Source organism: Rana temporaria, chromosome 4, assembly GCF_905171775.1.
Source record: "Rana temporaria chromosome 4, aRanTem1.1, whole genome shotgun sequence".
Classification (NCBI taxonomy): domain Eukaryota; kingdom Metazoa; phylum Chordata; class Amphibia; order Anura; family Ranidae; genus Rana; species Rana temporaria.
In genome coordinates, this window is record NC_053492.1 from 54,888,664 (window position 1) to 55,032,267 (window position 143,604).

A 143,604-nucleotide genomic window follows, 5' to 3' on the forward strand; every position below is an offset into this window, starting at 1 on the left:
ATCTCGTCAAAGGTCATGTTAGTGGCTTTGTACCTTCTGCTCCTCCTGGTGTGTGCCTGCTGTCTCTCCTCCATCATGAAATGAGTGATGATAACTGCGCTGTGTGGGTATGGAGGGATAAGGCGAAAAACAAAAAACAAACAAAAAAGCAAAACAAAACAGTGATCAATAAGTCCCACCAATTGGGCGGGTGAACTCTACAAGCAGTGTGCAATCTGAACTGTGAAGGTGGATGATCTGGAAAAGGTTAACACTATGCAGAAAAATCCTTATAAGGAAATAAAATAAACACGGAAGTGAATAAACACAGTTATCAAAATAAATGTCCAGGATTGGTACTAAGGACCAAAGGTAAGTGATCCCAACACATAATAAAGGGTAAAAATCCAGTGAAATCAAGTGCAAATAAAAGTCTTGCATCCAAAAAGCATATGTTTAAAGGTGCAGTCCTTGATAACTGTGAGTAATAAGAAACCAGGAAATCCAATATTTCAGAGAAGAGCAAGCTTCGGTGCGCACACCTCTATTGGTATAGAATGCTCACCTCAAGGCCATAGCACGGATAGCCTGGATACCACTCAAGGTGTGCTCAAAGATCCAGCAGGATGAGGGCTAGATGTAGTCTCCACATTAAATGACCATATTGGAAGAAACAAGAAAAAGAGGAAGATATGGCGTAATACTGGAAGCAAGGGTCTAAAAAGCGATCAATCACATGCACTCACATGGAGGCCGTGAGCAGTGGGCCTATCTCCTACGAACGGCGAGTTCGTGCGACCCAGTCTGTGATCTTGATTGTATGCTGATCCTCTCTCTTTGGCCTCCACCTAAACATCCACGGATACTGGCACTAAATGCTCAGCGGGTATAGATGGGCAAAGAGAGAAGAAGGCACATAGTACAGCACCGCTTCAAAAAGTATTTAATATAAAAACATATAAAAAAACGCACATTTAAAATGTCAGAAATATCTAAACAAAACGAGCAGCGAGCTCATATCTCTCCCTTCAGAGTGTGTGACCTCAGTCACTGGTCTACAGGCCTGACCCCCTGTCTACTGGACAATCCACCCTTTTCTGACACCTGCCCAACACTGCTGGAGCCCAGTCATGACCTTCAGTCATCCCAAAATAAGAATTGCACACATTCAGGTGCTTCTCGTTGCTCCTCGTGCACGTTCAACAAGGAAAATCATTTGCATGGGCCGGCCTCCTAGTTAGCATAACGTGGACTTAGTTAACATAATGTGGAAGAAAATCGAGGGCCACTAGAGGGAGTCAAAGACTAAGGGATCCTCCAGATAAAAATAAAAAACCCTTGCCACAGCTGACTTTTCTAGCTAGCTGCTGCATGCAGCAAGGCACACAGCAATGGAGCAAATTCAGCCCCCTTGTTTGTCAGCAGAGTAGTCACTGCTTATCGAAGGCGGGCTCGTTTCATTGCCGTTGGTCTGTGTCGGCTCTGTAACTAAATAGGAGTTACAGAGCCGACACAGACCGACGGCGATGAAACGAGTTCGCCGCTCGTTTGCTTCTGCCCCAATTTTAAATGTGAGTTTTTACTTTGCTGCTACTTGTACTCTAATAAATTTCATAAGATACTGCACCATGGGCCTTCCTCTCTTTTCTTCCATCTTGTACCCCCTGAGCACTGGCTGATACTACGGACAGGAGGTGGAAGATACAGAGAAGGTGGAAGTGAGAGTTGTTTTGTCTGTCAGTGATCCTCCAGCATACCAGTTCCGAATACGAACGCGGTGTTCGTGGAGATAGGTCCACTATCCACAGCCTCAATGTGAGTGCGTATATGCGATATATCATTTGCAAGGTTTCCCACAGGATTATGCTATTATCCATTTATTTTTGCTTCCATGTTTGTATGAATATTTGATGAGGAGCCCCCTTCATCTCAACCTCAATCCGTGTGACTGCACCCCCTAGGGAGACATTGTTTGGTACTTTGAGCCATCCATGCTATGGCTCTGAGGTGAGCATCTAGTACCACAAGAGGTGTGCGCACCGAAGTTTGCCTACTTTTACACTGGACTGTCTTCTGGGACGTCACTATTTTAAATAGACTTTTTTTCACGCATTTTTGTTATACATTGTTTTTGTACACAGTTATTTTGGTTCACATCCGTGCACCTTCACTACTGTGTCTCTGGTTTATCCAGCCTGGTACATTCGTGCCACACCGGACTGTCTTCTGGGATGTCACTTTTTTAAATAGACCTTTTTTCACGTATTTCTGTTATACATTGTTTCTGTACACAGTTATTTTAGTTTGTGTAAGCTACTGTTTGGTTCACATCCGTGCACCTTTACCACTGTGTTTCTGGTTCATCCAGCCTGGTACATTTGTGTCACTTTATGTTCACATTATATGTTGTTTATTCACCTTTCTTTCCCTGTAATAGTCACCTAGTATCTATTTATTTATTTATGTATTTCACTTTAGGGTTACCTACTTGTTAGGTATTGAGATCCCCTTTTATTATTAGTTCACAGCGCTTCACCATCACTTTCCATATCTCATCCCTGGCCAAGTCTCTTGTTTTCAAAAAAGTCTTTGTTAAAAGAGCTCCGTGGAATGCCAGCCAAGAAATTTCCTTCTGCCTATTTAAGGCACCCCCTAGAAGGAACCGTTTCCAACAAGCCTCCGCTAATCTGGACCTCAGACCATTGATGTTTGATCCTACCTCCCCTCTCCGCATCCATTTCACCAGACTATTTTTGTCCATGGCCTTTCCGCCCAACTCCTTCAGTTCATTCAGGTCAAAAAAAGAAACCAACTTTAAATAAAAAGGTGAGGTTACCAAAGCCATTGGCCTTGACAGGTCCTTCCCGCACCAGCCCCACTTTATAAGGGCCCACCCAGCCAAATACCTCATTAAACAGGCGGTCTTGCCCCCCCGCAATAAAGGCTTTATAATGTGCCAACCAAAAATGCATTTTCAAAAAGGCTGTGACATCAGGGAACCCACAGCCTCCACCTTCAGGGCTCCTCCTCACGGTATTCCGTCCCACCCTCTCCATCTTGCTTCCCCAGAAAAAAATGAAAAGGACTCTCTCTATCTTTCGCATCCATCCTGAGTTCGGAGGGAAAACTAGACTACAGTAAAGCAGCAATGGGAGGATCACTGCCTTTACCACCAGAAACTTCCCTGTAAAGGACAACTTTCTTAACTTCCAGAAATCCACCTTCTTCCGGACCTTCTCCATGGCCTTCTCCGCGTTGACTTGACTCAGCAAATTCCTTCCGAATTGCGTCCCCAGGATCACCACCGAGTCCACCACTTTCACTCTCACCTCCTTCAATACTCCAGATCCGCTCAGCATACTGATCTGGCTCTTCTGCCAGTTAACCTTCAGCCCCGACACCCCACCAAACAAATTCAGGTGTAACTCTGCTCTCCGGGCGTCGGTCTCAGAAGAACAGACAAAAGTAACATCGTCCATGTAGCAGACTGATTTGACACATTCTCCTCCACTTCCTGGCAGAAAGACTCCCCTTATCACCTTATCCCTCTGTGCGTGTCGCAAAAGAGGTTCAATAGCACAAATGAACAATAAGGGCGACAAGGGACACCCCAGCCATAACTGGAAAAAAGTCTGACAGATTGCCATTAACTAAAACTTGGCTTACCACTCCACTATATAATCCTCTCAGGGTCCTCAAAAAAGGTATTGGGATCCCCATTTTTTGCAGCACTTTGAACAAGAAGGAATGAGCCACCCTGTCATATGCCTTCTCCAGGTCTATCCCCATAAGGGCCACTGGCATGTTGTTAAAGAGTCACTAAAGGAAAAATTTTTATTGGTTTAAAATATAGTCTTCACACATATGTGAACGAAAAACGTCATAATTATTGTTTAAAATCTTGCTGTACCTGTTTAAAAGGACATTCATTGTATCTTCCGTCCGTCCTGAGTTTTCTTTCTCCTGACATGCTGGTTTTGCGGTGCGCGTTCTTGTTCTAAACATCACCGCCTAATGGGAACTACAGTTCCCATTAGGCTTAGCGGTTCGCGCATGTGCAGAAGCGATTTTTTAGTTTCCAAGTGTGGATGAGAACGAGCAAAGTTCTCATGCACACTTTAGCAGCACTCCGCCCAAACCACCCCCAGTATACACCCCTTCCCGCCCATCTGCCTATACACATCATGTTCTCCTCTCTCCTCCCACACATATTCCCGCCCCTCTGCCTATACACATTCGATTCTCCTCCCTCCTCCCACACATATTCCCGCCTCCTCCAGCCCACTAACCTTCCTCCAAGTTTACAGAATGGTGTCTGTGTTACATGCAGGTGATCCAGCTCTTTTATGTGCTGCATAACAATACCAGTCTGCCTGTCATTACCCACAAACAATACCAGTCTGCCTGGCTGTCATTACCCACAAACAATACCAGTCTGCCTGTCATTACCCACAAACAATACCAGTCTGCCTGGCTGTCATTACCAACAATACCAGTCTGCCTGGCTGTCACTGCGAACAATACCAATCTGCCTGGCTGTCATTACCAAAAATACCAGTCTGCCTGGCTGTCACTACGAACAATACCAATCTGCCTGGCTGTCATTACCAACAATACCAGTCTGCCTGGCTGTCACTACTAACAATACCAGTCTGCCTGGCTGTCATTACCAAAAATACCAGTCTGCCTGGCTGTCACTGCTAACAATACCAGTCTGCCTGGCTGTCATTACCAACAATACCAGTCTGCCTGGCTGTCACTGCGAACAATACCAATCTGCCTGGCTGTCATTACCAAAAATACCAGTCTGCCTGGCTGTCACTACGAACAATACCAATCTGCCTGGCTGTCATTACCAACAATACCAGTCTGCCTGGCTGTCACTGCTAACAATACCAGTCTGCCTGGCTGTCATTACCAACAATACCAGTCTGCCTGGCTGTCACTACGAACAATACCAATCTGCCTGGCTGTCATTACCAACAATACCAGTCTGCCTGGCTGTCACTGCTAACAATACCAGTCTGCCTGGCTGTCATTACCAAAAATACCAGTCTGCCTGGCTGTCACTGCGTACCAATCTGCCTGGCTGTCATTACCAAAAATACCAGTCTGCCTGGCTGTCACTACGAACAATACCAATCTGCCTGGCTGTCATTACCAACAATACCAGTCTGCCTGGCTGTCACTGCGAACAATACCAGTCTGCCTGGCTGTCATTACCAACAATACCAGTCTGCCTGGCTGTCACTACGAACAATACCAATCTGCCTGGCTGTCATTACCAACAATACCAGTCTGCCTGGCTGTCACTGCTAACAATACCAGTCTGCCTGGCTGTCATTACCAAAAATACCAGTCTGCCTGGCTGTCACTGCGAACAATACCAATCTGCCTGGCTGTCATTACCAACAATACCAGTCTGCCTGGCTGTCACTACTAACAATACCAGTCTGCCTGGCTGTCATTACCAACAATACCAGTCTGCCTGGCTGTCACTGCTAACAATACCAGTCTGCCTGGCTGTCATTACCAACAATACCAGTCTGCCTGGCTGTCACTGCGAACAATACCAATCTGCCTGGCTGTCATTACCAAAAATACCAGTCTGCCTGGCTGTCACTACTAACAATACCAATCTGCCTGGCTGTCACTACCAAGTCCGCAGTCCCTGTCCTCCACCTCCTGTACCATGTCCGCTGTCTCTGTCCTCCACCTCCTGTACCATGTCCGCAGTCTCTGTCCTCCACCTCCTGTACCATGTCCGCTGTCTCTGTCCTCCACCTCCTGTACCATGTCCGCAGTCCCTGTCCTCCACCTCCTGTATCATGTCCGCTGTCTCTGTCCTCCACCTCCTGTATCATGTCCGCTGCCCCTGTCCTCCACCTCCTGTACCATGTCCGCTGTCTCTGTCCTCCACCTCCTGTATCATGTCCGCTGTCCCTGTCCTCCACCTCCTGTACCAAGTCCGCAGTCCCTGTCCTCCACCTCCTGTACCATGTCCGCTGTCTCTGTCCTCCACCTCCTGTATCATGTCCGCTGTCTCTGTCCTCCACCTCCTGTACCATGTCCGCTGTCCCTGTCCTCCCCCTCCTGTACCATGTCCGCTGTCTCTGTCCTCCACCTCCTGTACCATGTCCGCTGTCTCTGTCCTCCACCTCCTGTATCATGTCCGCTGTCCCTGTCCTCCACCTCCTGTATCAAGTCCGCTGTCCCTGTCCTCCACCTCCTGTACCATGTCCGCAGTCCCTGTCCTCCACCTCCTGTACCATGTCCGCTGTCTCTGTCCTCCACCTCCTGTACCATGTCCGCTGTCTCTGTCCTCCACCTCCTGTACCATGTCCGCTGTCTCTGTCCTCCACCTCCTGTATCATGTCCGCTGTCCCTGTCCTCCACCTCCTGTATCAAGTCCGCTGTCCCTGTCCTCCCCCTCCTGTACCATGTCCGCTGTCCCTGTCCTCCACCTCCTGTATCATGTCCGCTGTCTCTGTCCTCCACCTCCAGTACCATGTCCGCTGTCTCTGTCCTCCACCTCCTGTACCATGTCCGCTGTCCCTGTCCTCCACCTCCTGTATCATGTCCGCTGTCTCTGTCCTCCACCTCCTGTATCATGTCCGCTGTCCCTGTCCTCCACCTCCTGTATCATGTCCGCTGTCCCTGTCCTCCACCTCCTGTATCATGTCCGCTGTCTCTGTCCTCCACCTCCTGTGCCATGTCCGCTGTCTCTGTCCTCCACCTCCTGTATCATGTCCGCTGTCCCTGTCCTCCACCTCCTGTATCATGTCCGCTGTCTCTGTCCTCCACCTCCTGTGCCATGTCCGCTGTCTCTGTCCTCCACCTCCTGTATCATGTCCGCTGTCTCTGTCCTCCACCTCCTGTGCCATGTCCGCTGTCTCTGTCCTCCACCTCCTGTATCAAGTCCGCTGTCTCTGTCCTCCACCTCCTGTACCATGTCCGCTGTCCCTGTCCTCCACCTCCTGTATCAAGTCCGCTGTCTCTGTCCTCCACCTCCTGTATCATGTCCGCAGCCTCTGTCCTCCACCTCCTGTACCAAGTCCGCTGTCTCTGTCCTCCACCTCCTGTACCATGTCCGCAGTCCCTGTCCTCCACCTCCTGTATCATGTCCGCTGTCTCTGTCCTCCACCTCCTGTATCATGTCCGCTGTCTCTGTCCTCCACCTCCTGTACCACGTCCGCTGTCTCTGTCCTCCACCTCCTGTACCATGTCCGCTGTCTCTGTCCTCCACCTCCTGTATCATGTCCGCTGTCCCTGTCCTCCACCTCCTGTATCATGTCCGCTGTCTCTGTCCTCCACCTCCTGTATCATGTCCGCTGTCCCTGTCCTCCACCTCCTGTATCATGTCCGCTGTCTCTGTCCTCCACCTCCTGTACCATGTCCGCTGTCCCTGTCCTCCACCTCCTGTACCATGTCCGCTGTCCCTGTCCTCCACCTCCTGTACCATGTCCGCTGTCTCTGTCCTCCACCTCCTGTACCATGTCCGCTGTCTCTGTCCTCCACCTCCTGTATCATGTCCGCTGTCTCTGTCCTCCACCTCCTGTACCATGTCCGCTGTCCCTGTCCTCCACCTCCTGTACCATGTCCGCTGTCTCTGTCCTCCACCTCCTGTATCAAGTCCGCTGTCTCTGTCCTCCACCTCCAGTACCATGTCCGCTGTCTCTGTCCTCCACCTCCTGTATCAAGTCCGCTGTCTCTGGATGTAGGTCAGACTGATAAGAGCGAAAGGGATTTGATGGATGGATGTATATAGGACAGTCTGATCCGTTCATCAAATCCCTTTCGCTGTTATCAGACTGTCCTAATATCCATCCATCCATTCATCAAATCCCTTTCACACGTATTAAACTGTCCTCTATTTATCCATCCATTCATCAAATCCCTTTTGCTCTTATTGGTCTGAACTACATCCATCCATTCATCAAATCCCTTTCGTACGTATCAGTCTCCTCTATCCATCCATCCATTCATCAAATTCCTCTCACAGCTCAGTCTGACCTACATCCACACGTGCGATAGAGATTTGATGAACGGATGGATGGACGTAGGTCAGACTGAATTGAGAGAGTGATTTGATGAATGGATAGATGTAGGTCAGACTGATAAAAGCGAAAGGGATTTGATGAATGGATGGATATAGGACAGTCTTATGCGTGCAAAAGAGATTTGATGAATGGATGGATGGATATAGGACAGTTTATTACATGTGAAAGGGATTTGATGAATGGATGGATGAATGTAGAACAAACTCATAACAGCCAAAGTTATTTGATGAATGGATGGATAAATAGAGGAGAGTTTAATACGCGCTAAAGGGATTTGATGAATGGATGGATGTAGGTCAGAAAGATTAGAGCTAAAGGGATTTGATGAATGGATGGATGGATAGAGGACAGTCTGATACGTGCAAAAGTGATTTGATGCACGGATCAGACTGTCCTATATCCATCCATCCATTCATCAAATCACTTTCGCACATGTGGATGTAGGTCATATTGAGGTGAGAGAGGGATGGGATGAATGGATGGATGGATCTAGGTCATATTGAGGTGAGAGAGGGATGGGATGAACGGATGGATGGATGGATCTAGGTCATATTGAGGTGAGAGAGGGATGGGATGAACGGATGGATGGATGGATCTAGGTCATATTGAGGTGAGAGAGGGATGGGATGAACGGATGGATGGATGGATCTAGGTCATATTGAGGTGAGAGAGGGATGGGATGAATGGATGGATGGATGGATCTAGGTCATATTGAGGTGAGAGAGGGATGGGATGAACGGATGGATGGATCTAGGTCATATTGAGGTGAGAGAGGGATGGGATGAACGGATGGATGGATCTAGGTCATATTGAGGTGAGAGAGGGATGGGATGAACGGATGGATGGATGGATGTAGGTCATATTGAGGTGAGAGAGGGATGGGATGAACGGATGGATGGATGGATGGAGGTCATATTGAGGTGAGAGAGGGATGGGATGAACGGATGGATGGATGGATGTAGGTCATATTGAGGTGAGAGAGGGATGGGATGAACGGATGGATGGATCTAGGTCATATTGAGGTGAGAGAGGGATGGGATGAACGGATGGATGGATGGAGGTCATATTGAGGTGAGAGAGGGATGGGATGAACGGATGGATGGATGGATCTAGGTCATATTGAGGTGAGAGAGGGATGGGATGAACGGATGGATGGATGGATCTAGGTCATATTGAGGTGAGAGAGGGATGGGATGAACGGATGGATGGATGGATCTAGGTCATATTGAGGTGAGAGAGGGATGGGATGGATGGATGGAGGTCATATTGAGGTGAGAGAGGGATGGGATGAACGGATGGATGGATCTAGGTCATATTGAGGTGAGAGAGGGATGGGATGAACGGATGGATGGATGGAGGTCATATTGAGGTGAGAGAGGGATGGGATGAACGGATGGATGGATCTAGGTCATATTGAGGTGAGAGAGGGATGGGATGAACGGATGGATGGATGGATCTAGGTCATATTGAGGTGAGAGAGGGATGGGATGAATGGATGGATGGAGGTCATATTGAGGTGAGAGAGGGATGGGATGAACGGATGGATGGATGGAGGTCATATTGAGGTGAGAGGGATGGGATGAACGGATGGATGGATGGATCTAGGTCATATTGAGGTGAGAGAGGGATGGGATGAACGGATGGATCTAGGTCATATTGAGGTGAGAGAGGGATGGGATGAACGGATGGATGGATGGATCTAGGTCATATTGAGGTGAGAGAGGGATGGGATGAACGGATGGATGGATGGATCTAGGTCATATTGAGGTGAGAGAGGGATGGGATGAACGGATGGATGGATCTAGGTCATATTGAGGTGAGAGAGGGATGGGATGAACGGATGGATGGATGGATCTAGGTCATATTCAGGTGAGAGAGGGATGGGATGAACGGATGAACGGATGGATGGAGGTCATATTGAGGTGAGAGAGGGATGGGATGAACGGATGGATGGATCTAGGTCATATTGAGGTGAGAGAGGGATGGGATGAACGGATGGATGGATGGATGGAGGTCATATTGCGGTGAGAGATGGATGGGATGAACGGATGGATGGATGGATGGAGGTCATATTGAGGTGAGAGAGGGATGGGATGAACGGATGAACGGATGGATGGAGGTCATATTGAGGTGAGAGAGGGATGGGATGAACGGATGGATGGATGGATCTAGGTCATATTGAGGTGAGAGAGGGATGGGATGAACGGATGGATGGATGGATCTAGGTCATATTGAGGTGAGAGAGGGATGGGATGAACGGATGGATGGATGGATCTAGGTCATATTCAGGTGAGAGAGGGATGGGATGAACGGATGAACGGATGGATGGAGGTCATATTGAGGTGAGAGAGGGATGGGATGAACGGATGGATGGATCTAGGTCATATTGAGGTGAGAGAGGGATGGGATGAACGGATGGATGGATGGATGGAGGTCATATTGCGGTGAGAGATGGATGGGATGAACGGATGGATGGATGGATGGAGGTCATATTGAGGTGAGAGAGGGATGGGATGAACGGATGAACGGATGGATGGAGGTCATATTGAGGTGAGAGAGGGATGGGATGAACGGATGGATGGATCTAGGTCATATTGAGGTGAGAGAGGGATGGGATGGGATTAGGAGGCACATACATTATTGCATAGGGAGAAAAACCAGCAACATAAATTTGGTAATAAGTTTTATATTGCAATGATATTGTATCTGATGATGAAACAGAGTGAAAGATTTCCCATTTTTTTTTGGCTTTTCTGCAACGTTTGTCCTCCCTCAGCAGCTGCTTGGAAAGTCAGTGTCTTTAGTGAAGTTTTCCTCTTAGCAAAGGGGGCGGGATCCAGGCAGGGCAGAGCCTGAAACGAATCTTTCAGATAGTGAGGAGGTGCTGGAGTGTTAGACACACCCACGATCTCACAGCTCCTTTCAATCTACAGAGACGTGCACAGCGTTCTCACGCAGACCTGTAGTCTAAGCAGAGGGAACGAGCACGTTACTGACCACACTGAGAACTCCTCGCTCAGTGATCATTTTCTTATCTACACAACCAGGAAGTGGAGAGAAATGAGAAGACAGAACTCAGAATTCAGAGGAAAAACGAACAAGCAGGAAATGAAAACTGCACTGCAATGAGGTAAAGGAAGCTATATAGCTGATAAAAATTTTTCCTTTAGTGACCCTTTAAGCTGCGCATATGAAACTACATCCCATAATAAAATCAAGATGTCCGAAATCCTCCGCCCTGGGACAGCACAAACCTGGCCCTCCCCCACTAATTTGTGTATCACCAAGCTAAGCCTACTAGCTAAGATTTTGGCCACTATTTTATAGTCAACGTTCAGTAACGTGATCGGACGCCAGTTCTTAATTTCCCGCCTGTCCCCCTTCTTAAACAACAGAGTTATTGCCCCCTTCCTTCATAATAGCAGACAATTCCCCTTTGGAGACACAGTACCTGGCAACTTCCGTCAGATGCCATTTCAGGACTGGCCAAAGTTTACTATATAGTTCCACCGGAAAACCATCCTTCCCTGGCGTCTTATTCTTATGCATCTTCTTTAAAACATTTTCTATTTCCAGCTCGGTAACTTCGTCCAGCAAACCTTCCGCCTCCTCCTTCTCCAAGCACTTCTCCAGCACACAGCAGTATTCCTCCTGTTCCTCCTCCTGCACTCCCTCTTGTACTTTATACAGGTTTTTGTAAAAAGAAAAAAACTCCTCCATCAACCTCTCACCCTTCACCTCCTCCTCCCCTGCCAACACTGTGGTCATGGCTTTCCTACCGGAAAAGGCTTTTTTAAAGAAATACCTTGAACACTGCTCCCCCTCCTCCAAATCTTTAATTTTAGCATTAAAAACAATAGTTTTTCCTTTCTCTTTCAAGAACTTACCCTTTAGGTCTGGTATGGATATTAAGGGGAACCCCGCCGTCAATTTAAAAAAAGACGTGCGGTTCCCCCTAAATATCCATAACCAGACCCGTTATCCGAGCACGTTGACCTGTCCGGCCGCATAAAAGAGGGGGGGGACAGAGTGCGGCCCCCCTCTCCTGAACCGCACCAGGCCACATGCCCTCAACATTGGGAGGGTGCTTTGGGGTGCCCCCCAAAGCACCTTGTCCCCATGTTGATGGGGACAAGGGTCTCATCCCCACAACCCTTGCCCGGTGGTTGTGGGGGTATGCGGGCGGGAGGCTTATCAGAATCTGGAAGACCCCCTTTAACAAAGGTGACCCCCAGATCCTGACCCCCCCCTGTGTGAAATGGTAATGGGGTACACTGTACCCCTACCATTTCACGAAGGAAGTGTAAATTCTTGTAAAAAAAAACACACACACCGTAGAATAAAGTCCTTTATTAATAAAAAAAAAAGAAAAAAAACTCCAGCGGTGATAATACACTCGTTCCTGGCTTCCTGCTCCAACGTTGTCTGTATCCAGCAACAGGTGATCTCCAGCGATGAGAAGATCCATCCATCCAGAGCGCAGCATCGCCAACCTCCTCTCACCGCTGGACACAGCCAAGCGAATGACGCGCTGAAGCTGTGACATTACTTATATAGGGGAGGCAGGGCCACCCGTCACGTGACCCCACACCCTCTGCTACATCACTGGGGAAGCCCAGGAAGAGGGAAGACTGGGCTTACCCAGTGACGTGTCAGAGGGTGCGGGGTCACGTGACGGATGGCCCTGCCTCCCCTATATACGTTGTTTTTTTTTTTTTTAATACACTTTATTTTATCTTTTCTAATTTCATACATATATATGCCTATTCGGCATCCATTACAATGTAAATACATGACATACATTATACAACATTTTTATATTCCTATAAGATTCCAATGTACGTCACTATATTTCTATATCCCACCCTCTCTCCCCCCTGTCCTCTGCACACTACATAGATAGTCTATCCAACACCAGTTTTGGTGGTGCGACCCTTACGTCTCTCAACCAGGAATACCAAATCTCCTCAAATTTGCCCTCTGCTTTCCTTCGTTTGTAGGCCAGGTGTTCTCTACCCAACAGGGAGTTGACATACACAATCCATTGTTTCCCCGTGGGCCATCCAATAACGTGCTATGAGTTTTCTTGCCAAGTACAGCAGTTTTGTTATCATATAATACTTTCCTTTTGTGTACTCTCCCGGGTTATACTAGCAGATATACTAGGGGATCCAATGGAACTGGTACTTGTGCCACTCTAGTAATACACTGAGATACTTCCTCCCAGTACCTATGAAGCTTTGGGCATCTCCAAATCAAATGTATGAAATCCCCCTGCTGGGTCTTACATTTTGTGCACATAGGGGTGTCCCTTTTTCCCCATCTATGTAGTTGTGGCGCAGTTCTATAAGCCCTGTGTAGTATAAAAAGTTGCAACAGTTTGTGTGATGCAGAGACGGATACCACCGGGACAGATTCAAGCACCCTCTCCCACTGGTCTTTGTCTATTTCCCCGATGTCTTCCCCCCCATCTCCTGCGGCTTCTAAGGGAGGCATGGTTCTGAATTGTTGCTAACAGTCCCTCGTATATTTTGGTTATCAGTCCTCTCCGAGCTTCCGCTTGCAGAACCACCTCATCAAAGGAGACGGCGATGTTACCATCAGTGATCGTGTTTGTTGTTGTTTCTGTAGGGCATGTCGGAGCTGGAGATACTGATAGAAGCCCCATGGGGCTAATTGGTATTCCCTGCACAGCTGCTCATACGTTTTCAATACTTCACCCTCATATAGCTGTGAAAAGAACCAAATTCCCCTCTGTTTCCAAGAATTAAAGCCTTCCAAATCCTGTAGCTCTACATATTCAAGATTGTTGCATATTGGAGTAAATGGTAACACCCCTTCTGTCCCCAAAGTCTTCCGTAACTCCCCCCATACCTTTCTGATGAGAGTTCCTGTGGGTGCTGATTGTGGCATACTGGGCAAGCCCATCTCAAGATGGGAAGCTGCCTTTAATGAAGGGTCAATACCGGTCACCATATTTCTATTGGGGTCGTCTTCTTCCCGTTCCCATCCCGCCAGCTGTTGTATCTGAGAGGCTAAGAAGTACGTTTTGGGTGAGGTACCGCCAATCCCCCCTATCCTTTCCATATTGTAAAGTAGTTAAAACTAATCCTTGCTACCTTTTTTTTCCATATCAGCTCCCGCATCTGGGTATCAATTCTTTTTAACCATTTGTTCGGTATCCACACCGGTGAGTTATGGAAGATAAAATGGTATGGGCTCCACAACTCCTATATAATTAGATTTGCTCTCCCTACCACTGATAGGGGGAGTTTGCACCAGATGTCACATTTTTCTCTTTGTTTTGCAAGTAGTGGACCCAAGTTCAGCTGAAGATATTCAGCCGCATTCGGGGACACCACCACCCCCAGGTAACAAAACCTACTTGATATAGTGATCTGCTCTACTCCTACTGGTAGCTGCTCCCTCAGTGGGTCTATAGGCATTAATATTGATTTAGACCAGTTTATATTGAACCGAGAAAAGCTTCCAAATTCTCCTATTATCCCCATTGCTGTTTGAAGCGACGCTGCCGTATCGCCTAAGTATATAAGGTCTGCACAGGCAAACGGGCAACTCTCAGCCCTCCGGTGGGGCCAGAAAGCCGCTCGCTCCGAACAGAGAATAATTGGGTTATTGCTTCTCGGCCTTTTGGCTGTGATCATTGGTTGCGGACAAGAAGTTTCTGAGGATACCAGTCTTGCTCGGCCTTGACCTGTTTCCCTTCGGGGTGCAGGTCATGCTGCTATTGGGTTTGACGCTATCCAAGGTTTACGAGAGGGCGATTGGTGAGTCCATACTTACCAAATTTTGAGATGGCGCGTCGGGAGGTGAAGAACACCGTCCGTTTTCTGGTTAAGCCAGTTTTCCTGAGAGAAGTCGGTCTGAGAGAAGTCGTTGTGGATGCTTTGGGCGGAGCTCTAAAAGTAGAGGTGAGTGAGATATTTGCTCTACAAGATTTTCCTGCAACTGGAACTTACGATATCACTTTTTGTTCCGAGAAAAAATGCCTGGAAGTCTACGAGAATGCAAACTTGAAGGACATTACCTGCTGCAAAAATTAATCTTTGAATTACAATTCAATCCGGAAGTCAAGTATGTGACGGTACATCTTTACAATCCTTTCCAAGAAACAAGTCTGGTACATACTTTTTTGATGCGCTAATGCTATGAGGTTGGACCAGGACAAAAATTAAAAAATACTTATGGGATCTACCGAAGTAAAGTTAAAATTTAAAGTGAGGTTTGAGAAAGACTCAAAAGGCTATGGGGGTTTTAAACACCCCCCGACCATCTTTACCATAGCGGGGCAGCGTTGCTCATGTTTTTACATTGGGAAGCCGCAGTTCTGCAGACAGTGTCACCAATATGAACATGTGAAGGAATAATGTGGGGCTGGAGTATGTTGCAGGTTGTGTGGGGAGCCAGGCCATCAGGCTGCCCAATGCCCTAAGCCTGCAACGTGTGACTTGTGTGCACAGGAAGGTCACAAAACAAAAGACTGTCCTTTGACAAGGGGGGCTAAGGTTTTTACCTACGCCGATGCGGCAAAGAAAAACACCCCATCAGAGGAAAGGTTTGTATTTGTACAATGCCCAGCTGAGGGTATAACCAGGAGGAAAGCAACTTCTCGGGCTAAAGATGGGGAGGAGCCTGTGGAAGAAGAGGAGGGAATGCAGGACCCCCCAGATAGTGGTGAAGGAGCTGTACAGGAAGAAAATGGAGGAGGAGCAGGTAGCGGTGGCAGGGCCCAGTGGAGGTGTGGAGGGTGGGACACTTGGAGTTGTGGCAGCTGGAGAGGAAGTAGAAGCTAAAGTTAAAGAGTATGACCCCAATATGGAAATAGAGGAAGGAGACCAAGAGGAGGAAGAGAGTAAGATGGAGGAAGGGGGAGGGGGCATTTCTACTAGACCGCCCTCCTACAGCAGCGCAGAAAAGTGCGGTGAGAAAAGAGAGTGATGAGGAGTATGCTAACAAGAGGAGTAGGACAGAATCTTTACCCGATAGTCCGTATAGCACGGATCTAATGATCTCAAGTGATCTGGCTGTTTCGCCTCGGAGGAATCTGAAAAGGAAACATTTCAAAGAAAGGATCCGAGAGGAGGAGGAGATGGTTCGGCCATTACTTAAATGTTCTGTATAGCCTCAGTGAATGTAAGGGGCATTGGCTCCTTAATTAGGAGGACTGCTGTTTTGGAAGAATTAAGCAAGATTGGAGGAGATGTGACATGGGTTCAGGAATGTATGATTAATAATACTCATAAACAAGATGAATGGGCATCTGGAGAATCAATATGGTCAACGGCATTTGTACAAATAAGAATGAAGGTGTTGGTGTGCTGATTAAGGGGAATAAAGTCAAAATTACAAGCTATAAAATAATAATTCCCGGCAGATTATTACAAGTGCAATTGACAGGTTTGGGGTTTGAACTCCGCCTGTTTAATTGTTACGCCCCCGCCACAAGGAGTGAAAGACAGACCTTTTTGGAAACCTTAGCACTGCATTTACCAGGAAGGTGCCCCACATTGATTGTGGGGGACCTAAACGCTATAAGGAATGTGGGTGATAGAAAGAGCAAGTCTGCAATATCCCTGGACAGCACTTCGATTCTCCTGAACAATTTAATTTCAGACTTTAAACTTTATGATGTGGGACAAGAGTCGGGGTCCGAAGACCACAAATATACTTTTTTTTCAGATACAGGAACAGTCAAATCCCGGATTGATTTTTTGTTGACCTCGGAGACGGTCATTCCTTTGTCTTTTAAAACTGAAATGGTCCTTTTTTCAGACCATTGTGTCATTAAGACTGATGTGGAACTTAATCCAAGGATAAAATATGGGCGTGGGGTGTGGAAATTAAACACCTGCCTCTTGGAAGAAAAAAGGGTGACAGAACGTTTTGAAGTTTTTTTTGAGTCCCTGATTAAATGTAAGGAGGAGTTTGCTGATATCTTGAGTTGGTGGGACTGGGTTAAAAAAGAAACCAAGAGATATTTTATGGGATGGAGTGCTACTTTAGCTCGAGAAGAAAGAAGAAGAAATAAAGAATTGGTGGAAAGGATGCAGATGCTGTACAAATTTAAGGAAGCTGGGGTGGAGGTGGGTAGTGAACTGGCTAAAGTACGGGAAGAACGAAAGAAAGCCTTGAGTGAAAGAGGGAAAAATAATCATTTACCATTCATGAGTGGAGCAACTGGACCAAGGTGAAAAGTGTACCAGATTCTTCTTTAAAAAGTCCTTTCAGAAAATGGAACCAATGCAAACAGTACTAGGTCCCCAAGGAGAGGTAGAAGGGGAAGAGGTCATTAAGGAAGTAAGATCCTTTTACGCTAAACTTTTCCGAGGAGATCAAAGGGTGGAAAAGGAGGAAATGGAGGAGTATTGTAGTGTGGTCAAGGGAAGGCTGGGATTTGAAGATGTCAGAAGTCTTGAAGCTCCGGTGGATGATGAGGAGATACTCTTTGCTGCAAAAAATCTGGCATGTAATAAGACACCAGAAAAGGATGGTCTTCCCGCAGAATTTTACAACAAACTGTGGCATGTGTGTGAGGTTGTAAGGTATGCCTATGCTAAAGGTAAAATGAGTGAAACCATGACGGAAGGAGTTATCACACTAATACCCAAAAAGGGTGATAAGAGGGAAATACGCAATTGGAGACCTATCTCACTGCTGAATTCCGATTATAAAATCCTATCAAAAGTCATCAAGTATGCGCAGTTCCTGGTAGGAGAATTGTCGATAATCTGGTCCTTTTAAGAGACATGGTCTATTTTGCAAATTCCCATAACAGCCCATTGGTAGTGGAAAGTATAGATCTGGAAAAGGCCTTTGATAGGGTTTCTCACACCTTCCTACTTCAAGTATTGAAGAGCATGGGTCTCCCTGTACCCATGATTAAGGCAATCAAAGATCTGTACAACAATATATCCAGCCAAGTTCTTGTTAATGGAAATCTGAGTGAACCTTTTAAGATCAAGTCCGGTGTAAGGCAGGGATGTCCACTATCCCCCCTAGCCTTTATTTCAGTTGTGGAGCCTCTGCTACAGAGGATTCAAGAGGACAAACTACATAAGGGGTTTGTAAAACCTGGAAGTGGCGCTCTAAGTGTCAAAACGATGGCCTATATGGACGATATTGTGATCATTGGAATATCACAGCGGGACCTGGACAGAGCCAAATTACATCTAAGGATTTTTTGTGGTATTACCGGGATGGGAGTTAACTGGGGGAAATGTCAACGATGCCAGTTGGGACTGACAATACCTATCAAGGCTGACAAGGTTCAAGTGGTGGAAGAAATAAAGGTTTTGGGAATACATTTTGACAAAAAGCTGAGTGGCAAAACAAGTTATAAAGACCTACTTGCAAAGATTAAAAACAAGATGGGATTTTGGAAGTTGAGAGACTTATCTTTGAGAGGGAAAGTGCTCATAATTAAAGCAATTATTTTACCTTTGCTCCTGTATACATGTGTGGTGTTACCCCCTGGTAAAAGATGGACACAGGTGGTCATTAAAGGAACTTTTCAGCTTTTTTTGGGGATCACATATGGAGAAAGCAGCTCAGGAGGTTGTTATAAAAGAAGAGAAGAATGGAGGACTTAGCTTCCCTAATGTGGACAGATTTTTGAAGCTGCATTATCTGCTATTGGTCAACAGAATGATTCATGGAGGAAGTAAGACAGCCTTTTTAGCAAAATACCTTGGAGGATGGTGTTTTGTGAGATGGAAATGGGTGGAGAAAGACCTGACCAAACCACGTGCTCAAGTGGTCCCACAGTTTAATTTATGTTTGGAATTAATTAGAAAACAGTTGGGAGTGGAGGAAACAGAACCTAAAGACATGACAAAAGGTGTAATTATAAGGAAACTAAAAGAAAAAGAAACTGAACGTACAATAGTGTACTTGAACTCAAGTCAGTCCAAAACAACCTGGAAGAGATTTGAGATATCAGGGATCTCGAATAAGCAAAGGGATATTACTTGGATGATGTTGCATGAGTGTCTCCCAACAAGAGTCTTCATGAAAAAACGGGATTTGAGTAGCACAGACAAAATGTCCAAGAGTTGGATGTGGAAGTTCAGAACATTTGAGCCACTTATTTTTTTCCTGTCCCTTTACAGTTAAAGTTCGGAAGATATTTTTGCTTTTTTTCCCTGCAGTCTTAAGAATAACTAGACCCGATATAAAGCAATTTGTGGCTGCTTGGATGGAAGGTGGAGAGATTAGGATTTCTTGGATTTTTTTTGCTATTTTTCGAGAAGCCATATGGGATGCAAGAAATTTATTGTTTTACAAAAAAAAAGAACTAACTCCAGAGGACGTTGCAAGATTAATCTTGGCAAGACTATATACATGTTACAAGTATGATGTTTATAAGAGCGGAAAACAAGATGCGGATAATTTATGGAAAGTGGAGAGATGGGGTTCACTGGTTCGTTTTTGAGTCGAGTTAAACATTTTTTTTTTTTGGGAAATGATGTGATGCTGCATAGCCTGATCCTATTTGTGAAGGCTTTTAAGTTGGATACTTAATGCAGTTTTTACTGATATCCTTTTAGTTATTTTATAAGAAATTGCTAATGATCTGAATACTGCAAAGCCTGATGATATTTGTGAAGGCATTTAAGTCGGATACTTTATGCAGTTTAACTGATGGTAAAAAAAAAAAAAAAAAAAAAAAAAAAAAAATCTGTTCTTATCAGTTTAATATCTGATACGTCCCCTATCTGGGGACCATATATTAAATGGATTTTTAGAACAGGGAGATGGAAGAAGAGCTTGCTCTGTCCACTCCACGCATCGACCTGGTATTGCAGTACCTCCAGGACCGGTGCACCCCTCTCTTACGCAGTGTCAAAAAATAGATTTAACTGGAACATCATCCAACTTGTTTGTCTTGTGTGTTCTTGTTGCTTGCTGCTGACAATGTTTCTTGCTTAAACTCGGTTCCGTGCTCCAATAAACTGGCATTTAACCCTTGTGTCTTTGTCTTCATTGCTTCTTGTCACTTTCTTGGGGGAAGGAAGAAGTTTTTTTGCTGCTCACCAAATGACACTACTCTATGAAGTTACCTATTCAGCAACACCTAGATTTAGTCAGGGCACCAATTTTCGACAAGTCAGCTAGTGTTCTACTCCTCGCTCTCTCTTTCCTAAGGCCCAAAATGAAGCCTTCGATTAGCAGTGACTACTCTGCTGACAAACAAGGGGGCTGAATTTGCTCCATTGCTGTGTGCCTTGCTGCATGCAGCAGCTAGCTAGAAAAGTCAGCTGTGGCAAGGGTTTTTTATTTTTATCCGGAGGATCCCTTAGTCTTTGACTCCCTCTAGTGGCCCTCGATTTTCTTCCACGTTATGTTAACTAAGTCCACGTTATGCTAACTAGGAGGCCGACACATGCAAATGATTTTCCTCGTTGAACGTGCACGAGGAGCAACGAGAAGCACCTGAATGTGTGCAATTCTTATTTTGGGATGACTGAAGGTCATGACTGGGCTCCAGCAGTGTTGGGCAGGTGTCAGAAAAGTGTGGATTGTCCAGTAGACATGGGATTAGGCCTGTAGGCCAGCGACGCCCATCTGGCTGTGGATTCACACCTCCGGACAGGGCGGTTGCCGGGTACAGGCAACTCTCAGCGAGCCCTCCGGTGGGGCCAGAAAGTCGCTCGCTCGGAACAGAGAATAATTGGGTTATCGCTTCTCGGCCTTTTGGCTAAGATCCAGTGTAGTTCTGCTGCATTGGTGATTAGCCAAGAGGTGCCCGGGGTACCCGTCGGTCGGCCTTGGGGGGAGCGCCCCTTGCTGCTATTGGCCTTAGGATTAGTCCCCGGGCAACGGGAAGCGATCGCCTTTCTGAAGGCGTAGTCGGTCGGTTGGCGGAGCCAGGGCGTTCCCCTTGTGGGGCCACTAGGTGGGCGAACGGATCTTCAGACCTCTTCCAGGATGGCGGGCCGTGGGTTGAAAGACTCACTGAGGTTTCTGGTGATGCCAGGATGTAAAGACCAAGTGACGCTGAAGAATATCGTGGTGGACGTGTTGATGGATACCTTCCTTGTGGCGGTGAGAGATATTATGTGTCTACAGGATTTCCCCAATCAGGGGATTTACGGTGTTACCTTTTCTTCCACAGCACTGTGTTGGAATATTTTTGAAGAAGCAGAGAAGAGGAAAGGAGAAGGAGCGCTAAAATTTCTGCAGGTTATCCCCTTATTCATGGAGGAGGAGAAGGTGATTATTGTCCATATGTACAATCCATTTGCTGATCCTGTACTTGTGAGAGCGTTTTTAGACAATTATTGCGAAGTATTGAGAGGGGGAGAGCCTGTTTTGAACAGATATAAAATATGGACAGACAAATACAGATTCCTTGGTAGGTTTAAACTGGACCCAACCTGTATTGGGGGTGTGAGGCGGCCGCCTCCTGTCTTTACGGTTGGGGGTGAGAGAGGTTTTTTGTTCTACCGAGGGCAGCCAAAGTACTGCAGAAAGTGTCTGTCATATGGGCATACGGCTAATGAGTGTGACTCATCCGAGAGATGTAGGCTGTGTCAGCAGGTGGGACATAAGGCCAAGGACTGCAAAGCAGGGAAGGTATGTGACATTTGCAGATGGGTAGGTCATTTGGCCAGACAGTGTCCGGAATACGAGAGGGAAAAAGTACCAGAGTACCAGACTGGGAGGAGAGGCAAAAGAACAGAGGGGCAGACAAGAAGGGGGGGCTGAGCAGAAGGCTCCCAAAGGGGGGCATGCCAGTGAAACCCCGAGGTCCGCACCCAGTGATGTTCCACCCAGTGACGCGGCTGGGGCGAGTGGCGGAGTGGGTGAGTCAAGTGCGGACGCGGCAGCGGATGATGCCGGCCACGGCTCTGCAACCCCCCAGATGGCAGAGGGTGATGTAGGGGACCACGCGGGTGGTCCTGATGTGGATACCAATTCCCCCCGTGAAGAGGAGATGGAAGTCAATGAGTCGGATGGACAGCCCCAGGACTGTCCGGGAGGGGTGGAAATTATTGAAGGAGCGGAGCAGGCTGCCAGCCCAGCATCTAGTCCTGGTGTGGCGCCTGTGCTGGTTGGAGACATCTCTACCAGTGAAGAGGAGGAGCAGGAAGAGATGGAGGACGATGATGATGATGAGGACGACGGTGAGGAGTATAGTGATGAAAGTCTGGAGTGCGGGCAGCATGTGACTTACACTCCCGACTAAGGGACTCAGGTGGCCGGTAAACGGACTTGGTTAGAGAAGGTGAAGAGTGGGGAGGAGGGCTCTCTACATATTGCTTTTCCTGGAGCCTCTGAAGAGGAGGTTGCCAGTTCACCAGGATTGAGAAGGAGTCGGAGAGTGAGACAAGAGAAGGCTGGTCCGAAGGACTAATGTTATTTTTATGATGGCTAAATTTTCCGTGTTTTTGTTTATGGCTCTTATTGGTGCCTCGTTAAATGTTAGGAGCCTAAAAGCTGGTGCTAGAAGGGCTTTGATTTTGGATTTCTTGGGAACAGTTAAAGCAGACATTATTTGTGTGCAGGAGTGTGGTGTGGAGGACCTGCATGGCATCACTGAGTGGGGGAAGGGGGTGGTGGTATGGGCACCCTGTTGTGAAACCAGAGCGGAAGGTGTGGGGGTGCGCCTGAAAAATTCTGAAGTAAAAGTGTTATCATATGAGGAAGTAGTGCCTGGAAGGTGTTTGGTAGTTATGTTGCAATATGGGAATGAGAAACTGCGCCTGATTACCTGCTATGCACCAGCTGATAAACGAGGTCGGAAGGTTTTTTTAGACACTGTAAAGCTTCAGTTACCCGGGAGAGTGCCAACGATTGTTGCAGGTGATTACAACTGTGTGAGAAAGGGGTATGATAGACACGGTGTAAGTGAGGGAGGAGGGGTGGATGTGACCTCCCGGCTTTTGAACAAAATAATTGATAATTTCAGGCTTAAAGATGTTGTGGTGGTGGTGGAGTGGGAACATGCGGCTCATACCTACCTTTCAGATAAGGGGACGGTATCATCTCGTATCGATTTTCTGTTAGTATCGGAATTTATAAAGATAGAAGCATATGAGACAATTCCGGTTTTGTTCTCGGATCATAAGATGTTATGCTGCAAGTTGGTGTTGGGAGAAGGTGTGAAGTTTGGTAACGGCTGGTGGAAATTAAATGTGGCAGTATTGGAGGATGAGGAGGTGTGTATAAAATGCGGTACTTGCCTGGAAGAGTTGGCGGAGCAAAAGGGGAGTTTTGCGAATGTTCTTGTATGGTGGGACTGGGCCAAAGCATGCTTGGCAAAATTCTTGCAGAGAATGTGCAGGAGGAAAACTGTGGAGAAGAAAGAGAGAGAGTGTGCGTTAGTTAAAAAATTACACTTCTTGTACAAATGCAAAAAATTGGGTATTGATGTGGAGGAGGATCTAAAGGAGGTGAGAGAATTGAGAGACCAACTTCTGAAAGAGAAAGGGAAGGCCATTATTTTTAATGCCAAAGTTAAAGATTTGGAGGAGGGGGAGAAGTGCACAAGGTACTTTTTTAAGAAGGCTTTTTCTAGTAAGAAAGTTATGTCTACAGTGCTGTCAGGGGAGGAGGAGGTGAAGGGTGACAAGTTGATGGAGGAGGTTTTTTCCTTTTATAAAGACCTGTATAAAGTACAAGAGGGTGTGCAGGAGGAGCAGGAGGAATACTGTAGTGTGCTGGGCAAGTGCTTGGAGAAGGAAGAGGCGGAAGGGTTACTGGACGATGTAACCGAATCAGAAGTTAAAAATGTTCTAGAAAGTATGCATCTTAACAAGACCCCTGGGAAAGATGGGTTTCCTGTTGCACTGTATGTTAAATTTTGGCCTGTGCTGAAAGGTCATTTGACAGAAATCGTTAGATACTGTGTGGCAAAGGGGGAAGTGTCCTCCACCATGAAGGAGGGGGCAATTACCCTTATTTTCAAGAAAGGGGATCGGCGGGAAATCAACAAGTGGCGCCCAATTACGCTCTTGAATGTGGACTATAAACTAGTGGCAAAAGTTTTGGCCAGTAGACTAAGTTTGGTGGTGCATAAATTGGTGGGGGAAGGACAGGTCTGTGCCGTCCCTGGGCGGAGGATCTCTGATATTTTAATTTTGCTGCGGGACCTTGCCTCGTATGCACAATTGAATAATATGCCGATGGCTCTGATGGGGGTAGACCTCAAGAAGGCATACGATAGGGTGGCGCATTCTTTTTTGTTTAAAGTTTTGAAGGAGATGGGGATCCCAACCCCCTTTTTGAAAACCCTGAGAGGGTTATATACAGGGATTGTAAGCCAAGTTCTTGTTAATGGCAATTTATCAGATTTTTTTCCCGTTTTGGCTGGAGTTAGGTAGGGTTGCCCCCTGTCTCCCATCATGTTTATATGCGCCATTGAACCTCTCTTGCGCCATGCACAGAGAGATAAGGGTTTAAAAGGGATTTTTATTCCAGTAGTGGTGAATACTAGGGTTGAGCGAACCCGAACTGTAAAGTTCGGTACGGACTTTGTGTTTTTCCCGAACCCGGACCCGAATAATTGGAAAAAGTCCGGGTTCGGAGTTCGGGTATGTTTTGGTGCCCTGCACGGCAGCCAATCGCCATTCGTTTTACAACTGTGACTGGGAACTGATCACAGCCATGTCTGCTTATGGCATGGCTGTGATTGGCCAGTGTAGCATGTGACCTATCATGTGACGTGCCTCTATATTAGATAGAGGCACACAGCACAGATCGTCACTCTGCTTCACTCTAGATAGGGAAAGGCTGCTGCATTCGGCGTTCAGGGACAGTGTTAGGTGTTCTGTGCTCCAGAAATCTCAATAAACAAACTTTATTTTTTTGATATCTACATCATCTAATGCTTTGACTCGCTGTCACTGTGCTTCACTTACGATAGGGAAAGACTGCATTTGGCTTCCAGGGACAGTTTTAGGTGTACTCTGCTGGCTCCAGAAATCTCAAGAAACACACTTTATTTTTTTTGATATCTGCATCATCTAATGCTATCTGGCTCCCTGTCACTGACTGTGCTTCACTTACGATAGGGAAATATTTCAACAGCACTGCACCTGTGATATACTGTGTTTTTCTATAAAGTACATAGTTCAGGGACAGGTTCCTGCAATTTTCCTATAGGGGCAGTAAGAAATCTATAGGTGACTCTGAATATTTCAACAGCACTGCACCTCTCCCCTGTGATATACTGTCTGTGCAGTAAATTGTTTAGGGCTGGGTTCCTGCTTCTTGCTATAGGTAGAGAAATATATAGGTGAATCTCTGCCTATTTCACCAGCTTACACTATTTTTGTATTTAAAATTTCTCAAAATTAGGGCAAGACCCTAAATTTGAGAAATATGAGGAAAACCTCAAATAAGGGACGTGGCCGCGGTCGTGGTGCTGCTGGTGGAGCTCCTTTTACAGGGAGAGGACGTGGTCGATCTGTGCCAGCTACAAGCACAAGTGAAACACCTTTCTCAAGTGCGAGTAGCCGACAGAGCCTGCAGCGGTATTTGGTTGGGCCTAATCCAGCTCTACGAATGTTGAGGCCAGGAGCAGAACAGGCGGTAGTAGATTGGGTTGCTGACAGTGCCTCCAGTTCCTTCACATCGTTTTCCAACCAGTCTTGTGCTGAAAGTTCAGAGTTGGCGCCTGCAGCCGATGTCCACCATCAGTCTTTCACCTCACCCCCTTGCAAATCAGCCAAGCAGTCTGAGCAATAAAGCATGCAGCAGTCTCTTCTTCTTTTTGATGAGTCTGTTAGCATGTGTTCCCAGGGCCATCCACCTAGCCCAGCCTCAGAAGGGGAAGAGATTGAGTGCACCGATGCCCAACCACTTATATTTCAGCATGAGTTCATGGGGGGACCATCACAGCACGTCTTGCATGATGATGATGAAACACGGTCTGCACAATTGCAAAAGCACCAGCAGTTGGCAACTGACAAGGAGGGCAGTGGTGAAGACTGGGTGGAAGATGATGTGGAGGACGATGAGGTCCTCGACCCGACATGGAATCAACCTCATGCAGGTGACCCATGTAGTTCAGAGGAAGAGGCGGTGGTCGCACAGAGCCACCAGCACAGCAGAAGAGGGAGCAGGGTGCCAAAGCAGAGCGTCCGTCCCCTAGACAGTACGCCTGCTACTGCCCAACGCAGCAAGGGACCGAGCACACCAAAGCCAGGTCCAAGGAGTTCCCTAGCATGGCAGTTCTTCACACAATGTGCTGATGACAAGACACGCGTGGTTTGCACGTTGTGCAATCAGAGCCTGAAGCGAGGCATAAATGTTCTCAACCTGAGCACAACCTGCATGACCAGGCATCTAAGTGCAAAGCACGAGCTGCAGTGGAGTAGACACCGCAAAAACCAAGAAAGGTCTCTGGCTCCTCCTGCTTCCTCTTCTGCATCAGTCTCGGGCCTCTCTGCCTCTTCATCCACCTCCGTAGTGACAGTGCCACCTGCCACCCCTCAATTAGAGGACAGGCAAGCAACACTACCACCTGGGTCACCAAACATCTCCACAATGTCCCATGGAAGCATTCAGCTCTCCATCTCCCAAACACTGGAGCGTAAGAGGAAGTACCCCTCTACCCACCCGCGATCCCTGGCCCTGAATGCCAGCATTTCAAAATTACTGGCCTTTGAAATGCTGTCATTCCGTCTGGTGGAGACGCAGAGTTTTAAAAGCCTGATGGCATTGGCTGTCCCACAGTACGTCGTGCCCAGCCGCCACTACTTTTCCAGGCGAGCCATCCCTTCCCTGCACAACCAAGTGGGGGACAAAATCAGGTGTGCACTGCGCAACGCCATCTGTGGCAAGGTCCACCTAACTACGGATACGTGGACAAGTAAGCACGGTCAGGGACGTTATATCTCCCTAACAGTGCACTGGGTAAATGCAGTGGCGGCTGGGCCTGAGGCGGATAGCAGTTTGGCGCATGTCCTTCCACCACCGAGGATTGCAGGGCGCTTCAGTTTGCCTCCTGTTCCTAACTCCTTCTACTCCACTTCCTCATCCTCTACCGCCTCCTCATCCAGTCAGCGTAACAAACTCACCACCAACTTCAGCACAGCCATGGGTAAAGGCCAGCAGGCAGTTTTAAAACTTTCCTGTTTGGGGGAAAAACCACACACCGCGCAGGAGTTGTGGAGGGACATGGAACAACAGACCGATGAGTGGTTGGCGTCAGTGAGCCTCAAGCCGGGCCTGGTGGTGTGCGATAACGGGCGAAATCTCATAGCAGCTCTGGGCCTAGCCGGTTTGACGCACATTCCTTGCCTGGCGCATGTGCTGAATTTGGGGGTGCAGAGTTTCCTGAGAACTTACCCCAATATGCCACAGCTGCTGCTCGCCTGGCAGCGCTGCAGCATAACTTCGGCCTTCCCGCTCACCGCCTCATATGTGATGTGCCCACAAGGTGGAACTCCACCTTGCACATGCTGGCCAGACTGTGCGAGCAGCAGCAGGCGATAGTGGAGTTCCAGCTGCAGCACGCACGCGTGAGTCGCTCTCTGGGGAACAGAACCACTTTACCACCAATAACTGGGCCTCCATGCGAGACCTGTGTGCCTTGTTGCGCTGTTTTGAGTACTCCACCAACATGGCCAGTGCCAATGACGCCGCTCTCAGCGTGACTATCCCACTTCTATGCCTCCTTAAAAAAAACGCTACGAGCGATGATGGAAGAGGATGTGGCACAGGAGGAAGAGGAGGAGGAATCGGGATCATTTGCAAGGCTTTCAGGGCAGTCATTCACAAGTGGCTCAGAGGGTGGGTTCGTGCACCAACAAAGGCCAGGTACACAATTGTCTAGCAAGGGCACAGTTCTGGAGGATGACGCGGTGGAGGATGAGGAGGAGGAAGACATGGAGGAGGAGGAGGAACCATGTTCACAGCAGGATGGCATCCAGACCAGCTCATGGCCATTACTGGTGCGTGGCTGGGGGGGATACAGAGGACACAGATGATACACCTCCCACAGAGGACAGCTTTTCGTTGCCTCTGGGCAGCCTGGCACACATGAGCAATTACATGCTGCAGTGTCTCCGCAACGACCAGCGTGTTTCGCACATTATGACAGGTGCTGATTACTGGGTGGCCACGCTGCTGGATCCCCGTTACAAGGACAATGTACCGTCCTTAATCCCCTCACTGGAGCGTGAACGCAAGATGCGCGAGTACAAGCGCACGCTGTTAGACGCGCTGCTGGTGCAATTCCCACCTGGCAGCAGGGCCACAGTGGAAGCAGAAGGCGAAGGCAGAGGAGGAGGAAGAGGTCGCCAACACAGCAGGGGCACCGCCAGCACCTCAGAGTTAGCATGGCCGAAATGTGGAAAAGCTTTGTCAGCACGCCACAACAAACAGCACCACCAGCTGATATGGAACGTTTTAGGTCCAATGTCTCCCAAGCCTCAGGTTTGTGACGGACTGCATCACATTGTTATCCAATATCTCCTGGTACTGAAGAGAATTCATGGTACCTTGCACACGCTGAAGCTTCCATGTACCTGCAGAAGCAAAACAGCCCCAAAGCATGATTGACCCCCGCCATGCTTCACAGTAGGCAAGGTGTTCTTTTCATCATAGGCCTTGTTCTTCCTCCTCCAAACATAGCGTTCATCCATGGGCCCAAACAGTTGTGTTCTGTGGACTGATGAAACAAAATTACAATCCCAAAACGTGTGTGGTTTGCCCACATGACTTTCGGCATACTGCAGTCGACTCTTATTCTTTGGAGACAGCAAGGGGGTGCGCCTGGGAGTTCTGGCATGGAGGCCTTCATTATGCAGTGTGCGCCATATTGTCTGAGCAGAAACTTCAGTACCCACATCTGACAAATATTTTCTCAGTTCCTCAGCAGTCACACGGGGACTTTTCTCCACTCTACGCTTCAGGTAGCGCACAGCAGTCGAAGTCAGCATCTTCTTTCTGCCACGACCAGTTAGCGTTTCAACAGTGCCCATTGCCTTGAATTTTGCATTTACTACTGTATTACAAAACCAATTGATGTCATATTAGTTGCATATGGTTCTTTATGAAGTCCTTGTAGGATTTCATTCTGAATACAATTACAAATGTACACTAAATTCCCTAAAACCCTTTACAGCATTGGGGGGTTCAATAATTTTGAACAAAACTGTATGGACCTCGTCCTCAAAGGTCAAAAATCATTATTTATTTAACATTTTTTTATGATATCTTCCCGACATGTTGCTGCCATTTGCAGCCCTCCAGCCCTTTCCCTTAGTTGTTTAGAGACATTTTTGTAGTCAAAAGTCCGGGTCCCCATTGACTTCAATGGGGTTCGGGTTAGGGTCAAAGTCCGGGTTCGGTTCGGTCCCGAACCCGAACATTTTTTTCAAAGTCCGGGTTCGGGCCTGAACATCCAGGTGTCCGCTCAACTCTAGTGAATACGCTAAAGCAGTCTGTTACATGGACGATGTAACGTTCGTCTGTTCCTCCGAGGCTGACGCCCGGAGAGCAGAATTGTACCTAAGACTTTTCAGCAGCATGTCAGGGTTGAATGTAAATTGGCAGAAAGAGCCAAATTTGTATGTTAAGTGGTTCCGGAACTCTGAAGGAGGTGAAAGTTAAAGTGGTGGAGTCGGTGGTGATCCTGGGGACGCGGTTTGGACGGAATCCATTGGATCAAGCGAACGCAGAGACGGCGCTGGAGTAAGTGCGAAAGAAGGTGGATTTCTGGAAGCTAAGGAAGCTGACTTTCACAGGACAGGTGTTAGTGATAAAATCAGTGATTCTGCCATTATTGCTGTACTACAGCCTGGTTTTTCCCCCGAATGCTAGGTGGATGCAAAAAATTGTGAGGCTGCTTTTTGTCTTTTTTTATGGCAGCAAGATGGAGAGGGTGGGACGAAAGAGCCTTGAGGGTGGGGGCTGTGGCTTTCCAGATGTTCCTACCTTTTTGAGCGCACATTTTTGGTTAGCGCACTATAAAGCGTTCAGTGCGGGGGGTAAGACCTCATTTTTGATGAATTATCTAGCAGGATGGGCCCTGATAAAGTGGGGCTGGTGTGGGAAAGACTTGTCAAGGCCTACGGCTTTGGTAACCCCTTCATTTTACTTGAAGTTGATGACTTTTTTTGGAGTGAATAATTTGAAAGACCTGGGAGAAGGTGCTGTGGATAAGAAGAGTCTGTTTAAATGGATAAGAAGGCAAGAGGTGGGAACAAATATCTGTGGCCTCGGTTCAAGATTAGCGGAAGCATGTTGGAAGAGGTTCCTTTTAAGGAGGTACCTCTAACAGACAGAAGGAAGTTTTGTGGTTAGCTTTTCATGGAGCTTTATTAACCAAGACCTTTTTGAAAGCTAGAGACCTAGCTAGGGACGAGAAATGCCCCAGAGAAGGTTGTAATGACTTTGAGACTGCTGAACATGTTCTGTACTATTGCCCTTTCGCACAGAAAGTGAGAGATAAGTTGGCTCCCTTTATGGAGGAAGTTTTGGGGGTTAAAAGTTTGCAGAAGGTGGTTTGGTTTTTTGGATTGGTGGAGGGGCGGAGGGCAACACAGAGGAAAATTTTGATTTTTTCAGCTATTTTTAAAGAAGTGATGTGGGATGTGAGGTGTTGGGAAGTAAGAAGAAAGTTTGTGGCATCTGATACTGATTGTGTGAATCTGATTCTGGCAAAACTGTATGTGGTGATGTTGGTGGATAGGAGATGGATGGGGGTTGATGAAGCAAATGAGTATTGGGGATGGAGGAGGGGTGGGGGTAGGGGATTGTATATTGTATTTTAATTGTTATTGTGTTATGTGACTTTTAAACTGCTTTGAGGTAAAGTAAAGTATGCCCAGATGATGAGTAAAGCAATGTACCTGGAAAGAACTTGGGCGGAAGGTTCTTTGTGAGTAGAGATGTGCGGAAGTATGGACTTGCTTGAGACCTGATGGGGAAAAAAAAAAATCTGTTCTTATCAGTTTAATATCTGATACGTCCCCTATCTGGGGACCATATATTAAATGGATTTTTAGAACAGGGAGATGGAAGAAGAGCTTGCTCTGTCCACTCCACGCATCGACCTAGTATTGCAGTACCTCCAGGACCGGTGCACCCCTCTCTTACGCAGTGTCAAAAAACAGATTTGAATGGAAAATCCTCCAACTTGTTTGTCTTGTTGCTGACAATGTTTCTTGCTTAAACTCGGTTCCTTGCAATAAACTGGCATTTAACCCTTGTGTCTTTGTCTTCATTGCTTCTTGTCACTTTCTTGGGGGAAGGAAGAAGTTTTTTTTGCTGCTCACCAAATGACACTACTCTATGAAGTTACCTATTCAGCAACACCTAGATTTAGTCAGGGCACCAATTTTCGACAAGTCAGCTAGTGTTCTGCACTGACCACCCTGCTGTCAAACAAGGGGGCTGAATTTGCTCCATTGCTCCTGTGCCTTGCTGCATGCATCAGCTAGCTTGAAAAGCCGGCTGTGGCAAGGGTATTTTATTTTTATCTGGAGGATCCCTTAGTCTTTGACTCCCTCTAGTGGCCCTCGATTTTCATCCACGTTATGTTAACTACATCAGCATTTATGTTAACTAGGAGGCCGGCACATGCAAATGATTTCCCTCGTTGAACGTGCACGAGGAGCAACGAGAAGCACCTGAATCTGTGCAATTCTTATTTTGGGATGACTGAAGGTCATGACTGGGCTCCAGCAGTGTTGGGCAGGTGTCAGAAAAGTGTGGATTGTCCAGTAGACAGGGGATTAGGCCTGTAGGCCAGCGACGCCCGTCTGGCTGCGGATTTCACACCTCCGGAAAGCCTAGATTGGGGGGGAAGGGCGATTGCCGGGTACAGAAAGCCGCTCGCTCGGAACAGAGAATAATTGGGTCATCGCTTTTTGGCTAGGATCAAGTGTAGTTTTGCTGCGTTGTGTCCTAGTTGGAAGGTGCCCGGGGTACCCGACGGTCGGCCTTGGGGGGATCGTTCCTCTTCGGAGGGCCCCCCTTGCTGCTATTGGCCTCAGGAAAGGCGATCGCAACTCGTTGCCAGAGGACTAAGCCTAAGGCGTAGGTGGAGAGGTCGGTTAGCGAAGCCGTGGGGGCTCCCCTTGTGGGGCCCTCATAGGTGAGTGGGCGGATCCCTTGACCATTCGGAGATGGCGAATCGTGGGCTTAAGGATTCGCTGCAGTTCCTGGTTATGCCTGGCTTCCATGGACAAGTGTCGCTGAAGACGGTGTTTGTTGACATCCTGACAGATACCTTCAATGTTAAGGTGAGAGATGTGTTGTGTCTACAAGACTTTCCCAATCAGGGGACTTATGACGTCACCTTTTCATCCACAGCGATATGCTGGAATGTGTTTGAAGCAGCGGATAAGATGAAAGGCGAAGGAGTGCTAGAGGTATGAGAGTACCAGATTGGGAGGAGAGGCGAAAGAACAGAGGGGCAGACAAAAAGGGGGGGGCTGAGCAGAAGGCTCCCAAAGGGGGGCATGCCGGAGAAACCCCGAGGTCCGCACCCAATGATGTTACACCCAGTGACGCGGCTGGGGCGAGTGGCGGAGTGAGTGGGTCAGACGCGGCTGCAGATACTGCCGGCCACCACTCTGCAACCCCTCAGATGGCAGAGGGTGATGTAGGGGACCACGCGGGTGGTCTTGGTGTTGATGGAAAATCCCCCCGTGAAGAGGAGATGGAGGTAAGCGGTTCGGCGGAGCAACCCCCGGATTTACCGGAAGGAGTGGAGATTGTTATTGAGGGTGGCGAGCAGGGCGAAAGCCCGACTTATAGTCCCGGTGAAGCATCTGTCCTGATCGGTGACATTTCTTCTAGCGAAGAGGAGGAGCAGGAGGACGACGATGAGAACGGGGATAGCGAGAAGAGCCTGGAATGCGGCCAGCGAATGGACTTTACCCCGGGAGCAGAGACCCAGGTGTCCGGTAAACGGACTCGGGCGGATAAGGGTGGGGTAGAAAGCGGGGAGGAAGGTTCCCTGCACATTGCCTCCCCTGGGGCCTCTGAAGAGGAGGTTGCCAGTTACACTGTACCAAGAAGGAGCAGGAGGGTGCGACAGGAGAAGGCTGGGCAACAGAAAGGTCAACATTAATGCTTATGATGGCTTTTCTTTCATGCTTTTTGATAATGGCTCTTATGATAGCCTCATTGAATGTTAGGAGCTTGAAGTCTGAGGTCAGGAAAGCCCTGATCATGGACTATCTGGAGTCCATGATCTGTTTACAAGAGTGTGGGGTGGAGGACCTCCATGGTGTCTCTAAATGGGAGAAGGGTGTTGCCATATGGACTCCCTGTTGCGAGATTAGATCGGAAGGGGTTGGGATTTTAATCAAAAATGATAACGTCCAAGTGTTGTCATATGAGGAGGTGGTGCCTGGGAGATGCTTATCCGTAATATTGGAGTACGAAAATGACAAACTGAGATTATTTAATTGTTATGCTCCAGCTGATAAGAGGGGGCGGAGGGATTTTTTTAAATTATTGAAGCTGCATTTGCCGGGAAGAGTTTCTACTGTTGTTGCAGGTGATTTTAACTGTGTAAGGAAGGCGAGTGACAGGCACGGAATCAGTGAGGGAGGAGGGGTGGATGTGACCTCCCAGCTTTTGAATGAGTTGATAGAGGATTTTAGGTTGAAGGATGCTGCGGTGGTGGTGGAAGGGGAACGGGCGGCACATACCTACCTATCAGATATAGGGACTGTATCCTCACGTATCGATTTATTATTGGTGTCAGAATTTGTGGAGCTAGAAGCATATGAGGCAATTCCGACTCTTTTCTCAGATCACAAAATGTTGTGTTGTAAGTTGAAGTTGGGAGGAGGAGTGAAGTTTGGGGATGGTTGGTGGAAGTTAAATGTAACAGTATTGGAGGATGAGGAGTAATGTGCGGTACTTACCTGGAAGAATTGGCGGCGCAAAAGGGGAAGTTTGCGAATGTCCTCGTATGGTGGGATTGAGCAAAAGCATGCTTGGCAAAGTTCTTGCAGAAAATGTGGGCGTGGCCGAAGATGGAGGAGTAGAGTCACACACGCTCTGAGCTCCTGGCTTCCACCCGGCTAAACTGATGAAGCATTAGTGCCCTTATTATGATAGCAGACTTGGTACTTGAAATCTAATACCAGATCCCTGGTATGAAGAGGAAGGAAGCCCAGATTCCTAAACATTTGAACCTACCTGGACAGCCGTGGGGATTCGAAGATTTTTTCCCCAGACAAGAGCAAACGCCGCTGCAATCACCGCCGCTGCCGCTGCAGCCGTGCGAGATCGCAAGAGTGTACACAGGACACATGACACCGCGACGCTGGATGTGCTGGACGAGCGCGAGCAGCAAGAATCAAACAGGCTGGGTGAGCAGGGTGAACAAGGGGGTAATGTGGAGGGACATTATTGCATTCCACTAGTACTGGCACCCCAACACATATGCTCGGACACACGGTCCAATACGGCAATAATGGCAGGAGTGCGGGAGACACCTAAAGACACATATAAGGAGAAACAGAGTCCAGGAGTAATAAAAGGGCTGAAAGACTGTAAGGAAAGCTCAGTGATAACGCAATCGATTCAAGGAGATCAGGAATTGGACTTCAGGGCTCTATTACAAGCGCTTCCAACTCGTTCGGATCTGCAAACATTACCAACACGGGCAGACATGGACGTTTTTGTTGCCCGCGTGGAAGAGAACATGGAAGCGCTTGTAACTAGAATAGAAGAGACACATCGGAGGGACCTGGAAGCTGTACGGGGAGATATCCAGATGCTTACAGATAAGATAAATAATGATGAAAAACGCCTAAACTCCGTAGAAAATCGCATTACGCAGCTAGAGGAGGTACAAACACAACAATTATCCCATACAAATGCTGTACAATTAAAATTAGAAGAAATGGAGGACCGCAGCCGTCGTAAGAACTTGAGGTTCAGGGGGATCCCAGAGACTATCGAGAGGGAAAGCCTCCAAAAAACCATTCAGGCAATCTGCCACCAGTTGACTGTTACCCCCCTTCCACAGGACATTGAATTTGAGTGGATTCACAGGTCACTGGGACCCCGCTCTATTAATGCGGATAGGCCCAGGGACGTGATCTGTTGCTTCCTGCACTATGCTCAAAAACAGATTATTAGTCGTAAGGCCTGGGAGGCGGGTGAGGTAGTATATGAGGGGGCGCAGATAAAAATCTTGCCTGACCTTTCTCGGGCTACTCTCCAGTGGAGAACAACACTGCGCCCTCTACTAGATAATATCAGGAGATCTGGGGGGTCCTATCGATGGGGGTATCCGATCTCTTTAATAGTCAAGAAGAATATGCGGTCTTTTATTTTGAAACAGCCATCAGACTTACCAGAACTGTTTAAATTTATAGAAACAGCACCTTTGGAGATACCCGACTAGTTACAGTATATTTCATGTGTGAATAAAACGGACAATAAAGGTGGCAACAATACAAATGGGGGAAGGAGGGAAGACTACTGAGACTACCTAAGAGCTGTGTTTTGTGTTTAGGAGTCATGAGGGAGGCGAGGGAGGGAATACAGGGGAAGAGAATTAAGTAGTCCGGTGTTGTTTATAATGGTCAAAGGTCTGCTGGTCTTTAATCCTCTTCTTCTTGTTCCCCCCTTGTTTTCCTTTTCTCTTCCTTTCCCCCCCCCTATTTTTGATGTTTTAATTATTCTGGTTATACACCTATAGTGGGATTACCCACTGCCACTCTTGTTATTTTTTTTTATTTTTTTTACTATATCTATAGTAATTATATTTAAAAACACAATATTGTTACACAGAGAGCTCCCCCTTTTTAGGAGAGGGACCTATACACTATTCACTTTGCTTTCACGGGGAGGGGTAAATTATAAAAAATAAGTTATAAGGGAGGGGAGTGGGTAATATAGTAGATACACATAGGATACACATAGGATACACGTAAAGTTTTTCTTTATTTCCCTTTTTATTTAATTTTTTTTTGAGGGACCTATATATCACTTGGAATGCATGGAGGGGGGGGGGGGGTGGTTAGGATCTTAGTTATTTACACATATAAGGTTTTTTTTTTTTGGAAGGGGGGGGAGAAATAATGAGTGGTTTAGAGACGTACTCTTGGAAAGGTTGGTTATTTTCCTTTTTTTTTTCTCTCTCCACATTCCTCAATCTTATCCTAAGAGGGGTATAAATGTATTCATGACCAAGTATAAAACATTTTTTTTCTCTTTTTGGGTTGGTTATATGTGACATGTAATATGGTCAAAAATTCCCTTCTTTTCAATCTTATCCTAAGAGGGGTATAAATGTATGTAGGAAGTAGGGTATCCATGATTAAGTACAAGGCCAAAAATTCCCTTCTTTTCTTTTCTCTTGTCGTTTTTAGGTACGATTAAATACCAGGTTTAAGTTGACTTGATAGGAGTACTAGACTTATAAAGGGATTATTGGAGATGGACTGAGGAGTGTGGACGGGGAATGCTTAAAGAATGCTTAAAGATATGACATTTATGAATACAAATTATGGAAGTGAAATAATATGAAGTTATGAAATACCATATTGCATAATTTATATAAGGATGTCGAGATGTTTAGTTTTTTATGCGGAAAAATGTGTTTTGAAAAATTGGAATTCATATCAATACATTTAGAGGCAGGCTTAAGAGTGTAAAAAGAGATCTCACTAGAAGGTGTATAAACAGAAGGTTTGGTATAGACTGGAAGGTTGGGGGGGATGGAGGAGGAGGGGGGGAGGAGGAAGGAAAGAGAGAAGAGAAGGGAAAATAATAAAATATAGCCGGGAGGGAGGGAGAGAGGAGTAGGGGTGGGAGCTGCTTAACCATTTTTGGCCAATTCCCCCTGGTTAGGTATACACCCACGGAGGTAACTGGAGGAAGATCCAGTCAGGGGTGTTTATTTCCCTTATGGGCATAGAGGGGGAGGTATTTTCTAGGTTTTTTTTCTCCTCCCCTTTGAGATGGAGGCACTAAAAATAACTTCCTTGAATGCCAAACGACTTAATGTTCCAGAAAAAATGTAGAATGCTGTTGAATGATTTAAGGAGATGGGGGACCGATGTTGGCGTATGTTCAAGAGACACATTTCAGGGTTGGACATTTACCATTTCTTCAGAATAGATTCTTCCCATGTGTCTACCATGCAATGAATCAGGAAGCAAAATCTAAAGGAGTATCGATTTTGATTTCCAATCGAGTAGCCTGAACATTGTTAGACAAACGTCTGGACTCTAAGGCCCCATACACACGAGAGGATTTATCCGCGAATACGGTCCAGCGGACCGTTTCCGCGGATAAATCCTCTCGAGGATTTCAGCGGATTTCTCTGCGATGGAGTGTACTCACCATCGCATTGAAATCCGCGCCGAAATCCTCTGGCGATGACGTGTCGCGCCGTCGCCGCGATTATGACGCGGCGACTTGCGCAACGCTGTCATATATAAGGAATTCCACGCATGCGTCAAATCATTACGACGCATGCGGGGGATCCCTTCGGACGGATGGATCCGGTGAGTCTATACAGACCAGCGGATCCATCCGTTGGGATGGATTCCAGCAGATAGATTTGTTTAGCATGTCAGCAAATATTCGATCTGCTGGAATCCATCCCAGGGGAGAAATATCCGTGGAAACAGATCCGCTGGAGTGTACACACCATAGGATCTATCCGCTGAAACCCATTCGCTGGGATTTTTCAGCGGATGGATTCGATCGTGTGTATGGGGCCTAAGGGTAGGTTCCTCTTTCTGAAGGGCAATATTGGAGGGGCGAAAGTAACATTGGCCACACTGTATGCACCAAATACCCATCAAGATGTATTTATTAAAAAAGTTCTTACAGAGTTGGTTGACTTTGCGGAGGGCAAGCTAATTCTGGGAGGAGACTTTAATGTTGCCTTAGACCCCGGATTGGATATGTCCTCAGGGACATCATCGACTCCGGGGAATGTCAGAAAAAGGATACTGCGGAAAATGCATGAGACACAATTAGTAGATGTCTGGAGAATATTTCATGCAGAAGAAAGAGATTATACTTTTTTTTTCAACCCACATCGGGTATACTCCCGTATAGATTTTTTCCTGATCCCACATTATTTGATCACTTTAATAACGGAAGTAGAAGTTGGGAATATAATGTGGTCAGACCATGCCCCAGTCAGTGTGTGTCTTTCCCTCTCCAGTACGGTCTTATCCCAGGACAGATGTTGGCGTTTGAATGAGAGTTTATTGCAAAATCCTGAAATTAGGGAAGATGTTGCTAAAGAAATTGTGGCGTATTTTCAAGTTAACGATACGCCTGGTAGTGACCCGGGAATGGTGTGGGAGGCACACAAGACAGTGATCAGGGGGGTCCTGATTAAGTATGGATCTATTCTAAAAAAGAAAAGTGGTAAACAAATCAGGGAACTATTGGAAGATATTCAGAAGTTGGAAGTTCAGCAAAAAAAAAAAACACAATTACTTTGTAGTGGTAGGGATTTAGGACAGTTAAGGAGACAGCTTACAGAAGTAATGCGTTTTAAAGCAAAAGCAACAATACAAAGGGGCAAGAAATGTAATTATGAACTAGGAGACAAGTTTTCCTGCCAGCAACTTACTACACTTAAGGAAAAAAGCAGGGCCAACATACATACCACAAATAAAAGGGAAAGGAGGACAGATAGTATGAAAACCAAGAGAGATTGCCCAGACATTTGGGGAATATTACTCCCTATGCAATCTTGTTATAGATGGGAAAAACCAGTTAGGGATGAAGGAATATCTGTCTGCCTCAGGGTTATCTAGATTAGACTATCTCTGGCCATCTCTATTGAGGAAGTGGAGGCAACCTTAAAAATGATTAAGTTAGGGAAAGCGCAAGGTCCTGATGGATTTACTATAAGGTATTATAGGGAGTTTGCTACACTTCTAAATGGCAAAACTTTTTGATGCACTTGGGAGTACCGCGGCGCTTCCCCCGGATGCACTTCTTGCACACATAACAGTGATACCTAAGGAGGGGAAGGACCCGGCAGACTGTGGTAGCTACAGACCAATCTCTTTATTAAATGTAGATTTAAAACTTTTTTCAAAGATAATTGCAACCCGACTCCAACCCTGGATAGCGCAGTTAGTGAATTTGGATCAGGTAGGATTTATTCCGGGGAGAGAAGCTAGGGATAATACAATTAAGATTATTAAACTTGATCCATTATGTAAAGACAAAAAAAATCCCCTGTGTATTCCTGAATACGGACGCGGAAAAGGCGTTTGATAGAGTGAGTTGGAGGTTCCTGGAGGAGATGCTAGACCAGGTGGGGCTGGGTGAACACATGATTAGATGGATCATGAGTGTTTACACGACCCCACGTGCCTCAGTAAAAGTAAATGGTGTATTATCACGCCCATTTAAGATCTCAAATGGTACAAGACAGGGATGCCCCCCCCCTTCGCCCTTGTTGTTTGCTCTCTCATTGGAGCCTCTATTAAATAGAATCCGTCAGAACCTGGATATTAGGGGAATCCAAATGGGAGCAGCATATGCGGATGATTTGCTCTTTTCCCTGACTAATCCACATATTTCACTCCCTAACCTGATAAACAAAATAGAGTTATACGGAAGAAAGTCGAACTTAAAAATTAATAGAACTAAATCCGAGGCAATGGAGGTGGCAGTACCAACCACTACGGGGGAAACCATAAGACGGAACTTTGGATTTAAATGGGGGAAGGCCCTAAAATATCTGGGTACATATATACCAGCAAATATAAAGAATATTTTTTGGTTGAATTTTCCTTCTTTGTATGACTCAATACGAATACTCTTAGATAAATGGCAACAGGGGTTGCACTCCTGGTTTGGCCGGAGTAGTATAGTAAAGATGAACATTCTGCCAAAAATGTTATACCTCTTCCAGGCACTCCCAATCACAATTCCAGCATCCTTTCTCCATCAAGTAGGTAGTATGTTTATGAAATTTATATGGTCGGGAAACGACCTAGAATAAAGAGAGAATTGCTGAGAATGCCGAAGAAAGTAGGGGGGATGGCTGTACCAGACATTGTAAAATATTACCGAGCAACACATCTGACAAGGCTGGTGGACTGGTGCAGACACAGGGAGACGAAACGCTGGGTAGATATGGAACAACAGGTCAGCCCCATACCTCTATCTAGAGCACCGTGGTGCTATGCAGCATTACCAATCCATCTTAAGAAACATCCTACAATAGGACCTACGTTACAAATATCAGCAAAGATATGTAGGAATCAGGAATTCTCATCAAGATATTCACCATTGTTACCCATTTTGGGGAATCCGAATTTTACACCAGGTTTGGAAAAGGGCAACTTTGACAAGCTTAGAGAGAAGGGTGTTTTTCAGGTGTCACATTTCATACAATCGGGCTCTTGGCCGTCCATAGGTGACCTGACAAAGACAGGGGGGTCAGACTTCCGGTTCCGGCGCCGCATGGAGTGACTGCTCCTCTCCTCGGCTCCCGCAGCGCGACCTGAATCTGCCTAAAAAACCTGCCTGAGACGCCCAGCTAACCCCCATCCACCTCCGGGGACGCACCGCGATCGCCATGGACCGCTTTGTGGAAAAAAAGGGTGCGCGCACTCAAAAGGCCCAGACGGCGCCGACGGCTCTTACGCAAATCGAGGCCCCGGTCTCGGCCTACTCCGAGACACATGCGGCGGCGCCACAAACGGCGATAGAGGTAAGCGGCAGCTCATCCTCCCCCCCTCCTACACACACTATGGGGACACCTCCGGATGATGACAGCACCACAGAGCGAATAGCTCGGGCAGTGGCAGCTCTTCTGAACCCCATGATTGCTGCATCTGTAGAAAAAGCAGTCAATGCGGGGATGGCGCCGATTAAATCACAGCTCAAGGAACACGGCACTAGGCTAAATGACCTGGAACACCGCATATCTAATGCAGAGGACGAAATATACCAAGCACAGGCCTCCGAGCATGCACAAGACAAAACAAATCAGTTTATACTGCAAAAGCTGGATGATTTGGAAAATCGTTCCAGAAGGAGCAACCTTTGTTTTGTGGGGGTCCCCGAAACACTTCAGTCGGCCGCACTCGCTGATTTTTGCGCGCAGCGCATACCAGAGGCCCTGGGCCTCTCAGGCCCTTACACTGTGGAAAGAGCTCACCGCATGGGAGCGTTTAACTCTGATCGTAAGACCCCTCATCCTATTATCGCCAAGTACTTAAACTACTCCGACAAGTCCCTAATTCTACAAAAGTTCAGACAAGTTCGGCAAGTACAAATTGATGGCATAAAGATCCTGATATTTGCTGACTAATCAATAGAGGTCTCAAAAAAGAGGAAGGAATTCCAGCAGGTATGCACGGAGCTTTTTAAGCAGCAAGTCAAGTTCACTTTGGCCTTTCCGGCTATCCTCCGCCTCAGGGCCCCAAATGGCGACCAGCTTGCATTTCACGACCCCTCTGAGGCCGAAGCCTTCCTGCGCTCACACCAACCTGGCCGACAATCTCAGACCCCCTCGAAAACCCCTCCACTCAACCGTCCCATGGAGCAGAGGAGCCCTCGCAAAGACTCCCCTAAACGCTTCAGAGCTACTATCTCGGACCCCTCCCGGATCACCCTGAACCTGACCTGATCCAGCCTTTGTGGCACCTAGGTCTTTATTTTTTTTTTCTCCCGAATGCATCGGAGGCTTTGCCCCGATCTCTGATTCCTTTAGCCCTCCTTTTGTGACACTGTCCACAGTGCCCCACCCCGATGAAGTCGCCTCGGTCGTCCCCCCTACCTACACTTGAACTGACTCCTGACGGCCACCTGGCCGAGGTAACCCTCCTTTTTTTGTATCTTGCCTTTCATTTACTATTATTGTTGCTTGTTACCTAGGCCTTGATTGCCTAATTCACTGTCTTATTTTAGTTCTGCTCATCTACCGTGAGCAGCAGTTACATTGTACATGTTCTGGTTCTGATCTTTATTGTTAACATGATGCTGCAATTTTTTCTACATGTGCCTCCTGGCCTCCCTGCGCGCAGCAGGGTGTCTTCCTCCCCTGTTGCGACTCTCCCTGGCCGCATGATAGCACCTGCTTATTCGAGGGCTCTCGAGTATCATGCTGGCAGGGTCGTGACATGGGAGCCGGCTCTCGCAGTGACCCCATGCGGAAAAAAGTGAAGTTCCTAACTTTGTGGTTAATTTTGTTATTTTTGTTTTTGGTTACCCCCCTCCCTCCCTCCCCCTCCCGCGTTGCCTCTTTCCTTCCTGGCACCAGCGTGCACCTATCTTCTCCACCCCCACCTCCCTGTGGCATACATAACACTCCTTCCCTCCCCCCGGAGACCACCCCACGAGCTATGCAACACTGCTATGTCTTATATGCAACACCCCCTCAGACCCCCCCTTCCGCTGATTCCATAACATGAAAATAGTCTCCTGGAATGTAAAGGGCTTAAGATCCCCTAATAAGAGAATGAAGGTCCTCCGTCATCTCAAAAGACTCAAAACTGACATAGCACTCTTGCAGGAGACCCACTTGTCCGCTCCCGATTTCCATCGCATGCAGAAACTATGGGTAGGTACAGTCCTGGGCTCAGATGCCATTGGCCGCAAGGCAGGAGTTTTACTCCTGATCCATAAAAATCTCCCGTGCTCGGTCCTCGCGGTAAAATCAGATACCCAGGGCCGTCTTTTATCAGCCCACGTAAAAATTGGTACCAAAGAACTGGTGGTTTCCAACGTTTATGCCCCTAACAGCCCTGGCAAGACTTTCTATGGCGAACTGTCTACCTGGCTATTACACAATACGCACCTTCCCCATCTAGTTGGAGGTGATTTCAACGACGTCATACATCAGGTAGATGACAGATCCTTCCCTAAACGCCACAGACCAGAAACTGACCCCCTTGCCCCATCACTTTTCGCTTCCACTATGGACTCTCTTCACCTCCGAGATCTATGGCGCCTACAACACCCCGCTGATAGGGAATTCACCTTCTACTCCAATCCCCACACAGTTTTCACTAGGATTGACTACTTCTTTGGCTCGGACGATCTAATCCCGTTATTGTCGGGTACTGACATCCTAGATATTGCCATCTCAGATCATGCTCCAATCCTCACTCACCTTGACAACCTAGACTTACCTCCACACCCTCGGATTTGGCGTTTCCCCTCGTACCTCTACAATCTAGCTGACTTCCAACATTTTATGGAGAAGGCATGGTCAGAATACTCTTCCGCGAATGCCCCTCACTCTGAAAACCCAAACCTCTTCTGGGATGCTGGTAAAGCGTTCCTCGGGGGTCAAATCATCTCCTACGCGTCCTCCTTTCGTAGAAACACCCTATCCAAATACAAACTAGCCAGCTCTCGACTTCACCGAGCACAGAGGGCTCTACTTTCCACCGACTCCCCTAGCGACAGAGAGGAATGGCTAGCAGCTAAAAGCTCCTTCGATACCTGGGCTGACACCCTTGAACTGATTAAGAAAGCAAATTTAGACGCTACACTTCATAAATTCGGAAATAAATCAGGCAAGCTACTTGCTAGACTCTGCAAGGGCTCTTTTCGCCCCACTCACATTACGTCCCTGAGAGACTCCAAAGGCACTATACGTACCACACCCCAAACTATAAATAAGGCAATGCTTCAATACTATTCGGCCCTTTATGCACCAGACCCTATTAATACACAGACGGCCGAAGCCTTCCTAAAAAATCTGGACATCCCCACGGTCACCACTTCCCAACTAGAAGCCCTCAACGCCCCCATAACCCTCTCCGAAATATCATGTACTATCCGCAAGCTTACCCCCTCCAAGGCACCAGGCCCAGACGGATTCACGGGTGAATTCTATAAGACACTTCAAACAATAGTAGAACCCACCCTTCACAAGGTCTATGCAGGCATGTGGTCCGGCGGCCCTTATCTTCCTTCAGGGAATCAGGCCATCATCAAACTGCTGTCAAAAAAGGGTAAAGACCCCCTAGAACCTGGCTCCTATAGATCCATCTCCCTTCTCAACCTGGACGTCAAGATCTTATCTAAAATCATAGCCAATCGACTCTCTGACATCATCCCCTCCCTAATCCACCCAGCTCAGTCGGGTTTTGTAAAAGGCAGAACGGCCACCCTAAATATACGGAAGGTTATGTTAGCCTTAGAATACGCTAAACAACATCCCAGCGGTGACTTCGCTATCATTACTCTTCCCCTTCGGCAAAATTGGTGGCCGCGGGCCTACTCTCGGATGAATTTCGTTTACATAAAGGCACCCGTCAAGGCTGCCCCTTATCACCCCTTTTGTTTAACATTGCCCTAGAACCCCTTTCCAGACACCTCACGCAGGTGGCTCCCCTACACGGTATACAAATCGGTGATCATGACCTGCACTCCTCTCTCTTCGCGGACGACGTCCTTATCTTCTCAGCCAACCCCTCTTCCGATATGTCCACTATAAAACAAGTCTTCGACATATTCCGGTCCTGTTCGGGCCTCCGAATTAATTATGGCAAAAGCGAAATTCTCCCCTTAGGGTCTAAACCTGCTCCCTCCTGGTCCCATAACTCTATCTTCTCTGTTGCTAGGTCTCACATCACTTACCTTGGTATCTCGATTGGGAAAACCCCTTCCTCTTTATATAACCTGAACTATCCCCCTCTGATTGCCAAAATATCTCAAGAACTGGTAAACTGGTTGGATCTGCCCCTTTCGCTGCTGGGAAGATGTCACCTTGTCAAAATGGTTAGCTTTGCTCGGCTACTGTACCCGATGCAAACTATTCCACTACTCCTCCGCCACAAAGATGTCAAACAAATTGAATCGGCCGTATCCACATTCATATGGCAGGGAAAGAGACCACGCATAGCTTTAAAAAAACGTTTTCTTCCCAGACGCGAAGGGGGTGTTAGTCTCCCAAATGTTAGGACTTATAATTTAGCATGCTTGATGAGAATTGGTTTAGATTGGATTGCACATTCCTCCCGTTACTCTAACTACCCCCTGGAATCTGCTATGGCACACCCCTTCTCCCTCACAGCCCTCCTCCACTGCAAATGGAAGTCGGTCCCGGACCCCTACCAACACAACCTACTGCTAAGGGACACTGCTATCGCTTGGAGAGAAATCAGGAAAAGCCTGCGGCTTCCCCCCTTCATGTCTTGTCACGTACCAATCCAAGGAAACCCGAGTTTCCCCCCTGGTCTGGACCACAGGCCCTTCCAAATCTGGAGACAAAGGCCTCACAAAGTTTTCATCCCTGTGTGACATTCCCTCTGGTAGTCCCCTACCCTTTGACTCTGTTGCCTCTACCTTTTCATTACCCCCTTCCCATGTATTTCACTTTTGGCAATGCACCAACTATCTGAAAACTACCTGTAAAGAACCTGCGAAACGTTTCCCTCCCAACTGCTCACGGAAGGATCCTATAAAATTTCAGATATCTACAAACAACTGCTTCTTCAGACAACGCCTACGCTACACTCCTCATCTGCAGCCAACTGGGGCAAGGATTTCCCAGATGATGATCTGGTCAACAAGCTGATCCAGGGCTTCAACAAAGTTCAACGCCTGACCCCCAACGAAATCTGGAGAGAAACCCAATTAAAAATCCTCCACCGGGCCCACATACCTTTTCTATATTCCACAACAGACCAATCTGCTGCCGAATGCCCCCTTTGCCACCATCAGAGACCCTCCCTAACCCATCGTTTCTGGTCGTGCACGTACATATCTTCTTTCTGGGATCAGGTTCTGGCCTACATCTTCGGAATCACATTGTTAAAACTACCCAAAGACCCCCTGCTCCTCATCTTTGGTTATTGGGACCCCCTACTTCTTCAATGGTCGCGGGGGACCTGCCCTTCCTCACCCGCTCCCCAACCTCCTGCACCGGCCAACAACGATTGGTCTCTGCTCTGCCTCCTGGTCGCAAGGAGAGCTATCTTGAAAAACTGGACTTCTACACACTGTCCCTCTGTGACCCAAATACAAAGTGAGCTCCTCCTCCTTCTCTACAAGGAACGCGCCACTACGGATTTCAAAAGCAATGCCTCCAAATCCCGATTCCTTTCAACTTGGGGGCTTTTCATGCACTCTCATCTATCACCAGAAGAATGCTCCGACTTCGAACACTACACCTTCTCCTACTTCAAATCTCCCCCACCACCCGCAACTAGGAGTGGAAATCTCCCATGACGTTTTCTAGCTCTTGATGCCACGATACCCCCCCCCCCATCCCTTCCTCAGGACTTATTTCTCCTATAAAGAGTTGTGTGTGTTACCTTTGTTCCTGTAATGTTCATAGGACCCTACTAAAATACGAGATCCATCCAGTTGCCTGACTGCTATACGCTATTGTCTGATTGATAGCACTGTATATTTGTTCCTATACTGCATCCTCACCTGGTAGGTCCTAAGAGGGTTATTCTTTGCGTGGGCTTCCGCCTAGCACATTTATCCACTCCCCTATCCCCGCTAACGGCATACCCTCTTTATGCTTATATCCTTTATTCCCTCCCTTTTGTTTATATACACCTTTTCGTTTCTTATCATTTACGGTATATACTATGTCTCTGATATATTTTCTTTTTCTCCCCCCTTGTATGTCTATTGAAAATCAATAAAAATTATTTGAAAAAAAAAAGACAGGGGGGTTTTTGAGCTCACTTTCTGGCAGGCAATTCAATTAAGCCATTTCCTGAAATCACTGGGGTCGGCGGAGGAATTTCAAAGGCATTTGACAGCATTTGAACTATATTGTAGTGATGAGGAACCACTCTCGCGAGTGATATCCAAGATGTATGGTCTGCTGAATGCACCCCCAGAAGACTCTGTGATGTCAGGAATTGGCAAATGGGAAGAGATCTTGGAGAGAAATTTTACCCCAACTGAACGTCAACAGATCATTCTGTTGACATTTAACTCCTCGATCTGTACAAAAACTCAAGAAGCCAGTTACAAAATTCTTACACATTGGTACTATACCCCAGTAAGGCTTAATAAAATGGCAAAAGAAAACTTGGATCGATGTTGGAGATGTAGGAATGAGCTGGGAACACTCTTGCATATATTCTGGTCCTGTGAAAAAATAAGACATTACTGGGAAGAGGTGAGGAGAATATCCCAAAAGTTTATAGAACATCAGATTCCAAATGACCCTGCCTTTTTCCTGCTTCAATGTTCACAGATTCCGGCCAGGAATTACAGGAGATCAGTAGTATGTCATATGATTAATGCAGCAAAGGCGGGAGTCACAAGAAGTTGGAGGGATTCTAGACCCCCCTCCATAGCAGGGTGGCTTAATAGAATTCAGGAGATAGAGGCAATGGAGGATCTAGTTCTTTCGGCCAAAAACAGGAGGAAACAAAATATAATGAAACGTGGTTAGGCTGGAAAACATTTATTAACTCAGAGGAAGGGAAGAAAATGTTGGAAGAAGGATAGAGAAGAAATGTAAATTCTTCTGCGTTTGGATAGTGGTATACGAGTATAAAGGGAATATATAAGATTCTGTGCCGTACATCTCAAGGGGTAGTGGGAATACGGGGGAGGGGGTTGTTTTGTTTTATTTTATTTTTTATTTATTTTTTGTTGTTTATTGTTTTATTTTTCTGGGAGGAGGGGGGTGGTCTTAGGTTGAAGAGAATAAAGTTAAAGGGAGAGACGGATACATAAAGTATAGATTAAATGTCAGATTAAATTGTATGGACGTATAGAATAAGGTATGTGGTATACCTGTACATTTGTAATATTTAGACGTGGATTTCTTTTCTTTTTTTTTTTTTTCTTTATGGCATATGTATTCTGTTGTGTAGGTCTCTCCTTTTGATAAAATAAAAATATAAAGTGGAAAAAAAAAAGAAAATGTGTAGAAAGAAAGCTGTGGAGAGGAAAGAGAGAGAATGTGCGTTAATAAAAAAAACTACACTTTTTGTACAAATGTAAAAAATTAGGCATGGATGTGGAGGAGGAGCTGAAGGATGCGAGAGAAACGAGAGATAAGTTTCAAAAAGAGAAAGGCAAAGCTATTGTCTTCAATGCCAAAATTAAAGATTTGGAGGAGGGGGAGCAGTGCACAAGTTACTTTTTTAAGAAAGCCTTTTCCAGCAAGAAGGTCATGGCTACAGTGCTGTCAGGGGAGGAGGAGGTGAAGGGCGAGAAGCTGATGGAGGAGGTTTTTTCTTTCTATAAGAATCTTTATAAGGTACAAGAGGGGGTGCAGGAGGAGGAGCAAGAGGAATACTGCAGTGTGCTGGGCCAGTGCTTGCAGAAGGAAGAGGCGGAAGGGCTGCTGGATAAAGTAACCGAACTGGAGGTGAAGAGTATTCTGGAAAGTATGCACAAAAATAAGACTCCTGGAAAGGATAGACTCCCGGTGGAGCTTTATAGTAAGCTATGGCCTGTTTTTAAAGGGCACCTGACAGAAATTGTCAGGTATTGCATTTTGAAGGGGGAATTGTCCTCTACTATGAAGGAGGGGGCAATTACGCTGATATTTAAGAAAGGGGATAGGCGGGAAATCAAGAATTGGCTCCCAATTACGCTTTTGAATGTAGACTATAAAATAGCCTACTGGCCAAAACTTTTGCCACTAAGTCGGGTTGTACAGGTCTGTGCCGTCCCTGGTCGGAGGATCTCTGATATTCTGATCCTCCTGCGGGACTTATGCCGCGTACAGACGGTCATTTTTTGTGATGAAAAAAAACGACGTTTTAAATCATGAAATAAAACGACGTTTTTGAAACTTCACTTTCAAAAACGACGTTGCCTACACACCATCGTTTTTTTCACAATGCTCTAGCAAAGCGAGGTTACGTTCACCAATTTTTTCCATTGAAGCTCGCTTCATAACTAGCTTCTGGGCATGCGCGGGTTTAAAAACGTCGTTTTAAACGTCGTTTTTTGCCACACACGGTCAATTTCTGTGAAACAAAAAACGACCTTTTGAAAAACGACACAAAAAATTCAAGCATGTTCAAAAAAACGACAAAATTTTTTTTCGAACATGCTTGAATTTTTTGTGTCGTTTTTCAAAACGTCGTTTTTTGTTTCACAGAAATTGACCGTGTGTGGCAAAAAACGATGTTTAAAACGACGTTTTTAAACCCGCGCATGCCCAGAAGCTAGTTATGAAGTGAGCTTCAATGGAAAAAAGTGGTGAACGTAACCTCGCTTTGCTAGAGCATTGTGAAAAAAACGATGGTGTGTAGGCAACGTCGTTTTTGAAAATGAAGTTTCAAAAACGTCGTTTTATTTCATGATTTAAAACGTCGTTTTTTTTTATCACAAAAAACGACCGTCTGTTCAACTGTGCATTGACTAATGCAGCGTACAATGTGCCGCTGGCCCTGATGGGGATAGAACTCGAGAAGGCATATGATAGGGTGGCACACTCTTTTTTGTTCAAAGTTTTGAAAGAGATGGGGATCCCAACACCCTTTTTGAAAACCCTGAGGGGATTGTACACAGGGATTGTAAGTCAGGTTCTGGTGAACGGCAATTTATCAGATTTTTTTTCCTATTATGGCTGGGGTAAGGCAGGGTTGCCTCCTGTCACCCATTATGTTTATCTGTGCCATTGAACCTCTTTTGCGTCATGCACAGAGAGATAAGAGGATAAGAGGGGTTTTTCTTCCAGGGAGTAAAGGTGATTGCGTTAAAGCGGTTTGCTATATGGATGACGTGACTTTCGTCTGTTCCTCTGAGGCTGATGCACGGAGAGCAGAATTGCATCTAAAAATTTTCAGCAGTGTGTCAGGTCTGAATGTCAATTGGCAGAAGAGCCAAATCTGTATGTTGAGCGGATCTGGAGTACTGACGGAGGTGAAAGTCAAAGTAGTGAATTCGATGGAGATCCTGGGGATGCAGTTTGGAAGGAATTTGATGGATCAAGCCAACGCAGAGAAGGCGCTGGAGAAAGTCCGGAAGAAGGTGGAGTTCTGGAGACTGAGGAAGTTGACTTTTGCAGGGAAGGTGTTGGTGATAGTCAGTTATTTTGCCACTATTACTGTACTACAGCCTGATTTTTACTCTTAATGTAAGATGGATGCAGAAGATAGATCTTTTTTTGGGGCAGTAAGATGGAGAGGGTGGAACGAAAGACTGTTATGAAGAGCCTTGAGGGAGGGGGTTGCGGATTTCCAGACATTCCAGCCTTTTTGAGTAGGCATTTTTGGCTAGCTCACTACAAAGCATTTGCTGCGGGGGGTAAAGCCTCCTTTTTGATGAGATACTTGGCTGGGTGGGCTCTGATAAAGTGGGGCTGGTGTGGGAAAGACTTGTCAAGGCCTACAGCTTTGGTGACCCCTCCTTTTTATTTGAAGCTGATGTCCTTTTTTGGTTTGAATAATCTAAAGGAATTGGGAGAGAGCGCCGTGGTCAAGAAAAGCCTGGTGCAATGGATGCAGAGAGGAGAGGTGGGATGGAACATTTCAGGCCTTGGTTCCAGGTTAGCAGAGGCATGTTGGAGGAGGTTCATTTAGGAGGTGCCTCTAATAGGCAGAAGGAGATTTCATGGCTAGCCTTCCATGGAGCATTACTGACCAAGACTTTTTTGAAAGCCAGAGATTTGTCTAGAGACAAGAAGTGCCCTAGAGAAGGTTGCAATGACTCCGAAACTGCAGAACATGTTTTGTTTTATTGCTCCTTTGCACAGGAAGGAAGAAGGAAGTTGGCTACCTTTATGGAGGAAGTTTTGGGGGTGAAAAGTTTGCAGAAGGTGGTTTGGTTTTTTGGTTTGGTGGAGGGGCGGAGGGCAACACAGAGGAAAATTTGAATTTTTTCAGCCATTTTTAAAGAAGTGATGTGGGATGTGAGGTGCTGGAAAGTAAGAAGAAAGTTTGTGGCGTCTGAGACTGATTGTGTGAATCTGATTCTGGCAAAACTGTATGTGGTGATGTTGGTGGATAGGAGATGGATGGGGGTGGATGAAGTGAATGAATATTGGGAATGGAGTAGGTGGAAGAGGGGTGGGGGTAGGGGATTGTATATTGTATTTTAATTGTTATTGTGTTATGTGACCTTTCAACTGCTTAGAGGTAAAGTAAAGTATGCCCAGATGATGAGTAAAGCAATGTACCTGGAAAGAACTTGGGCGGACGGTTCTTTGTGAGTAGAGATGTGCGGAAGTATGGACTTGCTTGAGACCTGATGGGAAAAAAAAAATCTGTTCTCATCAGTTTAATATCTGATACGTCCCCTATCTGGGGACCATATATTAAATGGATTTTTTGAACAGGGAGATGGAAGAAGAGCTTGCTCTGTCCACTCCACGCATCGACCTGGTATTGCAGTACCTCCAGGACCAGTGCACCCCTCTCTTATGCAGTGTCAAAAAATAGATTTGAATGGAAAATCATCCAACTTGTGTCTTGTTTCTTGCTTAACCCCGGCTCCTTGCAATAAGCTGGCATTTAACCCTTGTGTCTTTGTCTTCATTGCTTCTTGTCACTTTCTTTGGGGGAAGGAAGAAGTTTTTTTGCTGCTCACCAAATGACACTACTCTACGAAGTTACCTATTCTGCAACACCTAGATTTAGTCAGTGCACCAATTTTCGACAAGACAGCTAGTGTTCTACTCCTCGCTCTCTCTCCTAAGGCCCAAAATGAAGCCTTCAATAAGCAGTGACCACCCTGCTGTCAAACAAGTGGGCTGAATTTGCTCCATTGCAGTGTGCCTTGCTGCATGCAGCAGCTAGCTTAAAAAACCCTTGCCACAGCTGACTTTTCATTTTCATCTGGAGGATCCCTTAGTCTTTGACTCCCTCTAGTGGCCCTCGATTTTCCTCCACGTTATGTTAACTACGAGGCCGGCCCATGCAAATGATTTTCCTCGTTGAACGTGCACGAGGAGCAACGAGGAGCACCTGAATCTGTGCAATTCTTATTTTGGGATGACTGAAGGTCATGACTGGGCTCCAGCAGTGTTGGGCAGGTGTCAGAAAAGTCTGGATTGGTCAGTAGACAGGGGAAAAGGCCTGTAGACCAGCGACGCCCGTCTGGCTGCGGATTTCACACCTCTGGACAGCCTAGACTGGGGGGAAAGGGCGATTGCCGGGTACAGGCAAACGGGCAACTCTCAGCGAGCCCTCCGGTGAGGCCAGAAAGCCGCTCGCTCGGAACAGAGAATAATTGGGTTATCGCTTCTCGGCCTTTTGGCTAAGATCCAGTGTAGTTCTGCTGCGCTGGTGATTAGTCAAAAGGTGCCCGGGGTACCCAACGGTCGGCCTTGGGGGGATCGTTCCTCTTCGGAGGGCCCCCCTTTGCTGCTATTGGCCTTAGGATTAGTCCCCGGGCAACGGGAAGCGATCGCCCTTCTCAAGGCGAAGAAAGCGTTTTTTCCAGGGTACCCCTTTTGGGGTACCCTTGGACGGTGGGAAGGCGAGGTACCCCTTGGTGCCAAGATGGCGGGGCGCGGGCTCCGTGACTCGCTGCGATTCCTGGTGAAGCCAGACTTTAGGATGAAGGTGACATTGAGGACGGTGGTTGTCGAGGTCTTGATGGAAATCTTCAACCTTAAGGTAAGCGACATTAAGTGTCTGCAAGATTTTCCCCAGCAGGGGGCTTACGATGTTACCTTTGAATCTTCCGAGGTGTGCTGGAGGATCTTTGAGGATGCAAAGAAAAGGAAGAATGAGATTTTGAAATTCAGCCTCTTTTTTTTCAAGAGGAGAAAATGATTACGGTTCATCTGTATAATCCTTTTGCGGATTCAGCATTGTTGTGGGCTTTTTAGAAGCAATATTGTGACGATTTAAGAGGAGGAGACAAGGTGAAAAATAACTTTGGTCTTTTTTAAAGTTCCCAAAGAAACGGTACTTTCCCCACCAGATACCAGAGTTGTATTGGAGGAGTGAAGAGGCCCCCGGCTGTTTTTACCATTGGAGGGGAGAGGGGTTTTCTCTTCTACCCAGGGCAGCCTAAATACTGTCGTAGATGTTTTAAATATGGGCATGTGAGTGACAACTGTAATGAGGGGCTGGTGTGTCGGCTTTGTGCTCAGCCGGGACATTCTGCAAGGGATTGTAAAAAGGGCAAAATTTGTGACATTTGTAAAAGGGAAGGACACTTGGCAAAACAGTGGGACATATACAAGGAAACCAAAGAGACTTTTGCAGAGTCTGCAGTAGGTGAAGAGATCCGAAGAATGTGGAATTCAAGGAAAGGGAAGAGTTTTTGGCAGAGGTAAGATGGTTGTGAGGGGAAAGGAGCCGAGGGGGGACCCGCGGAAGCTAATAATGATGCGGCCCCATCTGGCATACCTTGCCCTGCCACAGCTGATGATGCCGTACCCGAAAATGGGCGATGCTTCAGCCTCTGCTGGTGTGGTGGAGTCTGGAGTGGCCGGCTTCGGGCCTGGGGACCCTTCGCCGGGCGAAGAGGAGGAAACATCTGTGGCACCTGGAATTGGTGAAGAAGAGGCCATGCAGCAGGATGCAGAGGGAGCAAGCGGGGCAAGAACACCAGCCTCTGAGTCGGGGCACAGTGTGACCCGGTTGCTTGGAGTAATATCGGACAGTGAGGAGGAGATGGATGAATCGGAGGTGGAGGAAGAGGAGGTAGAGGAGGATGATGAAGAGGACATAGAGTGCGGACAGCAATTTGTGCCTTCACCAGCAGAGGGGGAGGAGTACTGCGGTAAAAGAGCCCGGATTGAAGGGGAGGACTCTGGGAGTGGGGAGGGGTCACTCCATATTGCCCTTTCTGGGTCCGCCAGTTATCCTGGTCCGAAAAGATGGCAGAAACAGAGTCAAAAAGTGAGAGATGATAGTATGGAAGGACTTCCTTAAAGAACTAACGATGGCTGAAAAAGTTTTGTTTTTTCTTCTAATGGCATTAACTGTCAGTTCTATTAATGTGAGGAGTGTGAGAGCAGGGTGGAGGCGTGCTGCTGTTTTTAACAGTTTATCAGAATGCAGAGCAGATATCTTGTGCTTACAGGAGTGCCGTGTGGAGAGGGTTCCAGGGCCTCGTGAATGGGGGCATGGGGGGAGTGCGTGGTCCCGAGCTTGCGAGTCAAGATGTGAAGGTGTGGGTGTACTTATAAAAAACCTGCAAGTTGTGATGGTATCGCAAGAAGGGATTGTGCCGGGAATGTTGTTATTGGTGGTGCTGGAATACGTGGGGTGCAGGTTCAGACTTTTTAACTGCTATGCGTCTGCCATTAGACGTGAAAGAAAGGAACTTCTGAACACTTTGAAGCTGTATTTACCTGGGAGAACCCCTACAATTGTAGTAGGAGACTTTAACTGCATTAGGAAAGCATGTGATAGAAGTGGCTCTGGGGAGAAAAGTAAACTGGATTCCTCACCTAAGGTATTGAATGAGATGGTGATAGACTTCAGATTAAAAGATGCAGCTGTGGAGTGGGAGGGGAGGAGTACCTCGCATACTTACTTTTCTGATCGAGGTACGGTCAGCTCGAGGTTAGACTTTGTGACAAAAAAGGTTTGACTTCGTAGCCTTTTACTGTTTTCAGACCATAAGATGGTTTCATGTACCCTTATGTTGGAGGAGGGGGTTGCTTTTGGAAGAGGGTTGTGGAAACTGAATACTATGATTTTGGAGGAGGTATGTAATAGTTTTGAAATATTTTTTTCATGTTTAGTGAGAAGAAAAATGGAGTTTGGAGGAATACTACAGTGGTGGGATTGGGCTAAAGTACAGATAAGTGGCTTTTTAAAAAAAGCAGGAGTGGAAAGAGCACAGTGGAGGAGGGAGAAAGAGAAAGGCCTGGTGGAAAAATTACATGTGTTGTTAAAATGTAAAAAAGTCGGTGTGGAGGTGGATAAAGAGCTTGAGGAGGTGCGGGAGGAGAGAAGCCGTTTCCTTCGGGAAAAGGGTAAACAAATTATCTTCAGTGCCAAAGTGCGTGACATGGAGGAAGGAGAGCAATGCTCCAGTTTTTTTTTTTTCAAAAAGGCCATGGAAGCAAGGAAAGTGATAAAAAGTGTGCTCGTAGAGGATGGTGAAGTGTGTGGAAAGGAGGTGGTAGAAGAGGTGAGACTTTTTTTATGAGAACCTGTATAAACATCACTCAGGGACCACTAAGGAAGACATTTTGGAGTATTGCGAGGTCCTAAAGGGGAGTTTGGGCAATGAGGATGTAGGGAAGGAGGCTGTGATGCAAGTGGTCGCAGACTACTACACCAACCTCTACTCCCCAAAAGAAACGAACACGGAGTTAGCCAACAGGTTCCTGTCAGGTATCACTAAGCAAATCTGCTGCTAAATCCTTTAGGCGGGGCAGGACCCCGGGTTCCAATGGTCTCCCAGTTGAGCTCTATGTAGCCCTGTGGGACCTCGTGGGCCCAGACCTGCTCGTGCAGTACAAGGAGATGGTGGTGGAGGGCAGAATGCCCCCATCACTGAGAGAGGGGATGATCACGATTTTGTATAAACGTAAAGGGGGGAGATCGGACCTAAAAAACTGGCGTCCGATCTCTCTTCTGAACGTGGACTACAAAATCCTCGCCAAGGTTTTGTCCAACAGGCTGAAATCTGTCATCGGACAGATCATCCACCCGGATCAAACTTGCGGCATTCCTGGTTGCAGGATTGCGGACAGCCTAGCGCTTGTCCGGGACACGGTCCAGTACATTCACGGCCACCGTGTGCACGCGGCCCTGGTCAGTCTTGACCAGGAGAAGGCCTTTGACCGTGTCTCCCGTGAGTTTATGTGCAGAACCCTGCGCAGGTTTGGCCTTGGGGAACTGTTTTGTTCGTATGTGAATGTGATGTATAAGGACATTTGTAGTTTGGAGTTGGTAAATGGCTGGAAAAACTGACCCCTTTTCAATTTTTTCCGGGGTCAGACAAGGCTACCCTCTCTCACCTCTGCTTTTTGTCTGCTGTATAGAGCTATTCACCCGAAGCATCAGACAGAACCCAGAGATCAGAGGGATCACCGCACCAGGACCAGAAAGACGGGAGGTCAAGTGCTCGCTCTACATGGATGACATGACAGTGTTCTGTGCCGACCGGCGCTCCATCGACACACTCGTCCGGAAGTGTGGGGACTTCGGCCAAGCTTCAGGGGCAAAGGTCAACTGCGGGAAGTCGGAAGTCATGCTCTTCGGAAAGTGGTTCCTGCCTTCTTCTGCGCCCATCCCGTTCAACATCAAAGCGGACTTCATCAAAATTCTCGGAGTCTGGTTTGGAGCGGAAGGCGCAGCCCTGAAGTCCTGGGAGGAACGACTGGCTAAAACGAGACAGAAGTTTGGACTTTGTAGCCTCATAGAACTCACCATCGAAGGGAAAACACTGGTACTCTGCAGCGAGATTCTCCCTGTGTTGCAGTACCTCGCTCAGGCTTGGCCCCCCCCCCCCCGGCTTAACACCTACAAGGCCATCACCAGGGCGGTGTTTCACTTCATCTGGAGCTCCAAAATGGACAGAGTGAAGTGGGCGGTTATGTTCAAGGAACCTCTCAAGGGCGGTAAGGGAGTCCCCGACATCGTAACACTACTGAGGGTGTTCTTTACTTGTAACTGTATCCGCAGGACTTTGGTTGACAGAACAGTGGACTCTGGCGGTAACTCCATGTCCCGTTTTTTCCTCCTGCCGCTTTGGAGGTCTCTCGGATGGGACAAATGGGACAGTTCCGTCCCCTAGAACTGGGAAACTCCATGGTTTTACTTGGATACTTTAAAGTTGATCAAGGAGCTGGGGCAGCATGGAGTTAAGCCCGACTTGTGGAAGCCAAAAACTATCCACAAGTTGATTAGAGCATCAGACATCATTGAGACTATTCTAGGCCTCCCTTCAGCCACTTGTAAAGTGGTCTGGAGGAATGTTTCTTCAAAGAGACTCACCAACAGGCACAAAGATCTGGCATGGATGGCAATCCAAGGGGGTTTGCCGCTGAGGACATTCATGCATGCCACAAACCTGTGCAGATACAGGCACTGCCCCTTTTTTATCATCCAGGAGGAAACTGCTTACCATGTTTTCTGGGAGTGCCCCTTTGCACAGGGCCTGTTGAGGGCCTTGGAACCTGAACTTAAAGACTTTGTACCACAGACTTCTATTACACACTTTGGTGTGTTAAACAGACTCTTCTGTGGGACTCACCCACAGGAGGACATTGTCAGTGCCTGGCGGGTGCTGTGCTGCTTCAAGGACGCCGTATTGTGTGCCAGAAAATGCCTCATCCACCAGCGGGAGAGGATGTCCATCGAGGACTGTCGCAGACTGACCTTCAGTCTGCTCAGAGACTATCACCTGATGGACTTTACGGAGGAAGAGGACGTCAGAAGATCTCCCCTCCCACCTGTGTTTATCCATTGGTACTTCAATAAAGCTTCGGGCCTGTGAACTCTCTCCTCCCTCCCCCACCCCACCTCCCCCCCCATCACATCCGTTGCCCAGTTTAACACTATTTTGAGAGTATAATGACTTAAAATATGACATGTTTTTTGAAGTACTGAATTCAAGGTAATGCGGCGTCATGCATGATGTGAGGTTTCAGGGTATATTACTCTGCACAACACATCGGGCATCATACCGCAGAATGAATGAATGAATAATTTATTTGTACGCTTGGAACTGAATGTACCCTGTTAAAGTATTTATTTTTCAAAGAAAATATACAAAAAAACAAAGTATACATTTTCAATAATAAAAAAAAAAATCTGTTATCAGTTTAATATCTGATACGTCCCCTATCTGGGGACCATATATTAAATGGATTTTTAGAACAGGGAGATGGAAGAAGAGCTTTCTCTGTCCACTTCACGCATCGACCTGGTATTGCAGTACCTCCAGGACCGGTGCACCCCTTTCTTACGCAGTGTCAAAAAACAGATTTGAATGGAAAATCATCCAACTTGTTTGTGTTGTTGTGTCTTGTTGCTGACAATGTTTATTGCAAGGAGCCGAGGTCAAGCAAGAAACTGGCATTTAACCCTTGTGTCTTTGTCTTCATTGCTTCTTGTCCCTTTCTTGCTGCTCGCCAAATGACACTACTCTGTGAAGTTACTTATTCAGCAACACCTAGATTTAGTCAGTGCACCAATGTTCGACGAGTCAGATAGTGTTCTACTCCTCGCTCTCTCCTAAGGCCCAAAATGAAGCCTTCAATAAGCAGTGACCACCCTGCTGTCAAACAAGGGGGCTGAATTTGCTCCATTGCTGTGTGCCTTGCTGCATGCAGCAGCTAGCTTGAAAAGTCAGCTGAGGAAAGCAAGGGTTTTTACTTTTTATCTGGAGGATCCCTTATCCTTTGACTCCCTCTAGTGGCTCTCGTTTTTCGGCCACGTTATGTTAACTAGGAGGCGGGCTCATGCAAATGATTTTCCCTGTTAAATGTACACGAGGAGCACCTGAATCTGTTCCTATCAGTTTGGGATGACTGAGGGTCATGACTGGGCTCCAGCAGTGTTGGGCAGGTGTCAGAAAAGTGTGAATTGGTCAGTAGACAGGGGATTAGGCCTGTAGGTCAGCGACGCCCGTCTGGCTGCAGATTTCACACCTCCAGACAACCTAGGCTGGGGGGGGAAGGGCGATTGCCGGGTACAGGTAAACGGACAACTCTCAGCGAGCCCTCCGGTGAGGCCAGAATGCCGCTCGCTCGGAACAGAGAATAATTGGGTTATCGCTTCTCGGCCTTTTGGCTAGGATCAAGTGTAGTTCTGCTGCCTTGTGACTTACCAAGAGGTGAGAAGGCCCTCGGCTGTGTTTAACATTGGTGGGGAAAGGGGGTTCCTTTTCTATCCCGGACAACCTGTATACTTCAGAAAATGCTGCGTTTATGGACACACAAGTGGGGACTGTGATAAGGGGTTGAAGTGTAGGTTCTGTGGAACAGAAGACCACTCTTCTAAAAAGTGTAAGCAGAAGAAAGTCTGACATTTGCAAAATGGCAGGTCACCTTGCAAGACAATGTCTGGAATATTCCTCAACTAAAACATTTTCAGAACTGAATAAGATGATAGCCAGGAACTTGGCAAAAGAGGAAGAGGAGCAGCGGAGGTCAGATTACCTGGCTCGGAGGCAGGGTAGCAGAGCTCGACCTGCTAATGTGGGTCAGCCAGCTGCGCGCTCAGAGCCAGAGACCAATGATGCTGCACCCACAGCTCAATCTGAGGCAGTGAACAGCGAGGCCGGTGCTGCTACTAGTGCCAGGGCTGACGCAGTGAGACTTGAGGTTGCTGCGGGGGAAGATGTCGGTGTGGAAGTGGAGAGGGATGGATCCCCGACGAGCCAACCTGGTGTTGGTGTGGAGGAAGGACAGGGGGGCCAGGCCTTTATGAGTCCGGGGCGGGTTTCGGACTTAATAGGTGGTCTGTCCTCTAGTGATGAGGAAGGAGATGAGAAAATGGACAGCGACGAGTCTCTGGAGTGCGGGCAGAGGCTTGTCATCGCAATGGATAAGACTGATCAGTCCTCCACCAAAAGGGCTCGGGAGGAAGAAGCAGGAGGAGGGGGAGGGGAAGGCGTGGCTGACCCTGACTATGGAGGCTCGGGTTCTGAGTCTGCCAGTTCTCCTTTAATAAGGAAAAGACTTACATATGCAGATGTAGCAAGCAAGGGAGGCAGGCAGAGGATGCGCATTATCTTTAAGGTTATGAGATGGCTAAGCTTACCCGTTTGACATTTGGAAAGAGTTTCAAGAGAAGTAGTGATGAAAACAGAGCAGAGGGGTGGGTATAACTTCCCTAATATTGAGAGATTTCTTGAAGTACAGTGGTGGCTGGCCCATCATAAGGTCTTCGCGACAGGAGGGAAGGCAGCCTCTCTAATGAGATACTTGATAGGATGGTCACTTTTAAAATGGGGGTGGTGTAAAAAAGACTTGAGGAGACCCATGTCTCTAGTTTCCCCTAGTTACTATTTAAGGATGAGATCCTTTTTTGAGCAGAAAGGGCTTCTTGTACTAGGGCAGAATGCAGTCAACAAAGCATGTTTGTGGAAATGGTTAAGGAAGGAGGAGGTGGTGTCTAACATTTCAGGTTTAAATTGAAAGCGGGCAGAAGAATGTTGGAAGAATATGTCTGTGACAGGAAAAACAAATAAACAGAAAGAGATTGGATGGATGGCCTTGCATAACTGAGTTCTTGAAAGCCAGAGATCTTGTGCGGAGTGAGGTCTGTCCTAGAAGAGATTGCGGAGGGAGAGAGAATGTTAAGACACATAGGTGTGCGCAGCCTATTGGATTAGGGTGTGCACCCCAAAGCTCAAAACACAGTCTACTAATCACTCACTGTGTTCACTAATAAAGGGAAGGGGCCAGTAAATCACATATTTACTGGTCCCCTTCCCCACTCATCCTAAAACATCCCCCTGTGTGTGCCCGCAGCAGCAGCCGGTGGGAAAGGAGAGGAGGGTAGCCGGCAGCACTGTGGGGGGAAGGGGGGGTTCCAGGGCAGTAGAGAGAATCTGTGCTGTACAGGGTGATTAGGGTGTGCCTAGGCACACCTGGCACACCCTGTGCGCACGCCTATGGTTAGACATGTTTTTTGGGAATGTACTTTCGTGAAAGAAGTGTGGATGAGGATGGAAGGCTTCTTAAAAAGAGTGTTTAATGTGCAAAATGTGACCTTTGTTTCAGGTGTGTACTGATTGGCTAGTGGTGGGAGGGAGGCACGGCGGAAAATGTGTATTTTTTCGGCTATTTTTAAAGAAGTGTTGTGGGGGGCGAGGTGTGCATTAAGGAAAAATAAGTTGGTGCTGACTGAAGAAGAGTGTGTAAAGTGGTGTGTGGCAAAGCTGTATTATGTGCTGGTATTGGAAAGGAGGAGGTTAGGGGAGGAGGAGGCTAATGGGGTGTGGAATTGTAAATATTTTTATATCTATGTGCTGTTTTTTTGTGAAATTCATGCCCCGATGATGAAATGAACACTGTCAGTGAAGGGTTCGGGAGAGTTATGCTGAGGAAGTGATTCAGTCTGATGGAAAAAAAAAAAATCTGTTCTTATCAGTTTAATATCTGATATGTCCCCTATCTGGGGACCATATATTAAATGGATTTTTAGAACAGGGAGATGGAAGAAGAGCTTGCTCTGTCCACTCCACGCATCGACCTGGTATTGCAGTACCTCCAGGACCGGTGCACCCCTCTCTTACGCAGTGTCAAAAAATAGATTTAACTGGAAAATCATCCAACTTGTTTGTCTTGTGTCTTCTTGTTGCTTGCTGACAATGTTTCTTGCTTAAACTCGGTTCCTTGCAATAAACTGACATTTAACCCTTGTGTCTTTGTCTTCATTGCTTCTTGTCACTTTCGTGGGGGAAGGCAGACCTTTTTTTGCTGCTCACCAAATGACACTACTCGTCGAAGTTACCTATTCTGCAAAACCTAGATTTAGTCAGGGCGTCCAATTTTCGACAAGTCAGCTAGTGTCCTACTCCTCGCTCTCTCTTTCCTAAGGCCCAAAATGAAGCCTTCGATAAGCAGGGACTACTCTGCTGACAAACAAGGGGGCTGAATTTGCTCCATTGCTGTGTGCCTTGCTGCATGCAGCAGCTAGCTAGAAAAGTCAGCTGTGGCAAGGGTTTTTTATTTTTATCCGGAGGATCCCTTAGTCTTTGACTCCCTCTAGTGGCCCTCGATTTTTTTCCACGTTATGTTAACTAAGTCCACGTTATGCTAACTAGGAGGCCGGCACATGCAAATGATTTTCCTCGTTGAACGTGCACGAGGAGCAACGAGAAGCACCTGAATGTGTGCAATTCTTATTTTGGGATGACTGAAGGTCATGACTGGGCTCCAGCAGTGTTGGCCAGGTGTCAGAAAAGGGTGGGGGTCAGGCCTGTAGACCAGCGACACCCGTCTGGCTGAGGATTCACACCTCCGGACAGCCTAGACTGGGGGAAGGGCGCTTGCCGGGTACAGGCAAACGGGCAACTCTCAGCGAGCCCTCCGGTGGGGCCAGAAAGCCGCTCGCTCGGAACAGAGAATAATTGGGTTATCGCTTCTCGGCCTTTTGGCTACGATCAAGTGTAGTTCTGCTGCATTTGTAAGTAGTCAGAAGGTGCCCGGGGTACCCGACGGTCGGCCTTGGGGGGATCGTTCCTCTTCGGAGGGCCCCCCCCTTGCTGCTATTGGCCTTAGGCTTAGTACCCGGGCAACGGGAAGCGATCGCCTTTTCTCAAGGCGTTTGTCGGTCGGTTGGCGGAGCCAGGGGGTTCCCCTTGTGGGGCCCCCTAGGTGGGCGAGCGGATCGGAGGACCTTCTTCCAGGATGTCGAACCGTGGCCTGAGGGATTCGCTGCGGTTTCTGGTTATGCCTGGCTTCCAAGGACAAGTGACGTTGAAGACGGTGTTTGTGGACATCTTGACGGATACCTTCAATGTTAAGGTGAGGGATGTATTGTGTCTGCAAGACTTTCCCAATCAAGGTATTTATGACGTCACATTTTCATCCACAGCGATGTGCTGGAATGTGTTCGAAGCGGCAGATAAAATGAAAGGTGAAGGAGTGCTGAAACTGGTCCAGGTAATCCCACTGTTTATGGAAGAGGACAAAATGGTAGTGGTACACATGTATAACCCTTTTGCTGACCCTTCGCTGGTGAGAGCTTTTTTGGAGAACTATTGCGAGAATTTAAGGGGGGGGGGAACCAGTGTTGAACAGATACAAAATCTGGACGGGTAAATATCGTTTTTATGGAAGATTTAAGCTGGACCCAACTTGTATAGGGGGAGTGAGGCGGCCGCCTCCTGTCTTTACAATTGGGGGAGAACGGGGGTTCTTGTTTTATCAGGGCCAGCCTAAATATTGCCGTAAGTGTTTGAGGTATGGCCATACTAGTGACGATTGTGAGGAGGCGGAACGTTGCAGGCTGTGTCAGCAAGTGGGGCATAAAGCCAAGGATTGCAAGGCTGGGAAAGTTTGTGATATCTGCAAGCGGGCTGGACATCTGGCTAAACAATGCCCGGAATATGAGAAGGAGCGTAAAAGGTATCAGAGTACCAGATTGGGAGGAGAGGCAAAAGAGCAGAGGGGCAGACAAGAAGGGGGGGCTGAGCAGAAGACTCCCAAAGGGGGGCATGCCAGCGAAACCTCGAGGTCCGTACCCAATGACGTTCCACCCAGTGACGCGGCTGGGGCGAGTGGCGGAGCGAGTGAGCCAAGTGTGGACGCAGCAGCGGATGATGCCGGCCACAGCTCTGCAACCCCTCAGATGGCAGAGGGTGATGTAGGGGATCACGCGGGTGGTCCTAGTGTGGATGGCCAAGCCCCTCGTGAAGAGGAGATGGAGGTAAGCGGTGCGGCGGAGCCCCCCCCGGATCTGCCGGGTGGAGTGGAGATCGTGATCGAGGGTGGTGAGCAGAGCGACAGCCCGACTTAGAGTCCCGGTGGAGCATCTGTCCTGATCGGCGACATTTCGTCTAGCGAAGAGGAGGAGCAGGAGGACATGGAAGATGAGGAGGAGGATGACGACGAGGACAGGGACAGTGAGAAGAGTTTGGAATGTGGCCAGCGGATGGATTTTACCCCGGGGGCAGAGACCCAGGTGTCCGGTAAACGGACTCGGGCGGATAAGGGTGGGGTGGAAAGCGGGGAGGAGGAGTCCCTGCACATTGCCTTTCCTGGGGCTTCCGAAGAGGAAGTCGCCAGTTCACCTGGACTAAGGAGAAGCCGGAGAGTGAGGAATGAGAAGTCTGGACAGCAGAAAGATCAATGTTAAAAATTATGATGGCTGGTTTCTTTTGTCCTTTGATAATGGCTTTAATTGTGGCCACGCTGAATGTAAGGAGCCTGAAGTCCGGTGTTAGGAGAGCGTTGGTTATGGACCATTTGGAAGCAGTAAAAGCGGATATCATTTGTGTACAGGAATGTGGCATAGACGATCTGCACGGGGTCACTAAATGGAGGAAGGGGGTGGCTGTGTGGACACCCTGTTGTGAATCGAGATCAGAAGGTCTTGGGGTGCTAATCAAAAATGATAATGTGAAAGTGATAGCACATGAGGAGGTGGTGCCTGGAAGATGTTTGGCCGTGACATTGGAGTATGAGAACAGGAGGTTGAGACTTTTTAATTGTTACGCTCCTGCAGATAAAAGGGGGCGGAAGGATTTCCTTAACACGCTAAAATTACAACTGCCGGGAAGAATACCAACTATTGTGGTGGGTGATTTTAATTGCGTGCGGAAACAGAGTGACAGGCATGGAGTGGGGGAGGGAGGAGGTGTGGATGTGACCTCCCGTTTGTTGAATGAGTTAGTCGATGACTTCAAACTCAAAGATGTAGCCGTGGTGGTGGAAGGGGAACACTCAGCACATACCTTTTGGTCAGATAAAGGGACCGTATCGTCTCGGATTGATTTCTGTTTTGTGTCAGAATTTGTGGAGGTGAAGGGGTGTGAAGCAAAACCAGTTCTATTTTCGGATCATAAATTGCTTTCTTGCAAGTTGGAGTTGGGTGCAGGAGTGACATTTGGTAATGGGCTATGGAAATTGAACGTGTCTGTATTGGAAGATGAGGAGGTGTGTGGGAAAGCTTGTACTTACCTGGAGGGGTTGGTGGAGTGTAAGAAAGACTTTAAAGATATCCTGGAATGGTGGGATTGGGTGTAGGACCGTTTGGCAAGGTTCTTGCAGAAAATGTGCAGTATGAAAGCTAAGGAAAAAAGAGAAAAAGAGTTAATGTTGATAAGGAAGCTACATTTTTTGTACAAATGCAAGAAAATAGGGGTGGAGGTGGATGATGAACTAAAAGAAGTGAGGACTGAGAGGGAGAAATTCCTGAAAGATAAAGGGAAAAGAATTGTCTTTAATGCTAAGATAAAGGAAATGGAAGAAGGAGAGCGGTGTTCGAGATATTTCTTTAAAAAAGCCTACTCAGGAAGAAAAGTGATGGCTTCTGTGTTGGTAGGGGAGGAGGAGGTGAAGGGTGAAAGGATGGTGGAGGAGGTCTTTTCATTCTATAAAGATTTATATGATGTACAGGAAGGTGTGGTGGAGGAGGAACAAACTGAATATTGTAGCGTGCTTGGAAAGTGTTTGGGGAAGGAGGAGGCTGAGGGGTTACTGGATATAGTAACTGAGTTGGAGGTGGAAAGCATACTGAAAAGCATGCAGAAAAATAAGACCCCGGGGAGGGACGGGTTCCCTGTGGAACTCTATTTGAAGTTTTGGCCGGTATTGAAAAGGCACCTGATCGAAGTTGTCCAGCATTGTGTGGTAACTGGGGAGTTGTCCCCAACAATGAAGGAGGGGGCAATTACCTTGTTGTTTAAAAAGGGTGATCGAAGGGAGATAAAGAATTGGCGCCCGATTACTCTATTAAATGTTGATTATAAGCTGGTGACCAAGCTATTGGCCAAGAGGATGAGCTTAGTGGTTAATAAATTGGTGGGGGAGGGGCAGGTGTGCGCTGTGCCCGGGAGGAGAATGACGGATATTTTAATCCTGCTAAGAGATCTGATTTCCTATGCGCAGTCTAACAATATGTCTTTGGCGTTAATGGGGATAGACCTAGAAAAGGCCTATGACCGAGTTGCACATTCCTTTTTATTTAAGGTATTGGAAGAAATGGGAATTCCACCTCCCTTTTTAAGAACCTTGAGAGGTTTGTCCACTGGAATTATGAGTCAAGTGGTGGTTAACGGTAACTTAACTGATTTCTTCCCTGTTTTGGCTGGAGTAAGGCAGGGCTGTCCACTCTCGCCTATTTTGTTTATTTGTGCGATTGAGCCGCTCCTTCGGCACATACAGAAGGACAAGAGGATGAAAGGGATTTTTGTGCCAGGAGGTGGAGGGGAAAATGTCAAAGCGGTCTGTTATATGGACGATGTCACGTTTGCCTGCTCTTCTGAGGCAGATGCCCGGAGAGCTGAGCTGCAGCTAAGTTTGTTTGGCAGTGTGTCTGGCTTAAATGTCAACTGGCAGAAAAGCCAAATTTGTGTGTTCAGTGGCTCGGGGGTACTGAGAAATGTTAAAGTCAAGATAGTTGATTCTTTGGTGATACTGGGGACTCATTTTGTAAAGAACCAGCTGAGTTCAATCAATGCAGAGAAAGCCTTGGAAAAGATTAAGAAGAAAGTTGATTTCTGGAGGATGAGGCGGTTGACACTAACAGGGAAAGTGTTAGTGACCAAGGCAGTTATTTTGCCACTGCTGCTCTACTGTAGTTTGGTGTTTCCCCCCAATACTAGGTGGTTGCAGAAGATTGTGAGGGTTTTGTTCATTTTCTTTTGGGGAAGTAAGATGGAGCGAGTGGAAAGGAGGTCGATAATGAAGAGTGTTGAAGGAGGAGGGTGTGGATTCCCGGATGTTCCGGTTTTTCTAAGCATGCACTATTGGCTTGTACATTTCAAGGCCTTTAGTGGTGGAGGCAAAACTGCTGCACTAATGAGATATTTGGCCGGATGGGCTTTGATAAAGTGGGGTTGGTGTAGCAAAGACCTGGCGAGACCGGTGGCCTTGGTGACCCCCTTTTTTTACCAGAAGCTGGTGACCTTTGTTAGAGTTAACAGATTGTTGGAATTAGGGGAGCATGCGGTGGAGAAGAAGGTTCTGGTAAAGTGGATTAAAGGAGAAGAATTAAGAGATAATATTCTCGGTCTTGGCTCCAAAATGGTGGAGGTATGCTGGAAGAGGTTCTTCATAAAAGGAGTCTCTAACAGACAAAAAGAGATATCTTGGCTTGCGTTTCATGAGGCCCTTCTGACTAAGTCCTTCTTGAGAGGGAGGGATTTGGCCAGGGATGAGAAATGTCCGAGAGAAGGATGTGGTGGCACGGAGACAGTGGAACATGCTTTGTTTGGCTGTCCTTTTGTACAGAGAGTGCAAAGGAAGTTGTCTTCCTTTATGGAGGAGGTGCTAGAGGTAAAAAATTTGGGTAAAATGATTTGGTTTTTTGGTTTGGTGGAGGGGCAGAAAGCTACACAAAGGAAGGTTTGGATTTTGATAGCCATCTTGAAGGAAGTGATGTGGGATACTAGGTGTTGGGAGGCGAGGAGAAAGTGTGTGTTATCAGAGGTTGATTGTGTGAATTTGATTTTGGCGAAGTTGTATGTGGTGGTGTTGGTGGATAGGAAATGGATGGGGGAGGATGAAGCGAATGATTATTGGGGTTGGGGGAGGTGGAGGAGGGGTGGAGGGTGGGGGTAGGGGATTGTATATTGTCTTTTAAAATGTATATTTTGTGATCTTTTAATGACTGCTTGAGAAAAGTAAAGTATGACCAGATGATGATGAAAGCACAGTACCTGGAAAGAGCTTGGGCGGAGGGTTCTTCGTGAGTAAAGATTTACTGAAGTACGGACTTGCTTGAGATCTGATGGAAAAAAAAGAAAAAAAAAAATCTGTTCTTATCAGTTTAATATCTGATACGTCCCCTATCTGGGGACCATATATTAAATGGATTTTTAGAACAGGGAGATGGAAGAAGAGCTTGCTCTGTCAACTCCACGCATCGACCTGGTATTGCAGTACCTCCAGGACCGGTGCACCCCTCTCTTACGCAGTGTCAAAAAATAGATTTAACTGGAACATCATCCAACTTGTTTGTCTTGTGTGTTCTTGTTGCTTGCTGACAATGTTTCTTGCCTTAACTTGGTTCCGTGCTATAATAAACTGGCATTTAACCCTTGTGTCTTTGTCTTCATTGCTTCTTGTCACTTTCTTGCCAAATGCCACTACTTTATCAAGTGACCTATACAGCAACACCTAGATTTAGTCAGGGCATCCAATTTTCGACAAGTCAGCTAGTGTCCTACTCCTCGCTCTCTCTTTCCTAAGGCCCAAAATGAAGCCTTCGATAAGCAGTGACTACTCTGCTGACAAACAAGGGGGCTGAATTTGCTCCATTGCTGTGTGCCTTGCTGCATGCAGAAGCTAGCTAGAAAAGTCAGCTGTGGCAAGGCTTTTTTATTTTTATCCGGAGGATCCCTTAGTCTTTGACTCCCTCTAGTGGCACTCGATTTTCTTCCACGTTCTGTTAACTCAGTCCACGTTATGCTAACTAGGAGGCCGGCCCATGCAAATGATTTTCCTTGTTGAATGTGCACGAGGAGCAACGAGAAGCACCTGAATGTGTGCAATTCTTATTTTGGGATGACTGAAGGTCATGACTGGGCTCCAGCAGTGTTGGCCAGGTGTCAGAAAAGGGTGGATTGTCCAGTAGACAGGGGGTCAGGCCTGTAGACCAGCGACACCCGTCTGGCTGAGGATTCACACCTCCGGACAGCCTAGACTGGGGGGAAGGGCGCTTGCCGGGTACAGGCAAACGGGCAACTCTCAGCGAGCCCTCCGGTGGGGCCAGAAAGCCGCTCGCTCGGAACAGAGAATAATTGGGTTATCGCTTCTCGGCCTTTTGGCTACGATCAAGTGTAGTTCTGCTGCATTTGTAAGTGGTCAGAAGGTGCCCGGGGTACCCGACAGTCGGCCTAGGGGGGATCGTTCCTCTTCGGAGGGCCCCCCCTTGCTGCTATTGGCTGAAGGATTAGTCCCCAGGCAACGGGAAGCGATCGCCCTTCTAAAGGCGGACAAGGCGTTTTTCTCCAGGGTGCCCCTTTTGGGGTACCCTTGGACAGTGGGAAGGCGAGGTACCCTTTGGTGCCAAGATGGCGGGGCGCGGGCTCCGTGATTCGCTGCGCTTTCTGGTGAAGCCAGATTACAAGACGAAGGTGACGTTGAGGACGGTCGTTGTGGAGGTCCTGATGGAAGTCTTCAATTTGAAGGTAAGCGATATTAAGTGTCTGCAAGATTTCCCCCAGCAAGGGGCTTACGATATAACTTTTGAATCTTCCGAGGTGTGCTGGAGGATCTTCGAAGATGCTAAAAAAAAGGAAGAACGAAATTCTGAAATGTTTTGAGATCCAGCCTCTTTTCCTTCAAGAGGAAAAGATGATCACTGTTCACTTATATAATCCCTTTGCGGATTCGGCACTGTTGTGGGCTTTTTTAAAGCAGTACTGTGATGACTTAAGAGGGGGAGATAAGGTGATGAATCATTTTGGGATTTGGTCAGGGAAGTATCGTTTTTTTGGAAACTTTAAGAAAGACCAGAGCTGCATTGGAGGAGTGAAGAGGCCCCCGGCTGTCTTTACTATCGGAGGGGAGAGGGGTTTCCTCTTCTACCCGGGGCAGCCTAAATATTGCCGCAGATGTTTCAAATATGGGCACATGAGTGACGATTGTAATGAGGGGTTGGTATGTCGGCTTTGTGCCCAACCGGGTCATACGGCAAGAGAATGTAACAAGGGCAAGGTTTGCGATATTTGCAAAATGGAAGGACATTTGGCCAAGCAGTGCGATCTATATAAAGAAGCTAAGGAGACTTTTGCGGAGACTGCAGTTGGGGAAGAGATCCGGAGGATGTGGAATGCAAGAAAAGGAAAGAGCTTTTGGCAGAGGCAAGATAGTGGTGAGGGGAAGGGAGCCGAGGGGGGACCCGCGGAAGTTGATGATGATGCGACCCCATCTGGCATACCTCGTCCTGCCGTACCCGAAAATGGGGGGGTCCCTGTTGGTGGAGCGGGCGATGCTTCAGCCTCTGCTGGTGTAGCGGAGTCTGGAGTGGCCGGCTTTGGGCCTGGGGACCCTTCGCCGGGCAAAGAGGAGGGAACATCTGAAGTACCTGGAGTTGGTGAGGAAGAGGTCATGCAACAGGATACTGAGGGAATAACTGGAGCGGAAACACCTGCCTCTGAGTCGGGGCACAGTATGACACGGTTGCTGGGTGAAATTTCTGACAGTGAGGAAGAGATGGATGATTTTGATGATGAGGAAGAGGAGGAAAAAGAGGATGGAGAAGAGGGCATAGAATGTGGGCAGCGTCTTGTGCCTTCATCAGTAGAGGGGGAGGGGTACTCTGGTAAAAGAGCCCGGATTGAAGGGGAGGACTCTGGGAGTGGGGAGGGGTCACTCCATATTGCCCTTTCTGGGGACTCAGGAAAAGAGTCCGCCAGTTCTCCTGGTCCAAAAAGATGGCAGAGGAAGAGTCAAAAGGTTAAGCAAGCAAGTAGAGAGGAGAGTATGGAGGGACTTTCCTAAGACCTTATGATGGCTGGAAAAATGGCTGTACGCTTTTTCTTTATTTTTCTGATGGCGCTTTCTATTGGTTCTGTGAATGTGAGGAGTGTGAAATCCAGATGGCGTAGAGCTGCGGTTTTACAAGAATTGGCTGATGAAAACGCCGATATGTTCTGCTTGCAGGAATGTGGAGTGGACAAATGGCCGGGGGTGGAGGAGTGGAAATATGGCCCTGCTATATGGTCACCTGCATGTGAATCCTGTAGTGAAGGGGTGGGGATTTTGTTTAAGAACCCTAATATACAGCTATTATCTCATGAGGTTGTGATTCCCGGAAGAGTGTTGATTGCAGTAGTAGATTATTTGGGTGTGAAACTGCGTATTGTGAATTGCTATGCCCCTGCTGAACGGAGAGAAAGAAAGGAAATGTTTGAGACCTTAAAACTATACTTACCAGGAAGAATGGCTACAATTGTGGCTGGGGATTTCAACTGTGTGCGGAAGGCTGCTGAGAGAGATGGTGTGGGGCAGGGAGGAGGGGCGGACTCTACATCTAAAATGTTAAATGAGATGGTGGAAGATTTACATTTGAAGGATGCAGCAGTGGAGGTGGAAGGAGGTAGGCCATCATATACCTTTTACTCAGACAGGGGGTCCGTCAAGTCCCGTATTGATTTTATTTTTGTGTCTGAATCCGTTGGGGTGGATGGATATAAGGTATGTCCGGTGACCTTTTCTGATCATGTTCTGTTACTATGCACGGTTGATTTGGATGGAGGAGTGAAGTTTGGTGGTGGATTATGGAAATTAAATTGTGCAATTCTGGAGGATGTGGAGGTGTGTGAAAGATTTGAAGCCTTTTTCCAATACCTAGTGGGCAAGAAAGAAAGTTTTGGTGATGTGAGGTGGTGGTGGGACTGGGTAAAGGGTAGGGTGGCTGGTTTCTTTAAGGGTATGTGCGCCCAGAAAGCCAAGGAGAGGAAGGAGCGGGACAAGGCTTTATTAAAAAGGCTCCATTTTTTGCTCTTGTGCAAAAAGATGGGGTGTGAAGTAGATCAGGATCTACAGGAGGTAAGAAACAAAACAAATAAGAGGCTGAAGGAGAAGGGTAAACAAATAGTATTCCATGCAAAAGTACAGGATATGGAAGAAGGGGAACGGTGTTCGAGGTTTTTCTTCAAAAAAGCCTTTAACGGAAGAAGTCTGATGCGGTCAGTGTTAAAAGGAGAAACGGAGGTGGAAGGAGAAGAGATGGTGGAGGAGGTTTTGAGATTTTATGAACAGCTGTATAGTAAACAGGAGGGGGCATCAGAAGAAGAGAGGATGGAATACTGCAAAGTGCTGGAAGAAAGCTTGACTTTGGACGAAGGTGAAGGACTTGGAGATCCTGTGACGACGGTAGAGGTAGAAAACGCCTTGAAGAGCATGTCCAGAAATAAGACCCCTGGGAATGATGGGCTCCCAATGGAGTTTTATCTCAAATTTTGGCCTATTTTGCAGGAACATATTGTGGAACTCTTAAACCTTTGTATGAGATCAGGAGTTATGTCAGGTTCCATGAAGCAGGGGGTAATTACCCTGATCTTCAAAAAAGGGGATCGTAGAGATATAAAGAACTGGCGGCCCATATCTTTACTGAATTGTGACTATAAGTTACTGGCTAAAGTGCTGGCCATGCGCTTGGGGCAGGTTGTAGGTAAGCTGGTAGGGGACTGGCAGGTCTGTGCTGTCCCCGGGCGGCGGATTACTGACAATTTGATTTTGCTAAGAGACCTTATTTTTTACGCACAGACTAATAACTTGCCCCTGGCCGTGGCTGGCATTGATCTAGAAAAAGCCTATGATAAGGTTTCCCATTTTTTCCTTTTTCAGGTGTTAAGATCAATGGGATTGCCGGAAGGGGTAGTAAAGATGGTGAGAGGGTTATATAAGGATATTTCCAGTCAAGTGATCATAAATGGGAATGTGTCAGGGCCCTTTCAAGTGTGCTCAGGGGTAAGACAGGGCTGCCCTCTATCCCCGATTTTATTTATATGCGTAATGGAGCCACTGCTGAGATCCGTCCAAAAAGATAAAGGTTTTAAAGGTTTCTTTATTCCAGGAGGAGGTGGAGAAAACGTCAAGTCCCTGTGCTATATGGATGATGTGGCTTTTGTATGTTCATCCGAAAGAGATCTGGCCAGAGCAGAGTTGCAGCTAAATATCTTTGGGACTGTATCCGGACTGAGTGTTAATTGGACAAAGAGTCAGGTGTGCCCATTAAGTGGATCTTTTGACACAGCCAGGTCAAAATTGAAAGGAACAGAGTCCTTGGAAGTACTTGGAACTTGCTTTGAGAGAAATCTCTTGGGGCAAGCTAATGCCAAAAAATCCATAGAGAAGATGTCCAAGAAGTTGGATTTTTGGAAACTGCGCAAGTTGACCCTGACTGGTAAAACTTTAGTTGTTAAAGCAGTGGTGTTACCTCTTTTATTATACTTTAATGTTGTTTTCCCTCCAAGCAAGATACTGATGAAGAAGATGGCACGGAGCTTGTTCCTTTTTTTCTGGGGGGCTAAAATGGAAAGAGTGGCTCGTGCCACAGTGATGAAAAGCAGCAAGAATGGGGGGTATGACTTCCCTAATGTAGAAACTTACCTAGAGATGCACTTGTGGTTCAGCCACTGGAAAGCCTTTTCAGTCAGTGGGAGGGCTGCTCATCTGATGAGGTATTTGGCAGGTTGGTCCCTAATAAAATGGGGGTGGTGTGTAAAGGATTTGAAAAGACCTGTTGCCTTGTTCCCGCCTTCCTTCTACCTTAGGCTGGGGCAGTTCTTTGACCATTATAGTCTGGGAAGTCTGGGTATAGGTGCCTTAAAAAAAGAATGCGTAGTGAAGTGGTTGAAAAGGGAGGAGGTGGTGGAAAATATTAGAGGCATGAGAAGTAGCTTTGCAAAGGAATGTTGGGCGAGATTCTCGTGGAGTGGTGTAACAAATCGTCAGAAAGAGATCTGTTGGATGGCGTTTCATGAATGCTTGTTGACCCTGGCTTTTTTGAAGGGGAGAGATTTGACTAGAAGAGAGGACTGCCCAAGAGAAGGATGTGGAGCAATCGAGTATGTACAACATGCATTATGGGATTGTGTCTTTGTGCAAAAGATTTGGAAAAGAGTGGAATCCATAGTAAGGAAGATGACTGGCGTGAAAGTGATTGAGCCTGAGGTTGCTTTCTTTGGGGTGGTGGAAGGGAGTAAAGAAAGCCAAAGAAAGATGTGGATCATGTCTTGTATCTTTAAGGAGGTAGTGTGGGATGCCAGATGTTGGTGGTGGAAGAGTAAAGTTAATATGTCTGAAGAAGATTGTGTAAATATGTTCTATGCAAGATTGTATCTTGTGGTGTTGTATGATGGAAGGTGGATGGGTAAGGAAGAAGCGGAGGTGTATTGGGATCATGGGAGGTGGGGAGTGGGGTAGGAAGGTTTTTTTTTAACTTTGTTGGATTGTTTTTTTAAGAATGTTTTTTATGCTTCTTTTGGCAAAAGAGTAAATGACCATACTAACGTGATGCAAAGAACACTGCTCTGAGATAAGTTGAGCTTAAAAACTCGGTTGAGTTGGTGATTCAGTCTGATTGGTATGTGAAAAAAAAAAAAAAAAATCGACTATAGCCTTTAGGGGTGTCTAGGCTTCACAGCTAGGACGTTGAGAACCACTTGTATCTATCCAAGCCAATTGGTCCTTGTGGGGTACCCTCTGCTCGGCCTTGTAGGATCGTTGATTAAATTCAGCTTCACCTACTTGCTGCTATTGGGCAGAGGCTTAGCCCCCACTTGGAACGAGTCTGCGATCTACCCTTCTCCCCCCCCACACTCCGCATTACTACCTTCGGGCAGTAGATGCAAGAGCCTTTCTCAAGGCTACGAAATGAGTGAAGACGTCGAGGAACCAGAAGGAAGCCGCCTAAGAACACCTGAAGCGACATCCTAAATCCTCGACGATGGGGAAGAGCGAGAAGAAGACAGACCAGAAGAAAGACCAGAAGAAGAAGACAGAAGAAACGATGATGAAGAAGAACCCTGCACCAGCCACTTCCTCCGAAGTCCCAGAGAACGTCACTGCCTCAACCTCCACTCCTACCCCGGCCGGCACCAGCCAACCGAGAACAGTGAAGCCGAACCCTCCTGCAGACGGGCTGCCAATCCTGGAGCCCTGGATGAAGCAGACGGTCGTGCTGCAGCTGAAGGAGGTGGACAGAAGAGTCCCTGACATGACCCCGGAGATCTTCGGAAAGAAGATGATCCTGGAGCAAGGTTTCAGCAAAGCAGAAACGCTTTCAGTACAGTCCTTCCCAAGAGGGATTTTCTTCATCACCTTCGTGTCGTTCAAAACATGCAGAAGGTACTGGGACATGGTGAAGACCAGTGGCCCTGAATCCCCTTTCCGGAAGTTCAGCGCGAACTGCCCCATTACACGGGACGAAAAGTGGGTAAAGGTGTCCATGAGGAACCCCCATACCCAAGGCAAGGACATAGCCACATACCTCCAGAGGTTCTGCACAGTGGTGAAAGACCCAGTCCAAATCCTCAATGCCAACGGCTTCTGGATAGGTAAGTGGTCCGTCCTTTGCAAGCTGAGGAAAGACCCGTCGGGGGAAATGCAGCACCTGCAGCTGTGCTTCTCCCTGGGATATTCCGCAGGCTCACTCTTTTACCCCGGGATGCCCATCAACTGTAACAGGTGTGGCCATCCGGGGCACCTAGGTAAGGATTGCAGAGAGCTTTCTTGCAGGTTCTGTAGGGTCTCAGGCCATGAGACCAAGGACTGTCCGAGGTCCAAAACCTGCAACCTCTGTGGTTTGGCAGAGCATGTCTTCATGCAATGCCCCCAGAGGACCCGGACCTACGCTGGAGCCCTGATCCAGGGTAAGCCAGCCCCTAGCTCCGGTAGTAAGCCACCAGTAAAGAAGCAGAGTGAGCCTCGAAAGGCCACAGGTAAGTCTGTCCCTGTCCCTGCCACTGCCCCAGTCCCTGTCCCTGCCACTGCCCCAGTCCCTGTCCCCACCCCCTCTGTGTCAGAGGAGACCCCCCCTGCCCCACTGCCCACCCCGGACCTGTCCTCCTTGGAGGACTTCCCCTCCCTCCCCCCTTCCACCCCTGCCGGTGGTCAAACAGGAGGCCGGAAACGGAAGACTGTGAGCCCATCGGCTGAGGAAACCACCACCTCTATCAAACGGCCCAATGGGGTCCAGCACGAAAGCGCTGGACCAGGGCAGTTAATGGAGGACCTGGAGTCTGAAGGAGAGGAAGACGAGGAGATTATGGCCGACACTGTGCCTAACTCCACCGTCCACACCCGCCAGATGATTGATGATGTCCTAGTGGAACTGGGCCTAACCCAGAACCCAGAACAGGTAGCTGAGCAAATGGAGGAGTCACCCCCCCCTGCGGGGAGGTAAGTTTGGCCCCTTGCTGACTAGACCTCATACCCTTTTTTCATTATGGCAGAGATCTCAATCTTTTCCATTAATGTGAGGAGTATCAAGGATACCTCTAGAAGGCAAGCGGTGCTGACTTTTCTTTCAACTCAGCAGAGTGATGTCTACATGCTTCAGGAGTGCGCCCTTCCTGCCTTGAGAAGGTACACACATCTGACCTCTCAGTGGACCCTTGGTCCCTCCTACTGGTCCGGGGGTGGCGATTGTAAATCCGCAGGGGTTGCCATTCTTATCAGGGGCGGGCGCTTCACGGTTGACTCCATCCACGAGCTAGTCTGTGGCCGTCTTTTGGTCATAGACGGCTCGTGGGCGGGAGAGCCAATTAGGCTCATCAACGTGTACGCCCCCCCAGATAAGAGTGCGCGTCTGGAACTGTTCCAGACCCTGAGGACACAACTCGTCACCACCAGAGCAGTGGTGATCGGCGGTGATTTCAACTGTCCGATAGAGGAGGATGGGCGCAGCTCCAGCATATACGCAAAACTTGATGCTACTTCTAGGCTGCTCAGTTAGATGATCTCGGAGGCTTCCCTGCAGGACGCCGTGGGATCTATAGGGAAAGGTACCGTGAATTATTCATGGTGCCGTCCCGATGGATCTGTGCGTTCCAGGATTGACTTCGTGCTCACTTCAAGAGCAGTCAAGCATCGTGAGTTCTCCATGATCCCCTGCTGTTTCTCTGACCACAGGGCTATTCACTTTCGGGGTGAACTTGGCGAGTGCTTTGCCCGCGGACCAGGTTCCTGGAAACTGAATAGCACCCTGCTGGAAAATGAGGAATTGATGGGGGAACTCCGGGAGGCCTATGCCTCCTGGACGGAGGAAAAGAGATTCTTCGGAAAGGTAAGTGATTGGTGGGAGTTTGTGAAAGTTAAGCTGCGCAGCTTCTTTCAGGCAAGGGGACGTCAGCAAGTGTGTGCAAGGAGGGGGGCGTGGCCGGGATGGTGGACTGAGCAGACATCTCTCCTGTGCTCTCCTGGAGTGTGATCCGATATTCATCCTTTATCTCCTGATCGGACCTGTCTCGGGGTCCCTAACGCTCCTGAATGCCCTATAAAACCAGGGGGAATCAATCGAAGGGCAAGAGACTCAAATTCCCGCAGTACATCCCGGAGGACGAGGTCCCTTCTGCTGACCCCCTACCCTACACTTAGCGCGCCTTAGCAACATGGCGTCGCAAACTGACCACGTGGAGGAAATGGCTGGGACTTCCCCGGGTATACCTGAAGTCATGGCGGCAATCTCCTCATGCCAGGCGGCCCTAACCACCAAGATCGAGGAGGTCCAGCTGGATGTCAGCCTTATCCGCCAGGACTTTGACAAAATACGCTCGAGGGTCACGGAGGCTGAGCGGCGGCTTGGCGAGGCGGAGGATACGATCGTGGATCACGACTCCTCCATCCGGGCCCTGCAGTCCAAGGTCCGGGCCCTGGAATATCGCGCCGAGAACAGGAGCCGGCGCAATAATCTTAGGATTGTCGGCCTCCCGGAGGGGGTGGAGGGACGCGCCCCGGCTCACTTCGCGGAGGAGCTGCTCCGCTCGCTGATGCCCTCGGCCCAGCTCTCCCAATACTTCACAGTAGAGCGCGCCCACCGTGTGCCGCCTGGGCCCGAGGGTGCGCCCCCACGTACCTTCATCCTCCGGCTGCTAAACTTCCGGGACCGAGATGAACTGCTCCGGGCCTCCCGAGCGGCGGGGGAGTTGCCGTACTGCAATGTCCGGCTCCTGCTGTTCCCCGACTACACCATGGAGACCCAGCGGCTGCGACGCTCATTTGATGGAGTCAAGGCAGCCCTCCGACGCAAAGGCCTCAAATACAGCGTCCTCTTCCCGGCGAAACTGCGCGTGGTGGATGGAGAGACGGTCCGCTTCTTTACCAACCCGAGGGACGCCTCGGCCTGGGTGGAAACGCTGCCCTAGAAGTATTGCCCTGCTGCTGCTTTGACCTGATGAGATGGTGGATCGGACTTGACCGGGACTTTTTCTTTATTGTGGGGTAAGAGTTTGTTTTCCCCCTGTGTCAGTTCTGGCTCTAATCCCCGGAGAGGCCCTGCCGAGCAGTGGAGGGACTGGTGTGGGACGAGTGGGGGTCTTTTGTCTGCCTGGTACTGTCTCGGCTGCTGCCGTTTTTCCCCCCCAAGGTAATTCTGAGTCTACATGGCCCTCCGGCCGCCCTGACACTGGGAGGAATCGCAGACCTCGTTAAGGCCTGGCGGGCCTCATTGCCAGGTGCCCGTTGAGTCTACACTGCCCCAAGGGCATACCATGTCCTGCTGCTATAGCCCACAGTACCTTGATCCACCATCCCTAATCGTTCGTGGTCTTCCCCTGTTTTTGGTTTGCCCTTTGAACGACTCTTCCTAGGAGGACCTAGTTTAATATTTTATTTGCAACGGACTCTCAAGATTGTACCCCTGCCTGATCAGGAGAACACTGATTCGTATGCTTATTCAACATCACTCCAGCAGCACTGAACGTTAACTGTTTTAGTTTGGTAATTTGACTGGTGCTGGAGTAAAGTGCCTTACTGCTTGGTGCTGGTTACATGCCCCAACCTTAGATATTGGTTGCTGAACTTTGGGAGTTATGGGACTGAAGTGCTCCTCACTGTTTAGGGGTGCACGGGGTGGGGGGAGGGGATGGTTGCCGGCTCTGTTCTGCTGGCACTTTTGTTTTATGGTTGGTTGGTCACAATGGGTCATGCTATTGATCTACTTTTAATCCTGTATTGTTTGTTTGGTGCAGCGTGTTGTACTGGTGGGGCTGTGGTCGGTTCTGGCGGGCCTCGAGACGGGAGTTTTTTCTCCCCCTTGGTCGGCTGGATCCTGCTGCTGCCCCGTGGCCCACTCCTGCCTGATATCTCTACAAAAACCCCATGGCGGAATGCTTAGTGGTGTCATGGAATGTTAGAGGGTTGAACTCTGCGGTCAAGCGCTCCCTTGTACTGAACTACCTGAAGAGGTTGCGCCCCCAGGTGTGCATCCTCCAGGAGACGCACCTGGTGGGCTCCCGGGTCCTTAGTCTTAAAAGGGCGTGGGTGGGTGCGCACTACCATGCTCCTTATTCTAATTATGCGAGAGGGGTTAGTATTTTAGTGCACAGGTCCTTGCCCTTTAAACTATTGGAGGTGAAACTTGACCCCGGGGGCAAATACGTGATTCTACATGCTCTGATATCGGAGGTCCCGTTGGTGGTGGTGGGGATATATTTACCCCCCCCCGGCTGATGTTGATGTCTTGCACTCCATTATGCAGAAGGTTACGCTCTATAATGTTGATAATGTACTGGTTATGGGGGACTTTAACCTGGTCCCATCCAGGGACCTGGACAGACTCCGTGCCTCTGGCCCCCAGCAGAACGGGTTGGCTAACTGGGCCGAGGCCTTTGCAATGACGGACGCCTGGCGTCACTTCCATCCCTCAGACAGAGAATACACCTGCCTCTCTAGCACGTATCGGACCTTGTCCCGCATCGACCTGGCATTTGTCTCCCGCGCTCTGCTCCGCAGGGTGGTCGGTGCTCAGATCCTCTCTAGGGGGATCTCGGACCATGCTCCGATGTCTGTTACGCTGCAGTTGTCTCTCGCGGTGGGAGTACGGGTGTGGAGGTTGTCCAAGTACTGGATCATGGACCCCGAGATACAGGAGGAGATGCCGGAGGCCCTGTGTAATTACTGGCTACAGAACGAACACACAGCGTCCCCCTTGGTTGGATGGGACGCCTTTAAGGCTTGGCTGAGGGGAGAGTTCATGGCTCGGATAGCAGTGCGCAAACGGGAATCCATGCAGTCCCTGAGGGACCTAGAGGAACGGGCAAGGCTGAGGGAGGCAGAGTATGTGCGGAGCCCTGACTCGGCGCATTACGTGCCCTGGCAGGATACTCTTAGGGACTTATCTCTACTGAGGGTGGACCTCACTCAGAAATCTATGCTGGAGACCGCCCAGAGGGTCTTTGAGTATGGTGACAAAAATGGTAAGTTGCTTGCATGGTTAGCTAGGGGACAGACGCCCATGACTCACATTGGCAGGCTTAGAGACAGCACAGGTACGCTGCTGACCTCGGCCCCTGACATTGGTGCTAGATTTCTGGAATACTACCAGGCTCTCTACTCCTCTAGGGCACACTACGGTATGGACGAACTGTTGAGTTACCTGGAGGGGATCCCCCTCCCGTCTTTGGACGGGGAACAATGCGCTGCTCTGGAGGCAGATATTACTCTGGAGGAGGTGCAGGGGGCCATGGCTTCCATGCAGTCCGGGAAAACTCCGGGACCGGATGGGATACCCATTGAGCTGTACTCGACGTACCAGGAGCTCCTTGCTCCCAGGCTGACCTCGATGCTGCAGCAATTTCATGAGCTAGACTCCCTCCCTGACTCTATGTCTGAAGCCATAGTGGTGCTGGTGCCCAAGCCCGGTAAGGACCCCGAGGACTGTGCCTCATATAGGCCTATATCTTTAATTAATGCTGATGCCAAGGTCCTCGCAAAGATACTGGCAATCAGGCTTGGTACAGTGATTGAACACTTAATCCAGGTGGACCAGACTGGGTTTATGCCGGGCAAGGGCACAGACATCAACATTCGACGCCTCTTCCTCAACCTGGCTACCTCCCACGATAACGGGGGTAATAGAGTCATTGCCTCGCTCGACGCCGAGAAGGCTTTCGATTCTGTGGAATGGAGATATCTTTGGGAGGTGTTGCAACGGTTCGGGTGGGACCTAAATTTCTCAGCTGGCTAGGTATGCTGTATAGAGCCCCTAGGGCCAAGATCAGGGTGAACAACTTCCTCTCCGATTTTTTTCTCCTCCAGAGGGGGACCAGGCAAGGCTGCCCCCTGTCGCCGAGTCTGTTCGCCCTGGCCTTGGAGCCCCTTGCGATCTTGGTCAGGGAGTCGAACCGAGTCATCGGGCTTCGGGTCGGTCCTCTGGAGGAGAAAATTTCGCTCTACGCGGACGACACTCTGCTGTACCTTCAGGATGCTGGAGATTCACTGTCGGCAGCCCTCGAGATATTTGACCTCTTTGGTAAGTTTTCTGGGATACGTATAAATTGGGCTAAGTCCTCTCTGTTTCCCCTGGACGCTGGAGCCGGGGAATCGGCTCCCCGGACCCAGCTGCAGTGGGTTGAGGAGTTCACCTACTTGGGGATTAGGGTCTCCAGAGACCTTCACTCCTTCCATCGTCTTAACCTAAAACCGGTTTTCGAGCGCCTCAAGGATCAATGTGCTCGCTGGTCCAATCTTCCGCTTAATCTGCTGGGGCGCATTAACGTGTTGAAAATGATATACTTGCCCAAATTCACATATATATTCAGAAATTGCCCAGTTTGGATCCCCTCCTCCTTTTTTAAGGAATTGGACGGCTGCATTGGCTCTTTTCTGTGGAAAGGATCGACCCCTCGACTGGCTAAATCGACTCTCCAGTTGCCTCTTGGCTCTGGGGGATTGGCTCTACCTAATTTCCTTGTGTACTATTGGGCGGCCATGCTGGTGACTGTGCGCTGGTGGTTCCAGCAGTCTAGGGCCAATGCAGCAGTTTGCCTTGAGGCGGCTATAGTGGGATCTCTCACTGAACTCAGTAATTTGGCGTACAGGGGGGCGTCGGCGTATCCTTCGCTGCCAACCCCCTCCAAGACTACCTTGCGGGTGTGGGGGACGGCCAGGCGCCGGTTCATGTCACCGGCCCGTTGGTCTCCATACACTCCCTTGTGGGGTAACCCCTCCCTGGAGCAGTTTAGAACTATCCCCGACCCTCAGCTCTGGGCCAGATATGGGATTAAGCTGCTGAAGGACATTGTCTCCGCGGGTGCGCTGCTCCCCTATGGAGAGTTGGCGAGTAAGTATGGCCTGCCGGGCTGGATGCTCTTCCGCTACTTCCAACTGAGGCATGCCTTCAGGGCCCAGTTTGGAGCCCCTATTGCCTTGGGTGTGGATGTGGTGGAGGATCTCTTGGCCCAAAGCACCTTGGCTAAGCCTCTCTCGGAGTTGTACGCAACTCTGCTGAGTAAGGACTCCCCGAAGATGGAATCGCTGTGGAGAAAGTGGGAGGGGGACATCCCGTCTCTGGACAGAGAAGCCTGGGATGACTGCTTTGAAGATAGCTATAGACTAGTGATATCGTCTAGAGACTAAGGTTAATACAGGCAAAGTTCCTCCATAGGGTATACTATACGCCTCAGAGGCTGCATGGAATATTTCCTCAACGTTCTTCGAACTGTCCGCGTTGCCAATCCCCCCAAGCCGATTATATGCATATGTTTTGGGCCTGCCCGAGGCTCTCAGACTTTTGGTCCGCCGTGTTCGACTTCATTAAGGTCCGTATGCAGCTGGATGTCCCGGTGGAGCCGGCCCTGGCCCTCCTGGGGGTACAGGATGATGACCAAAGGCCCCGATTTACTAAAACCCTGTTGTCAATGCTGCTCTTCTACGCCAAAAAGGTTATTCTAATTAAATGGAACTCCAGGGCGCCCCCCACGGTAGGAGCATGGATGGACCTAATCAATGCCGCCTTACCTCTCTACAAAATTACATATATTAATAGAGGGTGCCCATTGAAATATGAGCGGGTCTGGGGCCCATGGATTAACCCCCTGTAGACCGTAACCGGAGGGCGCTGGGTTGCTGTGTGGGGGGGGCCGTGGACTTTGTTCCTCCCGCCCCTCCTTTCTATCCTCTCTCCCCCTCCCTCCCTTGTAATTCTCCTCTAAGGTGTTGCGGCTCAAATGGTTTCATACACCCTGCGAACTGTCTTGTGGAACTTGTCACCTGTTTCATGCTCTGTTTTTTATTTTTGCCGCTGTACCCTGCTTTTTGCTGATGTATGTAATGTGCCATGTAATTTTGCTGACTCAATAAAGACCAACCTTGTTTGTAAAAAGTGTGTGCAAGGAAGAAGGAACTCAGGAGACTGCAACGTCAGTTGCTGTCCCTGCAGGACCTTCACCACTGCGGCTGGGACGTTAGGCAGGACCTGGAGGACACCGCGAAGACCCTGAAAGGGTACTTTGAGGAAGAATCTAGGCACATTGTCTTCCGTGCCAAGGTGGAGAATCTTGAGAAAGGTGAGAAGTGTAACTCTTTCTTTTTCAGGAAACTCCATTCAGGACACACTCCCTTGACAGAACTGCGTGACGAGACTGGAACGCTCCAGAAGGGGAAGGAGGCTGTAATGCAAGTGGTCGCAGACTACTACACCAACCTCTACTCCCCGAAGGAAACGAACACGGAGGCAGCCGACAGGTTCCTGTCAGGTATCACTAACCAAATTGATCCTGCAGGTTCATCGGCCGTCAACGCCCCTCTGGTGTTGGAGGAGCTGCACTCTGCCGCTAAATCCTTTAGGCGGGGCAGGACCCCGGGTTCCGATGGTCTCCCAGTTGAGCTCTATGTAGCCCTGTGGGACCTCGTGGGCCCGGACCTGCTCGAGCTGTATGAGGAGATGGTGGTGGAGGGTAGAATGCCTCCATCACTGAGAGAGGGGATGATCACAATTCTGTATAAACGTAAAGGGGAGAGATCGGACCTGAAAAATTGGCGTCCGATCTCTTTTGAACGTGGACTACAAAATCCTCGCCAAGGTTTTGGCCAACAGGCTGAAATCTGTCATCGGACAGATCATCCACCCGGATCAAACTTGTGGCATTCCTGGTCGCAGGATTGCGGACAGCCTTGCGCTTGTCCGGGACACGATCCAGTACATTCATGGCCGCCGTGTGCACGCGGCCCTGGTCAGTCTTGACCAGGAGAAGGCCTTTGACCGCGTCTCCCATGAGTTTATGTGCAGAACCCTGCGCAGGTTTGGTCTTGGGGAACTGTTTTGTTCGTTTGTGAATGTGATGTATAAGGACATTTGTAGTTTGGTGTTGGTAAATGGCTGGAAAACTGACCCCTTTTCAATTTTCTCCGGGGTCAGACAAGGCTGCCCTCTCTCACCTCTGCTTTTTGTTTGCTGTATAGAGCTATTCGCCCGAAGCATCAGACAGAACCCAGAGATCAGAGGGATCACCGCACCAGGACCAGAAAGACGGGAGGTCAAGTGCTCGCTCTACATGGATGACGTGACGGTGTTCTGTGCCGACCGGCGCTCCATCGACACACTCGTCCGGACGTGTGAGGACTTCGGCCAAGCTTCAGGGGCAAAGGTCAACTGCGGGAAGTCGGAAGTCATGCTCTTCGGAAAGTGGTTCCTGCCTTCTTCTGCACCCATCCCGTTCAACATCAAAGCGGACTTCATCAAAATTCTCGGAGTCTGGTTTGGAGCGGAAGGCGCAGCCCTGAAGTCCTGGGAGGAAAGACTGGCGAAAATGAGACAGAAGTTTGGACTTTGGAGCCTCAGAGAACTCACCATCGAAGGGAAAACACTGGTACTCCGCAGCGAGATTCTCCCTGTGTTGCAGTACCTCGCCCAGGCTTGGCCCCCCCGGGTTAACACTTGCAAAGCCATCACCAGGGCGGTGTTTCACTTCATCTGGAGCTCCAAAATGGACAGAGTGAAGCGGGCGGTTATGTTCAAGGAACCCCTCAAAGGCGGTAAGGGAGTGCCCGACATCGCAACATTACTGAGGGTGTTCTTTGCTTGTAACTGTATCCGCAGGACATTGTTTGACAGAACAGTGGACTCTGGCGGTAACTCCATGTCCCGTTTTTTCCTCCTACCTCTTTGGAGGTCTCTCGGATGGGACAAATGGGACAGCTCCGTCCCCTACAACTGGGACACTCCATGGTATTACTTGGACACTTTCAAGTTCATCAAGGAGCTGGGGCTGCATGGAGTTAAACCCGACTTGTGGAAGCCAAAAACTATCCACAAGTTGGACATCATTGAGACTATTCCAGGCCTCCCTTCAGCCACTTGCAAAGTGGTCTGGAGGAATGTTTCTTCAAAGAGACTCACCAACAGGCACAAAGATCTTGCATGGATGGCAATCCAAGGGGGGTTGCCACTGAGGACATTCATGCATGCCAGAAACCTGTGCAGATACAGGCACTGCCCTTTTTGTATCATCCAGGAGGAAACTGCTTTTCATGTTTTCTGGGAGTGCCCCTTTGCACAGAGCCTGTTGAGGGCCTTGGAACCTGAACTTAAAGACTTTGTACCACAGACTGCTATTACACACTTTGGTGTGTTAAACGGACTCTTCTGTGGGACTCACTCACAGGAGGACATTGACAGTGCCTGGCGGGTGCTGTGCTGCTTCAAGGACGCCGTATGGTGTGCAAGAAAACGCCTCATCCACCAGAGGGAGAGGATGTCCATCGCGGATTGTCGCAGACTGACGTTCAGTCTACTAAGAGACTATCACCTGATGGACTTTACGGAGGAAGAGGACGTCTAAAGATCTCCCCTCCCCCCCTCTCTCCCAACTGTGTGTATCCATTGGTAGTTCAATAAAGCTTCGGGCCTGTGAACTCTTTCCTCCCTCCCCCACCCCACCTCCCCCCCCCCATCACATCCGTTGCCCAGTTGAACGCCATTTTCTTTTGACAGTTTAATGACTTAAAATTTGACATGATTTTTGGAAGTACTGATTTCAGGGTAATGCGGCGTCATGCATGATGTGATGTTGCAGGGTATATTACTCTGTGCAACACATTGGGCATCATACCGCAGAATGAGTGAACGAGTGTAATTTATCTGTACGCTTGGAACTGAATGTACCCTGTTGAAGTATTTGTTTTTTTGTATATTTTCTTTGAAAAATAAAGTATACATTTTCAATCAAAAATCTGTTCTTATCAGTTGCCAATAGGTGGTGCTAAGCTGACTGTCCCCGGTACCCTGTGGCAGGGGGAAAGGGATGGCAGTCGGCGGACGCTAAGCCTGTTGGTGTGGAGGTGGAAGCCTTCTGATGTGGACAGAGAGGCATGAGGTCGAAGCCAAGAGGCCGGGTCCCTGGCCGTTGGCCTGGATTTGGTGGTATCTGCCCCAGTCAGTTGTTCTGGAGGGAACCCTTGCTTCTCCTTTAACCGGGATGGAGCGGGTAGTACTTCCAGAATGTGATTAGGTGGGAGAGATAGGGGTTGTGGGTAGAGTCTGCGTCAGTAGGCTCTCCCCGACCTCTTCTCCCACCTTCCTGGCTGGGAAGGGTGCTGCCGGTCCGGACCGGGGGCTAGGGACCGTTGAAAAGCCTGTGGAGATTGTGCCCCTGGAGTGGCAGTCCAGGGGTGCCATACATTGCACGAGTGTTTGAGGGGCACTCATCGTGTGGCACCTTCATGTCACTGATCTCCACAACACACTTTTCACACCTGCCGCTTGGGCCGGGCCTTTTGGCTAGGACCAGTGGAATTTTTATCCTGGCCGGAGGGCCGGCCAATGTATTTCACATTGGTCACTTTCCTCACCTTCCCATCTTCCTTTTCCCCACCTTCTTTTATTATTTTTCCCTGTGTGTTGTTTTGTTTGTCACTTTTTTTGTGGTGCTTGCACTTTATGTGTGGCGAGTAGGGTGCTGGTCCTCGGGCCGGTCTCTGAAAGTCTTGGGAGTTGGTGGACTCGGCCTTCTGGTTAGGTTCACCGGCTCTCATGGGGTCTCCCTTCGGGGGAGCCTCACCGAGGAGGGTTCTGTTTCGGCAGTCGCTCTGAGGATGTTGGGTCCTTGTGGCTTCGGCTGCTTGGGCCAAGATGGGTCCATATGGCTTCGGCTGTATGGACCACAGTTACTCTAGTCCCTGCCAGGAGCCTAACGCCCCGGGGGATCAGAGACGGGTCCTCTTTGGAGGACCACTGACGTTTGCACCCGTCGCAGTTTTTTGTGATGTCACTCTTTATGTGTGTGCACATTTTTCCCTGCACCGGGTGGAGTTTTTGGGTTGTGTTTTGCACGCCACAGGCTTTTCAACAGAAAAAATAAAAAATCTGTTCTTATCAGTTTTCGGAGGAGCACTGAAGCACTTCTTTAGTAGAGGGCGAATGTAATCCAATGATGTGATAGGCACCTGGAAGGATGGTTTCAGCAGGGGCTATGCCATGCTACCCGACAGTACTGGGGGCAGGCCACTAGTCGAGTCTGAGCCATCTGGAAGGGTGCTCCTGGTAGACGGAGAGGCATGAGATCTTAGTGGAAGGCCGGGGCCCTGGCCTTCTGGCCTGGATTTGATGCGGTTCCTAACCCGCTTTACCAGTTTCTCGAGAAGGAAAGCTGGCCCGACCCTTCGGGGGAAGGTCTAGTGAGTAGTTAGTACCTCTCGAGTATAATTAGGTAAGGAGTGAAAGAGGTGTATGGGCACTCTCCCTGAGCCTCCGGTAGCTCCCGATCCTTTCTGGTTGAGGTGGGAAGGGGGCCGTGACTGTCCGGGCCGTGGACCAGGGTCCATTGAAAAGCCTGTGGAGATAGTGCCCCTGGAGTGGCAGTCCAGGGGTGCCATACATTGCACTGAGTGTGTGAGGGACACTCAACGTGTGGCACCTTTTTGGTCACTTATCTCCACACACACTTTTTTAGCACCTGCCTCTAGGGCCAGGCCTTTTGGCTAGGACCAGAGGAATTTTTGTTTCCTGGCCGGAGGGCCGGCCAATGTATTGCACATTGGTCACTTTACCTCACTCTCCCATCTTCCTTCTTCCCCACTTTCCTTTTTTATTTTCCCCGCGTTTGTCTAGTTTGTCACTTATTTTTGTTTGGTGCACTGCACTTTATGTGTGATAAGTAGGGTGCTGGTCCTCGGGCCTGCCCTGAACGTCTTGGGAGTAGGTGGACATGGCCTTCTGGCTTAGTTCGCCTGCTCTCATGGGGTCTCCCTTCGGGGGAGCCTCACTGTTGGGCTCGTGCTGGCTTCGGCTACATGGGCCTTGATGGGTTCATGTGGCTTCGGCTGCATGGACCACTGACACCTCAGTCCCTGTCAGGAGCCTTGCGCCCCGAGGGATCAGGGTTGGGCCCTTTTCGGAGGGCCGATTGACGTATGCACCCGTCACAGGTTTTTGTTGCACCTCCTTATGTGTGTGCACTTTTTCCCTGCACTGGGTGAAGTTTTTGGGTTGTGTTTTGCACGCCACAGGCTTTTCAATAAAAAAAAAATCTGTTCTTATCAGTTTAATATCTGATACGTCCCCTATCTGGGGACCATATATTAAATGGATTTTTAGAACAGGGAGATGGAAGAAGAGCTTGCTCTGTCCACTCCACGCATCGACCTGGTATTGCAGTACCTCCAGGACCGGTGCACCCCTCTCTTACGCAGTGTCAAAAAATAGATTTAACTGGAACATCATCCAACTTGTTTGTCTTGTGTGTTCTTGTTGCTTGCCGACAATGTTTCTTGCTTAAACTCGGTTCCGTGCTCCAATAAACTGGCATTAAACCCTTGTGTCTTTGTCTTCATTGCTTCTTGTCACTTTCTTGCCAAATGCCACTACTTTATCAAGTTACCTGTACAGCAACACCTAAATTTAGTCAGGGCATCCAATTTTCGACAAGTCTGCTAGTGTTCTACTCCTCGCTCTCTCTTTCCTAAGTCCCAAAATGAAGCCTTCGATAAGCAGTGACTACCAGTGGCGTAACCAGAGTTATGGGCGCCCGGGGCGGAAATTTTTTTTCGCCCCCCCCCCTTATATAAACATCCACGTTTATATGTGCATAAACGTGGGGGACTTAAATATTTTGGAGCTTTTTTTTTTAAAACACCTACACTGACACTGACCCCTACACTGACACCTACACTGACACTGACCCCTGCACTGACACTGACCCCTACACTGACCCCTACACTGACACCTGCACTGACACCTACACTGACCTGACCCCTGCACTGACACTGACCCCTGCACTGACACTGACCCCTACACTGACACTGACCCATGCACTGACCCCTGCACTGACACCTACACTGACCCCTACACTGACACTGACCCCTACACTGACACTGACCTGACCCCTACACTGACACTGACCCCTGCACTGACACTGACCCCTACACTGACACTGACCCCTACACTGACACCTACACTGACCTGACCCCTACACTGACACTGACCCCTACACTGACACTGACCCCTGCACTGACACCTGCACTGACACCTACACTGACACTGACCTGACCCCTGCACTGACAGACACTGACCCCTGCACTGACACCTACACTGACACTGACCTGACCCCTACACTGACACTGACCTGACACTGACCCCTGCACTGACACAGACCCCTACACAGACCCCTACACTGACCCCTACACTGACACTGACCTGACCCCTACACTGACACTGACCCCTACACTGACCCTGACCCCTGCACTGACACTGACCCCTACACTGACACTGACACCTACACTGACACTGACCCCTGCACTGACACTGACCCACCTAACTCCTACAGTAGAAGTCCATCCTCTGAGTCCTCCTTACCTGTGTCTGCTCTTCTCCAGAGACTCCTCCAGGACGGACAGGACCCCAGCACTGGATATGCAGAACTGCTTCCGACGGAGTTCCGACTCTCTTCCCCGCCGGCCGCCAGCACTATCCACCCGCAGCCCGCTCCATGCTGCAACTCCCCTCCACACAGTGGCAGCGCCGTACCGCAGAGCACTAGAGCGGAGGGGAAGACGGCGCCGGCGGCTTTCCGTGCCTGACGTCTCCCGCCGGCCGCCGCCATTTTCAGACTTTCCCGGCGCTCTGCGATTGGACGTATGGCGGTCATGTGCGGAGGCGGGACTTCCAGCCCCACTCCTCACATGACCCCCATATGCCCAAACACAGGGCGCTGGACATTACACATTACACGCTGGCCGCTCGGAACATCCGGTGACACGGGAAATTAAAATGAGGAGGCACGGAAAGTCGCCCCCCTAAATGGTTCGCCCGGGGCAACAGCACCCCCTGCCCCCCCCTTCCTACGCCAGTGGTGACTACTCTGCTGACAAACAAGGGGGCTGAATTTGCTCCATTGCTGTGTGCCTTGCTGCATGCAGCAGCTAGCTAGAAAAGTCAGCTGTGGCAAGGGTTTTTCATTTTTATCCGGAGGATCCCTTAGTCTTTGACTCCCTCTAGTGGCCCTCCATTTTCTTCCACGTTATGTTAACTAAGTCCACGTTATGCTAACTAGGAGGCCGGCACATGCAAATGATTTTCCTCGTTGAACGTGCACAAGGAGCAACGAGAAGCACCTGAATGTGTGCAATTCTTATTTTGGGATGACTGAAGGTCATGACTGGGCTCCAGCAGTGTTGGCCAGGTGTCAGAAAAGGGTGGATTGTCCAGTAGACAGGGGGTCAGGCCTGTAGACCAGCGACACCCGTCTGGCTGAGGATTCACACCTCCGGACAGCCTAGACTGGGGGGAAGGGCGCTTGCCGGGTACAGGCAAACGGGCAACTCTCAGCGAGCCTTCCGGTGGGGCCAGAAAGCCGCTCGCTCGGAACAGAGAATAATTGGGTTATCGCTTCTCGGCCTTTTGGCTAAGATCAAGTGTAATGCTGGTCTGTCACTAGGCTGTCCAGAAGAGTTTTCTGACTGTGCCCTTGGCCTTTGAACTTTGTTCACTGCTGCTATTGGGGGTGAGTTGGAAGCTTGGAAGGATACTGAGCTGGAAAGCTGTACCCTCGGCCTTCATTTTGCATTTGCATTTTGATGCTGCTATTGGGGGAGAGCCGGAAAGTAAGGCGGGACCCGATCGAGCTATTTATAGCTATTTTTGAATACCAAAGAAAGATGGCGGAGCAATGGAAAACCGGAGGTGCGGAAGAAGTTCGTGGAGACTATGCCTCGGAGATTTTTGGAATGAAGGATACCATCCGCTTCATTGTATCACCTGAGTTCCGAGGACAGAAGGACCTGCGCTTTTTGTACAAGGAAATTTTTGGACCAATCTTGAAGATTGACATGACGGATTATTTTTGTGTTCAAGATTTTTTTGCAAGAGGTACCGTTGATGTTACTCTGAATAGCTGTGGAGCCTGTGAAGAAGCGTATTCACAGTACAAGAGTAACAAGAAGAAAACTGCTTTTGACGGTATCAAAGTGTTACCACTCTTTCAGATGGAGGCAAAGATGGTAACCGTACATATGTACGATCCTTTTATTTCACAATTAGAGGGAGACTTTTCTTTATAAATTTTGTAAAAAAGTCATCTTCAAGGGAGATGGACGAAATTCCTTTGGGGTGTGGAATGGCAAGAGGAGATTCCTTGTCCAATTCAGAAGAGAGCCGGACGGCGGAGTTCTGAGACCACCCCCAGTTGTCTTTATAAACAGGAGCAGAGGATATCTGTTCTATTCAGGCATGCCAAGCTTTTGCAAGAAATGCCGTGGGTATGGGCATGAAGATGGTGAGTGCGGCAGATGCTTGGAATGCAAAGAAGGAGAACCTCATACAAAAATGAATTGCCCAAAGAAGAAAGTAGTAGTGGTAGTGCCACCCGAAGAAAACCCTCAAGAACAACCGGCGGAAACGCCCCAAGAGGAAGTAGTGGAGTGCAGAAAGGACGGAAAAAGAAATGAAAACCCAAGACGTAACAACAGTGCTGGAATCAGTGGAGGTGGTAGCGGAAACGGCAGAAATGCAGGTAGATGTAAAGTCACTTAAAAGAAGTGCAGAAGAAAGAGAAGAAACTGAAGAAGAAGTAATCGAGGCCAGAGAAAAGAAGACCCGGGTGACGGAGACTGAAATACTCGGGGATATCTCCTCAAGCGAGGAAGAAGAACTGAATATAGAAGAGTTCCCATCTGGAAAACAAGAGGACGGTGGGGAGAGTCCTGGCCTCTGTAGATTACTAAGCTGATTAGAGTAGCCTCCCTGAACGTAAGGAGTCTGAGGAGCCCGAGGAGGAGGGTGGCTCTTTATGACTTCTTGGAGCTTCAGGGCCTGGATATAATCTTACTGCAAGAATGTAATTTAGAAAAAAGATTAAATTATGATTGTATCAAAGAATTCTGGAAGGGTAATGCTGCCTTTTCTGGAGGAAATGATAACAAATGTGTTGGAGTTGGAATACTAACTTCTAAAGAATGGAACATCACGGAAAGTGAAGAACTATACCCAGGAAGACTCTTGATGACAAAATTGCAAAAAGGTGATCAGAAATTAAAAGTTTTTTGTATCTATGCTTCCAACGATAAGGAGGAAAGAAAAGAACTATTTGAAGTTTTACAACTATTTATGCTGGGCACAGATCCAATAATAGTTGGAGGAGATTTTAATTGTTCTTTAGACAATGATCAAAAAAAAGAGACAACTCAATTAGTGTTCTGAAAGATACGGTAACATCCATAAACCTAAAAGATCTATGGGAAATTTGTGGATCAGATCTAAAGAAAAAACAAACATGGAAAAACAAAAAAGCTGAATCCCGGATTGACTATATTTTTATATCAGACACTATCCGCGCAAAACAGTATGATACAAAAGAAACATGTTTTTCGGATCATAAATTGTTAAAAGGCATTGTAGAGATCGATGGAGGCATCCAAAAAAAATCCCCATACTGGAAATTGAACATCTTACTATTAAAAGAAGAAAAAATAAAAACAGAGTTTGAAAACGTTTACAAAAAATGGAAAGAGGATAAAGAAAAATACGATGATATTTTTATATGGTGGGATGATGGTAAAAAAATCTTCAAGAATTTCTTTATAAAAAAAGGGAAAGAACTGGCAAAAGAGAAAAGAGACATATATAAGAAGTTAAATGCCAGATTACAGGTCTTTCTTCGTTTCGCTAGTGAAGGCATTGAAGTTGAGGAAGAAATAGAGAAGACAAAAAAAGAAATAAGAAAGACATTGGAAGAAAAAGGAAAACAGATAATATTTAATGCAAGAGTCAAAAACCTGGAAGAAGATGAAAAGTGTTCGAAATATTTTTTTAAGAAAATTATTGGTAAAAAACATGAAATGAAGAAAATTGAAGGTGAATCGTCAACAAGTGGAAAATTGGGAAAAGTGAAAAGTTTTTATGATGACCTATTTAATGAAAAGAAGATTGATGAGTCACTGGCAGAATTTTTTATTCAAAATCTGGACAAAAAATTTAATAAAAATGAACAAGAGTTTTTAACACAAGATTTTAGCTTGGAAGAAATTTTAACAGTTCTTAAAAGTTTTGACAGTTCTAAAACACCCGGAAATGGCGGATTACCGGTAGAATTTTATAAATGTTTTTGGGAAATTTTAAAAGAAGATTTTTTACAAATTATCGAAAGAGTCTCAAAGAACTTTTTACTACCGGAGTCTTGGAACGAAGGAGTGATTGTACTAATCTTCAAAAAGGGTGATAAGGAACAGATAAAAAATTGGAGACCAATAACATTACTGAACTGTGATTATAAAATTTACGCCAAGCTTATTGCCAACAGGATGAAAAGATGCGTAGGATCCATTATTGATGAAGATCAATCTTGTGCGGTACCTGGAAGAGTGATCTCAGATTCACTCATTTTAATCCGAGATATTATTTGGGACGTAAAAGACAGAAACCAGAAGATTGCCCTAGTATCTCTTTATTTTGAAAAGGCATACGACAGAGTGGCTCACGATTTTTTATTTAAAACTTTGGAAAAAATGGGTTGTCCAGAAAAATTACTCAAACAGATTATAAGTTTATATGGAAATGCGTTTAGCAAAGTATCTGTCAATGGATTTTTATCTGACAAAATTAAATTACTGAGTGGGGTAAAACAGGGATGTCCCCTGTCACCCATCCTTTTTATATGTGCAATAGAACCACGTTTGTGCTCAGTACGGAAAGATAAAGTGATTGAAGGCTTTTTTATTCCAGGAAATGAAGGAAAACAAACAAAAACAATAGCCTATATGGACGACGTCACCTTAATTGTTAACATTTTTAAAAAGAACACCGAGAACAGTAAGTTGGTTTTGTGAAGGTTCAGGTTTTAAAGTAAATCCGGAGTTTTTACAATTGGACAATTTTATACAGAACCGGACCTAAAAATCCCCAAAGTTTCAGAAATAAAAATCCTTGGAATATGGTTTTCAGAAAATTGTGGAAATTATAAGAATTGGGAGTCTCTTCTGGAAAGAGTGAAGAAAAAAGTGGATTTTTGGAAATTAAGATCATTAAGCATGGAAGGGAAGATATTGATTATCAAACAAGTGATTTTACCAATTATTTTATATGTTTCAATGGTTTTCTTCCCACCAGCTGTAATTCTGAAGAGACTGACTAAAATTTGCTTCAATTTTTTCTGGGGTTCAAAAATGGAAAGAATAAGGAGGGATGAAATTTACAAACCAAAAGAAAAAGGAGGTACAAGCTTTCCGGATTTAAAAAAAATCTTGTGTCTAAAATATTTTTCGCATGTCTTCAATAGATTAATGAATAAGGAATCACGGAACAATGCCTTTTTAAAATATCAATTAGGATTCTTTTCCAAAAGATATAAGAGGATGAAGCATGACCATCTAAAACCTATGAGAGGGATGCCACCTGAATATTACATCATACTAGGGAAAACCTTTCAAGAATATAAATTAATGGATGTAGAAGAAATTTTAAAGGATTATCAAAAATTAAAGAAAATTATGGAAAAGAGAACAATTGTTAGTCCGATTAAAAATTACTCTTATAAGTTTACAAAAGGAATTTGGGAAGCAACACATTTCTCTTTACTTTCAAACGAGCAAAAAGATTTAGCATGGAGCATTGTACAAGAGATTGTTCCAACAAGGAGTTTCCAACATCATCGAGGACTGCTTAGAAGTGCACAGTGTGTAAGAGAGGAATGTTGTATGGAAGAAACGACACTTCATCTTTTTTGGAATTGCAAATTTGCACAAGATGTTTGGAGGAAAATCGGACCTCTGCTAAAAAATTTGAGTAACTTAAAACACTTAAATCACGAAATCCTTTTTTATGGCTTGGGAATTGAAAAAAGAGAATTTAAAAAAGCATGGTTGCTTATTAACTCAATCAAATTGGCCTTATGGAAAGTAAGAAATATTTATTTATTTAGAAAAGAAAAAATATCAGTTGAAGGCTGCATACGTTTGGGACTGAGTTTTTTATATACATATTATTTGAGAGATATAAAACATTTTGGAGAGGAGAAATCAGAAAAAATATTGGAGATTTAAGATATGGAACAGGTTAATTTAAAAGAAAAAATATAATAATATATATATCTCTAAAAAAATTCCACAATGATGGTATATTTTAAGACTTGAGTTGGAAAGACTGAAGACTTGAGACTAAAGATTTCTGAGTGAAAAAAAAAAAAAAAAAAAAAATCTTTTCTTATCAGTTGCCAATAAGTGGTGCTAAGCTGACTGTCCCCGGTACCCTGTGGCAGGGGGAAAGGGATGGCAGTCGGCGGACGCTAAGCCTGTTGGTGTGGAGGTGGAAGCCTTCTGATGTGGACAGAGAGGCATGAGGTCGAAGCCAAGAGGCCGGGTCCCTGGCCGTTGGCCTGGATTTGGTGGTATCTGCCCCAGTCAGTTGTTCTGGAGGGAACCCTTGCTTCTCCTTTAACCGGGATGGAGCGGGTAGTACTTCCAGAATGTGATTAGGTGGGAGAGATAGGGGTTGTGGGTAGAGTCTGCGTCAGTAGGCTCTCCCCGACCTCTTCTCCCACCTTCCTGGCTGGGAAGGGTGCTGCCGGTCCGGACCGGGGGCTAGGGACCGTTGAAAAGCCTGTGGAGATTGTGCCCCTGGAGTGGCAGTCCAGGGGTGCCATACATTGCACGAGTGTTTGAGGGGCACTCATCGTGTGGCACCTTCAGGTCACTGATCTCCACAACACACTTTTCACACCTGCCGCTTGGGCCGGGCCTTTTGGCTAGGACCAGTGGAATTTTTATCCTGGCCGGAGGGCCGGCCAATGTATTTCACATTGGTCACTTTCCTCACCTTCCCATCTTCCTTTTCCCCACTTTCTTTTATTATTTTTCCCCGTGTGTTGTTTTGTTTGTCACTCTTTTTGTGGTGCTTGCACTTTATGTGTGGCGAGGAGGGTGCTGGTCTTCGGGCCGGTCTCTGAAAGTCTTGGGAGTTGGTGGACTCGGCCTTCTGGTTAGGTTCACCGGCTCTCATGGGGTCTCCCTTCGGGGGAGCCTCACCGAGGAGGGTTCTGTTTCGGCAGTCGCTCTGAGGATGTTGGGTCCTTGTGGCTTCGGCTGCTTGGGCCAAGATGGGTCCATATGGCTTCGGCTGTATGGACCACAGTTACTCTAGTCCCTGCCAGGAGCCTAACGCCCCGGGGGATCAGAGACGGGTCCTCTTTGGAGGACCACTGACGTTTGCACCCGTTGCAGTTTTTTGTGATGTCACTCTTTATGTGTGTGCACATTTTTCCCTGCACCGGGTGGAGTTTTTGGGTTGTGTTTTGCACGCCACAGGCTTTTCAACAGAAAAAAATCTGTTATTATCAGTTTAATATCTGATACGTCCCCTATCTGTGGGCCATATATTTAATGGATTTTTAGAACAGGGAGATGGAAGAAGAGCTTGCTCTGTCCACTCCACGCATCGACCTGGTATTGCAGTACCTCCAGGACCGGTGCACCCCTCTCTTACGCAGTGTCAAAAAATAGATTTAACTGGAACATCATCCAACTTGTTTGTCTTGTGTGTTCTTGTTGCTTGCTGACAATGTTTCTTGCTTATACTCGGTTCCGTGCTATAATAAACTGGCATTTAACCCTTGTGTCTTTGTCTTTATTGCTTCTTGTCACTTTCTTGCCAAATGCCAATACTTTATCAAGTTACCTAGATTTAGTCAGGGCATCCAATTTTCGACAAGTCAGCTAGTGTTCTACTCCTGGCTCTCTCTTTCCTAAGGCCCAAAATGAAGCCTTCGATAAGCAGTGACTACTCTGCTGACAAACAAGGGGGCTGAATTTGCTCCATTGCTGTGTGCCTTGCTGCATGCAGCAGCTAGCTAGAAAAGTCAGCTGTGGCAAGGGTTTTTTTTATTTTTATCCCGAGGATCCCTTAGTCTTTGACTCCCTCTAGTGGCCCTCGATTTTCTTCCACGTTATGTTAACTAAGTCCACGTTATGCTAACTAGGAGGCCGGCCCATGCAAATGATTTTCCTTGTTGAACGTGAACGAGGAGCAACGAGAAGCACCTGAACGTGTGCAATTCTTATTTTGGGATGACTGAGGGTCATGACTGGGCTCCAGCAGTGTTGGGCAGGTGTCAGAAAAGGGTGGATTGTCCAGTAGACAGGGGGTCAGGCCTGTAGACCAGCGACACCCGTCTGGCTGAAGATTCACACCTCCGGACAGCCTAGACTGGGGGGAAGGGCGCTTGCCGGGTACAGGCAAACGGGCAACTCTCAGCGAGCCCTCCGGTGGGGCCAGAAAGCCGCTCGCTCGGAACAGAGAATAATTGGGTTATCGCTTCTCGGCCTTTTGGCAAAGATCTTCGGGTCGGAGCCTTGAGGTCTCAGACGGTACCAGTCCCACTCGGCCTGGGGGTGTTTCCTTAACTGGTGCATCCCCTGCCGCTATTGGGTGGGACGCTACCTGACGTTAGCGAGTTGCGATCGCCTTGCTAAGCCTTCCCTTCGGGGTTGGTGGAAGCCTGGTTTGCTTTTGTTGGAGGGATGGCAGCGGTGCCCCCTAGTGCTCCAAACACCATCAGGGTGGTCATTCCCGAGCCCCGGAGGGCCGAGTGCGGACTTCATTTTGTTCAGAAGAAAGTCATCATGGAACTTTTCGGGATGCCTATCGAGAGCATTTTTTGTGTCCAGTCCTTTCCAACCAGTGGATTTTTTGATGTGACCTTCTTCAAACAGAACGACTTGCAGACCTGCCTTATGAGAAGATATGAGAAGTCGGAGGACCCATCCCTGTTGGGAATCAATTTCTTGCAAAGCACGGAACCGAAGAAAAGGATCCCTCTAACAGTACAGATGTACAACCCCTTTGTGGGAGAGGAAGAAATTCAGGCTTTTCTCCATCGCTACTGCCTAACTGTGTCTGCTGGAGTTAAGCAACAAAATGTTTTCGGAACATTTAATGGGCAAAGAAAGTACTATGTGGAGTTCAGAGTTGGTGCAGTTGATGGTGTTGATCATCCACCACAGGCCTTCTCCATCGGTCCCAATCGTGGGGTTTTGTGGTACCCTGGACAGCCGCAGTATTGCCGCAACTGTTTTTCCTTTGGACATACAAGGGATCATTGCGAGGCAGGACTGGTATGCCGGAACTGTTACAAGGCTGGGCACAAGACATCGGATTGCAAAGTTGGGAAAAAATGTCACTATTGTGATAGTGAAAAGCACCTGGCCAAGGATTGCCCACAGGGTTATCTGACTCCTGAGGAAAGGGTAGCAGCTAATGCCAAACAAAGGGCTGCATCCTACGCGGAGGCTGTAAGCGGTGGCAAGTGTACAGTGAAGGGGGCAACAGGAACTAGTGATCCTGCCAGTGGGGAGGTCCCAGCAGCAACATCAGCTGCAGTGGTGACTGATGATCCGGTGGTAGGGGAGGTTCCAGAAACTGCTCCAGCAGAGATGGAGACTAACGCTTCAGTGAGTGGGGTGGTCCCGGAGACTCCAAATCCCGATGAAGCTGTTGCGGAGGCTGGATCCCCAGCAGTTGGGGTTTCAGAGCCTGCGGCAGCCGAGGGTGGGAGCCCGGATGAAATGGACCTTTCCCGGGATACTCTTAAAAGGAAGGCTGAGTGTTCAGAAGGGGGAGGGTCCTCACAAGTCATCGAGGACTTCCCTAGTCCAGCCACTTTGGTGGTGGATTCAGACAGTTGCTCTGAAATATCAGCAGAGTCTGTTATAAGTTCCGGTCAGGTGGAGATCAAAAGATCTGTGGCAGGGTATGATAAAGAGAAAAAAGTTATGGCAGGGGTGAAGGAGGCCAAGAAAAGTAAACTGCCTAAAGCAAGAGGGAAAATGGCTAAATCTGTTGATACTTGATTTCTTTTTAACCTGATGTTGACGTTTTTTCTTTTCCTTCCTTAGTGATTAAATGGTGAAGGTATCCTCTATTAATATCAGAAGTATCTGTTCAGGACCTAGAAGAGCTGCTGTGCTTAAATACTTATCTTTGGTACAGAGTGACGTCATATGTGTCCAAGAATGTAACATAAAAGAGGAGCCTTCAGAAGACGTATGGTCACATGGTCCCGCAATCTGGTCAGCGGGTAGTAAAAGAAATGAAGGGGTGGGAATTTTATTTAAAGGGTGGAGGTTTAAAATTTTACACAGTGTTCACATTGAAAGAGGAAGAGCTTTATTAGTTAAAGTTGAGTTTGATGGTTTAATTTTTAGGGTATTAAATGTGTATGCCTCTACAAAAAAAAGTGAACGCATTGAACTTTTTGAAAAATTAAAACTTTTTTAGGCGGAAGAGAGCCTTTGTTGGTTTTGGGGGATTTCAACTGTATTTTGGGGGAGGGAGACAGGAGGGGTGGTGGGGTTGGTGGGAGTGGGAATGGTGGGAGTGGGGTTGGTGGGAGTGGTGGGGGTGGAGGTGGTGTGGGTGGTGGGGTTGGTGGTGTAGATAGGTCAGGAAAAATTTTGAAGGAATTATGTGTGGATCTAGGTTTAGAGGATGTGGGAAAAGGAAAAGGATTTACTTATTTTTGTGAAAGCCGTGAAGTCTGCTCACGTATTGATTTTTGTTTCCTCTCCAGAGATCTTAAGTCTATTTCTTTTAATGTTCATCGGGCACCGTTCACGGATCATGGCCGTATTGAATGTATCGTGAGTATGAAATCGGATAAAACGCATGGAAAGGGTGTTTGGAAAATGAATATAGAATTGTTAGAGGATGAAAGAGTGAGAGAAGAGTATGTGAGGATGTTTGAGAGATGGAAGAAGAGAAGATTGGATTTTGGGAGTGTGGTAGAATGGTGGGAATGGGTGAAAGAGAATACAAAAAGGTTTTTTATTAAAAAAGGGTGTGAAAGAGTGAAAGGAGAACGTGAGGAGTATGAATGGTGGCAGAAAAGATTGACGCATCTAGAGGAAATGAGAGCATGGGGCGAGAATGTAAGTAATGAGATTGTAGAAGCAAAGAAAAAAGTGAATAAATTTCTTGAATCAAAGGGTAAAGCTATTTTAGCTCAGGCCAGAGCAGTCATAAAAGAAAATGATGAAAAATGTACAAAATTCTTTTTTAAAAAAGTTTATGGAAGCAAGAGTGAACTGTTGAGTGTTTTGGATGAGAATGGTTGTGATGTAAGTGGGAATGATAAGGTAAAGAATGAAGTGTGGAAATTTTATGATAATCTATTTTCTGAAAAATTAAGGGATATGAATGTGGAAGAGGATGTGTTACAACAAATAGAGATGGGTCTGGAAAAAGAGGACAAGATTGGATTGAGTGTGGATGTAAAATTGAATGAGTTGGAGATCGGGTTGAAAGAAATGAAAAAGGGGAAAACACCTGGTTTGGATGGTTTGCCTGCAGAATATTATAAGGTTTTTTGGGAGATGATTGGTGTGTATGTGCATGAAGTATGTATAGCTGTTTTAAAAGAGGGAAGGTTACCTAAATGTATGTCTGAGAGTCTGATTGTTTTGTTATATAAGAAGGGAGAGAAAAGAGATCTTAAAAATTGGAGGCCGATCTCGCTTCTTAATGTCGATTATAAACTTATTGCCAAAGTTATAGCAAACAGAATGCGTGGAGTGATTGATAAAATGGTTGGTGAAGAGCAAGTATGTGCAGTACCGGTAGAATGATTTCTGAAAGTTTGGTATGTTTGAGAGATATGTTGTGGGATTGTAAAGAACGAAAACAGAGAGCAGCTGTTTTGACAGTAGATTTTGAAAAGGCATACGATCGTGTAGCGCATGGTTTTATGTTTAAAGTTTTGTAAAGAATGGGTGTGCCTGAAAGAATGATTGGATGGGTGAAATGTTTATATACTGATATAGAGAGTAAGATTCAAGTAAATGGGTGGTTGACGGAAGGAGTTAAAGTCAAATCTGGAGTTAGGCAGGGGTGCCCTTTGTCCCCCGTGCTATTTATATGTGTTATTGAACCTTTGATAAGAATGATGATGAAAGATAAAAGTGTACGTGGTTTAATGGTTCCAGGGAGTGGGGGTAGAAGTCTGAAAGTAATAGGCTATATGGATGATGTGACAGTGATTTGCAAAGATGTAGCAAGTTTGAGAAGAGTAAGATTGTTGATTGATATTTTTTGTATGGGGAGCGGTTTTAAAATTAACATGGATAAGAGTGAATGTAAGTTTTTTGGGGAGTGGGATGTGGGTGTACAGAGCGTTTGGAAAGTATGTAGAGGGAGTGTGAGAGTGTTGGGTGTGAAGTTTGAGAGTGAATTGTATGGGAGGGAAAGCTGGGAGGATGTGATAGCAAAGATTCAAAGAAAAATACATTTTTGGTCGTTAAGGACTTTATCTATGGAAGGGAAAATCTTAATTATTAAGTCAGTGATCTTACCTATTTTACTTTTTTTTGTATCAAGTTTTTCCAGCACAGGACAGGATAATGAGGAGGGTAGTGAGGATTGTTTTCCAATTTTTCTGGTCTTCTAAGGCTGAGAAACTGAAAAGAGAGAAGGTAATGAAGAATAAGATGAACGGTGGAAAAGGAATGGTATGTGTGGAAAGATTTTTGTTTATCAGGTATGTAGGGATGTGTGTGAAATCTTGTAGTAAGGAAAATCTGGCTGGATGTATGACAAGATATACTGGTGGGAGTGTGTTAAGAAAGTTTGGATGGTGTGAAGTGGATTTAAAAAGACCTGTATGTTTCAAGGCTCCGTGGTATTATGTGCGTATAGAAAGAGGAATAGAAAAGTTTGGTCTGGATGGAATAGAGAAAGAGTCGTGGTATGAATGTAAAAAGGTGAGTAAGTGTTTGGAAATGAAAGAAGAGATGGAAGGCATAGGGGGTTTGACAGTAGTAGAGTGTGAAAGGGTGTGGAAGAACGTGTGTATAAATGAGTTGGATAATAAACAAAAAGACTTGGCTTGGATGGGGGTACATGGTTGTTTGCCGGTAAGAACTTTTCAGAGAAAGAGAGGTATGTCAGATACTGAAAAATGTCCTAGAGAAAGATGTAGGGGTATAGAGAGTATTGTACATCTATTTTGGGAGTGTAGTTTTTCAAAAAAAAAGTATGGAAGCGATTTGGAAAAATGATTGAAGGTTTGACTGGTGTAAAAGTATTGACGTATGAAATGGTATTGTATGGGTTATGGAAGTTGGGAAAGAGGGAAGGGAGAGCATTATGGATTCTTGTAAATTGCGTGAAAGAGTGTTTATGGGACGTGAGAAATATTTTAGTGTTTAAAAATGAACGTTTATTAGTGAGAGAATGTGTGGCTATGGTCCGGGCACGGCTATTTGGATATGGTTATATGGATCGAATTAAGTTGGGCATGGAGGAGGCTGAAAGGATCTGGCAATTTAAGTCCTGGAGAATTTGGGCAGTTTTTTTAAAGGACTTGGCTCTGTTTTTTTCTATTTTTGAAAAATGTATGCTTCTGTTTTGATAAATAATGTGAGTAGACAAATGAAACTTTTTTATGGAATTTTTTTCCTAACATTCTTGTTTTTTTCCACTAGATGGCGAAAAATGGAGGGGATGGGTATTGTGATAGGGAAAGAATATTTGATAGTCTAGATGATAGGGTCAGAAATGTTTTTTTTTGTATGTGTGTCTTCCTTCAAAAAATAAAGAAGGAAAGACTAATTGTCTTTTTTATATGTATGGAATATACAAATGCTATATGTTTGCTTTTCTAGTTTTTCTTTAGAAAGCTCTGAAGATGTAAGAAATTTTCTTTGTTTTTCATGTTTGTATGTATGTTTTGCATTTTGTTGTAAAAAAGACTAAGCGCATTCAGGCGCAAGAAATTATAATTATGCTTGTTCTTATGGTTTTTTTCTATGTATATGTTTTTTTTTCCTGTACAATCGCATAAAGCGCAAGAAATGACTTTTATGTTTATACTTTTCTGTATTTTCTGGAAAATATGTTTTGAAAATGTATTTGAATTTTCTCAGTTTTATTGTACTCTGTTTTTGTTTGTAAAAATGTTAAAGAACTTCTTTTTCTATGAAAATTTTTCAATAAAAGAATTAAAAAAAAAAAAATCTGTTCTTATCAGTTTAATATCTGATACGTCCCCTATCTGGGGACCATATATTAAATGGATTTTTAGAACAGGGAGATGGAAGAAGAGCTTGCTCTGTCCACTCCACGCATCGACCTGGTATTGCAGTACCTCCAGGACCGGTGCACCCCTCTCTTACGCAGTGTCAAAAAATAGATTTAACTGGAACATCATCCAACTTGTTTGTCTTGTGTGTTCTTGTTGCTTGCTTAAACTCGGTTCCGTGCTCTAATAAACTGGCATTTAACCCCTGTGTCTTTGTCTTCATTGCTTCTTGTCACTTTCTTGCCAAATGCCACTACTTTATGAAGTTACCTATACAGCAACACCTAGATTTAGTCAGGGCATCCAATTTTCGACAAGTCAGCTAGTGTTCTACTCCTCGCTCAGTCTCTTTCCTAAGGCCCAAAATGAAGCCTTCGATAAGCAGTGACTACTCTGCTGACAAACAAGGCGGCTGAATTTGCTCCATTGCTGTGTGCCTTGCTGCATGCAGCAGCTAGCTAGAAAAGTCAGCTGTGGCAAGGCTTTTTTATTTTTATCCGGAGGATCCCTTAGTCTTTCACTCCCTCTAGTGGCCCTCGATTTTCTTCCACGTTATGTTAACTAAGTCCACGTTATGCTAACTAGGAGGCCGGCCCATGCAAATGATTTTCCTTGTTGAACGTGCACGAGGAGCAACGAGAAGCACCTGAATGTGTGCAATTCTTATTTTGGGATGACTGAAGGTCATGACTGGGCTCCAGCAGTGTTGGGCAGGTGTCAGAAAAGGGTGGATTGTCCAGTAGACAGGGGGTCAGGCCTGTAGACCAGCGACACCCGTCTGGCTGCGGATTCACACCTCCGGACAGCCTAGACTGGGGGGAAGGGTGCTTGCCGGGTACAGGCAAACGGGCAACTCTCAGCGAGCCCTCCGGTGGGGCCAGAAAGCCGCTCGCTCGGAACAGAGAATAATTGGGTTATCGCTTCTCGGCCTTTTGGCTACCATCAAGTGTAGTTCTGCTGCATTTGTGAGTAGTCAGAAGGTGCCCGGGGTACCCGACGGTCGGCCTTGGGGGGATCGTTCCTCTTCGGAGGGGCCCCCCCTTGCTGCTATTGGCCTTAGGCTTAGTCAACGGGAAGCGATCGCCTTTTCTCAAGGCGTTTGGCGGTCGGTTGGCGGAGCCAGGGGGTTCCCCTTGTGGGGCCCCCTAGGTGGGCGAGCGGGCGGATCTTCAAACCTCTTCCAGGATGGCGGGCCGTGGGTTAAAAGACTCACTGAGGTTTCTGGTGATGCCAGGATGCAAGGACCAAGTGACACTGAAGAATATCGTGGTGGACGTGTTGATGGATACCTTCCTTGTGGCGGTGAGAGATATTATGTGTCTGCAGGATTTCCCCAACCAGGGGATTTACGATGTTACCTTTTCTTCCACAGCACTTTGTTGGAATATCTTTGAAGAGGCGGAGAAGAGGAAAAGAGAAGGAGCGTTGAAATTTCTGCAGGTGATCCCCTTATTCATGGAAGAGGAAAAGGTGATTATTGTACATATGTACAACCCGTTTGCTGATCCTGTACTTGTAAGGGCCTTTTTGGACAATTATTGCGAGGTATTGAGAGGGGGAGAGCCTGTTTTGAACAGGTATAAAATATGGACAGGCAAATACAGATTCCTTAGTAGATTTAAATTGGACCCAACCTGTATTGGGGGCGTGAGGCGGCCACCTCCTGTTTTTACGGTTGGGGGTGAGAGGGGTTTTTTATTCTATCAAGGACAGCCGAAGTATTGTAGAAAGTGTCTTTCATATGGGCATACGGCTGATGAATGTGACTCATCCGAGAGATGCAGACTGTGTCAGCAAGTGGGTCATAAGGCCAAGGACTGCAAAGCGGGGAAGGTATGTGACATCTGCAGACGTGTAGGTCATCTGGCCAGACAGTGTCCGGAATATCAGAGGGAAAGGAAGAAGTACCAGAGCACCAGACTGGGAGGTGAGACAAAAGGACAGAGGGGCAGACAAGAAGGGGGGGCTGAGCAGAAGGCTCCCAAAGGATCCCCCGGATCCGAGACTCAGGTGTCAGGGAAACGGAAGGGTGGGGTGGAAAGCGGGGAGGAAGGGTCCCTGCATATTGCCTATCCTGGGGCTTCCGAAGAGGAGGTCGCCAGTTCACCTGGACTAAGGAGAAGCCGGAGAGTGAGGAACGAGAAGTCTGGTCAACAGAAATAACAATGTTAAAAACTACGATGGCTGGGTGTGTTTATCCTTTAATAATGGCTTTGATTGTGGCCACGCTAAATGTAAGGAGCTTGAAGTCCGGTGTTAGGAGAGCGTTGGTCATGGACTATTTGGAAGCAGTGAAGGCGGATATCCTGTGTGTACAGGAATGTGGCATAGACGATCTGCATGGGGTCACTAAATGGAGGAAAGGGGTGGCTGTGTGGACACCTTGTTGTGAGTTAAGATCGGAAGGTGTTGGGGTGCTAATTAAAAATGAAAATATTAAAGTGATAGCACATGAGGAGGTGGTGCCTGGAAGGTGTCTGGCCGTGACATTGGAGTATGAGAATAAAAGATTGAGGCTTTTTAATTGTTACGCTCCTGCAGATAAAAGGGGGCGGAAGGATTTCCTTAGCACGCTAAAATTGCAACTGCCGGGAAGAGTACCAATTATTGTGGTGGGTGATTTTAATTGTGTGCGGAAACAGAGTGACAGGCATGGAGTTGGGGAGGGAGGAAGTGCGGATGTGACCTCTAGCTTGTTGAATGAGGTAGTTGACGACCTCAAACTCAAAGATGTAGCCGTGGTGGTGGTGGAAGGGGAACACGCAGCACATACTTTTTGGTCCGATAAAGGGACCGTATCGTCTCAGATTGATTTCTGTTTTGTGTCAGAATTTGTGGAGGTGAAAGGGTGTGAAACATTACCAGTTCTCTTTTCAGATCATAAAATTGCTATCTTGCAAGTTGGAGTTGGGTGCAGGAGTGACATTTGGTAATGGGCTATGGAAGTTAAACGTGTCTGTATTGGAAGATGAGGAGGTGTGTGGGAAAGTTTGTACTTACCTGGAGGGTTTGGTGGAGTGTAAGAAAGACTTTACAGATATTCTTGAATGGTGGGATTGGGTGAAGGACCGTTTGGCAAAGTTCTTGCAGAAAGTGTGCAGTATGAAAGCTAAGGAAAAAAGAGAGAAAGAGTTAATATTGATAAGGAAGCTACATTTTTTGTACAAATGCAAGAAAATAGGGGTGGAGGTGGATGAAGAACTAAAGGAAGTGAGGATTGAAAGGGAGAAATTCCTGAAGGATAAAGGGAAAAGAATTGTCTTTAACGCTAAGATAAAGGAGATGGAAGAAGGAGAGCGGTGCTCAAGATATTTCTTTAAAAAGGCCTATTCTGGAAAAAAAGTGATGGCTTCTGTATTGGTAGGGGAGGAGGAGGTGAAGGGTGAAAGGATGGTGGAGGAGGTCTTTTCATTTTATAAAAATTTATATGACGTACAGGAGGGAGTGGTGGAGGAGGAACAAACTGAATATTGCAATGTGCTTGGAAAGTGTTTGGGGAAGGAGGAGGCCGAAGGGTTACTGGATGCAGTAACTGAGTTGGAGGTGGAAAGCATACTGAAAGACATGCAGAAAAATAAGACCCCGGGGAGGGATGGGTTCCCAGTGGAACTCTATTTGAAGTTTTGGCCGGTATTAAAAAGACATCTGGTTGAAATTGTCCAGCACTGTGTGGTTGCTGGGGAGTTGTCCCCAACAATGAAGGAAGGGGCAATCACTTTGTTATTTAAAAAAGGTGATCGACGAGAAATAAAGAATTGGCGCCCGATTACTCTTTTAAATGTAGATTATAAGCTGGTGACCAAGCTATTGGCCAAGAGGATGAGCTTGGTGGTTAATAAGTTGGTGGGGGAGGGGCAGGTATGCGCTGTGCCCGGGAGGAGAATGACTGATATTTTAATCCTACTAAGAGATCTGATTTCATATGCTCAGTCTAATAATATGTCTCTGGCTTTAATGGGGATAGACCTGGAGAAGGCCTATGACCGAGTCGCACATTCCTTTTTATTTAAGGTATTGGAAGAAATGGGAATTCCATCTCCCTTTTTAAGAACCTTGAGAGGGTTATATTCTGGAATTAGGTTACCGTTAACCACCACTTGACTCCTAACAGATTTTTTCCCTGTTTTGGCTGGGGTAAGGCAGGGCTGCCCGCTCTCGCCTATTTTATTTATTTGTGCGATCGAGCCACTCCTTCGGCATGTACAAAGGGACAAGAGGTTGAAAGTGATTTTTTTGCCAGGAGGTGGAGGGGAGAATGTTAAAGCAGTCTGTTATATGGATGATGTCACCTTTGCCTGCTCTTCTGAGGTGGACGCCCGGAGGGCTGAGCTACAGCTAAGTTTGTTCGGCAGTGTGTCTGGCTTAAATGTCAACTGGCAGAAAAGCCAAATGTGTGTGTTTAGTGGCTCCGGGGTACTGAGAGATGTTAAAGTGAAGATAGTTGACTCCCTGGTGATACTGGGGACTCATTTTGTAAGAAACCAGTTGAGCTCAATTAACGCAGAGAAAGCCTTGGAAAAGATTAAAAAGAAAGTTGACTTCTGGAGGATGAGGTGGTTGACACTAACAGGGAAGGTGTTAGTGACCAAGGCAGTGATTTTGCCTCTGTTACTCTACTTCAGTTTGGTGTTTCCCCCCAATACTAGGTGGGTACAGAAGGTTGTGAGGGTCTTGTTCATTTTCTTTTGGGGAAGTAAGATGGAGAGAGTGGAACGGCGGTCGATAATGAAGAGTTTTGAAGGAGGAGGGTATGGATTCCCGGATGTTCCGTTTTTTTTAAGCATGCACTATTGGCTGGTACATTTCAAAGCCTTTAGTGGAGGAGGCAAAACTGCTGCACTAATGAGGTATTTGGCCGGATGGGCTTTGATAAAGTGGGGTTGGTGTAGCAAGGATTTGTCGAGACCAATGGCTTTGGTGACCCCCTTCTTTTACCAGAAGCTGGTGACCTTTGTTAGAGCCAACAGACTATTGGAATTAGGGGAGCGTGCGGTGGAAAAGAAGGTTCTGGTAAATTGGATCAAAGGGGAGGAATTAAGAGACAATATTCTCGGTCTTGGCTCCAAAATGGTGGAGGTATGTTGGAAGAGGTTCTTCATAAAGGGAGTCTCTAACAGACAAAAAGAAATATCGTGGCTTGCGTTTCATGAGGCCCTTCTGACTAAGTCCTTCTTGAGAGGGAGGGATTTGGCCAGGGATGAGAAATGTCCGAGAGAAGGATGTAGTGGCGTGGAGACAGTGGAACATGGCTGTCCTTTTGTACAGAGGGTGCAAAGGAAGTTGTCTCCCTTTGTGGAGGAGGTGTTCGAGGTCAAAAATTTGAATAAAATGGTTTGGTTTTTTGGGTTGGTGGAGGGGCAGAAAGCTACACAAAGGAAGGTTTGGATCTTGATAGCCATCTTGAAGGAAGTGATGTGGGATACTAGGTGTTGGGAGGCGAGGAGAAAGTGTGTGTTATCAGAGGTTGATTGTGTGAATTTGGTTTTGGCGAAGTTGTATGTGGTGGTGTTGGTGGATAGGAAATGGATGGGGGAGGATGAAGCAAATGATTATTGGGGTTGGGGGAGGTGGAGGAGGGGTGGAGGGTGGGGGTAGGGGATTGTATATTGTCTTTTAAAATGTATATTTTGTGATCTTTTAATGACTGCTTGAGAAAAGTAAAGTATGACCAGATGATGATAAAAGCACAGTACCTGGAAAGAGCTTGGGCGGAGGGTTCTTCGTGAGTAAAGATTTACTGAAGTACGGACTTGCTTGAGATCTGATGGGAAAAAAAAAAAAAAAATCTGTTCTTATCAGTTTAATATCTGATACGTCCCCTATCTGGGGACCATATATTAAATGGATTTTTAGAACAGGGAGATGGAAGAAGAGCTTGCTCTGTCCACTCCACGCATCGACCTGGTATTGCAGTACCTCCAGGATCGGTGCACCCCTCTCTTACGCAGTGTCAAAAAATAGATTTAACTGGAACATCATCCAACTTGTTTGTCTTGTGTGTTCTTGTTGCTTGCTGACAATGTTTTTTGCTTAAACTCGGTTCCGTGCTCTAATAAACTGGCATTTAACGCTTGTGTCTTTGTCTTTATTGCTTCTTGTCACTTTCTTGCCAAATGCCAATACTTTATCAAGTGACCTATACAGCAACACCTAGATTTAGTCAGGGCATCCAATTTTCGACAAGTCAGCTAGTGTCCTACTTCTCGCTCTCTCTTTCCTAAGGCCCAAAATGAAGCCTTCGATAAGCAGTGACTACTCTGCTGACAAACAAGGGGGCTGAATTTGCTCCATTGCTGTGTGCCTTCTTGCTGCATGCAGCAGCTAGCTAGAAAACTCAGCTGTGGCAAGGGTTTTTTATTTTTATCCGGAGGATCCCTTAGTCTTTGACTCCCTCTAGTGGCCCTCGATTTTCTTCCACGTCATGTTAACTAAGTCCACGTTATGCTAACTAGGAGGCCGGCCCATGCAAATGATTTTCCTTGTTGAACGTGCACGAGGAGCAACGAGAAGCACCTGAACGTGTGCAATTCTTATTTTGGGATGACTGAGGGTCATGACTGGGCTCCAGCAGTGTTGGGCAGGTGTCAGGAAAGGGTGGATTGTCCAGTAGACAGGGGTCAGGCCTGTAGACCAGCAACACCCGTCTGGCTGCGGATTCACACCTCCGGACAGCCTAGACTGGGGGGAAGGGCGCTTGCCGGGTATAGGCAAACGGGCAACTCTCAGCGAGCCCTCCGGTGGGGCCAGAAAGCCGCTCGCTCGGAACAGAGAATAATTGGGTTATCGCTTCTCGGCCTTTTGGCTACGATCAAGTGTAGTTCTGCTGCATTTGTAAGTAGTCAGAAGGTGCCCGGGGTACCCGACGGTCGGCCTTGGGGGGATCGTTCCTCTTCGGAGGGGCCCCCCCTTGCTGCTATTGGCCTTAGGCTTAGTCCCCGGGCAACGGGAAGCGATCGCCTTCCTAAAGGCGTAGGCGGTCGGTTGGCAGAGCTGGGGGGTTCCCCTTGTGGGGCCCCCTAGGTGGGCGAGCGGATCTTCGGACCTTTCTTCAGGATGGCGAGCCGTGGGTTGAAGGACTCACTGAGGTTCCTGGTGATGACAGGTTTCAAGGAACAAGTGACGCTGAAAACCATTGTCGTGGACGTTTTGATGGAGACCTTCAATATCGCGGTGAGAGATATAATGTGTCTGCAAGATTTTCCCAATCAGGGAATTTATGATGTAACGTTTTCATCCACAGCGATGTGTTGGGATATTTTTGAGGAAGCCGTGAAAAGAAAAAGGAGAAGGAGCTTTGAAGCGGTTACAGGTAATCCCCTTATTTATGGAAGAAGAGAAGGTCATCATTGTCCATATGTATAACCCGTTTGCGGATCCAGTGCTAGTACGAGCGTTCCTTGACAATTACTGTGAAGCGTTAAGAGGGGGAGAGCCTGTTTTAAATAGGTATAAAATTTGGACAGGAAAATATAGATTCCTGGGTAGGTTTAAACTGGACCCAACCTGTATTGGGGGTGTAAGACGGCCGCCTCCTGTCTTTACGGTTGGGGGTGAAAGAGGCTTTTTGTTTTACCAAGGACAGCCTAAGTATTGCAGGAAGTGTTTATCATATGGGCATACAGCTAACGAGTGTGATTCATCGGAGAGGTGTAGGTTGTGCCAGCAGGTGGGACACAAGGCCAAGGACTGCAAAGCAGGAAGGATGTGCGATATTTGCAAACATGCAGGACATTTGGCCAGACAGTGCCCAGAGTATGAGAAGGAACGGAAGAAATACCAGATTACCAGACTGGGAGGTGAGGCCAAGGAACAGAGGGGCAGACAAGAAGGGGGGGCTGAGCAGAAGGCTCCCAAAGGGGGGCATGCCGGCGAAACTCCGAGGTCTGCACCCGGTGATGTTCCACCCAGTGACGCGGCTGGGGCGAGTGGCGGAGTGAGTGATCCAGGTGCGGACGCAGCAGCGGATGATGCCGGTCACGGCTCTGCAACCCCTCAGATGGCAGAGGGTGATGTAGGGAACCACGCGGGTGGTCCTGATATGGAGGCCAATTCCCTCCGTGAAGATGAGATGGAGGTAAGTGGTGCGGCTGAGCAACCCCCGGACTTGCCTGAAGGAGTGGAGATCGTGATCGAAGGATCAGAGCGGGTCGACAGTCCCACATATAGCCCGTGTGAAGCATCGGTCCTGATTGGGGACATTTCCTCTAGTGAGGAGGAAATGGAAGACGAGGATGAAGATGATGATGACGACGGTGGTGATAGCGAGAAAAGTCTGGAATGTGGTCAGCGGATGGGCTTTACCCCTGGAACTGAGACTCAGGTGTCGGGAAAACGGAAGGGGGGGGGATAGCGGGGAGGAAGGTTCCCTGCATATTGCCTCTCCTGGGGCCTCTGAAGAGGAGGTCGCCAGTTCACCTGGACCAAGAAGAAGCAGGAGAGTGAGACAGGAGAAGACTAGTCAGCAGAAAGGACAACATAAATGAGTGTGATGGCTGGATTTATGTTTTTTGTGATAATGGCTCTTATTGTAGCCTCTTTAAATGTGAGAAGCCTGAAGTCCGGGGTAAGGAAAGCTCTGATTATGGATTATTTACAGTCAGTGAAGGCAGATATTATCTGTGTACAAGAATGTGGTGTGGAGGATCTCCATGGTGTTACTAAATGGGAGAAGGGTATGGGGATATGGACACCCTGTTGCGAGACTAGATCGGAAGGCGTTGGGGTGTTAGTTAAAAATGACAATATTAAAATAGTGTCATATGAGGAGGTGGTGCCTGGAAGGTGCCTATCCGTGATGTTGAATTTTGAGAACAGCCAATTAAGATTATTGAACTGTTATGCTCCTGCCGATAAGAGGGGGCAGAGGGACTTTCTGAAACTGTTGAAGTTACATTTGCCGGGAAGAGTTACTACTATTGTGGCGGGTGATTTTAATTGTGTAAGAAAGATGAGTGACAGGCACGGAATCAGTGAGGGAGGAGGTGTGGATGTGACCTCCCGGTTATTAAATTAATTGATTACGGATATAAGATTGAAGGATGTGGCTGTGGAGGTGGAGGGGGAACAAGTAGCACACACTTATTTTTCAGATAAAGGTACTGTGTCATCACGCATAGATTTTCTTTTCGTATCAGAATTTGTGGAGGTGGAGGGGTACGAGGTAGCCCCAGTTCTGTTCTCAGACCATAAAATTTTGTTTTGTAAGTTAAAACTGTGAGCTGGAGTAAAGTTTGGGAAAGGACTATGGAAGTTAAATGTGGCTATACTGGATGATGATGGTGTGTGTGAAAGGGCTGGTACTTACCTGGAAGAGCTGGTAAAACAGAAAAAAGACTTTGTAAATATCCTCGGGTGGTGGGATTGGGTCAAAAGCCGCCTTGCCAAGTTTTTGCAGGAGGTGTGTAGCATGAAAGCTAAAGAGGAGAAGGAAAAAGAACTAAGGTTAATAAGGAAGCTGTACTTTTTGTATAAATGTAAAAGAATTGGGGTGGAGGTGGAGGAGGACTTGAAGGAGGTAAGAGAGCAACGGGATAAAATACTGAAAGAGAAAGGCAAAAAGATAATTTTTAATGCCAAGATAAAGGAGCTGGAGGAAGGGGAGCGCTGCACCAGATTCTTCTTTAGAAAAGCCTTTTCTGGGAAGAAAGTGATGGCCACTGTATTTGCAGGGGAGGAGGAGGTTAAGGGCGGAAGGTTGGTGGAGGAGGTTTTTTCCTTTTATAAGAACCTCTACGATGTCCAGGAAGGTGTGATGGAGGAGGAACAATCGGAGTACTGTAGTGTGGTGGAAAGATGTCTGGAGAAGGAAGAAGCATAAGGACTTTTGGATACAGTGACAGAGTTGGAAGTGGAAAGTGTGTTGAAGAAAATGCAGAGGAATAAGACTCCGGGGAGGGACGGACTTCCCGTGGAACTCTATGCCAAGCTCTGGCCAGTTTTGAAGAGGCACTTGACCGAAGTGGTCCAGTACTGTGTGGCTACAGGGGAGGTGTCCCCAACAATGAAAGAGGGGGCAATTACCTTGATTTTTAAGAAGGGTGACCGGCGGGAGGTGAAAAATTGGCGCCCTATCACACTGCTTAATGTGGATTATAAGCTGGTCGCCAAGTTATTGGCAACTAGGATGAGCCTGGTGGTAGCTAGGCTGGTGGGTGAGGGTCAGGTATGTGCTGTCCCCGGTCGGAGAATATCAGACCTTTTAATTTTGTTACGGGATTTAATTTCTTATGCCCAGACGAACAATATGCCCTTGGCCCTAATGGGGATGGATTTAGAAAAGGCGTATGACAGAGTGGCACACTCCTTTCTTTTTAAAGTGCTTGATAAGATGGGAATTCCACCTCCCTTCCTGAAAACTTTGAGAGGGTTATATACCGGTATTATAAGCCAGGTAGTAGTTAATGGGAACCTGACCGATTTTTTCCCAGTATTGGCTGGGGTAAGGCAGGGGTGCCCATTGTCACCCATCCTTTTTATTTGTGCTATGGAGCCACTTCTGCGGCATGTACAGAAGGATAAGGGGATGAGAGGTGTTTTCCTGCCCGGGAGTGGGGGGAGAACGCCAAGGCAGTGTGCTACATGGACGACATAACTTTCATCTGTTCATCGGAGGCTGATGCCCGAAGAGCGGAGCTCCAACTTAGCCTGTTTAGTAGTATGTCCGGCCTGAGGGTTAACTGGCAGAAAAGCCAAAATTTGCCGCTTAAGTGGATCAGGCGCAATCAAAGACGTAAAAGTTAAAGTGGTTGATGAAATGGTGATTCTGGGGACACAGTTTAAAAGAGACTTATCAAGCCAAGCTAATGCTGAAAAGGCATTAGAGAAAATTCAGAAAAAAGTAGACTTTTGGAAATTGAGGCGGTTAACGTTGACTGGAAAAGTACTGGTGACCAAGTCGGTAATCCTACCATTGCTCCTGTATTTTAGTTTGGTTTTTCCCCCTAATGCAAGGTGGATGAAGAAAATTGTTAGAGTTCTTTTTGTATTTTTTTGGGGCAGCAAAATGGAGCGGGTGGAACGGAGGTCGGTGATGAAGAGCCTTGAAGGGGGGGGCTGTGGCTTCCCGGATGTCCCTGCTTTTTTGAATGCCCACTATTGGCTGGTGCATTTTAAGGCCTTTAGTGGGGAGGTAAAACTGCCATTTTGATGCGATACCTGGCTGGATGGGCCCTGATAAAGTGGGGTTGGTGCACTAAAGACTTGGCGAAACCAGTGGCCTTGGTGACTCCTTTTTTCTATTTTAAGTTGGTGTCCTTTTTTAGGGCCAATAGATTGATAGAGTTAGGAGAGGGCGCAGTGGAAAAGAAGAATTTGTTCAGATGGATTAGAGGGGAGGAGGTGCGGGACAATATCTGCGGACTTGGGTCAAGGATGGTGGAGGCTTGTTGGAAGAATTTCTTGATAGAAGGAGTGTCCAATAGGCAAAAGGAGGTGTCCTGGTTGGCTTTTCACGGAGCTCTGTTGACGAAGGCCTTTTTAAAAAGGGAGAGACTTGGCTAGAGAGGAGAGCTGCCCGAGAGATAAATGCAGTGAAATGGAAACGGCTGAGCACGCTCTGTTCGGCTGTACTTTTGCACGGAGGGTTCAAGAGAAGTTGGTCCCCTTTGTTGAGGAGGTGATAGGAGTTAGAGACTCAAACAAGTTGATGTGGTTTTTTGGGTTGGTGGAAGGGTCAAGAGTAACACAAAGAAAGATTTGGATTCTGGCGGCTATTTTTAAAGAAGTGATGTGGGATTCTAGGTGTTGGGAGGCCAGAAGGAAGTGTGTGTTGTCAGAAGGTGATTGTGTGAACATGATTTTGGCCAAATTGTATGTGGTGATGTTGGTGGATAGGAGGTGGATGGGGATGGATGAAGCGAATGAGTATTGGAATTGGGGGAGGTGGAAGAGGGGTGGAGGGTGGTGGTAGGGGATTGTATATTGTATTTTAATTTGTATATTGTGATCTTTTAAACTGTTTTTGCTTGAGAAAAGTAAAGTACTGATGCCTAGATGATGATATAAGCTAAGTACCTGGAAAGAACTTGGGCGGAGGGTTCTTGGTGAGGCAGATTTGCTGAAGTATGGACTTGCTTGTGATCTGATGGGAAAAAAAAAAAAAATCTGTTCTTATCAGTTTAATATCTGATACGTCCCCTATCTGGGGACCATATATTAAATGGATTTTTAGAACAGGGAGATGGAAGAAGAGCTTGCTCTGTCCACTCCACCCATCGACCTGGTATTGCAGTACCTCCAGGACCAGTGCACCCCTCTATTACGCAGTGTCAAAAAATAGATTTAACTGGAACATCATCCAACTTGTTTGTCTTGTGTGTTCTTGTTGCTTGCTGACAATGTTTCTTGCTTAAACTCGGTTCCGTGCTATAATAAACTGGCATTTAACCCTTGTGTCTTTGTCTTCATTGCTTCTTGTCACTTTCTTGCCAAATGCCACTACTTTATCAAGTTACCTGTACAGCAACACCTAGATTTAGTCAGGGCATCCAATTTTCGACAAGTCAGCTAGCGTCCTACTCCTCGCTCTCTCTTTCCTAAGGCCCAAAATGAAGCCTTCGATAAGCAGTGACTACTCTGCTGACAAACAAGGGGGCTGAATTTGCTCCATTGCTTTGTGCCTTGCTGCATGCAGCAGCTACCTAGAAAACTCAGCTGTAGCAAGGGTTTTTTATTTTTATCCGGAGGATGCCTTAGTCTTTGACTCCCTCTAGTGGCCCTCGATTTTCTTCCACGTCATGTTAACTAAGTCCACGTTATGCTAACTAGGAGGCCGGCCCATGCAAATGATTTTCCTTGTTGAACGTGCACGAGGAGCAACGAGAAGCACCTGAATGTGTGCAATTCTTATTTTGGGATGACTGAAGGTCATGACTGGGCTCCAGCAGTGTTGGGCAGGTGTCAGGAAAGGGTGGATTGTCCAGTAGACAGGGGGTCAGGCCTGTAGACCAGCGACACCCCGGATTCACACCTCCGGACAGCCTAGACTGGGGGGAAGGGCGCTTGCCGGGTACAGGCAAACGGGCAACTCTCAGCGAGCCCTCCGGTGGGGCCAGAAAGCCGCTCGCTCGGAACAGAGAATAATTGGGTTATCGCTTCTCGGCCTTTTGGCTAGTGCAAAGGACTCCCGCGCGTGACCGGTTTTTCGGGGATCAGCGGGCCAGGCCTCTGAGCCTGGCCAGGTGAGCATATCACTTTTGGGGGTTCCCCCTGAAAGGAGAAGGCTGAGAGCGAGAGAGGTTTCTCCCTGGAGAGAAGGCCTATGATTTGCATAGAATTTGCATAATCATTAAACCAGTAATGGATGACAATATCCATTATACTTCATCGGCCCATGAGGTGCGCTTCCGCAATGCGGTTAAAATTGAAATTGAAGGAGAATGCAAAGAAGAAGACTGTGCTATGTTGGTCATGGGAAAATTATTGTCTGTATGCGGTGTGCAAGGAGAAGAATTGCTATGTATGGCAGAATATCGTAACCAAGGAGTGGTGGAGGTGGTGTTCAATTTATATGTAAATTATCAGGATTTCAAGAAGAAGTGGCAAGAGAAGAAAAATGATCCTGAGATTCAGTGTGGAATTTCTTCATCGCAACCCATGGAAGATGGTCACTGTCATGATGCATAATCCATATGTGACTACTAGTGAAGTGACAGATTTCTTGAAGATTAAATGCGAGGAAGTAGAATTCGTAAAGAAAATTAAAAATAGTGTGGGTGATTGGTCCGGTAAAAGACTGTATAGGTGCAGATTTTATTTGAACGAGTTTGCTGAAGACAACTTGGAACATCTAAAAACAGACTTTCCAAATAGGTCGTAATAGGGGGTTCCTGAAGTATTCAGGGATGCCTCCCTATTGCTGGAAATGTGCTGACAGAGGACATACAACAGCAAAATGTGATCTCTTGACAAAATGCAGGAATTGCAATGGATTGGGACATACATTGGAGAACTGCACGTTTCCCAAGAAATGTACGCATTGCCAAGGTACGGACCATCTGTATGAAGAATGCCCGACCAGAGTGAAAATGTTCGCTGAGAAAGTGGTTGGAACCAAAACCGGAAAAAAACTGAACTTGCCTGAAGACGAGGATGTCCTAAGGCAAGTAGTGGAGATGGAAAAGGAGCTGGGTAAGGAGAAAGAACCAGAACATGCTGAAGGTGAAACTGAACGAGTTGAACCAAATGTGATGGCAGAGAAGGAGAGTGAAATGGTGGTGGAGGAAAAACCTGTGGAAAAAGAGATGGACTATCAGTCTGAGAAGGAGGCAAGACCACAGGAAGAACCTGAAGAGGAGGGGGCGAAGAAGAGGAGGAAAGTCAACCCGAGTACTGATACAGTAGAGGATCTGTTTGGACCGGCGGAGTCACCGGATTCCTATTCCTGGATCATGGATGTGGCAAAGGACGAGGATGAAGGAAGCTCAATAACATCAGAGCCAGTCGTTAGAAAGCTTCATGATGGCAGTGAGGATGATCCTGGTTAGCCAATTAGTGAGCTGGTGATGGAATGTTTATTTTTGTCTCACACTACTCTAATTTATAGGAATGCAGTTGAGAGTGGCATCACTTAATGTGCGATCCATCGCAAATGGCCGACGTAGAATAACAATTTTTGATTTCTTTTCTACTATCCAAGTGGATATCTTTTTGTTACAGGAGTGCGGAGTGGAATTTAAGTTGCATTATGATGATTTGGAAAGGGATTGGAAGTATGGCCCATCTTTATGGTCAGGGGAAAATGGAGTTAAAAATTCTGGTGTTGGCATCTTGATCAAAAATAAGGATGTCGAAATCATTTCTGTTACTGAGTAAAATATAGGGGTCTGATAATATAGATATAGATATATAATATAGACGTTCACTTTAAGGATTGATAATGCACTTTTGTTTGCTTTTTCACAGATGTTCACAGCTTCTTCTTTTTGTCCTTGGGAATCAGACAGAAGACTGATAAGACCAGTTGAAAATAGACTTTCTATTAAACCAGTTTGAACTGACCAAAGACTCATGGATAAGGTGAACATGCTGAAGGTGAAACTGAACGAGTTGAACCAAATGTGATGGCAGAGAAGGAGAGTGAAATGGTGGTGAAGGAAAAACCTGTGGAAAAAGAGATGGACTATCAGTCTGAGAAGGAGGCAAGACCACAGGAAGAACCTGAAGAGGAGGGGGCGAAGAAGAGGAGGAAAGTCAACCCGAGTACTGATACAGTAGAGGATCTGTTTGGACCGGCGGAGTCACCGGATTCCTATTCCTGGATCATGGATGTGGCAAAGGACGAGGATGAAGGAAGCTCAATAACATCAGAGCCAGTCGTTAGAAAGCTTCATGATGGCAGTGAGGATGATCCTGGTTAGCCAATTAGTGAGCTGGTGATGGAATGTTTATTTTTGTCTCACACTACTCTAATTTATAGGAATGCAGTTGAGAGTGGCATCACTTAATGTGCGATCCATCGCAAATGGCCGACGTAGAATAACAATTTTTGATTTCTTTTCTACTATCCAAGTGGATATCTTTTTGTTACAGGAGTGCGGAGTGGAATTTAAGTTGCATTATGATGATTTGGAAAGGGATTGGAAGTATGGCCCATCTTTATGGTCAGGGGAAAATGGAGTTAAAAATTCTGGTGTTGGCATCTTGATCAAAAATAAGGATGTCGAAATCATTTCTGTTACTCATATTGAGCCGGGAAGAGCTTTTTTGATTAAAGTTTTGTTTATGGGGAAGGAAATGAAAATAATTAATATATATGGCTCAGTAAGGAAAAATGAGCGATGCAATTTATTTGAAAAATTAAAATTATTTTTAATGGGTCAGGAGCCAGTTTTAGTTATGGGGGATTTTAACTGTATTTTACGTCTGGGTGATAGGAGTGGCGATAACTCTTTAGATAAATCATCAAAAATTTTGATTGAAATGTGTGAGGACTTGAGACTGCAGGGAGTATTGTGGGCAATGACAGCAACAGGTTCACATGGCAAAGTACAATTACAAAGTCACGGATTGACCATTGTTTGATTGCAAATGGGGTGAATGCGGTGAGTTGGGAGTTGTGTGATAATTTATTTTCAGATCATCGGTTAATTTTAGTTCAGGTAAATGTGGAAGGATGTGTGTCTGTGCAAAGGGGCTTATGGAAGTTGAATGTGTTGTTATTAGAGGATGAGAGGATGGATGAACTGTTTCGTGTATTGTATGTGAGATGTGTGAGGGCTAAAAGAGGGTTTTCGAATGTGTTAAAATGGTGGGACTGGTTCAAAGTACAGTGCAAAAACTTTTTCATTAGATTTGGAGTCAGAAGGAGAAATGAACAAAGGAAAAAATACTTTATTTTGAACACAAGATGGCAGTGTTTGATCAAATTAAAAGGACATTGGTGTGGATGTGAGTGATGCAATGGAGAAAGTGTGTGAGGAAAGAAAAAAATGGATAAATGAGAGAGGGAAAGAAATTATATATAGAGCGAAAGTTGAGGAGTTAGAAATGGATGAGAAATGCACAAGATTTTTCTTCAAAAAGTGTGTGCAAAAGAAAAGTGTGATTAAAGAGATGGATGGATGTAAGGAAATGGATGGGATTTTGAAGAAGGTTTTTGATTTTTATCAGTTTCTTTTTTCTAAGAAAAAAATGTATTCTTCTTTTTATCTTGATTTTTTGGAAAAATTGGATGGGAACGTGGAAAGGAGTATGTATGGAAGTTTAACTGAGAGAGTGACGTGTGCAGAGTTAGAGATGATTGTGAAAAGTATGGCTAAAGGGAAAACACCAGGGTGTGATGGTTTGAGTGTAGAGCTTTATTTAAAGTTTTGGGATTGTGTGAAAGAGGACTTGTGTGAAATGGTGAATTATGCGAATCGCAAAAGGATGGAGTGGTGACTCTGATCTTCAAAAAAGGTGATCCAACTGATATTAAAAACTACAGACCTATAACACTACTCAACGTGGACTATAAAATTATAGCTAAGTTGTTGGCGTGTAGATTAAAGGAGGTGGTCAAATGTGTGGTAGGTGAGAGTCAAGTGTGTGCTGTGCCTGGTCGGAGTGTGTGGGAAAATTAGATTTTGGTGAGAGATGTTGTGAGTGATGTGTTGGATAGGAATGGTGTAGTGGCATTACTTTCTTTTGATTTTGAGAAAGCGTACGATAGGGTGAGTCATGAATTTATGTTTTTGGTATTGGAACGAATGAACTTTCTGAGAGAATTTGTAGGTATGGTGAAAGTATTGTATAAGAATGTTTTTTCACGTGTGCTGGTGAACGGTGCTCTAAAGGAGAAAATTAATATTAACTCTGGTGTTCGACAAGGCTGCCCTTTATCACCTTTATAATTTATTTGTTGCATAGAGCCGTTAGTGGTGAGTCTGCACAGAGAAAAAATAATCCGTGGAGTGACTATACCAGGAAGTGGTGGAAGGGAAGCAAAAGTTTTGGGCTACATGGATGATGTGGTTGTTGTGTGTAAGGATGTGAGATCAGTGAAGAGAGCAGTGTTTGTGGCTGAGTGTTTTTGTTCTGCGTCTGGCTTTAAAATAAATTTGGACAAGAGTGTGTGTTGTGGATTTGGTAATTGGAGTGTGTGTGAAAGTTTGAAAGTGAATGTAATTAGAGAGGAAATAAAAATTCTGGGAGTTGTTTTTGATCAAAGGAACAATGGTGTTAAGAGTTGGGAAGGTGTGTTTGATAAGGTTAAGAAAAAAGTGGCCTTCTGGAAATTTAGAAAATTAACCTTTGTTGGGAAAATATTAATAATTAAAGCTATTATTTTACCATTATTACTTTATACCGGCTTAGTTTTCTACCCTGGAGAGTTGATCTTGAAAAGAATTATAAGGGAACTCTTTATGTTTATATGGGGTGCAAAAATGGAGAGAGTGAAGAGAGAGGTGTTATGTAAAGAAGTGAATAAAGGAGGAAGGGGGATGCCTGATGTGAGATTGTTTTTGAGTGTGAGATATCTTGGAATGATTGTGAAAATGAGTGGGAAGGAGACATTAACAGGATGTATGATTCGGTATGGTGGTGGTAAGATTTTAAGAAGATACAAATGGGTGCCTGTTAATTTGAATGTGCCTTATACAGAGATTTTGAGTTGTCATTATAAAATTTTGTTCAGATTTATTAAACGTTATAATTTACAGGAATATGATGTGGAGGAATTAAAAGATCCTAAGAAGGTGATCAAAAAGATTTTGAGTCTTCAGTATGTAGAGATGGTGGATAGGTACAATGAGAGGGTGTCAAGGAATATTTGGAATATGGTTGTTAACAAGAATCTAACAAATAGCCAAAGTGATTTAGGACGGCAGATAGTGCATGAATGCTTACCTGTGAGAGCGTTTCAATATAGAAGAGGATTACTCCGATCTGGGAGGTGCCCTAGGTTCCCTTGTGGCAACGATGAAAACGGTAATGCACTTAATGTGGAACTGTATTTTTGCACAGGATTTCTGGAAAAGAGTGGGTGACATCTTGAGAGTGGTAACAGGAATGGCACGTTTGAGTTTTGACAGAGTGGTGTATGGTGTTAATTTAGGTGTAACGCAAGATAAGAAATAGGTGGCGTGGAAAATTATTAGTTCTGGAAAAGAAGTGTTATGGATGTGTAGATGTATTTTAGTTATTAAGAGAGAGATTGTAAGTATAGATGAATGTGTAAAGTTTTTGTTGTCTAAAATGCATATATATTTTTTGTGGTATTTGAAACGTATGGGTGAGAGTGCGAATGATGTGTGGAAAATAAGTGAGTGGTATTTGTTTAAATAAAATATACAACTTTAAATTTAATATAAAAAATACAATAATAATTAAAAAATTATTAATGCCAAACAAATGATGTAAATATGATCTCAACATAAGGAGTTCTTCAGTGAAGTTTTGTCTTGACGTTGAGAAAAATCATGAAATAAGCTGATGTTTGGTAAAAAAAAAAAAAAAAAAAAAAAATCTGTTCTTATCAGTTTAATATCTGATACGTCCCCTATCTGGGGACCATATATTAAATGGATTTTTAGAACAGGGAGATGGAAGAAGAGCTTGCTCTGTCCACTCCACGCATCGACCTGGTATTGCAGTACCTCCAGGACCGGTGCACCCCTCTCTTACGCAGTGTCAAAAAATAGATTTAACTGGAACATCATCCAACTTGTTTGTCTTGTGTGTTCTTGTTGCTTGCTGACAATGTTTCTTGCTTAAACTTGGTTCCGTGCTATAATAAACTGGCATTTAACCCTTGTGTCTTTGTCTTCATTGCTTCTTGTCACTTTCTTGACAAATGCCACTACTTTATCAAGTTACCTATACAGCAACACCTAGATTTAGTCAAGGCATCCAATTTTCGACAAGTCAGCTAGTGTTCTACTCCTCGCTCTCTCTTTCCTAAGGCCCAAAATTAAGCCTTCGATAAGCAGTGACTACTCTGCTGACAAACAAGGGGGCTGAATTTGCTCCATTGCTGTGTGCCTTGCTGCATGCAGCAGCAGCTAGCTAGAAAAGTCAGCTGTGGCCAGGGTTTTTTATTTTTATCCGGAGGATCCCTTAGTCTTTGACTCCCTCTAGTGGCCCTCGATTTTCTTCCACGTTATGTTAACTAAGTCCACGTTATGCTAACTAGGAGGCCGGCACATGCAAATGATTTTCCTCGTTGAACGTGCACGAGGAGCAACGAGAAGCACCTGAATGTGTGCAATTCTTATTTTGGGATGACTGAAGGTCATGACTGGACTCCAGCAGTGTTGGGCAGGTGTCAGAAAAGGCTGGATTGTCCAGTAGACAGGGGGTCAGGCCTGTAGACCAGCGACACCCGTCTGGCTGAGGATTCACACCTCCGGACAGCCTAGACTGGGGGGAAGGGCGCTTGCCGGGGACAGGCAAACAGGCAACTCTCAGCGAGCTCTCCGGTGGGGCCAGAAAGTCGCTCGCTCGGAACAGAGAATAATTGGGTTATCGCTTCTCGGCCTTTTGGCTAAGATCAAGTGTAGTCTCCACTGCCTGATTCTTAGTCAAGAGGTGTCTGGGGTACCCGGAGGTCGGCCTTGGGGGGATCGTTCTCTTCGGAGAGCCCCCTCTTGCTGCTATTGGCCTGAGGCTTAGTCCCCAGACAACGGGTTGCGATCGCCTCGCCCTACCATCCATGTGGTGGGGGTGGGATCGGTGGGCGAGAGGATGATTGGGCCGCCTAGTGCACCCAATACTTTGAGGCTGGCCGTGGCCGAGCCTAAGCATGACGCAGTTGGTTTGCATTTCGCTCAGAAGCGTTTGATCGAAAAACTTTTTGGGATGCCGAGAGAAAGCATTTTTTGCGTGCAGTGTTTCCCCACCACTGGATTGTATGATGTTACTTTCTGGAAAAAGGAAGGCCTGCAGACATGCCTGCTTCGGAAGGGGGAGAAGGAGGGCCATGAATTATTGGATGGGATCATGTTCCTGTCAAGCGAGACGACAGTGCGGCTCCCCATCACTGTGCATATGTACAACCCTTTTGTACAGGATGGGGAGATCGCTGCCTTTTTGCATAGGTACTGCGAGTCAGTTTCTGCGGGCCTGAAATTGACAAATGTTTTCGGTACCTTCAACGGGCAGCGTAGATTCTGGGTCACCTTCCAGGCGGACAAGGAAGGGGGCGGTGGCGTCCAGCACCCCCCCCCCAGTCCTTCTCCATAGGGCGGAACCGTGATTACCTGTGGTACCCTGGCCAACCACTTTTCTGCAAGCAGTGCTTCGCCTTTGGGCACACGAAAGACCAGTGCGAGTCCGGGTTGGCGTGCCGCAACTGCTTCAAGCAGGGTCACGGGGCGAGCCAGTGTCCAGAAGGTAAGATCTGCCACATCTGCGTGAGCCGTACCCATCTGGCTAGGCAGTGCCCGAAGGTTTCAAAACCTGGGGGAACATCTGAATCCACAACCGTGGTGGTGGAAGTAAGATCAGTGGAGGCTCCAGCAGCGGTTGTGGAGAGACGGGACTGTCGTACGCAGATGTGGCCAGGGTTCCTCTGGCTGCGCGGTGAACTCCGGCGACCAGACCACAGGGCTACCCGAGGAAGTAGGGGTGCGGGCTGATGCCTGCACACCTATGGAGGGTGAGCCCGCTCCCTCCCCTCTGGACGCCGTTGGGGAGGAAGGGACCTCTTCTCTTCCTGAGAGGAGTGTCCCTGACAACCTCATGGCCGAGGGGGAGGCGGAGGGGAGCGGCATGGAGTCGGAGGACTCGGAGGCGGAAGAAGGGATGGAAGTGGGGCAGCCTTCCTTGAAAAGGAAGATGGAGGTCGCTGAGGGCCCTACTTCCTTCCAGGACATTGGCTCCTTTCCAGATTCCCCGGACCCCGGGTCATCTGAAGCAGTGGTTGACTCTGACTCCTCACAAGCACCATCTTATGTGAGCACTGGTCAGGTGTCCAGCCTGCAGGAGGTGATGGGGTACTGCAGGCCCGGTTCGAAGGAGAAGGAGAAGAAGACCGGAGGGGTAAGTCCGGGGTTGGGGGTGAGCCATCGTACCCGATCCGGAAAAAGCAGGAAGAAAAAAAAAATTCATGACGGGTGTATGATCCCTATCTAATATTTTATGGCCTTACGGGTGTCTTCCCTCAATTGCAGAAGTATTGGGACGTCCTGTAGGCGGGCAGCCGTGTTTAAGATCTTGGCCGGGTATACTGCCGACATTTTCTGCCTACAGGACTGCAATTTGAGGGAAGACCCGCCCACCACAAAGTGGGATCAGGGGATTGCGGTGTGGTCCTTCGGCCAAAGCAGGTGTATGGGTACTTTTTAAAAATAAGAGGATTAAGGTTTTAAGGGAGGTGGAGGTGTTTGTGTGTTTTTTTAGAATATGGGGGTATGTGTTTTAAGTTGTTTTGTGTGTATGCACCGGTGGAGAAGAAAGAAAGGCTGGACCTATGGGAGAAGATGACGTTTTTTTTGGGGGGGAGGGATCCGGTTATATTGTGTGGGGATTTTAACTGTATTTTACGCAAGGGGGATAGGTGTGGGGCTGGTGGTGGGGATATTGATAAGTCGGGAAAGGAGTTGGGTGAGGTTTTAAGTTGGTTTGGTTTGAGGGATGTGGGTGAAGGTGGTGGTTTTACATATTTTAGTGATCGGGGAACTGTACAATCACGTATTGATTTTTGTTTTATTTCCAAAAAACTGCAGGCACAAGATTTTACCGTCACACGGGAGCCTTTCTCGGACCATGGTAGGATCGAATGTGCTGCGAGTATGGATCCAGAGGTAACGTATGGTAAAGGTGTATGGAAGTTGAATGTGGAGTTGTTGGAAGATGAGAATGTGAAAAGAGAGTATGGGGTATTTTTTGGAAGACTGAAGAGGAGGAGGAATGATTTTTTAAGTGTGATTGAGTGGTGGGAATGGGTGAAAGTGCAGACAAAGAGTTTTTTTGTGAGGAAGGGGTGTGAGATTGCAAGGAAGGAGCGTGAGGTGTATGAATGGTGGCTGAAGAGGTTAGAATATTTGGAGGAGCTGAGAGAATAGGGAGAGGATGTGGGGTGTGATTTGGTGGAAGCAAGAAGGAAGTTGAGAGTGTTTATGGAATAGAGAGGGAGAGAGATTATGTCGCAAGCGTGGATGGTGGTGAAAGAGGAGGATGAGAAGTGCACGCGTTTTTTCTTTAAGAAGGTGTATGGTGGGAGGGTGGATTTGTCAAGTGTGTTGGATGAGAATGGGCTGGAAGTGAATGGGAAGGAGAGAGTGGGGGAAGAAGTTTGTAAGTTTTATGTGGAGTTGTACAAGGAGAAGAAGAGGGATGCGAGAGTTGAGAAGGATGTGTTGAAGCAGGTGGAGATGTGTTTGGATTTGGATGATAAGAGTATGTTAGGGGAGAAAGTGAGTAAGGAGGAAGTTGATGAATGTCTTGGGAGTATGAAGAAAGGAAAAACGCCTGGTAGTGATGGTTTGCCTGTTGAGTTTTATTGTGCGTTTTGGGATGTGATTGGTGATTGTGTGTATGAGATGGTGATGAAAGTTGGGAGGATGCCTGATTTCTATGATGAAAAGTGTGATTGTTTTATTGTATAAGAAAGGAGATAAGCGTGAGTTGAAAAATTGGAGGCCTATATCGTTGTTGAACGTGGATTATAAGGTTGTGGCGAAAGTGTCGGCAAGTTGCGTGCGGTAGCGGAGAAATTGGTGGGAGAGGAGCAAGTGTGTGCGGTGCCAGGGAGGTCGATTGCAGAAAGTTTGGTGAGTCTGATGGATGTGTTGTGGTTATGTAAGGAGAGGAAGCAGGAGGTGGCTGTGTTGGCTGTGGATTTTGAGAAAGCGTTTGATAGAGTGTCGCATGAGTTTATGTTTAAAGTGTTAAGGAGAATGGGGATACCTGAGGTTCTGATTGGGTGGATTAAGTGTTTATATAGAGGTATGGTAAGTAAGGTGTTGTTGAATGGATGGCTGACCAATGACATTAGCATTGGGTCAGGAGTGAGACAGGGATGCCCATTGTCGCCTGTTTTATTTGTTTGTGTAATTGAGCCGTTGTTGAGGATGTTGGCAAAAGATAAGTGTGTGAGGGGAGTGGAGGTTCCTGGGAGTGGGGGTAGAGTTTTGAAGGTGATTGGATATATGGATGATGTTACTGTGGTTTGCAAGGATATGGTAGGGTTAAGAAGGGTGAAACTATTGATTGAGATTTTTTGTATGGCAAGTGGGTTTTGTGTGAATATGGAAAAGAGTGAGTGCAAGTTGTTTGGGGTGTGGGGAACAGTTGAACAATGTGGTTGGAAGTTTTGTGTTGGAGGTTTGAGGATTTTGGGTGTTAAGTTTAATGGAGATTGTAACGGCTACCCACTGGTGAGAGGGTCTCAGCCGTTGGAGACGTCCTTTTCCCTGGCAAGCTGCGATATGCAGGTACCGCCGGTATATCCCATCGAACGCCCTTCCAAAAAACGAGACGGACTACGTTTGCAGAGTCAAGCAGGACTGACTTTTAATGCCACATTTTTCTTCCTTATATCTGGTTACAAACTGTACAGAAAACAAATGACACTCCCCCCCCCCACCCAGGGGGCCTTCAATACACACACTTTGAAAGAATGACCTTCCCTTGAGCCAATCAGCCGCTAGCCGTTTCGGCTCCTCAACTTAGCTTGATCAGACAATAGAATTCAATTAACCTTTAAAACAATTATCACTCACACATAATCCCCATCAGCATACACCTCACAGGGGGCTGTTACCTCCACAAAAGAGTTCATTAGCTATGCAAAGGGAACATTAGCATTCAGCAGTGAAAGAGACTTGTCCAATTAACCCTTTGAGCTCAGAATACAATGTGGTACATCCAATTGTGACAAGCCATGCAGTTCCTTGTAGTCAGTTCCTTGTAGTCCTTCCTGCATGAAGATTATCGATGTCCCGGCAGCATGCATATGTCCGTTACACTACTCCCCTTTTGTGGAACACTCCGGCAGACCCGGATTGATCCTTTTCGGATCAACTTGGGGATGTCCGGTCTGCTGTTAGGGTAAAAGTTCAGTTTGCCTGGACAGTCCGTCGGCCTTCCCATTGGCTTACCAGGTCGGTAGCTGATGGTGACGGTGAATAATAGAATTCAGTTCTGGAACAGTCACTTGCTTTGCTCTCTCAATGGCTCCCAAAACCTGTTGCTGATGCTCTTGGGACAGATACGGCACCACCTGGATGCAAATCCCATTTAATCTGTTGACAATTTCCGCCTGTTTGTGCATTTCAATGTTCAAGCCACGGGACATCTCATAATACATGACATAGTGTCGTTGCATCTCTGATTTCTCACTGGCCAACTTGTCACATTCCCATTTTAGACTGTGATATTGTGCCGGGTCTACAGTACATGTCGGGGAAGGTAGTCTTACCCGGTTCTCAGCAGCAAGCGGGTTGATTCCAGCAACGCGGGTGGTCACGGCACAAGCAGCAGCAGGTGTAGGTAAATAAGCCAAAGTCAGAGGGCCAATGTCGTTGCCCAGCACCACCTCGGCAGGTAGGTTGTCCATGATACCAACTGTGGTCTTTCCTGACCCGGCTCCCCAGTCTAAGTGCACCCGGGCGGTGGGTACGCGAAATACAGCACCCCCTGCTACCCGGACGGCAACTGTGCGAGTGGACACGTTCTCTGGCTTTACCAGATGTTTTTGAATCAGAGTGATAGTAGTCCCGGAATCTCTTAGGCCTTGTGCTACTTGTCCATTCACTCGTACCTCCTGACGGTGATGCTGACGGTTATCCGGAGAGGCCTCTTGTATTGGGTCTGCCTCATACCAAATTCCCAGACATTCCTCCGGGCCCCCCTCGGTCTCCAGGCAGTGGGCCGCAGAGGGACGTGATGGAGTGACCTCTGTGTTGGGTGTTGTGCGTCTCCAATTGTTATTTGTAGCTCTCAAAGGGCAATAACGAGCAATATGTCCCGTGTCGCTGCAGTGATGGCACGTCACCCTAGGCGAATCCCGGGGGTAGTTGCTAGGCCCCTGAGGACGTGGTGGGACTGGAGCCCGAAACTCTGGGCGTGGGGTGACGGTTGGAGTACGCGGTTCTACCTTATGAGCCAGCCGCATAGTACCCTGGCTTACTTTCCTTGTCTCCGCGTACTCATCTGCTAGCTGAGCCGCCTCGTTTAAGTTAGCGGGACGGCGATCTCGTACGCAGTCTTGTATGTCTGCGGCCAGGTCTTGGAAGAAATGTTCCATTAGGAACAGCTGCAATACTTCCTCCCCGGTGTTGGCCTTGCACCCTTGGACCCAAAGGGATGCCACCCTTTGTAACTGGTTGGCCCATTCCATGTGGGAGTCCACAGCCATCTTCTTGGACTCCCGGAAGCGCCGGCGGTAGGCTTCTGGCGTTACGGCGTATCGGGTTAGCAGCGCCTTTTTAACTTGCTGGTATTGTAAAATATCCTCTGGAGCGAGAGCCCGAAAGGCTTCATTGGCTTTGCCCGACAATTTCCCCGACAAAATAGTGACCCATTGGTCTGGTGGGACCTGGTGTAGTGAGCACTGCCTCTCAAAGTCCACCAAATATCCATCTATTTCCTCCTCACTTTCTACAAAAGCTTTAAATGCAGTGAACGGTATTTTCTTTCCTGTAGCAGCAGGTGGGGGGGTAGGAACTGCAGGTGTAATGGGCTGCCTCGCTCTTACCAGTTCCAGTTCTTGTCCCCTCTTCGTTTGTATCTCTTCCCTTGCTTCCCGAAACAGCTGGTTGATTAGTTCCACGGACGTTTCTGGATACAAGGATAATCTCCGCTGTACAATCCCAGTAATTACATCTTCTTTGCTGACCGGTGCAAGGGGCTCCGTTCCTTCCATGGATCCATCCATTTCGTCCAGCTCCAGCAGTTCAGCTATCAGCTCCCTCCGTGGTCTGTTGCTGGCGCTCCTACCACGACTCTCCAATAGATCTTTTAGTGTGGATCTTTTCAGCCTGGCGTACTGCGACTCCATTCAGCACTTGCTCTTTGGATAAAAGGACCATCCCACCGCTGCCAACCAATGTAACGGCTACCCACTGGTGAGAGGGTCTCAGCCGTTGGAGACGTCCTTTTCCCTGGCAAGCTGCGATATGCAGGTACCGCCGGTATATCCCATCGAACGCCCTTCCAAAAAACGAGACGGACTACGTTTGCAGAGTCAAGCAGGACTGACTTTTAATGCCACATTTTTCTTCCTTATATCTGGTTACAAACTGTACAGAAAACAAATGACACTTCCCCCCCCCCACCCAGGGGGCCTTCAATACACACACTTTGAAAGAATGACCTTCTCTTGAGCCAATCAGCCACTAGCCGTTTCGGCTCCTCAACTTAGCTTGATCAGACAATAGAATTCAATTAACCTTTAAAACAATTATCACTCACACATAATCCCCATCAGCATACACCTCATAGGGGGCTGTTACCTCCACAAAAGAGTTCATTAGCTATGCGAAGGGAACATTAGCATTCAGCAGTGAGAGAGACTTGTCCAATTAACCCTTTGAGCTCAGAATACAATGTGGTACATCCAATTGTGACAAGCCATGCAGTTCCTTGTAGTCCTTCCTGCATGAAGATTATCGATGTCCCGGCAGCATGCATATGTCCGTTACAGAGATTTATATGGGAGAGAGAGTTGGCAGGATGTTTTGGCAAGAGTGAAAAAGAAAACAGATTTCTGGTCTCTAAGGACTTTATAGTTGAATGGGAAAGTGTTGGTGGTGAAAGCGGTGTTGATGCCGATTTTGTTGTTTTTGTATTATGTGTTTCCAGCGCCTGATAGAGTGATGAAGCAGATTGTGAGAGTGTGTTTTTCGTTTTTTTGGTCGTCGCAGATGGAGAAGTTGAAGAGAGAAAAAGTGATGAAAGGTGCAATGAATGGTGGGAAAGGTATGGTGAGTATTGAGAAGTTTCTGGTGGTGAAGTATGTAAGTATGTGTGTGAGATTAAGTGAGAAAGAAAATATTGCAGGATGTATGATGAGGTATGCTGGTGGGAGTGTGTTGCGGAAATGTAAGTTGTGTGAGGTTGATTTGAGGAAGCCTGTATGTTTTGTTGCGCCTTGGTTTTATGTGAGGATTGATAGGTGTATGAGGAGGTATGAGTTGCGAGATGTGACGCAGGATAAATGGTGTGAGAGTAAGAAGATTGTGCAGTTGTTGAAAGAGAGAGAGAGAGAGGAAGTGGAAGGAATAGGTGGTTTGAGAGTTGCTGAATGTAAGAAAGTCTGGAAGAATGTGTGTTGTAAGGGAGTGGATAATAGGCAGAAAGATATTGCATGGATGGGGGTGCATGGATGTCTGCCTACGAGAGAGTTTCAGAGGAGGAGAAGGTTGGTTCATAGTGAGGTGTGTCCGAGGAGTGGGTGTGGGGGGATTGAGAGAGTGATACATGTGTTTTGGGAGTGTCGGTATGCTAGGAAAATATGGAGTAGCTTGGAGAAGATGGTGAAGGGATTGACTGGTGTGGATGTTTTAAACGTATGAGATGGTGTTGTATGGTTTGTGTGTTTTGCCGAGGAATGAGGAGAGATTGTTGTGGATAGTGGTGAATTGTGTTAAGGAATGTTTGTGGGATGTGCGGAATATTTTTATTTTCAGACAGGAGATTGTTAAAGTGAGGGAGTGTGTGGCCATGGTCCGAGGAAGGATTTTTAATTATGTATATTTTGATTTTAAGAGATTGGGTGAGGGTGATGCACGGAGGTTGTGGAAAATTGATATGTGGAAGCAATGGTGTATATAACGTGTGTTTTTGGTGTTTGGGATTATGTTTTTGATGAAATTAATATTTTTATTTTTGTCTTTCAGGGTGAGTGCAGGTGGTGGTGAACGGAAAGTGTGGAGCAAGCTTTGAGGAGTGATTTTTGTTTGTGTAGGGATAGGGGTTGAGGGACAGAACATTGTAGGGGTAGTTTTTTGATATATTATATTTTTGTACTATTTGATGGGTGGAAGGGTTTTTTTTGTAAAAAGTTTTCTTGTTTTCTTTATTATCGTTGTTGTATTTTTTGATGATGTATGCTTTGTTTTTGTCATTTACCTTTGGGGTTTTGTGGGAGGGATGTGGATGTTGTATGTAAATAGTCAACTTTTTGTATTGTGGAAATTGTCTTTTTTTGTATTGTAAAATATTGTCAAGTTTTTTGTATTTCTTGTTTTAAATTTTTGTACAATATGTTGTACATATTTTTTGTCTTTGTCAAATGTTTACTTTGTATTTTATTTATGAAATTTTAAATAAAAGAATAAAAAAAAATCTGTTCTTATCAGTTTAATATCTGATACGTCCCCTATCTGGGGACCATATATTAAATGGATTTTTAGAACAGGGAGATGGAAGAAGAGCTTGCTCTGTCCACTCCACACATCGACCTGGTATTGCAGTACCTCCAGGACCAGTGCACCCCTTTCTTACACAGTGTCGAAAAACAGAATAGAATGGAAAATCATCCTCTCCTGCATTTGCTTGCTTGCTTGTATGTTGCTCACAATGTTTGTTGCTTGTGCTGCTTGTTCCTCACAAAGCTGTTAACCTTCTTTTGTTCAATAAACTTGCATTTAACCCTTATGTCTTTGTGTTCATTGCTTCTTGTCACTTTCTTGGGAAAGGAGGGGTTTTAGCTGCTTGCCAAATCACACTGTATGAAGTTTAGTCAGTGCACCAATTTTGACAAGACAGCTAGTGTTCTACTCATCTCTCTCCTAAGGCCCGAAATGAAGCATTCACTAGCGGTGACACTTTGGAGTCCTCCTTGTCAAACAAGGGGGCTGACTTTGCTCCATTTCTGTCCCTGGCTCCAGCAGCTAGCTTGAAAAGTCATCCGAGGCAAGGTGGTTTATTCTTTTTTCTGGAGGATCCCTGAGCCTGTGTCTCCCTCTAGTGGCTCTCATTTTTCGTCCATGTTATGTTAACTAGGAGGCGCCCCCCTGTAAATGATTTCCCTCATTACATGTGCACCTGAATCTGTGAAAATTGTTGCTCAGGGATGACTCATTGACACTTTAAAAGGTCAGAATGGGCTTCAGCAGTGTTGGGCAGGTGTCAGAAAAAAGGTGGATTGGCCAGCAGACAGGGGATTAGGCCTCTAGCCCAGCGACGCTTGTCTGGTTGCGGATTCACACCTCTGGACAGCCTAGACTGGGGGGAGGGGGAGGGCTGGGCACAGGAAAACGCACACCTCTCAGCGAGCCCCCCTTTGAGGCCAGGAAGCTGTTCGCTCGGAACAGAGAATAATTGGGTTAATCGCTTCTCGGCCTTTTGGCTGCAATCAAACGGGGGTAACCTAGTGCGATCGGCGGAAGGCGAGTCTCTGGATCGCCCCTTTGGGGAATCCAGGGACATTTGGAGGACAAGAGGATGATGCGTCGTGCCCTTCTAAAATCCTTTAGGCTGGTCGTGGGACCTGAAAATATAAGACAGTTTACTGTAAAGAAGTTTATTGAAGAATGTCCGTTTGGTGCTCTGAATCTCACAGTGAGTGATATCTATGCTTTGCAGATTTTCCTACAACTGGGATTTATGAGGTTTCATTTTATTCGGAGGACACCTGTTTGCAAGCAGTTGAGAGGTATCAGAATCAAGTAAAAAATGGAGAACCTATCTGGGAAGGAATAACTGTGGAGGCTTTATTTGAAGCAGAGGAGAGATCTGGTGGTTCATTTCTACAATCCCTTTTTGGAGAAGAAGGAGGTGGTGAGAATTTTTGTACTTAAGTTGTGCTCCAATGTTGATACTGGCACAACAATTATAAACTCCTATGGTATGTGTAGGTTTAAGGTTAAGTTTAAACATGATGTGAATGGTGTGTATACTCTACCCCCCACGTTTTTTACAGTGGCTGGGGAGAGATGTTCCTTATTTTTTTCTGGACATCCTACCTTTTGCAGGACCTGCTTTGAATATGGTCATGGGAGGGAGGATTGCAAAAGGACGATGAGATTAGGGATGAGCTTCGTGTTCGAGTCAAATGTTATGAGCCATTCGCGCCAAATTCAAGTGGCGTGTCACGGCCCATAATTTACTGCGGCTTCGCAGTGCATTGCTGGCTGATAATTGGCCAAGCATGCACTATGACCTGCATGCTTGGCCAATCACAGCTTGCAAAAAACGGAGAGCCATAATTGGCTAAAGCCAGGGTGACTTTGGCCAATTATGGCTCAGGGCATGGGTGCTCAACCTGTGGCTCTCCAGCTGTTGCAAAACTACAATTCCCATAATGCCTCAGCCTTTGGGAGACATGCTTGTACCTGTCAGCGGCTTGCAATGCCTCATGGGAATTGTAGTTCCGCAACAGCTCGAGAGCCACAGGCTGAGCACACATGGCTCAGGGGGTTTAGTACACACCCCACACTATAAAAGGCCACCTGCAAGATGGCCTTGTGTAGTGTGTTGCGGTGGTTAAGACAGAGAGAGAGTCTCGTTTATTGCAGGTAGATAGGGCAGGCAGGCTAGTCAGTTAGAGTTACAGTGTGTAGAGGATATATATGCATCCCAGGTGTTGTATATTTATACACTGTATTGAGTTTAGCTAGATCCGCTCTTCCTAATTTACTAACAGGCAGGCAGGTGATTGTGCTAGCTGCAGTATTCTCACGTGGCGTATTGTCTGTGTCCTCTGCAGTGTGCACCTAAAGCTACGTGGTGTGTGTACTGTATTTGTCCTCTGCACATTGTGCACCTAACATAAAGCTGGTGTTTCTCATATTTATTCCTAGAGTCAGGGATCTGCTCATAATACTATTAACAATAACAAACCTACAGTCCCTGTCTTGTTTGCACCGCCTGTATACTGCTGTCAAGTATATAGGGCCAAAGGGGCTGGTAATGACCTGGGGGGGGGGAACCCATGCTATTTTTCTCAATGATTTTCATCCATATTGCAGGGACCAGACATTACATTAAAGCCGCAAGCAGTTTTAAATTACTTTTTTCTTATAGTAATCTCATTTTGTGCAGGGACAATTCTATTTTCTTATAGTAATCTCATTTTGTGCAGGGACAATTCTAAACATGTGCCACTTCACAGGCATACTATAGACACCCAGCAGGTACGATATTTAAAGGAATTTTTGTTTTTCACTTTAAGCATCATTAAAATCACTACTCCAGAAAAAAACAACCGTTTAAAACTTTTTTTTACATTGATACATGTTCCCTGGGGCAAGGCCTGGGTCCCTAAACCCGTTGGTCGGTTCTAAATGTTCGGTCCGTTCGAAGGTTCTGGTGCGAACTGAATGGGGGGGGGGGTCAGCTCATCCCTACTCCTCAGAGACTGTCACCTCCTCCTCTTCTCTAACCCCATGTTCTAGGATTAGCCCGAGGGCTCTGTCAACAGCCGCTGCTCTAGCCGCATATCTTGCTGCCGCAGCCAGAAGCTCTGGAGAGACCTCAGGTTCACGTGAGATAATTTTCCATCTCCAGAACAGCTGGGAGGAGACGGTTCCATACACTATAATCCTCAATGACCCAAAGGAGTTTGCTTCACATGCCTCCGCAAACATGTGGTGCATGGGCTGCCTCATGCTTCAAAGCCTGCGTAAGAACACAGGAATATGTGGTATAAAGGACAAGGATCGCTATTGGTTGGCAACCCCTAATTGACCTCTGTTACAAGCGGAAAGTCTCAGAACTTATACCGTTAAATCTCTTGAGGATACCTTAACCACTTCCATACAGGGCAGTTATACACACATCCATACCAGGCCTATTCTGGCACTTCTTTCCTACATGTACAAATCATATTTGTTTTGCTAGAAAATTACACAGAACCCCCAAACATTATATATGTTTTTTTAGCAGACACCCTAGGGAATAAAACGACGGTCATTGAAACGTTTTATCTTGCACGCCATTTGCACAATAATTTTTCAAACGCCTTTTTTTGGAAAAAAAGTGTTTCATGAATTAAAAAAAATAACAAAACAGTAAAGTTAGCCCAATTTTTTTGTAAAATATGAAAGATGATGTTACACCGAGTAAATAGATACCTAACATGTCACGCTTTAAAATTGCGCACACTCATGGAATGGCGCCAAACTTCGGTACTTAAAAATCTCCATAGGCAACGCTTTGAAATTTTTTACAGGTTACCAGTTTAGATTTACAGAGGAGATCTAGTGCTAGAATTGTTGCTGGCACTCTAACGCACGCGGCGATACCTCACATATGTGGTTTTAACGGCGTTTACATATGTCGGTGGAACTTGCCTGTGCGTTCGCTTATGCGCGCGAGCTACTGGGGACAGGGGCGTTAAAAAAAAAAAATGTATTTCTTTTTTTTTTTTTTACATTTTTTTTTTTTTTTACACTTTTTTTTTTTTTTTTTTTATTATCACTTTTATTCCTATTACAAGGAATGTAAACATCCCTTGTAATAGGAATGTGTGTGACAGGTCCTCTTTATGGAGAGATGCAGGGTCAATAAGACCCCACATCTCTCCTCCAGGCTGGAAAGCATGAAATCGGTGAAAAAAATTCACCGATCTCATGCTTGTGGTTGCTTAGCAGCCGCAATTGCGGCTTTGTTTACTTACGGGGACCCGGGCGTGACGTCATCACATCGCGCCCGGGTCCTCCGACGGTCATAGAGATGACTGGTGACCATCTGGTCACCAGTCATCTCTATGCTTCCTGCCAGCGCCGGACGATTCGTTCTCCGGGCCCCCGATGGCACGGGAGAGCCCGGAGAAGCACCGGATGGCGGCGGGAGGGGGGGGATGTTCCCTCCCGCCGCCTGTGAGAATGATCTAGCGGCGGAATCGCCGCTATGATTGTTCTTACGTTGTGCAGAATCGCCGGCAGGAGAGAAGGATATCTGAATGATGCCTCTCGCTGCAGGCATCATTCAAATATCCACCCGGAAAGCCCAGGACGTCATATGACGTCCTCCTGGATCGAGGAGGGGTTCCTGCCGCCGTCATTTCACAATGACGCGGTAAGGAAGTGGTCAAAGAGGAGTTTATCTAACACTTTTCCCAACTCTGGTAGGTTACAGTGTTATGAAAACAGTTTTGAGGCTTCTGTTGGTCAAAAGAGAAGAGCGGTGGAGAAGAGGGCCGTTTAAGTGATGCATTTCACAATTTTTTTAGTTCTTCCTGCCCCGGGGCCATCAGCATCCTCATCCTATTGGCAGCGTATGCATCATATGGCTGATGATTATCTAGGGGCAAAAAACAAAAAGGAGAGCTTTCCAATTGATGATCCACTGGGTTAATGGGTCATAAGAATAGACCACTGGCCAGAACTTACCCAGTATGCAATTGAGTGGCTGGGCTGCCCTGCATCCTGTGTGCTGGAGTTTTTATAACTAATAGTATGCGTCTGTCCACAGACTCAATGGACTGTCTGATATTTATCAAAATTAATCAGTCCTGGTTTACCCCTAATGAAAATGTTGCCAATTTTTTGTTTAATATATTTTTTTTATTGATAGAAATAGACAATACAATAAAAGTAAGTCAACTCTCCAAATAGGCATCAATACAGAGTAGTAAATTGGAAAGTATACCAAATGATGCATCATAGAGAACACAAGCATTTCAATTTGTCTATAAATGAAGAAAAAGAAAAAAGAAAAGAGGATAGGAAAAAGATGGAGAAAAAGAGATTAGAGGGATGTAGGATGGGTAAGCAGGGAAGGGTAGGGAAGGGCGGGGAGGGAGAGCTGGGTCACATGGCAATCGTATCAAGCATATCACTAATCGGACTTATTTAGTAAGATATCAAGAGTAATGGGAAACCATGTCAGGGAGTGGGATAAAGGGTCACAATTTGGTGAAAGACCGCCTCATGTGGCTTCAGACCCGTAAGGGGGCGAAGAAATAATATCTAAATAGCACTGTGTAGAGATGAATGAAGACCAGGACGCCCAGATTCGGGAGTGTTGTTCACTGGTGTCTCTTGCAATGTGAGTGAGTTCTTCCATGAGGCTAACCTCAGAAATCTTTTGTAACCATGTTTTAATGGAAGGAGTTTCAGGTTGACCCCAGAGACGAGGGATAATGGCTTTGGCTGTATTAAGAAGGTGTGGAGTGATTGAACGCTTGTATTTGCCAATGGGCCTAGAGGTGGCGTGGAAGAGAACCGTCCACGGTTCAAGGGGGATTTGTACCTCAGTGATCTGAGATATCAAGTTTAAGACTTCTGTCCAGTAAGGGCGAATGAGGGGACAAGACCACCAAATGTGGGCATGGGTGGCAATTTGACCGCAATTCCTCCAACAGAGTGGGGAATTACTAGGGAACATACGGTGAAGCTTGGCAGGAGTGAGGTGCCATCTAGTTAGGAGCTTGAAGTTAGATTCAGTCATGGAAGAAGCCAGGGAAGAGACATGTGTAAGCTTGAGTATCTTATCCTTTTTTTTATCAGTAATAGTAATCTCCAAATCCTTCTCCCATCGGGATATATATTCTGGATACAAAGGGCATTGTAAGTCCAGGAGGGCTTTGTAGAATTGGGAGATAGAACGTGTAGGAGGATCCCTAGGCAGAAGAATCTGTTCTATGCTGTTGAGATCTGAGATACCTCTTAAGGGACGTGGCAATGTATGGAAAAAACTACTCAATTGCTTGTATCTCCACTTGTCCAAGAATGAGGGTGAATTGTGACCCAGAATCTCAGACAAGGGTTTAAGACAATTGGAGGAGGCAACATGGTACAATAAGAGAGGGCCATCCGGTGACCATTTCTGAAAGCCCGAATCAAGGAGACCCGGGGCGAAGTATCTGTGAGACATCAAGGGAGTTAATGGGGAGTTATAAGACCACTTAAATTTCTTATGTAGATCATCCCAGATTTGTAGGGAAGATAAGGTGAGAGGTGAGGTAATAGGGGATAAATTTCTAAAAAAACGTGGGATCCAAGGGGTCACAGAGAGATCAGAGCCACATAAAGAATGTTCCAATTGAACCCATAATTTGGAGGTGGCAGCATATTTCCAATCCGCTATACGTGCTAATATAACTGCTTGATAGTAAGCTTTAAAATTAGGTAAAGCCAGTCCCCCTGAACATTTGGCTCTGTAAAGAGTCTCCCTAGAAACCCTGGGACGCCCATCCCTCCATATAAAGCGAGAGACCATGGTTTGTAAAAGGGTAAAAAAACCTATTGGGATCTTCAAGGGAATCATTTGTAACAAGAAAAGAATACGGGGGAGTATGTTCATCTTTATTATATTGACTTTACCTAGCCAAGAGTGAGAGAGGGAAGACCACTTCCGGAGATCATCCTTAATGGCATTTAGAAGAGGGATATAGTTATGTCTGAAGAGAGAATGGAGGTGGGGAGTCAAATAAATGCCAAGATATTTCATGCGCGATGGAACCCAGCGAAAGGGAAATAGGGGTCTCAGCTGATCAGCCATTCGTTGGGGAACTGTTATATTTAAAATTTCGGATTTTGAAAGATTAATCTTAAAGTTGGAGAGACCTTGGAATGAGGAGAATTCAGACATCAGAATCGGCAGTGAAATACGTGGATGTTGGATAAAGAATAAAACGTCATCCGCATAGGCTGCGTATTTATGTATTTTAGCGCCGACCTGGATACCATGAATTCCCCTGTTATTCCTAACAGAAGCCAAAAAGGGTTCAAGGGAAATAGCAAACAACAAGGGGAATAAAGGGCAACCCTGTCTGGTTCCGTTATGTAGCGTAAATGGATCACTTAAGGAACCATTGATACGTACTTGTGCGGTAGGGTTGGAGTAAAGGGAGAAGATACGAGAGAGCATCTTAGGACCAAGGCCAAAATGACAGAGAGTAGTTTTAAGGTATTCCCAGTCCACCCTATCAAATGCTTTTTCAGCATCGGTGGAGAGGAGAAGGGTGGGCTGGGAACACTTCCGCACATAATGGATCAGTGACAAAGTACGGAGAGAATTGTCTCTCGCCTCTCTATTTGGAATGAAACCGGTTTGATCAGCCGATACCCACTTAGGTAGAAGGGGAAGCAATCTATTCGCTATTACCTTGGCAAAGAGTTTGGTGTCAACATTTAAAAGGGAGATGGGTCTATAACTGCTACATAGGGTAGGGTCCTTATCAGGTTTAGGGATAACCGTGATGTGGGCGGATAATGATTCAGGTCGAAGGGGGGAATCACGGGAAACAGAATTTGCGTAGGTTACAAGGTGGGGGAATAAGACATCTCTAAAGGTTTTGTAATATAGGAGGGTGAAGCCATCAGGGCCAGGGGCTTTACCGGAAGAGGAGGACTTGAGTGCTAAATTAAATTCTTCCACGGAGAAATCCGCTTCAAGAGCGCTAAGGGCGGACTTTGGAAGCTTAGGGAGATTGGCTTGTCTAAGAAAGGCGAGGATTCGTTTACGTTTTTCGGCAAGAGATAAAGAGGCCAAACCACCTTCCACGTTATATAAGTCAGCATAAAATTCCTTAAAGGCTCGTGATATTTGGGGGGTGGTGTGTACTAAATCTCCTGATGGCAGTTTCACTTTGGGTATAAATGATAACGTTTTCCTGGCTGTAAGTGACCTAGCCAATAATTTCCCCGGTTTGTTACCCCATTCATATACTTTCTGGGAAATGTAGTGAAATTTTCGTCTAGTTTCAAGGGCAAGGAGAGTTTTGAGTTCTTCTCTTTTAAGGGTAAGGGCTTTTAGGTGTGAAACGTGGAGAGAAAGTTTATGTTGTTTATCCAACTCAGCAATCTGATGCAAGACCTGTTTGAGCTGCTGACCATGTTCTCTTTTTTTCCTTGCACCCAATTCGATAAGATTTCCCCTTATTAGCGCCTTATGCGCCTCCCACAAAAGAGATGGAGAGGTGCCTGAGACAGAGTTTTCCTCAAAATATTGGGAAAGTGTTTTGGTTAAGGCGGATATCTCTATCGAATTCGTGATGAGGGAGTCGTTGAGTTTCCAGTTATTAGGGCGGTGAGGTAAATCTGGTATAGTCAGGCATATGGAAACAGGAGCATGATCAGAGAGAGAGGCAGTGCCTATACAGGCTGAGCGGAGGAAGGGAAGGTGGAAATGATCTAAGAAGATATTATCTATTCTAGAATAAGAGTTATGGGGTGCAGAAAAATGGGAATAATCTCTATCCGTAGGATGCATGAGACGCCAAGCATCTATAAGTTGGAGATCAAAGAGTTTTTTCTTTAAAATGTTGCCAATTAAAGTGTTTTTGGAATGTGGAATCTCTGCATGACCTCTAGGCTGAATAGCGTTGTGTGTGTTGACTTCATGTGGAATAATTTGTAGGTTTCATGGGCACCATTCACACCCAAAGACCAATTTTTCCACACCCGTTTGACAGGTGCATACAATTCCAATTTTGACAGCAAGGCCAAATTCTTACCTTTCATCAAGAGTACACCCAAAAGACCAATTTTTCAAGAACTGTTACTTCTATCCAAAGCCTGCGAAAAACACAAGGATTTATCCCAAAAATCTCTAATCTTGTCCAAGTGCACTAAATCAGTGATTCTCAACACTGTCCCATGTACCCGCCCCCCCCCCCCCCCCCCAAACAGGCCATGTTTGCAGATTTTTTTAGCTTGCATAGGTGCTTTAAATGAGAGTCAATTGCTTGGTATTTTGGAAAGCTATTTTATCTAAGAGAAATTCCCAAAACATGGCCTGTTGGGGGTATTTGAGGACAGGGTTGAGAACCACTGCACTAAATTGTGGCCTCATACAGACTGGCTACCCAAGCCATTGTTTATAAAAGAAAGAAAAATTGGTAAATGTCATCTTTTTGTGGCATTTAATTATTGCTGCAGCATGTTCTATACATGGTACAGATGTGCAAATATAGGCAGACTAAAAAAGGGACCCCCCCCCCCCATACACTATATTTAAATGAATAATTTCAAATTTTGATGGTTTCACTTTAAGAATCAGTAAATCACTGCTCGGTTATTTATTTTTTTTTTTTTACAAACTTGTTTCATTGATACATGTCCTTTAGAGTAGTACCCAGACTCCCATAACCACAAAAAAAAATCATTAGAGATAGTGAAGATTATCAATCCGGGTTTGTTTTTTTATGGCAAAAGAAATTAGCTTCAGCTAATGAGGAGGAACAGGTGATGGATACACTGCCACATGTATCTGTGGGGCTTAATCCCCCCTCTAATCTTACATCCACCAGCAGGGGTAACACCATCCATCCTGTGTCCAATCCTCCTTGACAGGGAACCTCCCACAAACCCCCAAAAGCAACAAAACTCTCAACAATCAGTATGGAGAAATAGGGAAAGGGGGGGGGGGGGTTCTTCTGCCAACACTATCCAACATTATAATCAAGGAATGTCTCCCCGGATATGGGATCAATACCCCGCTGGTCAGAGATTCCCACCCCCCAATATTGGGTACCATCAGGGTAACAATATTGGACCCCGAATTTCACTGTCCCCACACAAAATCGGTTTTATCCCTTGTCCGATTTTGGGGACCCTGGGAGATACACTACTATTAACGATGGCTTTGGATACGACAATCCAAATCCATATCCCCCACCTCAATATTTAGGTGGCCGCTTTTCAAGTTTTAGCCAACAAAGACCTGGGAACCCACTAAATTCTAATTGGGGTTTTCCCAGGGCCCAGCCCAACTGGGGAGGTCCTATAGGACAAAGAGAGGGACCAGGGGGGGGGGGGGAGGGCCCAGTCGACCAAAAAGAAAGCGGCTTTAGGGACTGGCATTTTCAATCTCAGTCAGCAGGTTTTGACTGATCCAGAGAAAAAACTACTGGACAAAGGCTTAAAGTTTGCCCCACCCCGTAGTCTAAGTAAGTTTCAGACTTACATGGACGTTCACAAGTATACTAGGCGACTCAACATCAAAAGATACTTCCTATCCAATCCTGTTAGGGACAACTCAACACCAAACACAGAATTTAAACATTCCGGATTAGCCAATGCTTCACTGTTTAATCCACCTGGGTCATTGGCCCCCAGCATTAGGGTGTTCCGTGATGTTGTCCTTCAGGATTTAGAACATATTAAAGTTAAAAAGATGAATATGCACCAGGGCCCCACGAAGGGTTTGGAGTCGCTATGCTCCAACAAATCTTTGGTGATCAGACCAGCTGATAAAGGGGGTGGCATCGTCATCCTGGATAGGTGCGACTACCTCAAAGAGATGCATCACATCATGGATGACAATGCCTCCTACACACCCCTCAATAGAGACCCCGTTGTGAAATTCAAAAGGGAGCTGGAGGCTATAGTAGATTGTTGTTATTTAGTACCTTGATCGACACCACCAAGAAAGTCTTTTCTTAATACATTGAGTGCTTCCCGCACTCCGGTAATTTATTACTTACCAAAAATTCATAAGAACCAGACTTGCCCCCCGGAATGCCCTATAGTTAGTGGCATTGACTCCATCACGTCCCGGGTGGGCAAGTATATTTATTTTTTTCTTCAGCCCCTCGTCCAGATGATTCTTTCTTACATCAAAGACACTAAACAAGTTATCAATATGTTGGCCGACATCACCCCCAAACCAGGTCTGTGGATGGTGACTGCCGACGCTACTTCGCTTTACACCATCATCCCACACCAATTAGGATTGGAAGCAGTGTCTTTTTATCTAGTAAGGAATTCAGGACTGGTCACAATTATTTATTTTTTGATAACCAATTTTACAGACAGGACAGGGGGTCGCAATGGGTATGCCCCCAGCCTGGCCAACCTTTTTATGGCCAAGTGGGAGGAGGACGTCGTTGATGCCTGCTGGAGACCTGAAATAGTGCTCTGGGCTAGGTACATCGATGACGTCCTCCTCCTTTGGGATGGCAGCGAACCCGACCTGAGAGATTTTATGTTGGGGTTAAATAACAACACTAGAGGTATCGCATTTGGGTTTGAGGCTAGCAGGAAAGAGATCAACTTTTTAGACCTCAAAATTCTCATTAAAAAGATAACAAGTTTGTAACCACCACTTTCTTTAAATCCACCGATAGGAATTCCTATATTCCATTAGACAGTTGCCACCTCCAGGCCTGGTTGAAGGCGGTCCCTCAGGGACAATTCTCGCGCCTTAGATGCAATTGCACCAATATTGAATCCTTTGAGAGCCAAGCCTTGACACTTTCTAGTCGGTTTATCGAGAAGGGCTATGAGAGCGCCCCCATGTTTGAACTGATCGATAAAACCAAAGCCATAGAAAGAGAACAACTTTTGAGTAATCAGATCAAGGCAGATAAAAGGTATAGAAAACCTATTTCCCCTATCACCACCTTTTCTGTCCAATATCACAAAATCAAAAAACTGATACAAAAGCACTGACATATTCTGACTACAGATAATGTTCTGGCTTCCATCCTGCCAGAGAGACCAAGCATTGTCTTCAAGGGGGCTTCCACATTGGGTAGTCAAATAGGCCCCAGTATTCAAGATCCCCCTAGGGGATCCAGCTCTTTTCTAGATAATCTGACTGGCTACTTCAAATGCAGAAAATGTCAAATTTGCTCGTTGAACAGTTGTCAAGACAGAAAAATATGCGCTTTTCAGTCTACCAAGACAGGTCGTACATATGAAGTCGAGCCCTTCATCACTTGCTCGACCAAGGGAGTAGTCTATCTCATTCAGTGCCCTTGCGGCCTTCAATATGTTGGGAGGACCAAAAGGGCACTGAAGGTTAGACTGAACGAGCATGTCGCCAGAATCAGGAAGGGTTTTGACAAACATTTGGTGCCCCGACACTATGATTTAGTACATAACAGGGATCCCTCTATAACCCTTTTTTGGGAATAGACAAATAC

At 46.7% G+C, this 143,604-nt stretch overlaps 9 non-coding genes and 4 pseudogenes across 9 annotated transcripts; all 13 read left to right on the plus strand.

The window, feature by feature from the left end:
- Positions 1-19,679: 19,679 nt before the first annotated feature.
- Positions 19,680-19,889, plus strand: LOC120938598 (annotated as a pseudogene).
- An 11,032-nt stretch (positions 19,890-30,921) lies between these two features.
- LOC120938633 lies at positions 30,922-31,106 on the plus strand. The gene has a single exon (XR_005749184.1). It is a non-coding gene; the product is annotated as a U2 spliceosomal RNA (small nuclear RNA).
- Positions 31,107-51,107: 20,001 nt separating this feature from the next.
- LOC120938646 lies at positions 51,108-51,290 on the plus strand. Its single transcript, XR_005749191.1, has one exon. It is a non-coding gene; the product is annotated as a U2 spliceosomal RNA (small nuclear RNA).
- Positions 51,291-57,576: 6,286 nt separating this feature from the next.
- Positions 57,577-57,753, plus strand: LOC120938649 (annotated as a pseudogene).
- Positions 57,754-60,852: 3,099 nt separating this feature from the next.
- Positions 60,853-61,031, plus strand: LOC120938601 (annotated as a pseudogene).
- A 6,155-nt stretch (positions 61,032-67,186) lies between these two features.
- On the plus strand, positions 67,187-67,378 carry LOC120938590. The gene has a single exon (XR_005749155.1). It is a non-coding gene; the product is annotated as a U2 spliceosomal RNA (small nuclear RNA).
- A 19,991-nt stretch (positions 67,379-87,369) lies between these two features.
- Positions 87,370-87,545, plus strand: LOC120938574 (annotated as a pseudogene).
- Positions 87,546-95,641: 8,096 nt separating this feature from the next.
- Positions 95,642-95,827, plus strand: LOC120938648. Its single transcript, XR_005749193.1, has one exon. It is a non-coding gene; the product is annotated as a U2 spliceosomal RNA (small nuclear RNA).
- Positions 95,828-102,319: 6,492 nt separating this feature from the next.
- Positions 102,320-102,507, plus strand: LOC120938566. The gene has a single exon (XR_005749137.1). It is a non-coding gene; the product is annotated as a U2 spliceosomal RNA (small nuclear RNA).
- A 5,661-nt stretch (positions 102,508-108,168) lies between these two features.
- LOC120938593 lies at positions 108,169-108,357 on the plus strand. Its single transcript, XR_005749158.1, has one exon. It is a non-coding gene; the product is annotated as a U2 spliceosomal RNA (small nuclear RNA).
- A 6,129-nt stretch (positions 108,358-114,486) lies between these two features.
- LOC120938642 lies at positions 114,487-114,673 on the plus strand. Its single transcript, XR_005749188.1, has one exon. It is a non-coding gene; the product is annotated as a U2 spliceosomal RNA (small nuclear RNA).
- Positions 114,674-121,331: 6,658 nt separating this feature from the next.
- LOC120938607 lies at positions 121,332-121,517 on the plus strand. Its single transcript, XR_005749167.1, has one exon. It is a non-coding gene; the product is annotated as a U2 spliceosomal RNA (small nuclear RNA).
- Positions 121,518-131,089: 9,572 nt separating this feature from the next.
- LOC120938627 lies at positions 131,090-131,282 on the plus strand. The gene has a single exon (XR_005749181.1). It is a non-coding gene; the product is annotated as a U2 spliceosomal RNA (small nuclear RNA).
- Positions 131,283-143,604: the final 12,322 nt, after the last annotated feature.